This window comes from Lampris incognitus, chromosome 15 (assembly GCF_029633865.1).
Source record: "Lampris incognitus isolate fLamInc1 chromosome 15, fLamInc1.hap2, whole genome shotgun sequence".
NCBI lineage: Eukaryota > Metazoa > Chordata > Actinopteri > Lampriformes > Lampridae > Lampris > Lampris incognitus.
In genome coordinates, this window is record NC_079225.1 from 18,742,555 (window position 1) to 18,864,450 (window position 121,896).

At 45.5% G+C, this 121,896-nt stretch overlaps 7 non-coding genes and 5 pseudogenes across 7 annotated transcripts; all 12 read left to right on the plus strand.

The window, feature by feature from the left end:
* The first annotated feature begins 51,470 nt into the window (after positions 1-51,470).
* Positions 51,471-51,579, plus strand: LOC130125660 (5S ribosomal RNA; annotated as a pseudogene).
* Positions 51,580-52,191: 612 nt separating this feature from the next.
* Positions 52,192-52,310, plus strand: LOC130125677 (5S ribosomal RNA). The gene has a single exon (XR_008811526.1). It is a non-coding gene; the product is annotated as a 5S ribosomal RNA (ribosomal RNA).
* A 13,515-nt stretch (positions 52,311-65,825) lies between these two features.
* On the plus strand, positions 65,826-65,944 carry LOC130125616 (5S ribosomal RNA). Its single transcript, XR_008811488.1, has one exon. It is a non-coding gene; the product is annotated as a 5S ribosomal RNA (ribosomal RNA).
* A 6,897-nt stretch (positions 65,945-72,841) lies between these two features.
* On the plus strand, positions 72,842-72,950 carry LOC130125661 (5S ribosomal RNA; annotated as a pseudogene).
* A 610-nt stretch (positions 72,951-73,560) lies between these two features.
* On the plus strand, positions 73,561-73,679 carry LOC130125631 (5S ribosomal RNA). Its single transcript, XR_008811503.1, has one exon. It is a non-coding gene; the product is annotated as a 5S ribosomal RNA (ribosomal RNA).
* A 19,464-nt stretch (positions 73,680-93,143) lies between these two features.
* On the plus strand, positions 93,144-93,252 carry LOC130125647 (5S ribosomal RNA; annotated as a pseudogene).
* A 612-nt stretch (positions 93,253-93,864) lies between these two features.
* LOC130125589 (5S ribosomal RNA) lies at positions 93,865-93,983 on the plus strand. Its single transcript, XR_008811462.1, has one exon. It is a non-coding gene; the product is annotated as a 5S ribosomal RNA (ribosomal RNA).
* A 13,191-nt stretch (positions 93,984-107,174) lies between these two features.
* On the plus strand, positions 107,175-107,283 carry LOC130125648 (5S ribosomal RNA; annotated as a pseudogene).
* A 616-nt stretch (positions 107,284-107,899) lies between these two features.
* Positions 107,900-108,018, plus strand: LOC130125678 (5S ribosomal RNA). The gene has a single exon (XR_008811527.1). It is a non-coding gene; the product is annotated as a 5S ribosomal RNA (ribosomal RNA).
* A 6,893-nt stretch (positions 108,019-114,911) lies between these two features.
* On the plus strand, positions 114,912-115,030 carry LOC130125673 (5S ribosomal RNA). Its single transcript, XR_008811523.1, has one exon. It is a non-coding gene; the product is annotated as a 5S ribosomal RNA (ribosomal RNA).
* A 276-nt stretch (positions 115,031-115,306) lies between these two features.
* LOC130125649 (5S ribosomal RNA) lies at positions 115,307-115,415 on the plus strand (annotated as a pseudogene).
* A 617-nt stretch (positions 115,416-116,032) lies between these two features.
* LOC130125685 (5S ribosomal RNA) lies at positions 116,033-116,151 on the plus strand. Its single transcript, XR_008811534.1, has one exon. It is a non-coding gene; the product is annotated as a 5S ribosomal RNA (ribosomal RNA).
* Positions 116,152-121,896: the final 5,745 nt, after the last annotated feature.

A 121,896-nucleotide genomic window follows, 5' to 3' on the forward strand; every position in this document is an offset into this window, starting at 1 on the left:
TGATTTAAGTTGATGATTTGGAAAGCATGGCTTTATTTTATGTATAAAGAGAGACGGATACTATCTTGTGTAAGCCAAACAAAGTGTAAAACAAATGTAACAATGTGGAATTGATGGACAATACATGCAATCAAAAATGTATTTTTGTTCCCAAAAATATATTTTCATAATAAAAGACAAAAAAAAAATAAAAAAAATAACGCCCGATCTCGTCCGATCTCGGAAGCCAAGCAGGGTCGGGCCTGGTTAGTACTTGGATGGGAGACCGCCTGGGAATACCAGGTGCTGTAAGCCTTTTATCCCCCCGCCCCAACTATAATCCACAAAGCAAACGTATAGGAAAAACCAGACATACATTTTGGTCAAAGATCACTACAAGCTACTCAATGGCCACCTCTTATGTTTTAGTCTTATTCTGTCACAGCCTCTCGCCCTTGACATCAAAGCGATCGCCCTTGACACCTGCTGACCCCCCCCCCCTTCACCGCGGTACACCAGTTGGCCATCAAAGGAATCGCCGCTCTCCCTTGACATCAAAGCGATCGCCATCACCCTTAAAAAGCCTCCACTGTGAACCAGTCTGCGCTGGAACGTCGCCTTTCATGGACTTCTGCCTGCCCGCCTGCCTACCAGCCACTGAGCGAACTCCTGCTCTACCCCTGAGATCGGTTACTTCCATAAAGACTTGATTTCTTCCCTTACCTGGTTGTCCCGTCTGCTTTTGGGTTCTTTCCTGATACGTGACATATTCTTACACTTAACACTTGACTCTTTCCACAGCAAACGCAATAAGATGTCACGTAGCTGGTCATAAACGCAGAAACTGGTGAAATAAGCTGATAGCAGAAAGAAGAAGCGCGGAGGCCGAATTATATATAAAAGAGCGGCACGGTGCCGGCTCAACGGCTTACGGCCATACCACTCTGATAACTTCCGGGTTGGCGTGGTGGCGGCGGAGCGGACGAAAAAGACATTAAATCGACGGGGAAACGAGAGCAGTCTCTGAAAATCACGTTTCTAACACGTTTTGTGGCTTTAGAAGCACGAAAATGGCACAAACGGCGAGGACACTCGGACCGGACAAGACTTACGACGACGGGCAGACGGACAAACAAAATGGAGGTATAGCGGCGGAAACAAAGCAGCCCCAGCAGGACGCGAATCCGACTGAGGCAGAAAGCGTGATGGAGAAGGGGGAGAGAGGAGAATTTGTGGTGGTGGAGAGTCGAGCGGAGAAACGAAAAGAGAGACGAGGTGGAGGGGCCACAGCAATGGGGTTGGTGAAAGAGACGGCGGTCGCAGCGGAAGCGGCGGGGAGGGAGGGGGAAGGGAGAGAGATGGACAGAGACCTGGTGGTTAATGTGGACGTGGAGGGAGAAGACAAAATCTCCATGATGGAGCTTCTGCGTGCGGTTGACAACACGTGTGGGAGAGTATTGGGCTGCAGGTCGAAAAGCGACAAACGATGGGAGCTCACGATGAGTAACCCGAAAGGGAAAACAAGACTGCTGGACGGCTTCAAGATTGGAAACTCCAGAGTGGTGGCATCGGAAGTTACGAGGGACACCAGGATCGTCTCCTTTTTGAACCTTCCCCTGTATGTCACAGACAATCAAATTGTTACTAAACTGGAGCAGTGGGGCGTGGAGCCGGTGTCTCCTATCAAGCGGAGGAAGTGGGCCGGGACGGACGTTTTTGACGGGACGAGATTCCTCAAAGTCCGTTTCAATGAAAATGTCTCCTCTTTACCTTACAGCACCAAATTTGATACGCTGGAAGGGATTGAATACTTCAGAGTGCTGCACGATAATCAATCTAAAGTTTGCAGGCTGTGCCTCCAGCCCGGACACATCCTACGGGAGTGCCCGGAGTTCAAGTGCTTCAAGTGCGGGGAGATCGGACACTACGCACGAGAATGCGCATCCATGCCTGGAGCAGATCCCAAAGAGGAGACAGAGAGGGACACCGGCGAGGGAGTGGAGGACGGGGCAGAAGAGACGGAGACAGGAGATCATCCTGATGGCATTGCGACTGATGGCGAAGCAGAGGGGCCCCAGTCAGCTGCACGCCATGAGATGGAGGAGGAGAGCGAGGTCGAGGAGGAAGAGGAGGAGGAGGAGAAAAGAGGAAGCGGCGGTTTGACTGCGGCCTCTGAGAGGGTGGGGAGGATGCCGACGAGCGTCTCCACTCTGGCGCACGGGTCGCTGAGGGGTCAGGCTGTAACAACATCAGGGGACAGGAGCCGCAGCAACCAGAGGGAGGGCAGTTCGGCCAGCCTTGTGTCCTTGCCTTGCGGGCAGCCGGGGCAGAGAGGGCCTCTACACGGGCAGGGGAGTGAGAGACGACAGCCGAACCCTAAGGCTTCGGAATGGGATGGAGTTAGTAAGGGGAGGGAAGAGGGAACAAGCAGAAAGGGCAAGACGAAGAGGGGTAAATAATAATGGACTGAAAAGGGTGTGCATCATGTTTTTTGTTTGGGGATTATTTTTCTCTGTCTTTCCCACTCACCATGGTCAAAATAGCATCATTCAACGTACGTGGACTACGTGACATGGACAAGTTCACTAAAGTCGTAAAAATGTGTGATGCAGAAATAATCTGTCTCCAAGAAACCCACTGGGACACTGACTGTGAAACTCAGTGCAAGAAAAGGTGGCCTGGATCCTACTTTTCAAGCCATGGGACTCAGCGGGCACGAGGAGTAAGCATCATGGTGAGTAGCCACATTGAGGCTGATGCCACTCTAATAGACAAAGACATTGGGGGGAGGTGGGTTAAAGTGGGCTTTGTTTTTGAAGACACTGTCTACAAATTACTGAACATTTATGCGCCCAACCACGAGGGGGACAGGTCTTCTTTCTTTCGAGAATTGAATATCATAGCTAAAGACTGTGACATCATAGTTGGGGATTTCAATGTCAAGATGAGCAGGCTTGACATTAGCGATAACGGTAGCTATAAACACGACTGTTCCAGAGCGGCCCTGAATCTGTTTATGGCCAAGAATAATTTCTGTGATTTATGGAGAACCAGAAATCCCATAACACGAGAGTACTCGAGAGTACAGCCACAAATGGACACTGTACGGCAAAGTCGGATTGATTTTTGTTTAGTCAAGAAACCGCAGATCGACCTTTTCGATACTGTGCGCTATTGTTTAAATTTCATTAGTGATCATGCCATCCTGCGTGTGGGAATGGGGGGTAAAAGGAGGGGGAGGGGGGGAGGCGTGTGGCACCTTAATGCTAGCCTGCTGAACAGAAGGGATTATGTTGAATGCATCTCTAAATTGATCTCATTTGAATGTTCACAGCCTGAGTTTGGGGAAAATATCATAGAGGGGTGGGAAAAATTAAAAATGAGAATTAAACAAAAAAGTATTCAGTTTGCGAAAAGATTGAACTTTAAAACTAGAGAAAAAGAAAGATCATTAAGAAATACAATTGCTAAATTAAATGCACAACCGGTTGTCAATGTTGAAAGGCTTGTGAATATTCAAAATGAAATAAATGAAATTGAAAGGATAAAATGTGAAGGTGCTATAGTGAGGAGCCGTGCTCAATATGCAGTAGAAGGGGAGAAAAGTACAGCTTTTTTCCTCAACTTGGAAAAAAGGAAACAAAATCAGTGTTATTTGCAAGAAATCAAAAATAAAGAAGGTAAAGTAGTGACCAATTTCGTAGACATTCTGGAAACAGTACAAACTTTTTATAGTGACTTGTTTAAAACTGAGAGTTCAGACATACAAGCTACAAATGACATATTGGAAGAGATGACTGCTAAATTAAATGATGAGGATAAATCAGCGTGTGAACAGGAAATAACTGAGGAAGATATAGAGTGTGCAATAAATCAAATGATGTCAAATAAAAGCCCAGGTAGTGATGGGTTGACGGCAAACTTCTATAAAGCTTTCTGCAACACGCTCAAACCAACACTACTGAAATTGTATAAAACAATGGAAAAAGAACAGAAGGTACCGGAGTCAATGACTCTAGGCTTGATCACTTTAATTTTTAAGAAAGGGGAGAAGAATAAACTAACAAATTATAGGCCCATTACTCTGTTGAACAATGACTACAAAATACTAATGAAAATATTCGCAAACAGAGTCAAACAAATATTACATACAATAATAGAAGCCACCCAGGCTTATAGTGTGCCAGGGAGAGAAGTCACTGACACAGTACGCACCATAAGAGATGTGGTGGAGTATTTAAAAGAGACAGATCAAGCAGGTGTCCTTCTGGCCATTGACTTCAATAAAGCCTTTGACAAAGTAGAGCATCAATTTATGTTTAATGTACTGGAGAAGGTAGGTTTTGGAGACAGATTTCTAACTTGGGTAAAATTATTATATAGCAAAGCTACAGGTAAGGTCAAATGCAACGGTGCAACCACTGATGCGTTTCCTCTGGAAAGGTCGGTCAGACAAGGCTGTCCACTATCCTCAATCCTGTACACAATAATAGCAGAGCCACTAGGAATTCTATTAAAACAAGACAAGGGTATTAGAGGTATTGAGTTACCAGGGGGAGGATCCTGTGTCGTCCAGCAATTTGCTGATGACACCACCCTAACAGTAAAGGACATGGCAAGCATAGAGAGAGCAATCGCAGTAATAAACATGTACGGTCGAGCCTCTGGCTCCCGCATAAATGTAGGTAAGTCAGAAATCATGTTCATTAACATGGCTGAGCCTCAGCAGGAGACCACACCTTTTAAAATACAAAGCAAGCATATAAAAATTCTAGGTACCTACATCGGTCAAGATGTAGTGGCAGCTCGTGATCTGTCATGGACGGAAATTATTAATAAAATAGAAAAATGTCTAAATTATTGGAAACTGAGAGACCTAAAACTCAAAGGTAGAGTAGTGGTTCTAAACAACTTAATATTGTCAAAACTAAACTATACATTAGCAGTTATAGAACTACCCTTATGGGTATTAAACAGAATAAATGAAATTATAACCAATTTTTTGTGGAGGGCAAAAGTAAGTAAAATAGCACGAAAAACATTAATAAGTAAGTACAGAGACGGAGGACTTCAATTAGTAGATATAGAAAGCAAAAAAAGGGCGTTCAGGATCAAAACTGTGCAAAAATATCTGTGTGACTCCACAGCCCACGGCTGGAAAAGCCTGATGGCTTACTTCATAAACAAGGTATTTCACATAGGCGATTTTGTGCTGCTGATGCAACTAAAGCGACCGATGATGGCGGGGCTTCCAGGTTTCTATAGAGAAGTCCTGTCCGCTCACGCGGAATTTCTAAAGCATATAGACTATGCATGTGACTCGGTAAACGTCATCAGAGAAATGCCAATCTTTCTAAATAAGAAAATTCAAAAGACAGGTAAGCTTCTATGTAATAATGACATGTTAACAGCAGGTTTGGTCCAGTTGAAGGACGTCATGTATGAACTGATGCCGGGTTTTCTCCCCCCCCCAAGCCATATATGACAGTATAAAGGAGATAAACTATGAGGCCAAAATTACGGAGACAACAAGCTATTATAACGATTTAAAGGAAAGCATCCCAAAAGAATGGCGGACAACCATAGAGCGGAGAGCGGTACAGAACAGAGAGGGGGAGCTCCCAGCCATGTTGGTGGAGCAAGGAGGAGAGTGGAGGAGTATACACAGGTTGACAAGCAAACAGATCTATGAAAAGTTTCTGGCACAGGCGTCGCAACGTCCGACCTCTCTGCCGTTCTGGGGCAAAGTTACGCCCAATTTGAATGTGGGACAAATCTGGGGACAATGGAGGGTGAGAGGGAACAGCATTGAGGCAGAAGACAACGACTACAAAATCCGACACAACAAAGTGTTCACTAACGTTATTCTGCACCAGTTTGACAAGGGGGTCGGCAGGGAGTGCGACGTCTGTGGCCTGCTGCCTGAAACACTATTGCACATGTACCGCCACTGCTCGGAGCTGGCGAGCTTCTTTGAAACCCTGAAAAAGTGCTTAGTCAACAAACTGGGATTAATTTGGGACAGCGGGGATTCGTGGGATGTATTCTTTGTGTTTGGAGTGTGGGAGAAGAGCAGGGTGAAGAACGCAGCGCTGTGCAAATTCCTCTTAAGTCACGCCCGGTGGGCCGTCAAATCACGTCGGAACATTGCGCACTTTGAACGCAGAATCATCCCGGTTTGGAACATTTTCAAAAACATGGTCAAAAAACAAACACATTACAGACTGACGCACGGCGATGCGGACTTCACCCGGCTCTTCATCAGAGACAGCCATCTCCTCTCCCTCAACAGGAGGGGGGAGATTGTGTGGAACTGGTGAGGGAGGGAGGGAGGGGAGGAAAAAGTCTGAAATGATGTGAACGGAAAATGATGATTATTGGAAGGGTAAACATAAACAGAGTTAAAGACGAGTTACGGTTTTCTTTTAACTTTCTCTGTTATGTTTTATTGAAGTTAAGGGGAGGATGGGATCATTCTGTTTAATGTGGAATGTGTGTCATTTAAAACCTCAAAGTGGTGTTTTAATGTCACTTTCTTTTAAAAACAAAGTCTAAGGCTTGTTCAAAGGGCTGATTTGTTTCATTTTCTGTTCTGGTTCCAAAGCGCTGATTTAAGTTGATGATTTGGAAAGCATGGCTTTATTTTATGTATAAAGAGAGACGGATACTATCTTGTGTAAGCCAAACAAAGTGTAAAACAAATGTAACAATGTGGAATTGATGGACAATACATGCAATCAAAAATGTATTTTTGTTCCCAAAAATATATTTTCATAATAAAAGACAAAAAAAAAAATAAAAAAAATAACGCCCGATCTCGTCCGATCTCGGAAGCCAAGCAGGGTCGGGCCTGGTTAGTACTTGGATGGGAGACCGCCTGGGAATACCAGGTGCTGTAAGCCTTTTATCCCCCCGCCCCAACTATAATCCACAAAGCAAACGTATAGGAAAAACCAGACATACATTTTGGTCAAAGATCACTACAAGCTACTCAATGGCCACCTCTTATGTTTTAGTCTTATTCTGTCACAGCCTCTCGCCCTTGACATCAAAGCGATCGCCCTTGACACCTGCTGACCCCCCCCCCCTTCACCGCGGTACACCAGTTGGCCATCAAAGGAATCGCCGCTCTCCCTTGACATCAAAGCGATCGCCATCACCCTTAAAAAGCCTCCACTGTGAACCAGTCTGCGCTGGAACGTCGCCTTTCATGGACTTCTGCCTGCCCGCCTGCCTACCAGCCACTGAGCGAACTCCTGCTCTACCCCTGAGATCGGTTACTTCCATAAAGACTTGATTTCTTCCCTTACCTGGTTGTCCCGTCTGCTTTTGGGTTCTTTCCTGATACGTGACATATTCTTACACTTAACACTTGACTCTTTCCACAGCAAACGCAATAAGATGTCACGTAGCTGGTCATAAACGCAGAAACTGGTGAAATAAGCTGATAGCAGAAAGAAGAAGCGCGGAGGCCGAATTATATATAAAAGAGCGGCACGGTGCCGGCTCAACGGCTTACGGCCATACCACTCTGATAACTTCCGGGTTGGCGTGGTGGCGGCGGAGCGGACGAAAAAGACATTAAATCGACGGGGAAACGAGAGCAGTCTCTGAAAATCACGTTTCTAACACGTTTTGTGGCTTTAGAAGCACGAAAATGGCACAAACGGCGAGGACACTCGGACCGGACAAGACTTACGACGACGGGCAGACGGACAAACAAAATGGAGGTATAGCGGCGGAAACAAAGCAGCCCCAGCAGGACGCGAATCCGACTGAGGCAGAAAGCGTGATGGAGAAGGGGGAGAGAGGAGAATTTGTGGTGGTGGAGAGTCGAGCGGAGAAACGAAAAGAGAGACGAGGTGGAGGGGCCACAGCAATGGGGTTGGTGAAAGAGACGGCGGTCGCAGCGGAAGCGGCGGGGAGGGAGGGGGAAGGGAGAGAGATGGACAGAGACCTGGTGGTTAATGTGGACGTGGAGGGAGAAGACAAAATCTCCATGATGGAGCTTCTGCGTGCGGTTGACAACACGTGTGGGAGAGTATTGGGCTGCAGGTCGAAAAGCGACAAACGATGGGAGCTCACGATGAGTAACCCGAAAGGGAAAACAAGACTGCTGGACGGCTTCAAGATTGGAAACTCCAGAGTGGTGGCATCGGAAGTTACGAGGGACACCAGGATCGTCTCCTTTTTGAACCTTCCCCTGTATGTCACAGACAATCAAATTGTTACTAAACTGGAGCAGTGGGGCGTGGAGCCGGTGTCTCCTATCAAGCGGAGGAAGTGGGCCGGGACGGACGTTTTTGACGGGACGAGATTCCTCAAAGTCCGTTTCAATGAAAATGTCTCCTCTTTACCTTACAGCACCAAATTTGATACGCTGGAAGGGATTGAATACTTCAGAGTGCTGCACGATAATCAATCTAAAGTTTGCAGGCTGTGCCTCCAGCCCGGACACATCCTACGGGAGTGCCCGGAGTTCAAGTGCTTCAAGTGCGGGGAGATCGGACACTACGCACGAGAATGCGCATCCATGCCTGGAGCAGATCCCAAAGAGGAGACAGAGAGGGACACCGGCGAGGGAGTGGAGGACGGGGCAGAAGAGACGGAGACAGGAGATCATCCTGATGGCATTGCGACTGATGGCGAAGCAGAGGGGCCCCAGTCAGCTGCACGCCATGAGATGGAGGAGGAGAGCGAGGTCGAGGAGGAAGAGGAGGAGGAGGAGAAAAGAGGAAGCGGCGGTTTGACTGCGGCCTCTGAGAGGGTGGGGAGGATGCCGACGAGCGTCTCCACTCTGGCGCACGGGTCGCTGAGGGGTCAGGCTGTAACAACATCAGGGGACAGGAGCCGCAGCAACCAGAGGGAGGGCAGTTCGGCCAGCCTTGTGTCCTTGCCTTGCGGGCAGCCGGGGCAGAGAGGGCCTCTACACGGGCAGGGGAGTGAGAGACGACAGCCGAACCCTAAGGCTTCGGAATGGGATGGAGTTAGTAAGGGGAGGGAAGAGGGAACAAGCAGAAAGGGCAAGACGAAGAGGGGTAAATAATAATGGACTGAAAAGGGTGTGCATCATGTTTTTTGTTTGGGGATTATTTTTCTCTGTCTTTCCCACTCACCATGGTCAAAATAGCATCATTCAACGTACGTGGACTACGTGACATGGACAAGTTCACTAAAGTCGTAAAAATGTGTGATGCAGAAATAATCTGTCTCCAAGAAACCCACTGGGACACTGACTGTGAAACTCAGTGCAAGAAAAGGTGGCCTGGATCCTACTTTTCAAGCCATGGGACTCAGCGGGCACGAGGAGTAAGCATCATGGTGAGTAGCCACATTGAGGCTGATGCCACTCTAATAGACAAAGACATTGGGGGGAGGTGGGTTAAAGTGGGCTTTGTTTTTGAAGACACTGTCTACAAATTACTGAACATTTATGCGCCCAACCACGAGGGGGACAGGTCTTCTTTCTTTCGAGAATTGAATATCATAGCTAAAGACTGTGACATCATAGTTGGGGATTTCAATGTCAAGATGAGCAGGCTTGACATTAGCGATAACGGTAGCTATAAACACGACTGTTCCAGAGCGGCCCTGAATCTGTTTATGGCCAAGAATAATTTCTGTGATTTATGGAGAACCAGAAATCCCATAACACGAGAGTACTCGAGAGTACAGCCACAAATGGACACTGTACGGCAAAGTCGGATTGATTTTTGTTTAGTCAAGAAACCGCAGATCGACCTTTTCGATACTGTGCGCTATTGTTTAAATTTCATTAGTGATCATGCCATCCTGCGTGTGGGAATGGGGGGTAAAAGGAGGGGGAGGGGGGGAGGCGTGTGGCACCTTAATGCTAGCCTGCTGAACAGAAGGGATTATGTTGAATGCATCTCTAAATTGATCTCATTTGAATGTTCACAGCCTGAGTTTGGGGAAAATATCATAGAGGGGTGGGAAAAATTAAAAATGAGAATTAAACAAAAAAGTATTCAGTTTGCGAAAAGATTGAACTTTAAAACTAGAGAAAAAGAAAGATCATTAAGAAATACAATTGCTAAATTAAATGCACAACCGGTTGTCAATGTTGAAAGGCTTGTGAATATTCAAAATGAAATAAATGAAATTGAAAGGATAAAATGTGAAGGTGCTATAGTGAGGAGCCGTGCTCAATATGCAGTAGAAGGGGAGAAAAGTACAGCTTTTTTCCTCAACTTGGAAAAAAGGAAACAAAATCAGTGTTATTTGCAAGAAATCAAAAATAAAGAAGGTAAAGTAGTGACCAATTTCGTAGACATTCTGGAAACAGTACAAACTTTTTATAGTGACTTGTTTAAAACTGAGAGTTCAGACATACAAGCTACAAATGACATATTGGAAGAGATGACTGCTAAATTAAATGATGAGGATAAATCAGCGTGTGAACAGGAAATAACTGAGGAAGATATAGAGTGTGCAATAAATCAAATGATGTCAAATAAAAGCCCAGGTAGTGATGGGTTGACGGCAAACTTCTATAAAGCTTTCTGCAACACGCTCAAACCAACACTACTGAAATTGTATAAAACAATGGAAAAAGAACAGAAGGTACCGGAGTCAATGACTCTAGGCTTGATCACTTTAATTTTTAAGAAAGGGGAGAAGAATAAACTAACAAATTATAGGCCCATTACTCTGTTGAACAATGACTACAAAATACTAATGAAAATATTCGCAAACAGAGTCAAACAAATATTACATACAATAATAGAAGCCACCCAGGCTTATAGTGTGCCAGGGAGAGAAGTCACTGACACAGTACGCACCATAAGAGATGTGGTGGAGTATTTAAAAGAGACAGATCAAGCAGGTGTCCTTCTGGCCATTGACTTCAATAAAGCCTTTGACAAAGTAGAGCATCAATTTATGTTTAATGTACTGGAGAAGGTAGGTTTTGGAGACAGATTTCTAACTTGGGTAAAATTATTATATAGCAAAGCTACAGGTAAGGTCAAATGCAACGGTGCAACCACTGATGCGTTTCCTCTGGAAAGGTCGGTCAGACAAGGCTGTCCACTATCCTCAATCCTGTACACAATAATAGCAGAGCCACTAGGAATTCTATTAAAACAAGACAAGGGTATTAGAGGTATTGAGTTACCAGGGGGAGGATCCTGTGTCGTCCAGCAATTTGCTGATGACACCACCCTAACAGTAAAGGACATGGCAAGCATAGAGAGAGCAATCGCAGTAATAAACATGTACGGTCGAGCCTCTGGCTCCCGCATAAATGTAGGTAAGTCAGAAATCATGTTCATTAACATGGCTGAGCCTCAGCAGGAGACCACACCTTTTAAAATACAAAGCAAGCATATAAAAATTCTAGGTACCTACATCGGTCAAGATGTAGTGGCAGCTCGTGATCTGTCATGGACGGAAATTATTAATAAAATAGAAAAATGTCTAAATTATTGGAAACTGAGAGACCTAAAACTCAAAGGTAGAGTAGTGGTTCTAAACAACTTAATATTGTCAAAACTAAACTATACATTAGCAGTTATAGAACTACCCTTATGGGTATTAAACAGAATAAATGAAATTATAACCAATTTTTTGTGGAGGGCAAAAGTAAGTAAAATAGCACGAAAAACATTAATAAGTAAGTACAGAGACGGAGGACTTCAATTAGTAGATATAGAAAGCAAAAAAAGGGCGTTCAGGATCAAAACTGTGCAAAAATATCTGTGTGACTCCACAGCCCACGGCTGGAAAAGCCTGATGGCTTACTTCATAAACAAGGTATTTCACATAGGCGATTTTGTGCTGCTGATGCAACTAAAGCGACCGATGATGGCGGGGCTTCCAGGTTTCTATAGAGAAGTCCTGTCCGCTCACGCGGAATTTCTAAAGCATATAGACTATGCATGTGACTCGGTAAACGTCATCAGAGAAATGCCAATCTTTCTAAATAAGAAAATTCAAAAGACAGGTAAGCTTCTATGTAATAATGACATGTTAACAGCAGGTTTGGTCCAGTTGAAGGACGTCATGTATGAACTGATGCCGGGTTTTCTCCCCCCCCCCAAGCCATATATGACAGTATAAAGGAGATAAACTATGAGGCCAAAATTACGGAGACAACAAGCTATTATAACGATTTAAAGGAAAGCATCCCAAAAGAATGGCGGACAACCATAGAGCGGAGAGCGGTACAGAACAGAGAGGGGGAGCTCCCAGCCATGTTGGTGGAGCAAGGAGGAGAGTGGAGGAGTATACACAGGTTGACAAGCAAACAGATCTATGAAAAGTTTCTGGCACAGGCGTCGCAACGTCCGACCTCTCTGCCGTTCTGGGGCAAAGTTACGCCCAATTTGAATGTGGGACAAATCTGGGGACAATGGAGGGTGAGAGGGAACAGCATTGAGGCAGAAGACAACGACTACAAAATCCGACACAACAAAGTGTTCACTAACGTTATTCTGCACCAGTTTGACAAGGGGGTCGGCAGGGAGTGCGACGTCTGTGGCCTGCTGCCTGAAACACTATTGCACATGTACCGCCACTGCTCGGAGCTGGCGAGCTTCTTTGAAACCCTGAAAAAGTGCTTAGTCAACAAACTGGGATTAATTTGGGACAGCGGGGATTCGTGGGATGTATTCTTTGTGTTTGGAGTGTGGGAGAAGAGCAGGGTGAAGAACGCAGCGCTGTGCAAATTCCTCTTAAGTCACGCCCGGTGGGCCGTCAAATCACGTCGGAACATTGCGCACTTTGAACGCAGAATCATCCCGGTTTGGAACATTTTCAAAAACATGGTCAAAAAACAAACACATTACAGACTGACGCACGGCGATGCGGACTTCACCCGGCTCTTCATCAGAGACAGCCATCTCCTCTCCCTCAACAGGAGGGGGGAGATTGTGTGGAACTGGTGAGGGAGGGAGGGAGGGGAGGAAAAAGTCTGAAATGATGTGAACGGAAAATGATGATTATTGGAAGGGTAAACATAAACAGAGTTAAAGACGAGTTACGGTTTTCTTTTAACTTTCTCTGTTATGTTTTATTGAAGTTAAGGGGAGGATGGGATCATTCTGTTTAATGTGGAATGTGTGTCATTTAAAACCTCAAAGTGGTGTTTTAATGTCACTTTCTTTTAAAAACAAAGTCTAAGGCTTGTTCAAAGGGCTGATTTGTTTCATTTTCTGTTCTGGTTCCAAAGCGCTGATTTAAGTTGATGATTTGGAAAGCATGGCTTTATTTTATGTATAAAGAGAGACGGATACTATCTTGTGTAAGCCAAACAAAGTGTAAAACAAATGTAACAATGTGGAATTGATGGACAATACATGCAATCAAAAATGTATTTTTGTTCCCAAAAATATATTTTCATAATAAAAGACAAAAAAAAAAATAAAAAAAATAACGCCCGATCTCGTCCGATCTCGGAAGCCAAGCAGGGTCGGGCCTGGTTAGTACTTGGATGGGAGACCGCCTGGGAATACCAGGTGCTGTAAGCCTTTTATCCCCCCGCCCCAACTATAATCCACAAAGCAAACGTATAGGAAAAACCAGACATACATTTTGGTCAAAGATCACTACAAGCTACTCAATGGCCACCTCTTATGTTTTAGTCTTATTCTGTCACAGCCTCTCGCCCTTGACATCAAAGCGATCGCCCTTGACACCTGCTGACCCCCCCCCCCTTCACCGCGGTACACCAGTTGGCCATCAAAGGAATCGCCGCTCTCCCTTGACATCAAAGCGATCGCCATCACCCTTAAAAAGCCTCCACTGTGAACCAGTCTGCGCTGGAACGTCGCCTTTCATGGACTTCTGCCTGCCCGCCTGCCTACCAGCCACTGAGCGAACTCCTGCTCTACCCCTGAGATCGGTTACTTCCATAAAGACTTGATTTCTTCCCTTACCTGGTTGTCCCGTCTGCTTTTGGGTTCTTTCCTGATACGTGACATATTCTTACACTTAACACTTGACTCTTTCCACAGCAAACGCAATAAGATGTCACGTAGCTGGTCATAAACGCAGAAACTGGTGAAATAAGCTGATAGCAGAAAGAAGAAGCGCGGAGGCCGAATTATATATAAAAGAGCGGCACGGTGCCGGCTCAACGGCTTACGGCCATACCACTCTGATAACTTCCGGGTTGGCGTGGTGGCGGCGGAGCGGACGAAAAAGACATTAAATCGACGGGGAAACGAGAGCAGTCTCTGAAAATCACGTTTCTAACACGTTTTGTGGCTTTAGAAGCACGAAAATGGCACAAACGGCGAGGACACTCGGACCGGACAAGACTTACGACGACGGGCAGACGGACAAACAAAATGGAGGTATAGCGGCGGAAACAAAGCAGCTCCAGCAGGACGCGAATCCGACTGAGGCAGAAAGCGTGATGGAGAAGGGGGAGAGAGGAGAATTTGTGGTGGTGGAGAGTCGAGCGGAGAAACGAAAAGAGAGACGAGGTGGAGGGGCCACAGCAATGGGGTTGGTGAAAGAGACGGCGGTCGCAGCGGAAGCGGCGGGGAGGGAGGGGGAAGGGAGAGAGATGGACAGAGACCTGGTGGTTAATGTGGACGTGGAGGGAGAAGACAAAATCTCCATGATGGAGCTTCTGCGTGCGGTTGACAACACGTGTGGGAGAGTATTGGGCTGCAGGTCGAAAAGCGACAAACGATGGGAGCTCACGATGAGTAACCCGAAAGGGAAAACAAGACTGCTGGACGGCTTCAAGATTGGAAACTCCAGAGTGGTGGCATCGGAAGTTACGAGGGACACCAGGATCGTCTCCTTTTTGAACCTTCCCCTGTATGTCACAGACAATCAAATTGTTACTAAACTGGAGCAGTGGGGCGTGGAGCCGGTGTCTCCTATCAAGCGGAGGAAGTGGGCCGGGACGGACGTTTTTGACGGGACGAGATTCCTCAAAGTCCGTTTCAATGAAAATGTCTCCTCTTTACCTTACAGCACCAAATTTGATACGCTGGAAGGGATTGAATACTTCAGAGTGCTGCACGATAATCAATCTAAAGTTTGCAGGCTGTGCCTCCAGCCCGGACACATCCTACGGGAGTGCCCGGAGTTCAAGTGCTTCAAGTGCGGGGAGATCGGACACTACGCACGAGAATGCGCATCCATGCCTGGAGCAGATCCCAAAGAGGAGACAGAGAGGGACACCGGCGAGGGAGTGGAGGACGGGGCAGAAGAGACGGAGACAGGAGATCATCCTGATGGCATTGCGACTGATGGCGAAGCAGAGGGGCCCCAGTCAGCTGCACGCCATGAGATGGAGGAGGAGAGCGAGGTCGAGGAGGAAGAGGAGGAGGAGGAGAAAAGAGGAAGCGGCGGTTTGACTGCGGCCTCTGAGAGGGTGGGGAGGATGCCGACGAGCGTCTCCACTCTGGCGCACGGGTCGCTGAGGGGTCAGGCTGTAACAACATCAGGGGACAGGAGCCGCAGCAACCAGAGGGAGGGCAGTTCGGCCAGCCTTGTGTCCTTGCCTTGCGGGCAGCCGGGGCAGAGAGGGCCTCTACACGGGCAGGGGAGTGAGAGACGACAGCCGAACCCTAAGGCTTCGGAATGGGATGGAGTTAGTAAGGGGAGGGAAGAGGGAACAAGCAGAAAGGGCAAGACGAAGAGGGGTAAATAATAATGGACTGAAAAGGGTGTGCATCATGTTTTTTGTTTGGGGATTATTTTTCTCTGTCTTTCCCACTCACCATGGTCAAAATAGCATCATTCAACGTACGTGGACTACGTGACATGGACAAGTTCACTAAAGTCGTAAAAATGTGTGATGCAGAAATAATCTGTCTCCAAGAAACCCACTGGGACACTGACTGTGAAACTCAGTGCAAGAAAAGGTGGCCTGGATCCTACTTTTCAAGCCATGGGACTCAGCGGGCACGAGGAGTAAGCATCATGGTGAGTAGCCACATTGAGGCTGATGCCACTCTAATAGACAAAGACATTGGGGGGAGGTGGGTTAAAGTGGGCTTTGTTTTTGAAGACACTGTCTACAAATTACTGAACATTTATGCGCCCAACCACGAGGGGGACAGGTCTTCTTTCTTTCGAGAATTGAATATCATAGCTAAAGACTGTGACATCATAGTTGGGGATTTCAATGTCAAGATGAGCAGGCTTGACATTAGCGATAACGGTAGCTATAAACACGACTGTTCCAGAGCGGCCCTGAATCTGTTTATGGCCAAGAATAATTTCTGTGATTTATGGAGAACCAGAAATCCCATAACACGAGAGTACTCGAGAGTACAGCCACAAATGGACACTGTACGGCAAAGTCGGATTGATTTTTGTTTAGTCAAGAAACCGCAGATCGACCTTTTCGATACTGTGCGCTATTGTTTAAATTTCATTAGTGATCATGCCATCCTGCGTGTGGGAATGGGGGGTAAAAGGAGGGGGAGGGGGGGAGGCGTGTGGCACCTTAATGCTAGCCTGCTGAACAGAAGGGATTATGTTGAATGCATCTCTAAATTGATCTCATTTGAATGTTCACAGCCTGAGTTTGGGGAAAATATCATAGAGGGGTGGGAAAAATTAAAAATGAGAATTAAACAAAAAAGTATTCAGTTTGCGAAAAGATTGAACTTTAAAACTAGAGAAAAAGAAAGATCATTAAGAAATACAATTGCTAAATTAAATGCACAACCGGTTGTCAATGTTGAAAGGCTTGTGAATATTCAAAATGAAATAAATGAAATTGAAAGGATAAAATGTGAAGGTGCTATAGTGAGGAGCCGTGCTCAATATGCAGTAGAAGGGGAGAAAAGTACAGCTTTTTTCCTCAACTTGGAAAAAAGGAAACAAAATCAGTGTTATTTGCAAGAAATCAAAAATAAAGAAGGTAAAGTAGTGACCAATTTCGTAGACATTCTGGAAACAGTACAAACTTTTTATAGTGACTTGTTTAAAACTGAGAGTTCAGACATACAAGCTACAAATGACATATTGGAAGAGATGACTGCTAAATTAAATGATGAGGATAAATCAGCGTGTGAACAGGAAATAACTGAGGAAGATATAGAGTGTGCAATAAATCAAATGATGTCAAATAAAAGCCCAGGTAGTGATGGGTTGACGGCAAACTTCTATAAAGCTTTCTGCAACACGCTCAAACCAACACTACTGAAATTGTATAAAACAATGGAAAAAGAACAGAAGGTACCGGAGTCAATGACTCTAGGCTTGATCACTTTAATTTTTAAGAAAGGGGACAAGGATGAACTAACAAATTATAGGCCCATTACTCTGTTGAACAATGACTACAAAATACTAATGAAAATATTCGCAAACAGAGTCAAACAAATATTACATACAATAATAGAAGCCACCCAGGCTTATAGTGTGCCAGGGAGAGAAGTCACTGACACAGTACGCACCATAAGAGATGTGGTGGAGTATTTAAAAGAGACAGATCAAGCAGGTGTCCTTCTGGCCATTGACTTCAATAAAGCCTTTGACCGAGTAGAGCATCAATTTATGTTTAATGTACTGGAGAAGGTAGGTTTTGGAGACAGATTTCTAACTTGGGTAAAATTATTATATAGCAAAGCTACAGGTAAGGTCAAATGCAACGGTGCAACCACTGATGCGTTTCCTCTGGAAAGGTCGGTCAGACAAGGCTGTCCACTATCCTCAATCCTGTACACAATAATAGCAGAGCCACTAGGAATTCTATTAAAACAAGACAAGGGTATTAGAGGTATTGAGTTACCAGGGGGAGGATCCTGTGTCGTCCAGCAATTTGCTGATGACACCACCCTAACAGTAAAGGACATGGCAAGCATAGAGAGAGCAATCGCAGTAATAAACATGTACGGTCGAGCCTCTGGCTCCCGCATAAATGTAGGTAAGTCAGAAATCATGTTCATTAACATGGCTGAGCCTCAGCAGGAGACCACACCTTTTAAAATACAAAGCAAGCATATAAAAATTCTAGGTACCTACATCGGTAAAGATGTAGTGGCAGCTCGTGATCTGTCATGGACGGAAATTATTAATAAAATAGAAAAATGTCTAAATTATTGGAAACTGAGAGACCTAAAACTCAAAGGTAGAGTAGTGGTTCTAAACAACTTAATATTGTCAAAACTAAACTATACATTAGCAGTTATAGAACTACCCTTATGGGTATTAAACAGAATAAATGAAATTATAACCAATTTTTTGTGGAGGGCAAAAGTAAGTAAAATAGCACGAAAAACATTAATAAGTAAGTACAGAGAGGGAGGACTTCAATTAGTAGATATAGAAAGCAAAAAAAGGGCGTTCAGGATCAAAACTGTGCAAAAATATCTGTGTGACTCCACAGCCCACGGCTGGAAAAGCCTGATGGCTTACTTCATAAACAAGGTATTTCACATAGGTGATTTTGTGCTGCTGATGCAACTAAAGCGACCGATGATGGCGGGGCTTCCAGTTTTCTATAGAGAAGTCCTGTCCGCTCACGCGGAATTTCTAAAGCATATAGACTATGCATGTGACTCGGTAAACGTCATCAGAGAAATGCCAATCTTTCTAAATAAGAAAATTCAAAAGACAGGTAAGCTTCTATGTAATAATGACATGTTAACAGCAGGTTTGGTCCAGTTGAAGGACGTCATGTATGAAGTGATGCCGGGTTTTCTCCCCCCCCAAGCCATATATGACAGTATAAAGGAGATAAACTATGAGGCCAAAATTACGGAGACAACAAGCTATTATAACGATTTAAAGGAAAGCATCCCAAAAGAAAGGCGGACAACCATAGAGCGGAGAGTGGTACAGAACAGAGAGGGGAAGCTCCCAGCCATGTTGGTGGAGCAAGGAGGAGAGTGGAGGAGTATACACAGGTTGACAAGCAAACAGATCTATGAAAAGTTTCTGGCACAGGCGTCGCAACGACCGACCTCTCTGCCGTTCTGGGGCAAAGTTACGCCCAATTTGAATGTGGGACAAATCTGGGGACAATGGAGGGTGAGAGGGAACAGCATTGAGGCAGAAGACAACGACTACAAAATCCGACACAACAAAGTGTTCACTAACGTTATTCTGCACCAGTTTGACAAGGGGGTCGGCAGGGAGTGCGACGTCTGTGGCCTGCTGCCTGAAACACTATTGCACATGTACGGCCACTGCTCGGAGCTGGCGAGCTTCTTTGAATCCCTGAAAAAGTGCTTAGTCAACAAACTGGGATTAATTTGGGACAGCGGGGATTCGTGGGATGTATTCTTTGTGTTTGGAGTGTGGGAGAAGAGCAGGGTGAAGAACGCAGCGCTGTGCAAATTCCTCTTAAGTCACGCCCGGTGGGCCGTCAAATCACGTCGGAACATTGCGCACTTTGAACGCAGAATCATCCCGGTTTGGAACATTTTCAAAAACATGGTCAAAAAACAAACACATTACAGACTGACGCACGGCGATGCGGACTTCACCCGGCTCTTCATCAGAGACAGCCATCTCCTCTCCCTCAACAGGAGGGGGGAGATTGTGTGGAACTGGTGAGGGAGGGAGGGAGAGGAGGAAAAAGTCTGAAATGATGTGAACGGAAAATGATGATTATTGGAAGGGTAAATATAAACAGAGTTAAAGACGAGTTACGGTTTTCTTTTAACTTTCTCTGTTATGTTTTATTGAAGTTAAGGGGAGGATGGGATCATTCTGTTTAATGTGGAATGTGTGTCATTTAAAATCTCAAAGTGGTGTTTTAATGTCACTTTCTTTTAAAAACACAGTCTAAGGTTTGTTCAAAAGGGCTGATTTGTTTCATTTTCTGTTCTGGTTCCAAAGCGCTGATTTAAGTTGATGATTTGGAAAGCATGGCTTTATTTTATGTATAAAGAGAGACGGATACTATCTTGTGTAAGCGAAACAAAGTGTAAAACAAATGTAACAATGTGGAATTGATGGACAATACATGCAATCAAAAATGTATTTTTGTTCCCAAAAATATATTTTCATAATAAAAGACAATAAAAAAAAAAAAACGCCCGATCTCGTCCGATCTCGGAAGCCAAGCAGGGTCGGGCCTGGTTAGTACTTGGATGGGAGACCGCCTGGGAATACCAGGTGCTGTAAGCCTTTTATCCCCCCGCCCCAACTATAATCCACAAAGCAAACGTATAGGAAAAACCAGACATACATTTTGGTCAAAGATCACTACAAGCTACTCAATGGCCACCTCTTATGTTTTAGTCTTATTCTGTCACAGCCTCTCGCCCTTGACATCAAAGCGATCGCCCTTGACACCTGCTGACCCCCCCCCCCTTCACCGCGGTACACCAGTTGGCCATCAAAGGAATCGCCGCTCTCCCTTGACATCAAAGCGATCGCCATCACCCTTAAAAAGCCTCCACTGTGAACCAGTCTGCGCTGGAACGTCGCCTTTCATGGACTTCTGCCTGCCCGCCTGCCTACCAGCCACTTAGCGAACTCCTGCTCGACCCCTGAGATCGGTTACTTCCATAAAGACTTGATTTCTTCCCTTACCTGGTTGTCCCGTCTGCTTTTGGGTTCTTTCCTGATACGTGACATATTCTTATACTTAACACTTGACTCTTTCCACAGCAAACGCAATAAGATGTCACGTAGCTGGTCATAAACGCAGAAACTGGTGAAATAAGCTGATAGCAGAAAGAAGAAGCGCGGAGGCCGAATTATCTATAAAAGAGCGGCACGGTGCCGGCTCAACGGCTTACGGCCATACCACTCTGATAACTTCCGGGTTGGCGTGGTGGCGGAGGAGCGGACGAAAAAGACATTAAATCGACGGGGAAACGAGAGCAGTCTCTGAAAATCACGTTTCTAACTCCCCCCCAGCAGCTTTCTGCTGCACGGGGGAAACTTTTGTGGCTTTAGAAGCACGAAAATGGCACAGACGGCAAGGACACTCGGACCGGACAAGACTTACGACGACGGGCAGACGGACAAACAAAATGGAGGTATAGCGGCGGAAACAAAGAAGCCCCAGCAGGACGCGAATCCGACTGAGGCAGAAAGCGTGATGGAGAAGGGGGAGAGAGGAGAATTTGTGGTGGTGGAGAGTCGAGCGGAGAAACGAAAAGAGAGACGAGGTGGAGGGGCCACAGCAATGGGGTTGGTGAAAGAGACGGCGGTCGCAGCGGGAGCGGCGGGGAGGGAGGGGGAAGGGAGAGAGATGGACAGAGACCTGGTGGTTAATGTGGACGTGGAGGGAGAAGACAAAATCTCCATGATGGAGCTTCTGCGTGCGGTTGACAACACGTGTGGGAGAGTATTGGGCTGCAGGTCGAAAAGCGACAAACGATGGGAGCTCACGATGAGTAACCCGAAAGGGAAAACAAGACTGCTGGACGGCTTCAAGATTAGAAACTCCAGAGTGGTGGCATCGGAAGTTACGAGGGACACCAGGATCGTCTCCTTTTTGAACCTTCCCCTGTATGTCACAGACAATCAAATTGTTACTAAACTGGATCAGTGGGGCGTGGAGCCGGTGTCTCCTATCAAGCGGAGGAAGTGGGCCGGGACGGACGTTTTTGACGGGACGAGATTCCTCAAAGTCCGTTTCAATGAAAATGTCTCCTCTTTACCTTACAGCACCAAATTTGAGACGCTGGAAGGGATTGAATACTTCAGAGTGCTGCACGATAATCAATCTAAAGTTTGCAGGCTGTGCCTCCAGCCCGGACACATCCTACGGGAGTGCCCGGAGTTCAAGTGCTTCAAGTGCGGGGAGATCGGACACTACGCACGAGAATGCGCAGCCATGCCTGGAGCAGATCCCAAAGAGGAGACAGAGAGGGACACCGGCGAGGGAGTGGAGGACGGGGCAGAAGAGACGGAGACAGGAAATCATCCTGATGGCATTGCGACTGATGGCGAAGCAGAGGGGCCCCAGTCAGCTGCACGCCATGAGATGGAGGAGGAGAGCGAGGTCGAGGAGGAAGAGGAGGAGGAGAAAAGAGGAAGCGGCGGTTTGACTGCGGCCTCTGAGAGGGTGGGGAGGATGCCGACGAGCGTCTCCACTCTGGCGCACGGGTCGCTGAGGGGTCAGGCTGTAACAACATCAGGGGACAGGAGCCGCAGCAACCAGAGGGAGGGCAGTTCGGCCAGCCTTGCGTCCTTGCCTTGCGGGCAGCCGGGGCAGAGAGGGCCTCTACACGGGCAGGGGAGTGAGAGACGACAGCCGAACCCTAAGGCTTCGGAATGGGATGGAGTTAGTAAGGGGAGGGAAGAGGGAACAAGCAGAAAGGGCAAGACTAAGAGGGGTAAATAATAATGGACTGAAAAGGGTGTGCATCATGTTTTTTGTTTGGGGATTATTTTTCTCTGTCTTTCCCACTCACCATGGTCAAAATAGCATCATTCAACGTACGTGGACTACGTGACATGGACAAGTTCACTAAAGTCGTAAAAATGTGTGATGCAGAAATAATCTGTCTCCAAGAAACCCACTGGGACACTGACTGTGAAACTCAGTGCAAGAAAAGGTGGCCTGGATCCTACTTTTCAAGCCATGGGACTCAGCGGGCACGAGGAGTAAGCATCATGGTGAGTAGCCACATTGAGGCTGATGCCACTCTAATAGACAAAGACATTGGGGGGAGGTGGGTTAAAGTGGGCTTTGTTTTTGAAGACACTGTCTACAAATTACTGAACATTTATGCGCCCAACCACGAGGGGGACAGGTCTTCTTTCTTTCGAGAATTGAATATCATAGCTAAAGACTGTGACATCATAGTTGGGGATTTCAATGTCAAGATGAGCAGGCTTGACATTAGCGATAACGGTAGCTATAAACACGACTGTTCCAGAGCGGCCCTGAATCTGTTTATGGCCAAGAATAATTTCTGTGATTTATGGAGAACCAGAAATCCCATAACACGAGAGTACTCGAGAGTACAGCCACAAATGGACACTGTACGGCAAAGTCGGATTGATTTTTGTTTAGTCAAGAAACCGCAGATCGACCTTTTCAATACTGTGCGCTATTGTTTAAATTTCATTAGTGATCATGCCATCCTGGGTGTGGGAATGGGGGGTAAAAGGAGGGGGAGGGGGGGAGGCGTGTGGCACCTTAATGCTAGCCTGCTGAACAGAAGGGATTATGTTGACTGTATCTCTAAATTGATCTCATTTGAATGTTCACAGCCTGAGTTTGGGGAAAATATCATGGAGGGGTGGTAAAAATTAAAAGTGAGAATTAAACAAAAAAGTATTCAGTTTGCGAAAAGATTGAACTTTAAAACTAGAGAAAAAGAAAGATCATTAAGAAATACAATTGCTAAATTAAATGCACAACCGGTTGTCAATGTTGAAAGGCTTGTGAATATTCAAAATGAAATAAATGAAATTGAAAGGATAAAATGTGAAGGTGCTATAGTGAGGAGCCGTGCTCAATATGCAGTAGAAGGGGAGAAAAGTACAGCTTTTTTCCTCAACTTGGAAAAAAGGAAACAAAATCAGTGTTATTTGCAAGAAATCAAAAATAAAGAAGGTAAAGTAGTGACCAATTTCGTAGACATTCTGGAAACAGTACAAACTTTTTATAGTGACTTGTTTAAAACTGAGAGTTCAGACATACAAGCTACAAATGACATATTGGATGAGATGACTGCTAAACTAAATGATGAGGATAAATCAGCGTGTGAACAGGAAATAACTGAGGAAGATATAGAGTGTGCAATAAATCAAATGATGTCAAATAAAAGCCCAGGTAGTGATGGGTTGACGGCAAACTTCTATAAAGCTTTCTGCAACACGCTCAAACCAACACTACTGAAATTGTATAAAACAATGGAAAAATAACAGAAGGTACCGGAGTCAATGACTCTAGGCTTGATCACTTTAATTTTTAAGAAAGGGGAGAAGGATAAACTAACAAATTATAGGCCCATTACTCTGTTTGAACAATGACTACAAAATACTAATGAAAATATTCGCAAACAGAGTCAAACAAATATTACATACAATAATAGAAGCCACCCAGGCTTATAGTGTGCCAGGGAGAGAAGTCACTGACACAGTACGCACCATAAGAGATGTGGTGGAGTATTTAAAAGAGACAGATCAAGCAGGTGTCCTTCTGGCCATTGACTTCAATAAAGCCTTTGACCGAGTAGAGCATCAATTTATGTTTAATGTACTGGAGAAGGTAGGTTTTGGAGACAGATTTCTAACTTGGGTAAAATTATTATATAGCAAAGCTACAGGTAAGGTCAAATGCAACGGTGCAACCACTGATGCGTTTCCTCTGGAAAGGTCGGTCAGACAAGGCTGTCCACTATCCTCAATCCTGTACACAATAATAGCAGAGCCACTAGGAATTCTATTAAAACAAGACAAGGGTATTAGAGGTATTGAGTTACCAGGGGGAGGATCCTGTGTCGTCCAGCAATTTGCTGATGACACCACCCTAACAGTAAAGGACATGGCAAGCATAGAGAGAGCAATCGCAGTAATAAACATGTACGGTCGAGCCTCTGGCTCCCGCATAAATGTAGGTAAGTCAGAAATAATGTTCATTAACATGGCTGAGCCTCAGCTGGAGACCACACCTTTTAAAATACAAAGCAAGCATATAAAAATTCTAGGTACCTACATCGGTAAAGATGTAGTGGCAGCTCGTGATCTGTCATGGACGGAAATTATTAATAAAATAGAAAAATGTCTAAATTATTGGAAACTGAGAGACCTAAAACTCAAAGGTAGAGTAGTGGTTCTAAACAACTTAATATTGTCAAAACTAAACTATACATTAGCAGTTATAGAACTACCCTTATGGGTATTAAACAGAATAAATGAAATTATAACCAATTTTTTGTGGAGGGCAAAAGTAAGTAAAATAGCACGAAAAACATTAATAAGTAAGTACAGAGAGGGAGGACTTCAATTAGTAGATATAGAAAGCAAAAAAAAGGGGGGTTCAGGATCAAAACTGTGCAAAAATATCTGTGTGACTCCACAGCCCACGGCTGGAAAAGCCTGATGGCTTACTTCATAAACAAGGTATTTCACATAGGTGATTTTGTGCTGCTGATGCAACTAAAGCGACCGATGATGGCGGGGCTTCCAGGTTTCTATAGAGAAGTCCTGTCCGCTCACGCGGAATTTCTAAAGCATATAGACTATGCATGTGACTCGGTAAACGTCATCAGAGAAATGCCAATCTTTCTAAATAAGAAAATTCAAAAGACAGGTAAGCTTCTATGTAATAATGACATGTTAACAGCAGGTTTGGTCCAGTTGAAGGACGTCATGTATGAAGTGATGCCGGGTTTTCTCCCCCCCCAAGCCATATATGACAGTATAAAGGAGATAAACTATGAGGCCAAAATTACGGAGACAACAAGCTATTATAACGATTTAAAGGAAAGCATCCCAAAAGAATGGCGGACAACCATAGAGCGGAGAGTGGTACAGAACAGAGAGGGGGAGCTCCCAGCCATGTTGGTGGAGCAAGGAGGAGAGTGGAGGAGTATACACAGGTTGACAAGCAAACAGATCTATGGAAAGTTTCTGGCACAGGCGTCGCAACGTCCGACCTCTCTGCCGTTCTGGGGCAAAGTTATGCCCAATTTGAATGTGGGACAAATCTGGGGACAATGGAGGGTGAGAGGGAACAGCATTGAGGCAGAAGACAACGACTACAAAATCCGACACAACCAAGTGTTCACGAACGTTATTCTGCACCAGTTTGACAAGGGGGTCGGCAGGGAGTGCGACGTCTGTGGCCTGCTGCCTGAAACACTATTGCACATGTACGGCCACTGCTCGGAGCTGGCGAGCTTCTTTGAAACCCTGAAAAAGTGCTTAGTCAACAAACTGGGATTAATTTGGGACAGCGGGGATTCGTGGGATGTATTCTTTGTGTTTGGAGTGTGGGAGAAGAGCAGGGTGAAGAACGCAGCGCTGTGCAAATTCCTCTTAAGTCACGGCCGGTGGGCCGTCAAATCACGTCGGAACATTGCGCATTTTGAACGCAGAATCATCCCGGTTTGGAACATTTTCAAAAACATGGTCAAAAAACAAACACATTACAGACTGACGCACGGCGATGCGGACTTCACCCGGCTCTTCATCAGAGACAGCCATCTCCTCTCCCTCAACAGGAGGGGGGAGATTGTGTGGAACTGGTGAGGGAGGGAGGGGAGGAAAAAGTCTGAAATGATGTGAATGGAAAATGATGATTATTGGAAGGGTAAACATAAACAGAGTTAAAGACGAGTTACGTTTTTCTTTTAACTTTCTCTGTTATGTTTTATTGAAGTTAAGGGGAGGATGGGATCATTCTGTTTAATGTGGAATGTGTGTCATTTAAAATCTCAAAGTGGTGTTTTAATGTCACTTTCTTTTAAAAACAAAGTCTAAGGCTTGTTCAAAGGGCTGATTTGTTTCATTTTCTGTTCTGGTTCCAAAGCGCTGATTTAAGTTGATGATTTGGAAAGCATGGCTTTATTTTATGTATAAAGAGAGACGGATACTATCTTGTGTAAGCCAAACAAAGTGTAAAACAAATGTAACAATGTGGAATTGATGGACAATACATGCAATCAAAAATGTATTTTTGTTCCCAAAAATATATTTTCATAATAAAAGACAAAAAAAAAAAAATAACGCCCGATCTCGTCCGATCTCGGAAGCCAAGCAGGGTCGGGCCTGGTTAGTACTTGGATGGGAGACCGCCTGGGAATACCAGGTGCTGTAAGCCTTTTATCCCCCCGCCCCAACTATAATCCACAAAGCAAACGTATAGGAAAAACCAGACATACATTTTGGTCAAAGATCACTACAAGCTACTCAATGGCCACCTCTTATGTTTTAGTCTTATTCTGTCACAGCCTCTCGCCCTTGACATCAAAGCGATCGCCCTTGACACCTGCTGACCCCCCCCCCCCCCTTCACCGCGGTACACCAGTTGGCCATCAAAGGAATCGCCGCTCTCCGTTGACATCAAAGCGATCGCCATCACCCTTAAAAAGCCTCCACTGTGAACCAGTCTGCGCTGGAACGTCGCCTTTCATGGACTTCTGCCTGCCCGCCTGCCTACCAGCCACTGAGCGAACTCCTGCTCTACCCCTGAGATCGGTTACTTCCATAAAGACTTGATTTCTTCCCTTACCTGGTTGTCCCGTCTGCTTTTGGGTTCTTTCCTGATACGTGACATATTCTTACACTTAACACTTGACTCTTTCCACAGCAAACGCAATAAGATGTCACGTAGCTGGTCATAAACGCAGAAACTGGTGAAATAAGCTGATAGCAGAAAGAAGAAGCGCGGAGGCCGAATTATCTATAAAAGAGCGGCACGGTGCCGGCTCAACGGTTTACGGCCATACCACTCTGATAACTTCCGGGTTGGCGTGGTGGCGGCGGAGCGGACGAAAAAGACATTAAATCGACGGGGAAACGAGAGCAGTCTCTGAAAATCACGTTTCTAACTCCCCCCCCAGCAGCTTTCTGCTGCACGGGGGAAACTTTTGTGGCTTTAGAAGCACGAAAATGGCACAGACGGCAAGGACACTCGGACCGGACAAGACTTACGACGACGGGCAGACGGACAAACAAAATGGAGGTATAGCGGCGGAAACAAAGAAGCCCCAGCAGGACGCGAATCCGACTGAGGCAGAATGCGTGATGGAGAAGGGGGAGAGAGGAGAATTTGTGGTGGTGGAGAGTCGAGCGGAGAAACGAAAAGAGAGACGAGGTGGAGGGGCCACAGCAATGGGGTTGGTGAAAGAGACGGCGGTCGCAGCGGGAGCGGCGGGGAGGGAGGGGGAAGGGAGAGAGATGGACAGAGACCTGGTGGTTAATGTGGACGTGGAGGGAGAAGACAAAATCTCCATGATGGAGCTTCTGCGTGCGGTTGACAACACGTGTGGGAGAGTATTGGGCTGCAGGTCGAAAAGCGACAAACGATGGGAGCTCACGATGAGTAACCCGAAAGGGAAAACAAGACTGCTGGACGGCTTCAAGATTAGAAACTCCAGAGTGGTGGCATCGGAAGTTACGAGGGACACCAGGATCGTCTCCTTTTTGAACCTTCCCCTGTATGTCACAGACAATCAAATTGTTACTAAACTGGAGCAGTGGGGCGTGGAGCCGGTGTCTCCTATCAAGCGGAGGAAGTGGGCCGGGACGGACGTTTTTGACGGGACGAGATTCCTCAAAGTCCGTTTCAATGAAAATGTCTCCTCTTTACCTTACAGCACCAAATTTGAGACGCTGGAAGGGATTGAATACTTCAGAGTGCTGCACGATAATCAATCTAAAGTTTGCAGGCTGTGCCTCCAGCCCGGACACATCCTACGGGAGTGCCCGGAGTTCAAGTGCTTCAAGTGCGGGGAGATCGGACACTACGCACGAGAATGCGCAGCCATGCCTGGAGCAGATCCCAAAGAGGAGACAGAGAGGGACACCGGCGAGGGAGTGGAGGACGGGGCAGAAGAGACGGAGACAGGAAATCATCCTGATGGCATTGCGACTGATGGCGAAGCAGAGGGGCCCCAGTCAGCTGCACGCCATGAGAGGGAGGAGGAGAGCGAGGTCGAGGAGGAAGAGGAGGAGGAGGAGAAAAGAGGAAGCGGCGGTTTGACTGCGGCCTCTGAGAGGGTGGGGAGGATGCCGACGAGCGTCTCCACTCTGGCGCACGGGTCGCTGAGGGGTCAGGCTGTAACAACATCAGGGGACAGGAGCCGCAGAAACCAGAGGGAGGGCAGTTCGGCCAGCCTGGCGTCCTTGCCTTGCGGGCAGCCGGGGCAGAGAGGGCCTCTACACGGGCAGGGGAGTGAGAGACGACAGCCGAACCCTAAGGCTTCGGAATGGGATGGAGTTAGTAAGGGGAGGGAAGAGGGAACAAGCAGAAAGGGCAAGACTAAGAGGGGTAAATAATAATGGACTGAAAAGGGTGTGCATCATGTCTTTTGTTTGGGGATTATTTTTCTCTGTCTTTCCCACTCACCATGGTCAAAATAGCATCATTCAACGTACGTGGACTACGTGACATGGAAAAGTTCACTAAAGTCGTAAAACTGTGTGATGCAGAAATAATCTGTCTCCAAGAAACCCACTGGGACACTGACTGTGAAACTCAGTGCAAGAAAAGGTGGCCTGGATCCTACTTTTCAAGCCATGGGACTCAGCGGGCACGAGGAGTAAGCATCATGGTGAGTAGCCACATTGAGGCTGATGCCACTCTAATAGACAAAGACATTGGGGGGAGGTGGGTTAAAGTGGGCTTTGTTTTTGAAGACACTGTCTACAAATTACTGAACATTTATGCGCCCAACCACGAGGGGGACAGGTCTTCTTTCTTTCGAGAATTGAATATCATAGCTAAAGACTGTGACATCATAGTTGGGGATTTCAATGTCAAGATGAGCAGGCTTGACATTAGCGATAACGGTAGCTATAAACACGACTGTTCCAGAGCGGCCCTGAATCTGTTTATGGCCAAGAATAATTTCTGTGATTTATGGAGAACCAGAAATCCCATAACACGAGAGTACTCGAGAGTACAGCCACAAATGGACACTGTACGGCAAAGTCGGATTGATTTTTGTTTAGTCAAGAAACCGCAGATCGACCTTTTCAATACTGTGCGCTATTGTTTAAATTTCATTAGTGATCATGCCATCCTGGGTGTGGGAATGGGGGGTAAAAGGAGGGGGAGGGGGGGAGGCGTGTGGCACCTTAATGCTAGCCTGCTGAACAGAAGGGATTATGTTGACTGTATCTCTAAATTGATCTCATTTGAATGTTCACAGCCTGAGTTTGGGGAAAATATCATGGAGGGGTGGGAAAAATTAAAAGTGAGAATTAAACAAAAAAGTATTCAGTTTGCGAAAAGATTGAACTTTAAAACTAGACAAAAAGAAAGATCATTAAGAAATACAATTGCTAAATTAAATGCACAACCGGTTGTCAATGTTGAAAGGCTTGTGAATATTCAAAATGAAATAAATGAAATTGAAAGGATAAAATGTGAAGGTGCTATAGTGAGGAGCCGTGCTCAATATGCAGTAGAAGGGGAGAAAAGTACAGCTTTTTTCCTCAACTTGGAAAAAAGGAAACAAAATCAGTGTTATTTGCAAGAAATCAAAAATAAAGAAGGTAAAGTAGTGACCAATTTCGTAGACATTCTGGAAACAGTACAAACTTTTTATAGTGACTTGTTTAAAACTGAGAGTTCAGACATACAAGCTACAAATGACATATTGGATGAGATGACTGCTAAACTAAATGATGAGATAAATCAGCGTGTGAACAGGAAATAACTGAGGAAGATATAGAGTGTGCAATAAATCAAATGATGTCAAATAAAAGCCCAGGTAGTGATGGGTTGACGGCAAACTTCTATAAAGCTTTCTGCAACACGCTCAAACCAACACTACTGAAATTGTATAAAACAATGGAAAAATAACAGAAGGTACCGGAGTCAATGACTCTAGGCTTGATCACTTTAATTTTTAAGAAAGGGGAGAAGGATAAACTAACAAATTATAGGCCCATTACTCTGTTTGAACAATGACTACAAAATACTAATGAAAATATTCGCAAACAGAGTCAAACAAATATTACATACAATAATAGAAGCCACCCAGGCTTATAGTGTGCCAGGGAGAGAAGTCACTGACACAGTACGCACCATAAGAGATGTGGTGGAGTATTTAAAAGAGACAGATCAAGCAGGTGTCCTTCTGGCCATTGACTTCAATAAAGCCTTTGACCGAGTAGAGCATCAATTTATGTTTAATGTACTGGAGAAGGTAGGTTTTGGAGACAGATTTCTAACTTGGGTAAAATTATTATATAGCAAAGCTACAGGTAAGGTCAAATGCAACGGTGCAACCACTGATGCGTTTCCTCTGGAAAGGTCGGTCAGACAAGGCTGTCCACTATCCTCAATCCTGTACACAATAATAGCAGAGCCACTAGGAATTCTATTAAAACAAGACAAGGGTATTAGAGGTATTGAGTTACCAGGGGGAGGATCCTGTGTCGTCCAGCAATTTGCTGATGACACCACCCTAACAGTAAAGGACATGGCAAGCATAGAGAGAGCAATCGCAGTAATAAACATGTACGGTCGAGCCTCTGGCTCCCGCATAAATGTAGGTAAGTCAGAAATAATGTTCATTAACATGGCTGAGCCTCAGCTGGAGACCACACCTTTTAAAATACAAAGCAAGCATATAAAAATTCTAGGTACCTACATCGGTAAAGATGTAGTGGCAGCTCGTGATCTGTCATGGACGGAAATTATTAATAAAATAGAAAAATGTCTAAATTATTGGAAACTGAGAGACCTAAAACTCAAAGGTAGAGTAGTGGTTCTAAACAACTTAATATTGTCAAAACTAAACTATACATTAGCAGTTATAGAACTACCCTTATGGGTATTAAACAGAATAAATGAAATTATAACCAATTTTTTGTGGAGGGCAAAAGTAAGTAAAATAGCACGAAAAACATTAATAAGTAAGTACAGAGAGGGAGGACTTCAATTAGTAGATATAGAAAGCAAAAAAAAGGGGGGTTCAGGATCAAAACTGTGCAAAAATATCTGTGTGACTCCACAGCCCACGGCTGGAAAAGCCTGATGGCTTACTTCATAAACAAGGTATTTCACATAGGTGATTTTGTGCTGCTGATGCAACTAAAGCGACCGATGATGGCGGGGCTTCCAGGTTTCTATAGAGAAGTCCTGTCCGCTCACGCGGAATTTCTAAAGCATATAGACTATGCATGTGACTCGGTAAACGTCATCAGAGAAATGCCAATCTTTCTAAATAAGAAAATTCAAAAGACAGGTAAGCTTCTATGTAATAATGACATGTTAACAGCAGGTTTGGTCCAGTTGAAGGACGTCATGTATGAAGTGATGCCGGGTTTTCTCCCCCCCCAAGCCATATATGACAGTATAAAGGAGATAAACTATGAGGCCAAAATTACGGAGACAACAAGCTATTATAACGATTTAAAGGAAAGCATCCCAAAAGAATGGCGGACAACCATAGAGCGGAGAGTGGTACAGAACAGAGAGGGGGAGCTCCCAGCCATGTTGGTGGAGCAAGGAGGAGAGTGGAGGAGTATACACAGGTTGACAAGCAAACAGATCTATGGAAAGTTTCTGGCACAGGCGTCGCAACGTCCGACCTCTCTGCCGTTCTGGGGCAAAGTTATGCCCAATTTGAATGTGGGACAAATCTGGGGACAATGGAGGGTGAGAGGGAACAGCATTGAGGCAGAAGACAACGACTACAAAATCCGACACAACCAAGTGTTCACGAACGTTATTCTGCACCAGTTTGACAAGGGGGTCGGCAGGGAGTGCGACGTCTGTGGCCTGCTGCCTGAAACACTATTGCACATGTACGGCCACTGCTCGGAGCTGGCGAGCTTCTTTGAAACCCTGAAAAAGTGCTTAGTCAACAAACTGGGATTAATTTGGGACAGCGGGGATTCGTGGGATGTATTCTTTGTGTTTGGAGTGTGGGAGAAGAGCAGGGTGAAGAACGCAGCGCTGTGCAAATTCCTCTTAAGTCACGGCCGGTGGGCCGTCAAATCACGTCGGAACATTGCGCATTTTGAACGCAGAATCATCCCGGTTTGGAACATTTTCAAAAACATGGTCAAAAAACAAACACATTACAGACTGACGCACGGCGATGCGGACTTCACCCGGCTCTTCATCAGAGACAGCCATCTCCTCTCCCTCAACAGGAGGGGGGAGATTGTGTGGAACTGGTGAGGGAGGGAGGGGAGGAAAAAGTCTGAAATGATGTGAATGGAAAATGATGATTATTGGAAGGGTAAACATAAACAGAGTTAAAGACGAGTTACGTTTTTCTTTTAACTTTCTCTGTTATGTTTTATTGAAGTTAAGGGGAGGATGGGATCATTCTGTTTAATGTGGAATGTGTGTCATTTAAAATCTCAAAGTGGTGTTTTAATGTCACTTTCTTTTAAAAACAAAGTCTAAGGCTTGTTCAAAGGGCTGATTTGTTTCATTTTCTGTTCTGGTTCCAAAGCGCTGATTTAAGTTGATGATTTGGAAAGCATGGCTTTATTTTATGTATAAAGAGAGACGGATACTATCTTGTGTAAGCCAAACAAAGTGTAAAACAAATGTAACAATGTGGAATTGATGGACAATACATGCAATCAAAAATGTATTTTTGTTCCCAAAAATATATTTTCATAATAAAAGACAAAAAAAAAAAAATAACGCCCGATCTCGTCCGATCTCGGAAGCCAAGCAGGGTCGGGCCTGGTTAGTACTTGGATGGGAGACCGCCTGGGAATACCAGGTGCTGTAAGCCTTTTATCCCCCCGCCCCAACTATAATCCACAAAGCAAACGTATAGGAAAAACCAGACATACATTTTGGTCAAAGATCACTACAAGCTACTCAATGGCCACCTCTTATGTTTTAGTCTTATTCTGTCACAGCCTCTCGCCCTTGACATCAAAGCGATCGCCCTTGACACCTGCTGACCCCCCCCCCCTTCACCGCGGTACACCAGTTGGCCATCAAAGGAATCGCCGCTCTCCCTTGACATCAAAGCGATCGCCATCACCCTTAAAAAGCCTCCACTGTGAACCAGTCTGCGCTGGAACGTCGCCTTTCATGGACTTCTGCCTGCCCGCCTGCCTACCAGCCACTGAGCGAACTCCTGCTCTACCCCTGAGATCGGTTACTTCCATAAAGACTTGATTTCTTCCCTTACCTGGTTGTCCCGTCTGCTTTTGGGTTCTTTCCTGATACGTGACATATTCTTACACTTAACACTTGACTCTTTCCACAGCAAACGCAATAAGATGTCACGTAGCTGGTCATAAACGCAGAAACTGGTGAAATAAGCTGATAGCAGAAAGAAGAAGCGCGGAGGCCGAATTATCTATAAAAGAGCGGCACGGTGCCGGCTCAACGGTTTACGGCCATACCACTCTGATAACTTCCGGGTTGGCGTGGTGGCGGCGGAGCGGACGAAAAAGACATTAAATCGACGGGGAAACGAGAGCAGTCTCTGAAAATCACGTTTCTAACTCCCCCCCAGCAGCTTTCTGCTGCACGGGGGAAACTTTTGTGGCTTTAGAAGCACGAAAATGGCACAGACGGCAAGGACACTCGGACCGGACAAGACTTACGACGACGGGCAGACGGACAAACAAAATGGAGGTATAGCGGCGGAAACAAAGAAGCCCCAGCAGGACGCGAATCCGACTGAGGCAGAAAGCGTGATGGAGAAGGGGGAGAGAGGAGAATCTGTGGTGGTGGAGAGTCGAGCGGAGAAACGAAAAGAGAGACGAGGTGGAGGGGCCACAGCAATGGGGTTGGTGAAAGAGACGGCGGTCGCAGCGGGAGCGGCGGGGAGGGAGGGGGAAGGGAGAGAGATGGACAGAGACCTGGTGGTTAATGTGGACGTGGAGGGAGAAGACAAAATCTCCATGATGGAGCTTCTGCGTGCGGTTGACAACACGTGTGGGAGAGTATTGGGCTGCAGGTCGAAAAGCGACAAACGATGGGAGCTCACGATGAGTAACCCGAAAGGGAAAACAAGACTGCTGGACGGCTTCAAGATTAGAAACTCCAGGGTGGTGGCATCGGAAGTTACGAGGGACACCAGGATCGTCTCCTTTTTGAACCTTCCCCTGTATGTCACAGACAATCAAATTGTTACTAAACTGGAGCAGTGGGGCGTGGAGCCGGTGTCTCCTATCAAGCGGAGGAAGTGGGCCGGGACGGACGTTTTTGACGGGACGAGATTCCTCAAAGTCCGTTTCAATGAAAATGTCTCCTCTTTACCTTACAGCACCAAATTTGAGACGCTGGAAGGGATTGAATACTTCAGAGTGCTGCACGATAATCAATCTAAAGTTTGCAGGCTGTGCCTCCAGCCCGGACACATCCTACGGGAGTGCCCGGAGTTCAAGTGCTTCAAGTGCGGGGAGATCGGACACTACGCACGAGAATGCGCAGCCATGCCTGGAGCAGATCCCAAAGAGGAGACAGAGAGGGACACCGGCGAGGGAGTGGAGGACGGGGCAGAAGAGACGGAGACAGGAAATCATCCTGATGGCATTGCGACTGATGGCGAAGCAGAGGGGCCCCAGTCAGCTGCACGCCATGAGAGGGAGGAGGAGAGCGAGGTCGAGGAGGAAGAGGAGGAGGAGGAGAAAAGAGGAAGCGGCGGTTTGACTGCGGCCTCTGAGAGGGTGGGGAGGATGCCGACGAGCGTCTCCACTCTGGCGCACGGGTCGCTGAGGGGTCAGGCTGTAACAACATCAGGGGACAGGAGCCGCAGAAACCAGAGGGAGGGCAGTTCGGCCAGCCTGGCGTCCTTGCCTTGCGGGCAGCCGGGGCAGAGAGGGCCTCTACACGGGCAGGGGAGTGAGAGACGACAGCCGAACCCTAAGGCTTCGGAATGGGATGGAGTTAGTAAGGGGAGGGAAGAGGGAACAAGCAGAAAGGGCAAGACTAAGAGGGGTAAATAATAATGGACTGAAAAGGGTGTGCATCATGTTTTTTGTTTGGGGATTATTTTTCTCTGTCTTTCCCACTCACCATGGTCAAAATAGCATCATTCAACGTACGTGGACTACGTGACATGGAAAAGTTCACTAAAGTCGTAAAACTGTGTGATGCAGAAATAATCTGTCTCCAAGAAACCCACTGGGACACTGACTGTGAAACTCAGTGCAAGAAAAGGTGGCCTGGATCCTACTTTTCAAGCCATGGGACTCAGCGGGCACGAGGAGTAAGCATCATGGTGAGTAGCCACATTGAGGCTGATGCCACTCTAATAGACAAAGACATTGGGGGGAGGTGGGTTAAAGTGGGCTTTGTTTTTGAAGACACTGTCTACAAATTACTGAACATTTATGCGCCCAACCACGAGGGGGACAGGTCTTCTTTCTTTCGAGAATTGAATATCATAGCTAAAGACTGTGACATCATAGTTGGGGATTTCAATGTCAAGATGAGCAGGCTTGACATTAGCGATAACGGTAGCTATAAACACGACTGTTCCAGAGCGGCCCTGAATCTGTTTATGGCCAAGAATAATTTCTGTGATTTATGGAGAACCAGAAATCCCATAACACGAGAGTACTCGAGAGTACAGCCACAAATGGACACTGTACGGCAAAGTCGGATTGATTTTTGTTTAGTCAAGAAACCGCAGATCGACCTTTTCGATACTGTGCGCTATTGTTTAAATTTCATTAGTGATCATGCCATCCTGGGTGTGGGAATGGGGGGTAAAAGGAGGGGGGGGGGAGGCGTGTGGCACCTTAATGCTAGCCTGCTGAACAGAAGGGATTATGTTGAATGCATCTCTAAATTGATCTCATTTGAATGTTCACAGCCTGAGTTTGGGGAAAATATCATAGAGGGGTGGGAGAAATTAAAAGTGAGAATTAAACAAAAAAGTATTCAGTTTGCGAAAAGATTGAACTTTAAAACTAGAGAAAAAGAAAGATCATTAAGAAATACAATTGCTAAATTAAATGCACAACCGGTTGTCAATGTTGAAAGGCTTGTGAATATTCAAAATGAAATAAATGAAATTGAAAGGATAAAATGTGAAGGTGCTATAGTGAGGAGCCGTGCTCAATATGCAGTAGAAGGGGAGAAAAGCACAGCTTTTTTCCTCAACTTGGAAAAAAGGAAACAAAATCAGTGTTATTTGCAAGAAATCAAAAATAAAGAAGGTAAAGTAGTGACCAATTTCGTAGACATTCTGGAAACAGTACAAACTTTTTATAGTGACTTGTTTAAAACTGAGAGTTCAGACATACAAGCTACAAATGACATATTGGAAGAGATGACTGCTAAATTAAATGATGAGGATAAATCAGCGTGTGAACAGGAAATAACTGAGGAAGATATAGAGTGTGCAATAAATCAAATGATGTCAAATAAAAGCCCAGGTAGTGATGGGTTGACGGCAAACTTCTATAAAGCTTTCTGCAACACGCTCAAACCAACACTACTGAAATTGTATAAAACAATGGAAAAATAACAGAAGGTACCGGAGTCAATGACTCTAGGCTTGATCACTTTAATTTTATGAAAGGGGAGAAGGATAAACTAACAAATTATAGGCCCATTACTCTGTTGAACAATGACTACAAAATACTAATGAAAATATTCGCAAACAGAGTCAAACAAATATTACATACAATAATAGAAGCCACCCAGGCTTATAGTGTGCCAGGGAGAGAAGTCACTGACACAGTACGCACCATAAGAGATGTGGTGGAGTATTTAAAAGAGACAGATCAAGCAGGTGTCCTTCTGGCCATTGACTTCAATAAAGCCTTTGACCGAGTAGAGCATCAATTTATGTTTAATGTACTGGAGAAGGTAGGTTTTGGAGACAGATTTCTAACTTGGGTAAAATTATTATATAGCAAAGCTACAGGTAAGGTCAAATGCAACGGTGCAACCACTGATGCGTTTCCTCTGGAAAGGTCGGTCAGACAAGGCTGTCCACTATCCTCAATCCTGTACACAATAATAGCAGAGCCACTAGGAATTCTATTAAAACAAGACAAGGGTATTAGAGGTATTGAGTTACCAGGGGGAGGATCCTGTGTCGTCCAGCAATTTGCTGATGACACCACCCTAACAGTAAAGGACATGGCAAGCATAGAGAGAGCAATGGCAGTAATAAACATGTACGGTCGAGCCTCTGGCTCCCGCATAAATGTAGGTAAGTCAGAAATCATGTTCATTAACATGGCTGAGCCTCAGCAGGAGACCACACCTTTTAAAATACAAAGCAAGCATATAAAAATTCTAGGTACCTACATCGGTCAAGATGTAGTGGCAGCTCGTGATCTGTCATGGACGGAAATTATTAATAAAATAGAAAAATGTCTAAATTATTGGAAACTGAGAGACCTAAAACTCAAAGGTAGAGTAGTGGTTCTAAACAACTTCATATTGTCAAAACTAAACTATACATTAGCAGTTATAGAACTACCCTTATGGGTATTAAACAGAATAAATGAAATTATAACCAATTTTTTGTGGAGGGCAAAAGTAAGTAAAATAGCACGAAAAACATTAATAAGTAAGTACAGAGACGGAGGACTTCAATTAGTAGATATAGAAAGCAAAAAAAGGGCGTTCAGGATCAAAACTGTGCAAAAATATCTGTGTGACTCCACAGCCCACGGCTGGAAAAGCCTGATGGCTTACTTCATAAACAAGGTATTTCACATAGGCGATTTTGTGCTGCTGATGCAACTAAAGCGACCGATGATGGCGGGGCTTCCAGGTTTCTATAGAGAAGTCCTGTCCGCTCACGCGGAATTTCTAAAGCATATAGACTATGCATGTGACTCGATAAACGTCATCAGAGAAATGCCAATCTTTCTAAATAAGAAAATTCAAAAGACAGGTAAGCTTCTATGTAATAATGACATGTTAACAGCAGGTTTGGTCCAGTTGAAGGACGTCATGTATGAACTGATGCCGGGTTTTCTCCCCCCCCCAAGCCATATATGACAGTATAAAGGAGATAAACTATGAGGCCAAAATTACGGAGACAACAAGCTATTATAACGATTTAAAGGAAAGCATCCCAAAAGAATGGCGGACAACCATAGAGCGGAGAGTGGTACAGAACAGAGAGGGGGAGCTCCCAGCCATGTTGGTGGAGCAAGGAGGAGAGTGGAGGAGTATACACAGGTTGACAAGCAAACAGATCTATGAAAAGTTTCTGGCACAGGCGTCGCAACGTCCGACCTCTCTGCCGTTCTGGGGCAAAGTTACGCCCAATTTGAATGTGGGACAAATCTGGGGACAATGGAGGGTGAGAGGGAACAGCATTGAGGCAGAAGACAACGACTACAAAATCCGACACAACAAAGTGTTCACTAACGTTATTCTGCACCAGTTTGACAAGGGGGTCGGCAGGGAGTGCGACGTCTGTGGCCTGCTGCCTGAAACACTATTGCACATGTACCGCCACTGCTCGGAGCTGGCGAGCTTCTTTGAAACCCTGAAAAAGTGCTTAGTCAACAAACTGGGATTAATTTGGGACAGCGGGGATTCGTGGGATGTATTCTTTGTGTTTGGAGTGTGGGAGAAGAGCAGGGTGAAGAACGCAGCGCTGTGCAAATTCCTCTTAAGTCACGCCCGGTGGGCCGTCAAATCACGTCGGAACATTGCGCACTTTGAACGCAGAATCATCCCGGTTTGGAACATTTTCAAAAACATGGTCAAAAAACAAACACATTACAGACTGACGCACGGCGATGCGGACTTCACCCGGCTCTTCATCAGAGACAGCCATCTCCTCTCCCTCAACAGGAGGGGGGAGATTGTGTGGAACGAGGGAGGGAGGGAGGGAGGGAGGGGAGGAAAAAGTCTGAAATGATGTGAACGGAAAATGATGATTATTGGAAGGGTAAACATAAACAGAGTTAAAGACGAGTTACGGTTTTCTTTTAACTTTCTCTGTTATGTTTTATTGAAGTTAAGGGGAGGATGGGATCATTCTGTTTAATGTGGAATGTGTGTCATTTAAAATCTCAAAGTGGTGTTTTAATGTCACTTTCTTTTAAAAACAAAGTCTAAGGCTTGTTCAAAGGGCTGATTTGTTTCATTTTCTGTTCTGGTTCCAAAGCGCTGATTTAAGTTGATGATTTGGAAAGCATGGCTTTATTTTATGTATAAAGAGAGACGGATACTATCTTGTGTAAGCGAAACAAAGTGTAAAACAAATGTAACAATGTGGAATTGATGGACAATACATGCAATCAAAAATGTATTTTTGTTCCCAAAAATATATTTTCATAATAAAAGACAAAAAAATAAAAAAAATAACGCCCGATCTCGTCCGATCTCGGAAGCCAAGCAGGGTCGGGCCTGGTTAGTACTTGGATGGGAGACCGCCTGGGAATACCAGGTGCTGTAAGCCTTTTATCCCCCCGCCCCAACTATAATCCACAAAGCAAACGTATAGGAAAAACCAGACATACATTTTGGTCAAAGATCACTACAAGCTACTCAATGGCCACCTCTTCTGTTTTAGTCTTATTCTTAAACTTAACACTTGACTCTTTCCACAGCAAACGCAATAAGATGTCACGTAGCTGGTCATAAACGCAGAAACTGGTGAAATAAGCTGATAGCAGAAAGTGTTGAATGTTTTATTATAATATAATGTACGCCCTTACTTATTGTGTTCATAGTAATGGATATAACTCCTGTGCCCAGTAGAGGGCAATAATATTATTTGTCCACCAGAGGGCAATGTTTACACTAGGCAGTGCATCAGGATGTGATGTCACTGCCACTTCTTCTGTTGGTAGCCTACCAGTTCCGGTAGACTTGTTGATTCAAGATCATGCGACAACATGGTCGCATGATGAGCCTGATGGAAAATAAATATGCCAAAGGCTAAAGATACTAATAGTGTCAAGTTGTATCAATCTCCACCGCTACGCCGATACATCTGACAGGTTATGGGCCCAGTCATGCCAGTTTAGAGCAAGGAAAGGTAACAGAAAAACGAACTTTTGTCTGTTAGCCAAGTGAAGCTACTAGCTAGGCTAAAAGGGCTTCTGAAGACGGCGCCGAGAGACTCCCGCTGAAAATGCAGTGAAAAGCGCGCAACGAGAGTTTCTACAAGCCGCAGTTCAACGTTTGGAGATTGAACTTGGAAAAGAAAGTGATAATGGCGGCTGCAGCAGGAAGGGTCTCCTTGTTACAGCAGCAGTTAATGAGGCCCGTGTTCGACGGAGCAGAGGATAAGTACGATCTGTGGGAGACAAGATTTCTTAGCCGGTTACACATTCTGAAATTAAAAGACACTATTTTACAAGCACCAGCCGACGGTGCCGATGCTAACGCTATAGCTACAGATGTAGCAAGAAATGCAGACTGTTATGCACAATTAGTAAATTCACTTGATGATAAGAGTCTGTCATTAATAAGACACGATGCTGCTGAAGATGGCCGCAAAGCTCTAAAAATATTAAGAGAGCACTATACAGGTAAAAGCAAGCCAAGGATTCTGAATCTGTACACATCCTTGACCACTATAAGTATGGAAGGAACTGAGACTGTTACAGATTACATAATAAGGGCAGAGAATATTATAACAGCTCTCCGCGATGCAGGAGAGAATATAAGTGATGGGCTACTTGTAGCCACCATCTTGAATGGACTGCCTGACTCATTCAGACCACTGGCTGTCCATGTAACACAAAATGAGGACAATGTCACATTCCAAGACTTTAAGAGAAGATTGAGGGTGTATGAAGAGTCCGAAAAGATGAGGACGTCTGGATCTGCGGACACTGTGATGAAGACTAACACTAAGCAAAGCAAACAAGGCACCAAGACACAAAGAAAAGATGGGGAAGCCACTCTGACGTGTTACCGATGTGGTGTTAAAGGACATGTCAGGACCAAGTGCACCCAGAAAGTGTGGTGCAGTCACTGCAGGAGCAACTCGCACGCTGACTCAGTGGGCAGGAAGAAGGGAAAAGGAGACGGAGCCCGAAAGGTTGCAGAGGGCGAAGAGGAGGAGAGCAGGAACGACAGGGACTTCCTCTTCATGACGACGAGCAACGACAGGCCACCAGCCAATGTGAAAAAGAAAGGGATCATGGTGGACGCTGGGGCGACATCTCACATTGTGACTGATATTGCCATGTTCGAGAGCTTCGATAACACTTTCCAGCCCGACGCCCATTCAATCGAGCTGGCAGATGGAACTAAGTGCACGGGGACAGCGCAACGCAGAGGGACGGCGCTGATCTCTCTACTAGACAGCGATGGACGAGAACAAACCGCACAGCTACAGGACGCATTGTATATGCCGACGTACCCGCACGACATCTTTTCAGTGGCAAGAGCAACCAATGCAGGGGCGACAGTGACTTTTAAGAGAGGGGACAGTCACATGCTCACCAAGAAGGGTACCAGGTTTGATTTCCATGAAAGTGGTAATTTGTTCTACCTACCCACTGTTGTGAAAAATGTTGATACTTGCAGTGTGTGCCATGACATGCAAACATGGCATGAGATTTTAGGGCATTGCAACTACGAGGATGTAAGCAAACTAATGGGTGTGGTAAGAGGTATGGAAATACGAGGTAGTGCTGTTAGACCAGCACAGATGTGTGAGATATGTACTAAAGGAAAGTTCACACAAACACGGAATAGAGAGGCAGATAAAAAGGCTACAGAGCCTCTTCAGCTAGTCCATACGGATCTTGCTGGTCCCATGAGAACCCCAAGTCTAGAAGGTCACAAGTATGCACAGTCTTTTACAGACGATTATTCGGGTGCGATGACCGTATATTTTCTCAAATCCAAAAGTGATGCCTTACAGGCCACAGAGAGGTACTTAGCAGACTCCGCCCCCTTTGGAAAGGTCAAAATAATTCGCTCAGATAATGGGAGCGAATTCACCAGTAAAGAGTTCAGAGCACTGCTAACCAAAAATGGCATAAAACATGAAACATCCGCACCCTATTCACCTCACCAGAACGGTACAGCGGAGAGAGGTTGGCGAACCCTCTTTGAGATGGGTAGGTGTATGCTGCTAGACAGCAAGTTACCAGATACACTGTGGAGTCATGCTGTGCAGACCGCAGCACACGTAAGAAATAGGTGCTATAGTAAACGCACCCAGCAAACACCATATGAGATGCTTACAGGCAAGAAACCAGACATGTCCAGACTTCAGAAATTCGGGTCTGTGTGTTTTACATACAAGAGAAAGGGAAGATGGACTCCAGATGTAAAGAGGGTGTTTTCGTGGGCTACGATAAGAATAGTCCTGCTTATCTTGTATATTTTCCTGACACACAGAAGGTATCACGACACAGGTTGGTGAAGTTCAACAATAGGACCCCTAAAGAGAAAGAAACACAGACACAGGGACCACACAGTGAATGTCAGGACAGGGAGGTAGAACCCATGGTCTATGACAATGAGATAAATGATGATGAAAATGCATCAGGTCAAAGTGTTGGTGGTGATGTTTCTGAGGTCGAGAGTGAACAGCCAAGCAGTGGGGGAGTTAGAAGGAACCCACCTAGAAATGGGAGAATGCCAGCGCATTTACAGGAATACGACACTGATACAACAGACACACTGGTAATTTGTGTAGATGCTTGTTACAGAGCTGTTTGTGACATACCACAAACTTTTCAGGAAGCTATCAGGTCAACAAAGTCAAAACAGTGGAAAAATGCTATGGATGACGAAATGCAGTCACTGAAAGAGAATGAGACTTTTAAAATCACCCAGTTGCCACCAGGCAAAAAGACAGTGGGGGGCAGGTGGGTGTATTCCCTAAAGAGTGACGCTAATGGGTCAGAAAAATGTAAGGCTAGATATGTAGCTAAGGGCTACAGCCAAAAGGAAGGTATTGACTACGAAGAAACCTTCTCGCCGACAGCTGACATGACTACTGTTAGAGTTGTCATGCAGAAAGCAGTGCAGGACGATTTAGTTTTACATCAGATGGATGTAAAAACTGCATACCTGCATGCAAAAATAGATAAAGAGATATACCTAGAACAACCAGAAGGTTATGAGGAGGTATCAAAAACCGGAGAACGACTAGTATGCAAACTACAGAAGTCCCTTTATGGACTTAAACAGTCCGGCAGGAACTGGTATGCTCTGTTACATGCATACCTCACAGAAAATGGTTTCAAACAAAATCCTGCTGATAACTGTCAATACACAAGGGAAAAGGAAAATGAAAAAGTAATCATTGTTGTATGGGTTGATGATCTAATCATTGCCGCTAACAATGAGGATGTTGTGAAAACTGTAAAAATGATGCTCACCGCTAGGTTCAAAATGAAAGACCTGGGGAAACTCAATCATTTTCTAGGGATTGATTTTCACCAGTCAGGGAGCCAAGTCACTATGTCACAAGAGAGGTATGTGAATAAAATCCTCTCCAGGTTTGGGATGCAAGACTGTAAGTCTAGAGAGACCCCATGCGAGGCAAAACTAGAATACACAGAGGATGCAGAAAAAATGGAAGATCCAAGGTTGTATCGAGAGGCAGTTGGGAGTTTGATTTATTTGGCTACTTGCACTAGGCCAGATTTAAGTTTTGTGGTCAGCAAACTTTCCCAACATTTCTCTGATCCAACTGAGGAGCACTGGAACACAGTAAAGCACGTCTTCAGGTATCTCAAGGGTACAAGTCACCGTGGTTTATGTTTTAAAAGGGATTACAAAAGTCAGCTAGGGCTTATAATCCACAGTGATGCTGACTGGGCCTCAGAGGTCTCTGATAGACGTAGCACCACGGGATATTGTGTCAGCCTAAGTGAGAGAAGCTCTCTCATTTCTTGGAAGAGTAGGAAACAACCGACAGTTGCACTATCTACCTGCGAGGCAGAATACATGGCCTTAGCGTCAGCTATTCAGGAGTGTATGTATTTACATCAGCTACTCAAGGGTATGGATAAATACAAATATGCACAAACTAAGGTTTATGATGACAACCAAGGAGCAATTGCTTTAGCAAGAAATCCAGTTAATCGCCAAAGATGTAAACACATTGATATTAAATATCACTTCATACGAGAGACTGTTAGTAGTGGTAAGATATCTCTGGAATACTGTCCTACTGACAGCATGATCGCTGACTTGATGACCAAACCAGCCACAAAGCTACAACTTAAAAAGTTTGCTCAGCACTTGTTTGGTACTTGAACTGCTAAAACGCCATGTATGGTGTGACTCATTGTATTTTTGTTATTTTGGTAACATCCCCAAATAGCGGGAATATTTTTGGTTATTGTTTTCTACATTGCACTGTTATACCACAATAAGCTATGTGCGAGTGGGGGTGTTGAATGTTTTATTATAATATAATGTACGCCCTTACTTATTGTGTTCATAGTAATGGATATAACTCCTGTGCCCAGTAGAGGGCAATAATATTATTTGTCCACCAGAGGGCAATGTTTACACTAGGCAGTGCATCAGGATGTGATGTCACTGCCACTTCTTCTGTTGGTAGCCTACCAGTTCCGGTAGACTTGTTGATTCAAGATCATGCGACAACATGGTCGCATGATGAGCCTGATGGAAAATAAATATGCCAAAGGCTAAAGATACTAATAGTGTCAAGTTGTATCAATCTCCACCGCTACGCCGATACATCTGACAGAAAGAAGAAGCGCGGAGGCCGAATTATATATAAAAGAGCGGCACGGTGCCGGCTCAACGGCTTACGGCCATACCACTCTGACAACTTCCGGGTTGGCGTGGTGGCGGCGGAGCGGACGAAAAAGACATTAAATCGACGGGGAAACGAGAGCAGTCTCTGAAAATAACGTTTCTAACTTCCCCCCAGCAGCTTTCTGCTGCACGGGGGAAACTTTTGTGGCTTTAGAAGCACGAAAATGGCACAAACGGCAAGGACACTCGGACCGGACAAGACTTACGACGACGGGCAGACGGACAAACAAAATGGAGGTATGGCGGCGGAAACAAAGAAGCCCCAGCAGGACGCGAATCCGACTGAGGCAGAAAGCGTGATGGAGAAGGGGGAGAGAGGAGAATTTGTGGTGGTGGAGAGTCGAGCGGAGAAACGAAAAGAGAGACGAGGTGGAGGGGTCACAGCAATGGGGTTGGTGAAAGAGACGGCGGTGGCAGCGGGAGCGGCGGGGAGGGAGGGGGAAGGGAGAGAGATGGACAGAGACCTGGTGGTTCATGTGGACGTGGAGGGAGAAGACAAAATCTCCATGATGGAGCCTCTGCGTGCGGTTGACAACACGTGTGGGAGAGTATTGGGCTGCAGGTCGAAAAGCGACAAGCGATGGGAGCTCACGATGAGTAACCCGAAAGGGAAAACAAGACTGCTGGACGGCTTCAAGATTGGAAACTCCAGAGTGGTGGCATCGGAAGTTACGAGGGACACCAGGATCGTCTCCTTTTTGAACCTTCCCCTGTATGTCACAGACAATCAAATTGTTACTAAACTGGAGCAGTGGGGCGTGGAGCCGGTGTCTCCTATCAAGCGGAGGAAGTGGGCCGGGACGGACGTTTTTGACGGGACGAGATTCCTCAAAGTCCGTTTCAATGAAGATGTCTCCTCTTTACCTTACAGCACCAAATTTGAGACGCTGGAAGGGATTGAATACTTCAGAGTGTTGCACGATAATCAATCTAAAGTTTGCAGGCTGTGCCTCCAGCCCGGACACATCCTACGGGAGTGCCCGGAGTTCAAGTGCTTCAAGTGCGGGGAGATCGGACACTACGCACGAGAATGCGCAGCCATGCCTGGAGCAGATCCCAAAGAGGAGACAGAGAGGGACACCGGCGAGGGAGTGGAGGACGGGGCAGAAGAGACGGAGACAGGAGATCATCCTGATGGCATTGCGACTGATGGCGAAGCAGAGGGGCCCCAGTCAGCTGCACGCCATGAGATGGAGGAGGAGAGCGAGGTCGAGGAGGAAGAGGAGGAGGAGGAGAAAAGAGGAAGCGGCGGTTTGACTGCGGCCTCTGAGAGGGTGGGGAGGATGCCGACGAGCGTCTCCACTCTGGCGCACGGGTCGCTGAGGGGTCAGGCTGTAACAACATCAGGGGACAGGAGCCGCAGCAACCAGAGGGAGGGCAGTTCGGCCAGCCTTGCGTCCTTGCCTTGCGGGCAGCCGGGGCAGAGAGGGCCTCTACACGGGCAGGGGAGTGAGAGACGACAGCCGAACCCTAAGGCTTCGGAATGGGATGGAGTTAGTAAGGGGAGGGAAGAGGGAACAAGCAGAAAGGGCAAGACTAAGAGGGGTAAATAATAATGGACTGAAAAGGGTGTGCATCATGTTTTTTGTTTGGGGATTATTTTTCTCTGTCTTTCCCACTCACCATGGTCAAAATAGCATCATTCAACGTACGTGGACTACGTGACATGGACAAGTTCACTAAAGTCGTAAAAATGTGTGATGCAGAAATAATCTGTCTCCAAGAAACCCACTGGGACACTGACTGTGAAACTCAGTGCAAGAAAAGGTGGCCTGGATCCTACTTTTCAAGCCATGGGACTCAGCGGGCACGAGGAGTAAGCATCATGGTGAGTAGCCACATTGAGGCTGATGCCACTCTAATAGACAAAGACATTGGGGGGAGTTGGGTTAAAGTGGGCTTTGTTTTTGAAGACACTGTCTACAAATTACTGAACATTTATGCGCCCAACCACGAGGGGGACAGGTCTTCTTTTTTCCGAGAATTGAATATCATAGCTAAAGACTGTGACATCATAGTTGGGGATTTCAATGTCAAGATGAGCAGGCTTGACATTAGCGATAACGGTAGCTATAAACACGACTGTTCCAGAGCGGCCCTGAATCTGTTTATGGCCAAGAATAATTTCTGTGATTTATGGAGAACCAGAAATCCCATAACACGAGAGTACAGCCACAAATGGACACTGTACGGCAAAGTCGGATTGATTTTTGTTTAGTCAAGAAACCGCAGATCGACCTTTTCGATACTGTGCGCTATTGTTTAAATTTCATTAGTGATCATGCCATCCTGCGTGTGGGAATGGGGGGTAAAAGGAGGGGGAGGGGGGAGGCGTGTGGCACCTTAATGCTAGCCTGCTGAACAGAAGGGATTATGTTGAATGCATCTCTAAATTGATCTCATTTGAATGTTCACAGCCTGAGTTTGGGGAAAATATCATAGAGGGGTGGGAGAAATTAAAAGTGAGAATTAAACAAAAAAGTATTCAGTTTGCGAAAAGATTGAACTTTACAACTAGAGAAAAAGAAAGATCATTAAGAAATACAATTGCTAAATTAAATGCACAACCGGTTGTCAATGTTGAAAGGCTTGTGAATATTCAAAATGAAATAAATGAAATTGAAAGGATAAAATGTGAAGGTGCTATAGTGAGGAGCCGTGCTCAATATGCAGTAGAAGGGGAGAAAAGTACAGCTTTTTTCCTCAACTTGGAAAAAAGAAAACAAAATCAGTGTTATTTGCAAGAAATCAAAAATAAAGAAGGTAAAGTAGTGACCAATTTCGTAGACATTCTGGAAACAGTACAAACTTTTTATAGTGACTTGTTTAAAACTGAGAGTTCAGACATACAAGCTACAAATGACATATTGGAAGAGATGACTGCTAAATTAAATGATGAAGATAAATCAGCGTGTGAACAGGAAATAACTGAGGAAGATATAGAGTGTGCAATAAATCAAATGATGTCAAATAAAAGCCCAGGTAGTGATGGGTTGACGGCAAACTTCTATAAAGCTTTCTGCAACACGCTCAAACCAACACTACTGAAATTGTACAAAACAATGGAAAAAGAACAGAAGGTACCGGAGTCAATGACTCTAGGCTTGATCACTTTAATTTTTAAGAAAGGGGACAAGGATGAACTAACAAATTATAGGCCCATTACTCTGTTGAACAATGACTACAAAATACTAATGAAAATATTGGCAAACAGAGTCAAACAAATATTACATACAATAATAGAAGCCACCCAGGCTTATAGTGTGCCAGGGAGAGAAGTCACTGACACAGTACGCACCATAAGAGATGTGGTGGAGTATTTAAAAGAGACAGATCAAGCAGGTGTCCTTCTGGCCATTGACTTCAATAAAGCCTTTGACCGAGTAGAGCATCAATTTATGTTTAATGTACTGGAGAAGGTAGGTTTTGGAGACAGATTTCTAACTTGGGTAAAATTATTATATAGCAAAGCTACAGGTAAGGTCAAATGCAACGGTGCAACCACTGATGCGTTTCCTCTGGAAAGGTCGGTCAGACAAGGCTGTCCACTATCCTCAATCCTGTACACAATAATAGCAGAGCCACTAGGAATTCTATTAAAACAAGACAAGGGTATTAGAGGTATTGAGTTACCAGGGGGAGGATCCTGTGTCGTCCAGCAATTTGCTGATGACACCACCCTAACAGTAAAGGACATGGCAAGCATAGAGAGAGCAATCGCAGTAATAAACATGTACGGTCGAGCCTCTGGCTCCCGCATAAATGTAGGTAAGTCAGAAATCATGTTCATTAACATGGCTGAGCCTCAGCAGGAGACCACACCTTTTAAAATACAAAGCAAGCATATAAAAATTCTAGGTACCTACATCGGTAAAGATGTAGTGGCAGCTCGTGATCTGTCATGGACGGAAATCATTAATAAAATAGAAAAATGTCTAAATTATTGGAAACTGAGAGACCTAAAACTCAAAGGTAGAGTAGTGGTTCTAAACAACTTAATATTGTCAAAACTAAACTATACATTAGCAGTTATAGAACTACCCTTATGGGTATTAAACAGAATAAATGAAATTATAACCAATTTTTTGTGGAGGGCAAAAGTAAGTAAAATAGCACGAAAAACATTAATAAGTAAGTACAGAGAGGGAGGACTTCAATTAGTAGATATAGAAAGCAAAAAAAGGGCGTTCAGGATCAAAACTGTGCAAAAATATCTGTGTGACTCCACAGCCCACGGCTGGAAAAGCCTGATGGCTTACTTCATAAACAAGGTATTTCACATAGGCGATTTTGTGCTGCTGATGCAACTAAAGAGACCGATGATGGCGGGGCTTCCAGGTTTCTATAGAGAAGTCTGTCCGCTCACGCGGAATTTCTAAAGCATATAGACTATGCATGTGACTCGGTAAACGTCATCAGAGAAATGCCAATCTTTCTAAATAAGAAAATTCAAAAGACAGGTAAGCTTCTATGTAATAATGACATGTTAACAGCAGGTTTGGTCCAGTTGAAGGACGTCATGTATGAACTGATGCCGGGTTTTCTCCCCCCCCAAGCCATATATGACAGTATAAAGGAGATAAACTATGAGGCCAAAATTACGGAGACAACAAGCTATTATAACGATTTAAAGGAAAGCATTCCAAAAGAATGGCGGACAACCATAGAGCGGAGAGTGGTACAGAACAGAGAGGGGAAGCTCCCAGCCATGTTGGTGGAGCAAGGAGGAGAGTGGAGGAGTATACACAGGTTGACAAGCAAACAGATCTATGGAATGTTTCTGGCACAGGCGTCGCAACGTCCGACCTCTCTGCCGTTCTGGGGCAAAGTTATGCCCAATTTGAATGTGGGACAAATCTGGGGACAATGGAGGGTGAGAGGGAACAGCATTGAGGCAGAAGACAACGACTACAAAATCCGACACAACAAAGTGTTCACTAACGTTATTCTGCACCAGTTTGACAAGGGGGTCGGCAGGGAGTGCGACGTCTGTGGCCTGCTGCCTGAAACACTATTGCACATGTACCGCCACTGCTCGGAGCTGGCGAGCTTCTTTGAATCCCTGAAAAAGTGCTTAGTCAACAAACTGGGATTAATTTGGGACAGCGGGGATTCGTGGGATGTATTCTTTGTGTTTGGAGTGTGGGAGAAGAGCAGGGTGAAGAACGCAGCGCTGTGCAAATTCCTCTTAAGTCACGCCCGGTGGGCCGTCAAATCACGTCGGAACATTGCGCACTTTGAACGCAGAATCATCCCGGTTTGGAACATTTTCAAAAACATGGTCAAAAAACAAACACATTACAGACTGACGCACGGCGATGCGGACTTCACCCGGCTCTTCATCAGAGACAGCCATCTCCTCTCCCTCAACAGGAGGGGGGAGATTGTGTGGAACTGGTGAGGGAGGGAGGGAGGGAGGGAGGGAGGGGAGGAAAAAGTCTGAAATGATGTGAACGGAAAATGATGATTATTGGAAGGGTAAATATAAACAGAGTTAAAGACGAGTTACGGTTTTCTTTTAACTTTCTCTGTTATGTTTTTATTGAAGTTAAGGGGAGGATGGGATCATTCTGTTTAATGTGGAATGTGTGTCATTTAAAATCTCAAAGTGGTGTTTTAATGTCACTTTCTTTTAAAAACACAGTCTAAGGCTTGTTCAAAGGGCTGATTTGTTTCATTTTCTGTTCTGGTTCCAAAGCGCTGATTTAAGTTGATGATTTGGAAAGCATGGCTTTCTTTTATGTATAAAGACAGACGGATACTATCTTGTGTAAGCGAAACAAAGTGTAAAACAAATGTAACAATGTGGAATTGATGGACAATACATGCAATCAAAAATGTATTTTTGTTCCCAAAAATATATTTTCATAATAAAAGACAAAAAAAAAAAAAATAAAAAAAAAATAACGCCCGATCTCGTCCGATCTCGGAAGCCAAGCAGGGTCGGGCCTGGTTAGTACTTGGATGGGAGACCGCCTGGGAATACCAGGTGCTGTAAGCCTTTTATCCCCCCGCCCCAACTATAATCCACAAAGCAAACGTATAGGAAAAACCAGACATACATTTTGGTCAAAGATCACTACAAGCTACTCAATGGCCACCTCTTATGTTTTAGTCTTATTCTTAAACTTAACACTTGACTCTTTCCACAGCAAACGCAATAAGATGTCACGTAGCTGGTCATAAACGCAGAAACTGGTGAAATAAGCTGATCGCAGAAAGAAGAAGCGCGGAGGCCGAATTATATATAAAAGAGCGGCACGGTGCCGGCTCAATGGCTTACGGCCATACCACTCTGATAACGTCCGATCTCGGAAGCCAAGCAGGGTCGGGCCTGGTTAGTACTTGGATGGGAGACCGCCTGGGAATACCAGGTGCTGTAAGCCTTTTATCCCCCCGCCCCAACTATGATCCACAAAGCAAACGTATAGGAAAAACCAGACATACATTTTGGTCAAAGATCACTACAAGCTACTCAATGGCCACCTCTTATGTTTTAGTCTTATTCTGTCACAGTCTCTCGCCCTTGACATCAAAGCGATCGCCCTTGACACCTGCTGACCCCCCCCCCCCTTCACCGCGGTACACCAGTTGGCCATCAAAGGAATCGCCGCTCTCCGTTGACATCAAAGCGATCGCCATCACCCTTAAAAAGCCTCCACTGTGAACCAGTCTGCGCTGGAACGTCGCCTTTCATGGACTTCTGCCTGCCCGCCTGCCTACCAGCCACTGAGCGAACTCCTGCTCTACCCCTGAGATCGGTTACTTCCATAAAGACTTGATTTCTTCCCTTACCTGGTTGTCCCGTCTGCTTTTGGGTTCTTTCCTGACACGTGACATATTCTTACACTTAACACTTGACTCTTTCCACAGCAAACGCAATAAGATGTCACGTAGCTGGTCATAAACGCAGAAACTGGTGAAATAAGCTGATAGCAGAAAGAAGAAGCGCGGAGGCCGAATTATATATAAAAGAGCGGCACGGTGCCGGCTCAATGGCTTACGGCCATACCACTCTGATAACGCCCGATCTCGTCCGATCTCGGAAGCCAAGCAGGGTCGGGCCTGGTTAGTACTTGGATGGGAGACCGCCTGGGAATACCAGGTGCTGTAAGCCTTTTATCCCCCCGCCCCAACTATAATCCACAAAGCAAACGTATAGGAAAAACCAGACATACATTTTGGTCAAAGATCACTACAAGCTACTCAATGGCCACCTCTTATGTTTTAGTCTTATTCTTAAACTTAACACTTGACTCTTTCCACAGCAAACGCAATAAGATGTCACGTAGCTGGTCATAAACGCAGAAACTGGTGAAATAAGCTGATCGCAGAAAGAAGAAGCGCGGAGGCCGAATTATATATAAAAGAGCGGCACGGTGCCGGCTCAATGGCTTACGGCCATACCACTCTGATAACTTCCGGGTTGGCGTGGTGGCGGCGGAGCGGACGAAAAAGACATTAAATCGACGGGGAAACGAGAGCAGTCTCTGAAAATCACGTTTCTAACTCCCCCCCAGCAGCTTTCTGCTGCACGGGGGAAACTTTTGTGGCTTTAGAAGCACGAAAATGGCACAGACGGCAAGGACACTCGGACCGGACAAGACTTACGACGACGGGCAGACGGACAAACAAAATGGACGTATAGCGGCGGAAACAAAGAAGCCCCAGCAGGACGCGAATCCGACTGAGGCAGAAAGCGTGATGGAGAAGGGGGAGAGAGGAGAATTTGTGGTGGTGGAGAGTCGAGCGGAGAAACGAAAAGAGAGACGAGGTGGAGGGGCCACAGCAATGGGGTTGGTGAAAGAGACGGCGGTCGCAGCGGAAGCGGCGGGGAGGGAGGGGGAAGGGAGAGAGATGGACAGAGACCTGGTGGTTAATGTGGACGTGGAGGGAGAAGACAAAATCTCCATGATGGAGCTTCTGCGTGCGGTTGACAACACGTGTGGGAGAGTATTGGGCTGCAGGTCGAAAAGCGACAAACGATGGGAGCTCACGATGAGTAACCCGAAAGGGAAAACAAAACTGCTGGACGGCTTCAAGATTAGAAACTCCAGAGTGGTGGCATCGGAAGTTACGAGGGACACCAGGATCGTCTCCTTTTTGAACCTTCCCCTGTATGTCACAGACAATCAAATTGTTACTAAACTGGAGCAGTGGGGCGTGGAGCCGGTGTCTCCTATCAAGCGGAGGAAGTGGGCCGGGACGGACGTTTTTGACGGGACGAGATTCCTCAAAGTCCGTTTCAATGAAAATGTCTCCTCTTTACCTTACAGCACCAAATTTGAGACGCTGGAAGGGATTGAATACTTCAGAGTGCTGCACGATAATCAATCTAAAGTTTGCAGGCTGTGCCTCCAGCCCGGACACATCCTACGGGAGTGCCCGGAGTTCAAGTGCTTCAAGTGCGGGGAGATCGGACACTACGCACGAGAATGCGCAGCCATGCCTGGAGCAGATCCCAAAGAGGAGACAGAGAGGGACACCGGCGAGGGAGTAGAGGACGGGGCAGAAGAAACGGAGACAGGAAATCATCCTGATGGCATTGCGACTGATGGCGAAGCAGAGGGGCCCCAGTCAGCTGCACGCCATGAGATGGAGGAGGAGAGCGAGGTCGAGGAGGAAGAGGAGGAGGAGGAGAAAAGAGGAAGCGGCGGTTTGACTGCGGCCTCTGAGAGGGTGGGGAGGATGCCGACGAGCGTCTCCACTCTGGCGCACGGGTCGCTGAGGGGTCAGGCTGTAACAACATCAGGGGACAGGAGCCGCAGCAACCAGAGGGAGGGCAGTTCGGCCAGCCTTGCGTCCTTGCCTTGCGGGCAGCCGGGGCAGAGAGGGCCTCTACACGGGCAGGGGAGTGAGAGACGACAGCCGAACCCTAAGGCTTCGGAATGGGATGGAGTTAGTAAGGGGAGGGAAGAGGGAACAAGCAGAAAGGGCAAGACTAAGAGGGGTAAATAATAATGGACTGAAAAGGGTGTGCATCATGTTTTTTGTTTGGGGATTATTTTTCTCTGTCTTTCCCACTCACCATGGTCAAAATAGCATCATTCAACGTACGTGGACTACGTGACATGGACAAGTTCACTAAAGTCGTAAAAATGTGTGATGCAGAAATAATCTGTCTCCAAGAAACCCACTGGGACACTGACTGTGAAACTCAGTGCAAGAAAAGGTGGCCTGGATCCTACTTTTCAAGCCATGGGACTCAGCGGGCACGAGGAGTAAGCATCATGGTGAGTAGCCACATTGAGGCTGATGCCACTCTAATAGACAAAGACATTGGGGGGAGGTGGGTTAAAGTGGGCTTTGTTTTTGAAGACACTGTCTACAAATTACTGAACATTTATGCGCCCAACCACGAGGGGGACAGGTCTTCTTTCTTTCGAGAATTGAATATCATAGCTAAAGACTGTGACATCATAGTTGGGGATTTCAATGTCAAGATGAGCAGGCTTGACATTAGCGATAACGGTATCTATAAACACGACTGTTCTAGAGCGGCCCTGAATCTGTTTATGGCCAAGAATAATTTCTGTGATTTATGGAGAACCAGAAATCCCATAACACGAGAGTACTCGAGAGTACAGCCACAAATGGACACTGTACGGCAAAGTCGGATTGATTTTTGTTTAGTCAAGAAACCGCAGATCGACCTTTTCGATACTGTGCGCTATTGTTTAAATTTCATTAGTGATCATGCCATCCTGCGTGTGGGAATGGGGGGTAAAAGGAGGGGGAGGGGGGGAGGCGTGTGGCACCTTAATGCTAGCCTGCTGAACAGAAGGGATTATGTTGAATGCATCTCTAAATTGATCTCATTTGAATGTTCACAGCCTGAGTTTGGGGAAAATATCATAGAGGGGTGGGAGAAATTAAAAGTGAGAATTAAACAAAAAAGTATTCAGTTTGCGAAAAGATTGAACTTTAAAACTAGAGAAAAAGAAAGATCATTAAGAAATACAATTGCTAAATTAAATGCACAACCGGTTGTCAATGTTGAAAGGCTTGTGAATATTCAAAATGAAATAAATGAAATTGAAAGGATAAAATGTGAAGGTGCTATAGTGAGGAGCCGTGCTCAATATGCAGTAGAAGGGGAGAAAAGTACAGCTTTTTTCCTCAACTTGGAAAAAAGGAAACAAAATCAGTGTTATTTGCAAGAAATCAAAAATAAAGAAGGTAAAGTAGTGACCAATTTCGTAGACATTCTGGAAACAGTACAAACTTTTTATAGTGACTTGTTTAAAACTGAGAGTTCAGACATACAAGCTACAAATGACATATTGGAAGAGATGACTGCTAAATTAAAGGATGAGGATAAATCAGCGTGTGAACAGGAAATAACTGAGGAAGATATAGAGTGTGCAATAAATCAAATGATGTCAAATAAAAGCCCAGGTAGTGATGGGTTGACGGCAAACTTCTATAAAGCTTTCTGCAACACGCTCAAACCAACACTACTGAAATTGTATAAAACAATGGAAAAAGAACAGAAGGTACCGGAGTCAATGACTCTAGGCTTGATCACTTTAATTTTTAAGAAAGGGGAGAAGAATAAACTAACAAATTATAGGCCCATTACTCTGTTGAACAATGACTACAAAATACTAATGAAAATATTGGCAAACAGAGTCAAACAAATATTACATACAATAATAGAAGCCACCCAGGCTTATAGTGTGCCAGGGAGAGAAGTCACTGACACAGTACGCACCATAAGAGATGTGGTGGAGTATTTAAAAGAGACAGATCAAGCAGGTGTCCTTCTGGCCATTGACTTCAATAAAGCCTTTGACCGAGTAGAGCATCAATTTATGTTTAATGTACTGGAGAAGGTAGGTTTTGGAGACAGATTTCTAACTTGGGTAAAATTATTATATAGCAAAGCTACAGGTAAGGTCAAATGCAACGGTGCAACCACTGATGCGTTTCCTCTGGAAAGGTCGGTCAGACAAGGCTGTCCACTATCCTCAATCCTGTACACAATAATAGCAGAGCCACTAGGAATTCTATTAAAACAAGACAAGGGTATTAGAGGTATTGAGTTACCAGGGGGAGGATCCTGTGTCGTCCAGCAATTTGCTGATGACACCACCCTAACAGTAAAGGACATGGCAAGCATAGAGAGAGCAATGGCAGTAATAAACATGTACGGTCGAGCCTCTGGCTCCCGCATAAATGTAGGTAAGTCAGAAATCATGTTCATTAACATGGCTGAGCCTCAGCAGGAGACCACACCTTTTAAAATACAAAGCAAGCATATAAAAATTCTAGGTACCTACATCGGTAAAGATGTAGTGGCAGCTCGTGATCTGTCATGGACGGAAATTATTAGTAAAATAGAAAAATGTCTAAATTATTGGAAACTGAGAGACCTAAAACTCAAAGGTAGAGTAGTGGTTCTAAACAACTTAATATTGTCAAAACTAAACTATACATTAGCAGTTATAGAACTACCCTTATGGGTATTAAACAGAATAAATGAAATTATAACCAATTTTTTGTGGAGGGCAAAAGTAAGTAAAATAGCACGAAAAACATTAATAAGTAAGTACAGAGAGGGAGGACTTCAATTAGTAGATATAGAAAGCAAAAAAAGGGCGTTCAGGATCAAAACTGTGCAAAAATATCTGTGTGACTCCACAGCCCACGGCTGGAAAAGCCTGATGGCTTACTTCATAAACAAGGTATTTCACATAGGCGATTTTGTGCTGCTGATGCAACTAAAGCGACCGATGATGGCGGGGCTTCCAGGTTTCTATAGAGAAGTCCTGTCCGCTCACGCGGAATTTCTAAAGCATATAGACTATGCATGTGACTCGGTAAACGTCATCAGAGAAATGCCAATCTTTCTAAATAAGAAAATTCAAAAGACAGGTAAGCTTCTATGTAATAATGACATGTTAACAGCAGGTTTGGTCCAGTTGAAGGACGTCATGTATGAACTGATGCCGGGTTTTCTCCCCCCCCAAGCCATATATGACAGTATAAAGGAGATAAACTATGAGGCCAAAATTACGGAGACAACAAGCTATTATAACGACTTAAAGGAAAGCATCCCAAAAGAATGGCGGACAACCATAGAGCGGAGAGTGGTACAGAACAGAGAGGGGAAGCTCCCAGCCATGTTGGTGGAGCAAGGAGGAGAGTGGAGGAGTATACACAGGTTGACAAGCAAACAGATCTATGGAAAGTTTCTGGCACAGGCGTCGCAACGTCCGACCTCTCTGCCGTTCTGGGGCAAAGTTATGCCCAATTTGAATGTGGGACAAATCTGGGGACAATGGAGGGTGAGAGGGAACAGCATTGAGGCAGAAGACAACGACTACAAAATCCGACACAACAAAGTGTTCACTAACGTTATTCTGCACCAATTTGACAAGGGGGTCGGCAGGGAGTGCGACGTCTGTGGCCTGCTGCCTGAAACACTATTGCACATGTACCGCCACTGCTCGGAGCTGGCGAGCTTCTTTGAAACCCTGAAAAAGTGCTTAGTCAACAAACTGGGATTAATTTGGGACAGCGGGGATTCGTGGGATGTATTCTTTGTGTTTGGAGTGTGGGAGAAGAGCAGGGTGAAGAACGCAGCGCTGTGCAAATTCCTCTTAAGTCACGCCCGGTGGGCCGTCAAATCACGTCGGAACATTGCGCACTTTGAACGCAGAATCATCCCGGTTTGGAACATTTTCAAAAACATGGTCAAAAAACAAACACATTACAGACTGACGCACGGCGATGCGGACTTCACCCGGCTCTTCATCAGAGACAGCCATCTCCTCTCCCTCAACAGGAGGGGGGAGATTGTGTGGAACTGGTGAGGGAGGGAGGGAGGGGAGGAAAAAGTCTGAAATGATGTGAACGGAAAATGATGATTATTGGAAGTGTAAATATAAACCGAGTTAAAGACGCGTTACGGTTTTCTTTGAACTTTCTCTGTTATGTTTTATTGAAGTTAAGGGGAGGATGGGATCATTCTGTTTAATGTGGAATGTGTGTCATTTAAAATCTCAAAGTGGTGTTTTAATGTCACTTTCTTTTAAAAACACAGTCTAAGGTTTGTTCAAAAGGGCTGATTTGTTTCATTTTCTGTTCTGATTCCAAAGCGCTGATTTAAGTTGATGATTTGGAAAGCATGGCTTTATTTTATGTATAAAGAGAGACGGATACTATCTTGTGTAAGCGAAACAAAGTGTAAAACAAATGTAACAATGTGGAATTGATGGACAATACATGCAATCAAAAATGTATTTTTGTTCCCAAAAATATATTTTCATAATAAAAGACAAAAAAAAAAAAAAAAAAAAAATAACGCCCGATCTCGTCCGATCTCGGAAGCCAAGCAGGGTCGGGCCTGGTTAGTACTTGGATGGGAGACCGCCTGGGAATACCAGGTGCTGTAAGCCTTTTATCCCCCCGCCCCAACTATGATCCACAAAGCAAACGTATAGGAAAAGCCAGACATACATTTTGGTCAAAGATCACTACAAGCTACTCAATGGCCACCTCTTATGTTTTAGTCTTATTCTGTCACAGTCTCTCGCCCTTGACATCAAAGCGATCGCCCTTGACACCTGCTGACCCCCCCCCCTTCACCGCGGTACACCAGTTGGCCATCAAAGGAATCGCCGCTCTCCGTTGACATCAAAGCGATCGCCATCACTCTTAAAAAGCCTCCACTGTGAACCAGTCTGCGCTGGAACGTCGCCTTTCATGGACTTCTGCCTGCCCGCCTGCCTACCAGCCACTGAGCGAACTCCTGCTCTACCCCTGAGATCGGTTACTTCCATAAAGACTTGATTTCTTCCCTTACCTGGTTGTCCCGTCTGCTTTTGGGTTCTTTCCTGACACGTGACATATTCTTACACTTAACACTTGACTCTTTCCACAGCAAACGCAATAAGATGTCACGTAGCTGGTCATAAACGCAGAAACTGGTGAAATAAGCTGATCGCAGAAAGAAGAAGCGCGGAGGCCGAATTATATATACAAAAGAGCGGCACGGTGCCGGCTCAATGGCTTACGGCCATACCACTCTGATAACTTCCGGGTTGGCGTGGTGGCGGCGGAGCGGACGAAAAAGACATTAAATCGACGGGGAAACGAGAGCAGTCTCTGAAAATCACGTTTCTAACTCCCCCCCAGCAGCTTTCTGCTGCACGGGGGAAACTTTTGTGGCTTTAGAAGCACGAAAATGGCACAGACGGCAAGGACACTCGGACCGGACAAGACTTACGACGACGGGCAGACGGACAAACAAAATGGACGTATAGCGGCGGAAACAAAGAAGCCCCAGCAGGACGCGAATCCGACTGAGGCAGAAAGCGTGATGGAGAAGGGGGAGAGAGGAGAATTTGTGGTGGTGGAGAGTCGAGCGGAGAAACGAAAAGAGAGACGAGGTGGAGGGGCCACAGCAATGGGGTTGGTGAAAGAGACGGCGGTCGCAGCGGAAGCGGCGGGGAGGGAGGGGGAAGGGAGAGAGATGGACAGAGACCTGGTGGTTAATGTGGACGTGGAGGGAGAAGACAAAATCTCCATGATGGAGCTTCTGCGTGCGGTTGACAACACGTGTGGGAGAGTATTGGGCTGCAGGTCGAAAAGCGACAAGCGATGGGAGCTCACGATGAGTAACCCGAAAGGGAAAACAAGACTGCTGGACGGCTTCAAGATTAGAAACTCCAGAGTGGTGGCATCGGAAGTTACGAGGGACACCAGGATCGTCTCCTTTTTGAACCTTCCCCTGTATGTCACAGACAATCAAATTGTTACTAAACTGGAGCAGTGGGGCGTGGAGCCGGTGTCTCCTATCAAGCGGAGGAAGTGGGCCGGGACGGACGTTTTTGACGGGACGAGATTCCTCAAAGTCCGTTTCAATGAAAATGTCTCCTCTTTACCTTACAGCACCAAATTTGAGACGCTGGAAGGGATTGAATACTTCAGAGTGCTGCACGATAACCAATCTAAAGTTTGCAGGCTGTGCCTCCAGCCCGGACACATCCTACGGGAGTGCCCGGAGTTCAAGTGCTTCAAGTGCGGGGAGATCGGACACTACGCACGAGAATGCGCAGCCATGCCTGGAGCAGATCCCAAAGAGGAGACAGAGAGGGACACCGGCGAGGGAGTGGAGGACGGGGCAGAAGAGACGGAGACAGGAGATCATCCTGATGGCAATGCGACTGATGGCGAAGCAGAGGGGCCCCAGTCAGCTGCACGCCATGAGATGGAGGAGGAGAGCGAGGTCGAGGAGGAAGAGGAGGAGGAGGAGAAAAGAGGAAGCGGCGGTTTGACTGCGGCCTCTGAGAGGGTGGGGAGGATGCCGACGAGCGTCTCCACTCTGGCGCACGGGTCGCTGAGGGGTCAGGCTGTAACAACATCAGGGGACAGGAGCCGCAGCAACCAGAGGGAGGGCAGTTCGGCCAGCCTGGCGTCCTTGCCTTGCGGGCAGCCGGGGCAGAGAGGGCCTCTACACGGGCAGGGGAGTGAGAGACGACAGCCGAACCCTAAGGCTTCGGAATGGGATGGAGTCAGTAAGGGGAGGGAAGAGGGAACAAGCAGAAAGGGCAAGACTAAGAGGGGTAAATAATAATGGACTGAAAAGGGTGTGCATCATGTTTTTTGTTTGGGGATTATTTTTCTCTGTCTTTCCCACTCACCATGGTCAAAATAGCATCATTCAACGTACGTGGACTACGTGACATGGACAAGTTCACTAAAGTCGTAAAAATGTGTGATGCAGAAATAATCTGTCTCCAAGAAACCCACTGGGACACTGACTGTGAAACTCAGTGCAAGAAAAGGTGGCCTGGATCCTACTTTTCAAGCCATGGGACTCAGCGGGCACGAGGAGTAAGCATCATGGTGAGTAGCCACATTGAGGCTGATGCCACTCTAATAGACAAAGACATTGGGGGGAGGTGGGTTAAAGTGGGCTTTGTTTTTGAAGACACTGTCTACAAATTACTGAACATTTATGCGCCCAACCACGAGGGGGACAGGTCTTCTTTCTTTCGAGAATTGAATATCATAGCTAAAGACTGTGACATCATAGTTGGGGATTTCAATGTCAAGATGAGCAGGCTTGACATTAGCGATAACGGTAGCTATAAACACGACTGTTCCAGAGCGGCCCTGAATCTGTTTATGGCCAAGAATAATTTCTGTGATTTATGGAGAACCAGAAATCCCATAACACGAGAGTACTCGAGAGTACAGCCACAAATGGACACTGTACGGCAAAGTCGGATTGATTTTTGTTTAGTCAAGAAACCGCAGATCGACCTTTTCGATACTGTGCGCTATTGTTTAAATTTCATTAGTGATCATGCCATCCTGCGTGTGGGAATGGGGGGTAAAAAGAGGGGGAGGGGGGGAGGCGTGTGGCACCTTAATGCTAGCCTGCTGAACAGAAGGGATTATGTTGACTGTATCTCTAAATTGATCTCATTTGAATGTTCACAGCCTGAGTTTGGGGAAAATATCATAGAGGGGTGGGAGAAATTAAAAGTGAGAATTAAACAAAAAAGTATTCAGTTTGCGAAAAGATTGAACTTTAAAACTAGAGAAAAAGAAAGATCATTAAGAAATACAATTGCTAAATTAAATGCACAACCGGTTGTCAATGTTGAAAGGCTTGTGAATATTCAAAATGAAATAAATGAAATTGAAAGGATAAAATGTGAAGGTGCTATAGTGAGGAGCCGTGCTCAATATGCAGTAGAAGGGGAGAAAAGTACAGCTTTTTTCCTCAACTTGGAAAAAAGAAAACAAAATCAGTGTTATTTGCAAGAAATCAAAAATAAAGAAGGTAAAGTAGTGACCAATTTCGTAGACATTCTGGAAACAGTACAAACTTTTTATAGTGACTTGTTTAAAACTGAGAGTTCAGACATACAAGCTACAAATGACATATTGGAAGAGATGACTGCTAAATTAAATGATGAAGATAAATCAGCGTGTGAACAGGAAATAACTGAGGAAGATATAGAGTGTTCAATAAATCAAATGATGTCAAATAAAAGCCCAGGTAGTGATGGGTTGACGGCAAACTTCTATAAAGCTTTCTGCAACACGCTCAAACCAACACTACTGAAATTGTATAAAACAATGGAAAAAGAACAGAAGGTACCGGAGTCAATGACTCTAGGCTTGATCACTTTAATTTTTAAGAAAGGGGAGAAGGATGACCTAACAAATTATAGGCCCATTACTCTGTTGAACAATGACTACAAAATACTAATGAAAATATTCGCAAACAGAGTCAAACAAATATTACATACAATAATAGAAGCCACCCAGGCTTATAGTGTGCCAGGGAGAGAAGTCACTGACACAGTACGCACCATAAGAGATGTGGTGGAGTATTTAAAAGAGACAGATCAAGCAGGTGTCCTTCTGGCCATTGACTTCAATAAAGCCTTTGACCGAGTAGAGCATCAATTTATGTTTAATGTACTGGAGAAGGTAGGTTTTGGAGACAGATTTCTAACTTGGGTAAAATTGTTATATAGCAAAGCTACAGGTAAGGTCAAATGCAACGGTGCAACCACTGATGCGTTTCCTCTGGAAAGGTCGGTCAGACAAGGCTGTCCACTATCCTCAATCCTGTACACAATAATAGCAGAGCCACTAGGAATTCTATTAAAACAAGACAAGGGTATTAGAGGTATTGAGCTACCAGGGGGAGGATCCTGTGTCGTCCAGCAATTTGCTGATGACACCACCCTAACAGTAAAGGACATGGCAAGCATAGAGAGAGCAATGGCAGCAATAAACATGTACGGTCGAGCCTCTGGCTCCCGCATAAATGTAGGTAAGTCAGAAATCATGTTCATTAACATGGCTGAGCCTCAGCAGGAGACCACACCTTTTAAAATACAAAGCAAGCATATAAAAATTCTAGGTACCTACATCGGTAAAGATGTAGTGGCAGCTCGTGATCTGTCATGGACGGAAATTATTAGTAAAATAGAAAAATGTCTAAATTATTGGAAACTGAGAGACCTAAAACTCAAAGGTAGAGTAGTGGTTCTAAACAACTTAATATTGTCAAAACTAAACTATACATTAGCAGTTATAGAACTACCCTTATGGGTATTAAACAGAATAAATGAAATTATAACCAATTTTTTGTGGAGGGCAAAAGTAAGTAAAATAGCACGAAAAACATTAATAAGTAAGTACAGAGAGGGAGGACTTCAATTAGTAGATATAGAAAGCAAAAAAAGGGCGTTCAGGATCAAAACTGTGCAAAAATATCTGTGTGACTCCACAGCCCACGGCTGGAAAAGCCTGATGGCTTACTTCATAAACAAGGTATTTCACATAGGCGATTTTGTGCTGCTGATGCAACTAAAGAGACCGATGATGGCGGGGCTTCCAGGTTTCTATAGAGAAGTCCTGTCCGCTCACGCGGAATTTCTAAAGCATATAGACTATGCATGTGACTCGGTAAACGTCATCAGAGAAATGCCAATCTTTCTAAATAAGAAAATTCAAAAGACAGGTAAGCTTCTATGTAATAATGACATGTTAACAGCAGGTTTGGTCCAGTTGAAGGACGTCATGTATGAACTGATGCCGGGTTTTCTCCCCCCCAAGCCATATATGACAGTATAAAGGAGATAAACTATGAGGCCAAAATTACGGAGACAACAAGCTATTATAACGACTTAAAGGAAAGCATCCCAAAAGAATGGCGGACAACCATAGAGCGGAGAGTGGTACAGAACAGAGAGGGGGAGCTCCCAGCCATGTTGGTGGAGCAAGGAGGAGAGTGGAGGAGTATACACAGGTTGACAAGCAAACAGATCTATGAAAAGTTTCTGGCACAGGCGTCGCAACGTCCGACCTCTCTGCCGTTCTGGGGCAAAGTTATGCCCAATTTGAATGTGGGACAAATCTGGGGACAATGGAGGGTGAGAGGGAACAGCATTGAGGCAGAAGACAACGACTACAAAATCCGACACAACAAAGTGTTCACTAACGTTATTCTGCACCAGTTTGACAAGGGGGTCGGCAGGGAGTGCGACGTCTGTGGCCTGCTGCCTGAAACACTATTGCACATGTACGGCCACTGCTCGGAGCTGGCGAGCTTCTTTGAATCCCTGAAAAAGTGCTTAGTCAACAAACTGGGATTAATTTGGGACAGCGGGGATTCGTGGGATGTATTCTTTGTGTTTGGAGTGTGGGAGAAGAGCAGGGTGAAGAACGCAGCGCTGTGCAAATTCCTCTTAAGTCACGCCCGGTGGGCCGTCAAATCACGTCGGAACATTGCGCACTTTGAACGCAGAATCATCCCGGTTTGGAACATTTTCAAAAACATGGTCAAAAAACAAACACATTACAGACTGACGCACGGCGATGCGGACTTCACCCGGCTCTTCATCAGAGACAGCCATCTCCTCTCCCTCAACAGGAGGGGGGAGATTGTGTGGAACTGGTGAGGGAGGGAGGGAGGGGAGGAAAAAGTCTGAAATGATGTGAACGGAAAATGATGATTATTGGAAGGGTAAATATAAACAGAGTTAAAGACGAGTTACGGTTTTCTTTTAACTTTCTCTGTTATGTTTTATTGAAGTTAAGGGGAGGATGGGATCATTCTGTTTAATGTGGAATGTGTGTCATTTAAAATCTCAAAGTGGTGTTTTAATGTCACTTTCTTTTAAAAACACAGTCTAAGGTTTGTTCAAAAGGGCTGATTTGTTTTATTTTCTGTTCTGGTTCCAAAGCGCTGATTTAAGTTGATGATTTGGAAAGCATGGCTTTATTTTATGTATAAAGAGAGACGGATACTATCTTGTGTAAGCGAAACAAAGTGTAAAACAAATGTAACAATGTGGAATTGATGGACAATACATGCAATCAAAAATGTATTTTTGTTCCCAAAAATATATTTTCATAATAAAAGACAAAAAAAAATAAAATAAAAAATAACGCCCGATCTCGTCCGATCTCGGAAGCTAAGCAGGGTCGGGCCTGGTTAGTACTTGGATGGGAGACCGCCTGGGAATACCAGGTGCTGTAAGCCTTTTATCCCCCCGCCCCAACTATAATCCACAAAGCAAACGTATAGGAAAAACCAGACATACATTTTGGTCAAAGATCACTACAAGCTACTCAATGGCCACCTCTTATGTTTTAGTCTTATTCTGTCACAGTCTCTCGCCCTTGACATCAAAGCGATCGCCCTTGACACCTGCTGACCCCCCCCCCTTCACCGCGGTACACCAGTTGGCCATCAAAGGAATCGCCGCTCTCCCTTGACATCAAAGCGATCGCCATCACCCTTAAAAAGCCTCCACTGTGAACCAGTCTGCGCTGGAACGTCGCCTTTCATGGACTTCTGCCTGCCCGCCTGCCTACCAGCCACTGAGCGAACTCCTACTCTACCCCTGAGATCGGTTACTTCCATAAAGATTGATTTCTTCCCTTACCTGGTTGTCAAGTCTGCTTTTGGGTTCTTTCCTGATACGTGACATATTCTTACACTTAACACTTGACTCTTTCCACAGCAAACGCAATAAGATGTCACGTAGCTGGTCATAAACGCAGAAACTGGTGAAATAAGCTGATAGCAGAAAGAAGAAGCGCGGAGGCCGAATTATATATAATTGAGCGGCACGGTGCCGGCTCAACGGCTTACGGCCATACCACTCCGATAACGCCCGATCTCGTCCGATCTCGGAAGCCAAGCAGGGTCGGGCCTGGTTAGTACTTGGATGGGAGACCGCCTGGGAATACCAGGTGCTGTAAGCCTTTTATCCCCCCGCCCCAACTATAATCCACAAAGCAAACGTATAGGAAAAGCCAGACATACATTTTGGTCAAAGATCACTACAAGCTACTCAATGGCCACCTCTTATGTTTTAGTCTTATTCTGTCACAGTCTCTCGCCCTTGACATCAAAGCGATCGCCCTTGACACCTGCTGACCCCCCCCCCCTTCACCGCGGTACACCAGTTGGCCATCAAAGGAATCGCCGCTCTCCGTTGACATCAAAGCGATCGCCATCACCCTTAAAAAGCCTCCACTGTGAACCAGTCTGCGCTGGAACGTCGCCTTTCATGGACTTCTGCCTGCCCGCCTGCCTACCAGCCACTGAGCGAACTCCTGCTCTACCCCTGAGATCGGTTACTTCCATAAAGACTTGATTTCTTCCCTTACCTGGTTGTCCCGTCTGCTTTTGGGTTCTTTCCTGACACGTGACATATTCTTACACTTAACACTTGACTCTTTCCACAGCAAACGCAATAAGATGTCACGTAGCTGGTCATAAACGCAGAAACTGGTGAAATAAGCTGATCGCAGAAAGAAGAAGCGCGGAGGCCGAATTATATATAAAAGAGCGGCACGGTGCCGGCTCAATGGCTTACGGCCATACCACTCTGATAACTTCCGGGTTGGCGTGGTGGCGGCGGAGCGGACGAAAAAGACATTAAATCGACGGGGAAACGAGAGCAGTCTCTGAAAATCACGTTTCTAACTCCCCCCCAGCAGCTTTCTGCTGCACGGGGGAAACTTTTGTGGCTTTAGAAGCACGAAAATGGCACAGACGGCAAGGACACTCGGACCGGACAAGACTTACGACGACGGGCAGACGGACAAACAAAATGGACGTATAGCGGCGGAAACAAAGAAGCCCCAGCAGGACGCGAATCCGACTGAGGCAGAAAGCGTGATGGAGAAGGGGGAGAGAGGAGAATTTGTGGTGGTGGAGAGTCGAGCGGAGAAACGAAAAGAGAGACGAGGTGGAGGGGCCACAGCAATGGGGTTGGTGAAAGAGACGGCGGTCGCAGCGGAAGCGGCGGGGAGGGAGGGGGAAGGGAGAGAGATGGACAGAGACCTGGTGGTTAATGTGGACGTGGAGGGAGAAGACAAAATCTCCATGATGGAGCTTCTGCGTGCGGTTGACAACACGTGTGGGAGAGTATTGGGCTGCAGGTCGAAAAGCGACAAGCGATGGGAGCTCACGATGAGTAACCCGAAAGGGAAAACAAGACTGCTGGACGGCTTCAAGATTAGAAACTCCAGAGTGGTGGCATCGGAAGTTACGAGGGACACCAGGATCGTCTCCTTTTTGAACCTTCCCCTGTATGTCACAGACAATCAAATTGTTACTAAACTGGAGCAGTGGGGCGTGGAGCCGGTGTCTCCTATCAAGCGGAGGAAGTGGGCCGGGACGGACGTTTTTGACGGGACGAGATTCCTCAAAGTCCGTTTCAATGAAAATGTCTCCTCTTTACCTTACAGCACCAAATTTGAGACGCTGGAAGGGATTGAATACTTCAGAGTGCTGCACGATAACCAATCTAAAGTTTGCAGGCTGTGCCTCCAGCCCGGACACATCCTACGGGAGTGCCCGGAGTTCAAGTGCTTCAAGTGCGGGGAGATCGGACACTACGCACGAGAATGCGCAGCCATGCCTGGAGCAGATCCCAAAGAGGAGACAGAGAGGGACACCGGCGAGGGAGTGGAGGACGGGGCAGAAGAGACGGAGACAGGAGATCATCCTGATGGCATTGCGACTGATGGCGAAGCAGAGGGGCCCCAGTCAGCTGCACGCCATGAGATGGAGGAGGAGAGCGAGGTCGAGGAGGAAGAGGAGGAGGAGGAGAAAAGAGGAAGCGGCGGTTTGACTGCGGCCTCTGAGAGGGTGGGGAGGATGCCGACGAGCGTCTCCACTCTGGCGCACGGGTCGCTGAGGGGTCAGGCTGTAACAACATCAGGGGACAGGAGCCGCAGCAACCAGAGGGAGGGCAGTTCGGCCAGCCTGGCGTCCTTGCCTTGCGGGCAGCCGGGGCAGAGAGGGCCTCTACACGGGCAGGGGAGTGAGAGACGACAGCCGAACCCTAAGGCTTCGGAATGGGATGGAGTCAGTAAGGGGAGGGAAGAGGGAACAAGCAGAAAGGGCAAGACTAAGAGGGGTAAATAATAATGGACTGAAAAGGGTGTGCATCATGTTTTTTTTGTTTGGGGATTATTTTTCTCTGTCTTTCCCACTCACCATGGTCAAAATAGCATCATTCAACGTACGTGGACTACGTGACATGGACAAGTTCACTAAAGTCGTAAAAATGTGTGATGCAGAAATAATCTGTCTCCAAGAAACCCACTGGGACACTGACTGTGAAACTCAGTGCAAGAAAAGGTGGCCTGGATCCTACTTTTCAAGCCATGGGACTCAGCGGGCACGAGGAGTAAGCATCATGGTGAGTAGCCACATTGAGGCTGATGCCACTCTAATAGACAAAGACATTGGGGGGAGGTGGGTTAAAGTGGGCTTTGTTTTTGAAGACACTGTCTACAAATTACTGAACATTTATGCGCCCAACCACGAGGGGGACAGGTCTTCTTTCTTTCGAGAATTGAATATCATAGCTAAAGACTGTGACATCATAGTTGGGGATTTCAATGTCAAGATGAGCAGGCTTGACATTAGCGATAACGGTAGCTATAAACACGACTGTTCCAGAGCGGCCCTGAATCTGTTTATGGCCAAGAATAATTTCTGTGATTTATGGAGAACCAGAAATCCCATAACACGAGAGTACTCGAGAGTACAGCCACAAATGGACACTGTACGGCAAAGTCGGATTGATTTTTGTTTAGTCAAGAAACCGCAGATCGACCTTTTCGATACTGTGCGCTATTGTTTAAATTTCATTAGTGATCATGCCATCCTGCGTGTGGGAATGGGGGGTAAAAAGAGGGGGAGGGGGGGAGGCGTGTGGCACCTTAATGCTAGCCTGCTGAACAGAAGGGATTATGTTGAATGCATCTCTAAATTGATCTCATTTGAATGTTCACAGCCTGAGTTTGGGGAAAATATCATAGAGGGGTGGGAGAAATTAAAAGTGAGAATTAAACAAAAAAGTATTCAGTTTGCGAAAAGATTGAACTTTAAAACTAGAGAAAAAGAAAGATCATTAAGAAATACAATTGCTAAATTAAATGCACAACCGGTTGTCAATGTTGAAAGGCTTGTGAATATTCAAAATGAAATAAATGAAATTGAAAGGATAAAATGTGAAGGTGCTATAGTGAGGAGCCGTGCTCAATATGCAGTAGAAGGGGAGAAAAGTACAGCTTTTTTCCTCAACTTGGAAAAAAGAAAACAAAATCAGTGTTATTTGCAAGAAATCAAAAATAAAGAAGGTAAAGTAGTGACCAATTTCGTAGACATTCTGGAAACAGTACAAACTTTTTATAGTGACTTGTTTAAAACTGAGAGTTCAGACATACAAGCTACAAATGACATATTGGAAGAGATGACTGCTAAATTAAATGATGAAGATAAATCAGCGTGTGAACAGGAAATAACTGAGGAAGATATAGAGTGTTCAATAAATCAAATGATGTCAAATAAAAGCCCAGGTAGTGATGGGTTGACGGCAAACTTCTATAAAGCTTTCTGCAACACGCTCAAACCAACACTACTGAAATTGTATAAAACAATGGAAAAAGAACAGAAGGTACCGGAGTCAATGACTCTAGGCTTGATCACTTTAATTTTTAAGAAAGGGGAGAAGGATGACCTAACAAATTATAGGCCCATTACTCTGTTGAACAATGACTACAAAATACTAATGAAAATATTCGCAAACAGAGTCAAACAAATATTACATACAATAATAGAAGCCACCCAGGCTTATAGTGTGCCAGGGAGAGAAGTCACTGACACAGTACGCACCATAAGAGATGTGGTGGAGTATTTAAAAGAGACAGATCAAGCAGGTGTCCTTCTGGCCATTGACTTCAATAAAGCCTTTGACCGAGTAGAGCATCAATTTATGTTTAATGTACTGGAGAAGGTAGGTTTTGGAGACAGATTTCTAACTTGGGTAAAATTGTTATATAGCAAAGCTACAGGTAAGGTCAAATGCAACGGTGCAACCACTGATGCGTTTCCTCTGGAAAGGTCGGTCAGACAAGGCTGTCCACTATCCTCAATCCTGTACACAATAATAGCAGAGCCACTAGGAATTCTATTAAAACAAGACAAGGGTATTAGAGGTATTGAGCTACCAGGGGGAGGATCCTGTGTCGTCCAGCAATTTGCTGATGACACCACCCTAACAGTAAAGGACATGGCAAGCATAGAGAGAGCAATGGCAGCAATAAACATGTACGGTCGAGCCTCTGGCTCCCGCATAAATGTAGGTAAGTCAGAAATCATGTTCATTAACATGGCTGAGCCTCAGCAGGAGACCACACCTTTTAAAATACAAAGCAAGCATATAAAAATTCTAGGTACCTACATCGGTAAAGATGTAGTGGCAGCTCGTGATCTGTCATGGACGGAAATTATTAGTAAAATAGAAAAATGTCTAAATTATTGGAAACTGAGAGACCTAAAACTCAAAGGTAGAGTAGTGGTTCTAAACAACTTAATATTGTCAAAACTAAACTATACATTAGCAGTTATAGAACTACCCTTATGGGTATTAAACAGAATAAATGAAATTATAACCAATTTTTTGTGGAGGGCAAAAGTAAGTAAAATAGCACGAAAAACATTAATAAGTAAGTACAGAGAGGGAGGACTTCAATTAGTAGATATAGAAAGCAAAAAAAGGGCGTTCAGGATCAAAACTGTGCAAAAATATCTGTGTGACTCCACAGCCCACGGCTGGAAAAGCCTGATGGCTTACTTCATAAACAAGGTATTTCACATAGGCGATTTTGTGCTGCTGATGCAACTAAAGAGACCGATGATGGCGGGGCTTCCAGGTTTCTATAGAGAAGTCCTGTCCGCTCACGCGGAATTTCTAAAGCATATAGACTATGCATGTGACTCGGTAAACGTCATCAGAGAAATGCCAATCTTTCTAAATAAGAAAATTCAAAAGACAGGTAAGCTTCTATGTAATAATGACATGTTAACAGCAGGTTTGGTCCAGTTGAAGGACGTCATGTATGAACTGATGCCGGGTTTTCTCCCCCCCAAGCCATATATGACAGTATAAAGGAGATAAACTATGAGGCCAAAATTACGGAGACAACAAGCTATTATAACGACTTAAAGGAAAGCATCCCAAAAGAATGGCGGACAACCATAGAGCGGAGAGTGGTACAGAACAGAGAGGGGGAGCTCCCAGCCATGTTGGTGGAGCAAGGAGGAGAGTGGAGGAGTATACACAGGTTGACAAGCAAACAGATCTATGAAAAGTTTCTGGCACAGGCGTCGCAACGTCCGACCTCTCTGCCGTTCTGGGGCAAAGTTATGCCCAATTTGAATGTGGGACAAATCTGGGGACAATGGAGGGTGAGAGGGAACAGCATTGAGGCAGAAGACAACGACTACAAAATCCGACACAACAAAGTGTTCACTAACGTTATTCTGCACCAGTTTGACAAGGGGGTCGGCAGGGAGTGCGACGTCTGTGGCCTGCTGCCTGAAACACTATTGCACATGTACGGCCACTGCTCGGAGCTGGCGAGCTTCTTTGAATCCCTGAAAAAGTGCTTAGTCAACAAACTGGGATTAATTTGGGACAGCGGGGATTCGTGGGATGTATTCTTTGTGTTTGGAGTGTGGGAGAAGAGCAGGGTGAAGAACGCAGCGCTGTGCAAATTCCTCTTAAGTCACGCCCGGTGGGCCGTCAAATCACGTCGGAACATTGCGCACTTTGAACGCAGAATCATCCCGGTTTGGAACATTTTCAAAAACATGGTCAAAAAACAAACACATTACAGACTGACGCACGGCGATGCGGACTTCACCCGGCTCTTCATCAGAGACAGCCATCTCCTCTCCCTCAACAGGAGGGGGGAGATTGTGTGGAACTGGTGAGGGAGGGAGGGAGGGGAGGAAAAAGTCTGAAATGATGTGAACGGAAAATGATGATTATTGGAAGGGTAAATATAAACAGAGTTAAAGACGAGTTACGGTTTTCTTTTAACTTTCTCTGTTATGTTTTATTGAAGTTAAGGGGAGGATGGGATCATTCTGTTTAATGTGGAATGTGTGTCATTTAAAATCTCAAAGTGGTGTTTTAATGTCACTTTCTTTTAAAAACACAGTCTAAGGTTTGTTCAAAAGGGCTGATTTGTTTTATTTTCTGTTCTGGTTCCAAAGCGCTGATTTAAGTTGATGATTTGGAAAGCATGGCTTTATTTTATGTATAAAGAGAGACGGATACTATCTTGTGTAAGCGAAACAAAGTGTAAAACAAATGTAACAATGTGGAATTGATGGACAATACATGCAATCAAAAATGTATTTTTGTTCCCAAAAATATATTTTCATAATAAAAGACAAAAAAAAATAAAATAAAAAATAACGCCCGATCTCGTCCGATCTCGGAAGCTAAGCAGGGTCGGGCCTGGTTAGTACTTGGATGGGAGACCGCCTGGGAATACCAGGTGCTGTAAGCCTTTTATCCCCCCGCCCCAACTATAATCCACAAAGCAAACGTATAGGAAAAACCAGACATACATTTTGGTCAAAGATCACTACAAGCTACTCAATGGCCACCTCTTATGTTTTAGTCTTATTCTTAAACTTAACACTTGACTCTTTCCACAGCAAACGCAATAAGATGTCACGTAGCTGGTCATAAACGCAGAAACTGGTGAAATAAGCTGATCGCAGAAAGAAGAAGCGCGGAGGCCGAATTATATATAAAAGAGCGGCACGGTGCCGGCTCAATGGCTTACGGCCATACCACTCTGATAACGTCCGATCTCGGAAGCCAAGCAGGGTCGGGCCTGGTTAGTACTTGGATGGGAGACCGCCTGGGAATACCAGGTGCTGTAAGCCTTTTATCCCCCCGCCCCAACTATGATCCACAAAGCAAACGTATAGGAAAAACCAGACATACATTTTGGTCAAAGATCACTACAAGCTACTCAATGGCCACCTCTTATGTTTTAGTCTTATTCTGTCACAGTCTCTCGCCCTTGACATCAAAGCGATCGCCCTTGACACCTGCTGACCCCCCCCCCTTCACCGCGGTACACCAGTTGGCCATCAAAGGAATCGCCGCTCTCCGTTGACATCAAAGCGATCGCCATCACCCTTAAAAAGCCTCCACTGTGAACCAGTCTGCGCTGGAACGTCGCCTTTCATGGACTTCTGCCTGCCCGCCTGCCTACCAGCCACTGAGCGAACTCCTGCTCTACCCCTGAGATCGGTTACTTCCATAAAGACTTGATATCTTCCCTTACCTGGTTGTCCCGTCTGCTTTTGGGTTCTTTCCTGACACGTGACATATTCTTACACTTAACACTTGACTCTTTCCACAGCAAACGCAATAAGATGTCACGTAGCTGGTCATAAACGCAGAAACTGGTGAAATAAGCTGATAGCAGAAAGAAGAAGCGCGGAGGCCGAATTATATATAAAAGAGCGGCACGGTGCCGGCTCAACGGCTTACGGCCATACCACTCTGATAACGCCCGATCTCGTCCGATCTCGGAAGCCAAGCAGGGTCGGGCCTAGTTAGTACTTGGATGGGAGACCGCCTGGGAATACCAGGTGCTGTAAGCCTTTTATCCCCCCGCCCCAACTATAATCCACAAAGCAAACGTATAGGAAAAACCAGACATACATTTTGGTCAAAGATCACTACAAGCTACTCAATGGCCACCTCTTATGTTTTAGTCTTATTCTTAAACTTAACACTTGACTCTTTCCACAGCAAACGCAATAAGATGTCACGTAGCTGGTCATAAACGCAGAAACTGGTGAAATAAGCTGATCGCAGAAAGAAGAAGCGCGGAGGCCGAATTATATATAAAAGAGCGGCACGGTGCCGGCTCAATGGCTTACGGCCATACCACTCTGATAACTTCCGGGTTGGCGTGGTGGCGGCGGAGCGGACGAAAAAGACATTAAATCGACGGGGAAACGAGAGCAGTCTCTGAAAATAACGTTTCTAACTTCCCCCCAGCAGCTTTCTGCTGCACGGGGGAAACTTTTGTGGCTTTAGAAGCACGAAAATGGCACAAACGGCAAGGACACTCGGACCGGACAAGACTTACGACGACGGGCAGACGGACAAACAAAATGGACGTATAGCGGCGGAAACAAAGAAGCCCCAGCAGGACGCGAATCCGACTGAGGCAGAAAGCGTGATGGAGAAGGGGGAGAGAGGAGAATTTGTGGTGGTGGAGAGTCGAGCGGAGAAACGAAAAGAGAGACGAGGTGGAGGGGCCACAGCAATGGGGTTGGTGAAAGAGACGGCGGTCGCAGCGGAAGCGGCGGGGAGGGAGGGGGAAGGGAGAGAGATGGACAGAGACCTGGTGGTTAATGTGGACGTGGAGGGAGAAGACAAAATCTCCATGATGGAGCTTCTGCGTGCGGTTGACAACACGTGTGGGAGAGTATTGGGCTGCAGGTCGAAAAGCGACAAACGATGGGAGCTCACGATGAGTAACCCGAAAGGGAAAACAAGACTGCTGGACGGCTTCAAGATTAGAAACTCCAGAGTGGTGGCATCGGAAGTTACGAGGGACACCAGGATCGTCTCCTTTTTGAACCTTCCCCTGTATGTCACAGACAATCAAATTGTTACTAAACTGGAGCAGTGGGGCGTGGAGCCGGTGTCTCCTATCAAGCGGAGGAAGTGGGCCGGGACGGACGTTTTTGACGGGACGAGATTCCTCAAAGTCCGTTTCAATGAAAATGTCTCCTCTTTACCTTACAGCACCAAATTTGAGACGCTGGAAGGGATTGAATACTTCAGAGTGCTGCACGATAATCAATCTAAAGTTTGCAGGCTGTGCCTCCAGCCCGGACACATCCTACGGGAGTGCCCGGAGTTCAAGTGCTTCAAGTGCGGGGAGATCGGACACTACGCACGAGAATGCGCAGCCATGCCTGGAGCAGATCCCAAAGAGGAGACAGAGAGGGACACCGGCGAGGGAGTGGAGGACGGGGCAGAAGAGACGGAGACAGGAAATCATCCTGATGGCATTGCGACTGATGGCGAAGCAGAGGGGCCCCAGTCAGCAGCACGCCATGAGATGGAGGAGGAGAGCGAGGTCGAGGAGGAGGAGGAGAAAAGAGGAAGCGGCGGTTTGACTGCGGCCTCTGAGAGGGTGGGGAGGATGCCGACGAGCGTCTCCACTCTGGCGCACGGGTCGCTGAGGGGTCAGGCTGTAACAACATCAGGGGACAGGAGCCGCAGCAACCAGAGGGAGGGCAGTTCGGCCAGCCTGGCGTCCTTGCCTTGCGGGCAGCCGGGGCAGAGAGGGCCTCTACACGGGCAGGGGAGTGAGAGACGACAGCCGAACCCTAAGGCTTCGGAATGGGATGGAGTTAGTAAGGGGAGGGAAGAGGGAACAAGCAGAAAGGGCAAGACTAAGAGGGGTAAATAATAATGGACTGAAAAGGGTGTGCATCATGTTTTTTGTTTGGGGATTATTTTTCTCTATCTTTCCCACTCACCATGGTCAAAATAGCATCATTCAGCGTACGTGGACTACGTAACATGGACAAGTTCACTAAAGTCGTAAAAATGTGTGATGCATAAATAATCTGTCTCCAAGAAACCCACTGGGACACTGACTGTGAAACTCAGTGCAAGAAAAGGTGGCCTGGATCCTACTTTTCAAGCCATGGGACTCAGCGGGCACGAGGAGTAAGCATCATGGTGAGTAGCCACATTGAGGCTGATGCCACTCTAATAGACAAAGACATTGGGGGGAGGTGGGTTAAAGTGGGCTTTGTTTTTGAAGACACTGTCTACAAATTACTGAACATTTATGCGCCCAACCACGAGGGGGACAGGTCTTCTTTCTTTCGAGAATTGAATATCATAGCTAAAGACTGTGACATCATAGTTGGGGATTTCAATGTCAAGATGAGCAGGCTTGACATTAGCGATAACGGTAGCTATAAACACGACTGTTCCAGAGCGGCCCTGAATCTGTTTATGGCCAAGAATAATTTCTGTGATTTATGGAGAACCAGAAATCCCATAACACGAGAGTACTCGAGAGTACAGCCACAAATGGACACTGTACGGCAAAGTCGGATTGATTTTTGTTTAGTCAAGAAACCGCAGATCGACCTTTTCGATACTGTGCGCTATTGTTTAAATTTCATTAGTGATCATGCCATCCTGCGTGTGGGAATGGGGGGTAAAAGGAGGGGGAGGGGGGGAGGCGTGTGGCACCTTAATGCTAGCCTGCTGAACAGAAGGGATTATGTTGAATGCATCTCTAAATTGATCTCATTTGAATGTTCACAGCCTGAGTTTGGGGAAAATATCATAGAGGGGTGGGAGAAATTAAAAGTGAGAATTAAACAAAAAAGTATTCAGTTTGCGAAAAGATTGAACTTTAAAACTAGAGAAAAAGAAAGATCATTAAGAAATACAATTGCTAAATTAAATGCACAACCGGTTGTCAATGTTGAAAGGCTTGTGAATATTCAAAATGAAATAAATGAAATTGAAAGGATAAAATGTGAAGGTGCTATAGTGAGGAGCCGTGCTCAATATGCAGTAGAAGGGGAGAAAAGTACAGCTTTTTTCCTCAACTTGGAAAAAAAAAAAAAATCAGTGTTATTTGCAAGAAATCAAAAATAAAGAAGGTAAAGTAGTGACCAATTTCGTAGACATTCTGGAAACAGTACAAACTTTTTATAGTGACTTGTTTAAAACTGAGAGTTCAGACATACAAGCTACAAATGACATATTGGAAGAGATGACTGCTAAATTAAATGATGAGGATAAATCAGCGTGTGAACAGGAAATAACTGAGGAAGATATAGAGTGTGCAATAAATCAAATGATGTCAAATAAAAGCCCAGGTAGTGATGGGTTGACGGCAAACTTCTATAAAGCTTTCTGCAACACGCTCAAACCAACACTACTGAAATTGTATAAAACAATGGAAAAAGAACAGAAGGTACCGGAGTCAATGACTCTAGGCTTGATCACTTTAATTTTTAAGAAAGGGGAGAAGGATGACCTAACAAATTATAGGCCCATTACTCTGTTGAACAATGACTACAAAATACTAATAAAAATATTCGCAAACAGAGTCAAACAAATATTACATACAATAATAGAAGCCACCCAGGCTTATAGTGTGCCAGGGAGAGAAGTCACTGACACAGTACGCACCATAAGAGATGTGGTGGAGTATTTAAAAGAGACAGATCAAGCAGGTGTCCTTCTGGCCATTGACTTCAATAAAGCCTTTGACCGAGTAGAGCATCAATTTATGTTTAATGTACTGGAGAAGGTAGGTTTTGGAGACAGATTTCTAACTTGGGTAAAATTATTATATAGCAAAGCTACAGGTAAGGTCAAATGCAACGGTGCAACCACTGATGCGTTTCCTCTGGAAAGGTCGGTCAGACAAGGCTGTCCACTATCCTCAATCCTGTACACAATAATAGCAGAGCCACTAGGAATTCTATTAAAACAAGACAAGGGTATTAGAGGTATTGAGTTACCAGGGGGAGGATCCTGTGTCGTCCAGCAATTTGCTGATGACACCACCCTAACAGTAAAGGACATGGCAAGCATAGAGAGAGCAATGGCAGTAATAAACATGTACGGTCGAGCCTCTGGCTCTCGCATAAATGTAGGTAAGTCAGAAATCATGTTCATTAACATGGCTGAGCCTCAGCAGGAGACCACACCTTTTAAAATACAAAGCAAGCATATAAAAATTCTAGGTACCTACATCGGTAAAGATGTAGTGGCAGCTCGTGATCTGTCATGGACGGAAATTATTAATAAAATAGAAAAATGTCTAAATTATTGGAAACTGAGAGACCTAAAACTCAAAGGTAGAGTAGTGGTTCTAAACAACTTAATATTGTCAAAACTAAACTATACATTAGCAGTTATAGAACTACCCTTATGGGTATTAAACAGAATAAATGAAATTATAACCAATTTTTTGTGGAGGGCAAAAGTAAGTAAAATAGCACGAAAAACATTAATAAGTAAGTACAGAGAGGGAGGACTTCAATTAGTAGATATAGAAAGCAAAAAAAGGGCGTTCAGGATCAAAACTGTGCAAAAATATCTGTGTGACTCCACAGCCCACGGCTGGAAAAGCCTGATGGCTTACTTCATAAACAAGGTATTTCACATAGGCGATTTTGTGCTGCTGATGCAACTAAAGAGACCGATGATGGCGGGGCTTCCAGGTTTCTATAGAGAAGTCCTGTCCGCTCACGCGGAATTTCTAAAGCATATAGACTATGCATGTGACTCGGTAAACGTCATCAGAGAAATGCCAATCTTTCTAAATAAGAAAATTCAAAAGACAGGTAAGCTTCTATGTAATAATGACATGTTAACAGCAGGTTTGGTCCAGTTGAAGGACGTCATGTATGAACTGATGCCGGGTTTTCTCCCCCCCAAGCCATATATGACAGTATAAAGGAGATAAACTATGAGGCCAAAATTACGGAGACAACAAGCTATTATAACGACTTAAAGGAAAGCATCCCAAAAGAATGGCGGACAACCATAGAGCGGAGAGTGGTACAGAACAGAGAGGGGGAGCTCCCAGCCATGTTGGTGGAGCAAGGAGGAGAGTGGAGGAGTATACACAGGTTGACAAGCAAACAGATCTATGAAAAGTTTCTGGCACAGGCGTCGCAACGTCCGACCTCTCTGCCGTTCTGGGGCAAAGTTATGCCCAATTTGAATGTGGGACAAATCTGGGGACAATGGAGGGTGAGAGGGAACAGCATTGAGGCAGAAGACAACGACTACAAAATCCGACACAACAAAGTGTTCACTAACGTTATTCTGCACCAGTTTGACAAGGGGGTCGGCAGGGAGTGCGACGTCTGTGGCCTGCTGCCTGAAACACTATTGCACATGTACCGCCACTGCTCGGAGCTGGCGAGCTTCTTTGAATCCCTGAAAAAGTGCTTAGTCAACAAACTGGGATTAATTTGGGACAGCGGGGATTCGTGGGATGTATTCTTTGTGTTTGGAGTGTGGGAGAAGAGCAGGGTGAAGAACGCAGCGCTGTGCAAATTCCTCTTAAGTCACGCCCGGTGGGCCGTCAAATCACGTCGGAACATTGCGCACTTTGAACGCAGAATCATCCCGGTTTGGAACATTTTCAAAAACATGGTCAAAAAACAAACACATTACAGACTGACGCACGGCGATGCGGACTTCACCCGGCTCTTCATCAGAGACAGCCATCTCCTCTCCCTCAACAGGAGGGGGGAGATTGTGTGGAACTGGTGAGGGAGGGAGGGAGGGGAGGAAAAAGTCTGAAATGATGTGAACGGAAAATGATGATTATTGGAAGGGTAAATATAAACAGAGTTAAAGACGAGTTACGGTTTTCTTTTAACTTTCTCTGTTATGTTTTATTGAAGTTAAGGGGAGGATGGGATCATTCTGTTTAATGTGGAATGTGTGTCATTTAAAATCTCAAAGTGGTGTTTTAATGTCACTTTCTTTTAAAAACACAGTCTAAGGTTTGTTCAAAAGGGCTGATTTGTTTTATTTTCTGTTCTGGTTCCAAAGCGCTGATTTAAGTTGATGATTTGGAAAGCATGGCTTTATTTTATGTATAAAGAGAGACGGATACTATCTTGTGTAAGCGAAACAAAGTGTAAAACAAATGTAACAATGTGGAATTGATGGACAATACATGCAATCAAAAATGTATTTTTGTTCCCAAAAATATATTTTCATAATAAAAGACAAAAAAAAATAAAATAAAAAATAACGCCCGATCTCGTCCGATCTCGGAAGCTAAGCAGGGTCGGGCCTGGTTAGTACTTGGATGGGAGACCGCCTGGGAATACCAGGTGCTGTAAGCCTTTTATCCCCCCGCCCCAACTATAATCCACAAAGCAAACGTATAGGAAAAACCAGACATACATTTTGGTCAAAGATCACTACAAGCTACTCAATGGCCACCTCTTATGTTTTAGTCTTATTCTTAAACTTAACACTTGACTCTTTCCACAGCAAACGCAATAAGATGTCACGTAGCTGGTCATAAACGCAGAAACTGGTGAAATAAGCTGATCGCAGAAAGAAGAAGCGCGGAGGCCGAATTATATATAAAAGAGCGGCACGGTGCCGGCTCAATGGCTTACGGCCATACCACTCTGATAACGTCCGGGTTGGCGTGGTGGCGGCGGAGCGGACGAAAAAGACATTAAATCGACGGGGAAACGAGAGCAGTCTCTGAAAATCACGTTTCTAACTCCCCCCAGCAGCTTTCTGCTGCACGGGGGAAACTTTTGTGGCTTTAGAAGCACGAAAATGGCACAGACGGCAAGGACACTCGGACCGGACAAGACTTACGACGACGGGAAGACGGACAAACAAAATGGAGGTATAGCGGCGGAAACAAAGAAGCCCCAGCAGGACGCGAATCCGACTGAGGCAGAAAGCGTGATGGAGAAGGGGGAGAGAGGAGAATTTGTGGTGGTGGAGAGTCGAGCGGAGAAACGAAAAGAGAGACGAGGTGGAGGGGCCACAGCAATGGGGTTGGTGAAAGAGACGGCGGTCGCAGCGGAAGCGGCGGGGAGGGAGGGGGAAGGGAGAGAGATGGACAGAGACCTGGTGGTTAATGTGGACGTGGAGGGAGAAGACAAAATCTCCATGATGGAGCTTCTGCGTGCGGTTGACAACACGTGTGGGAGAGTATTGGGCTGCAGGTCGAAAAGCGACAAACGATGGGAGCTCACGATGAGTAACCCGAAAGGGAAAACAAGACTGCTGGACGGCTTCAAAATTAGAAACTCCAGAGTGGTGGCATCGGAAGTTACGAGGGACACCAGGATCGTCTCCTTTTTGAACCTTCCCCTGTATGTCACAGACAATCAAATTGTTACTAAACTGGAGCAGTGGGGCGTGGAGCCGGTGTCTCCTATCAAGCGGAGGAAGTGGGCCGGGACGGACGTTTTTGACGGGACGAGATTCCTCAAAGTCCGTTTCAATGAAAATGTCTCCTCTTTACCTTACAGCACCAAATTTGAGACGCTGGAAGGGATTGAATACTTCAGAGTGCTGCACGATAATCAATCTAAAGTTTGCAGGCTGTGCCTCCAGCCCGGACACATCCTACGGGAGTGCCCGGAGTTCAAGTGCTTCAAGTGCGGGGAGATCGGACACTACGCACGAGAATGCGCAGCAATGCCTGGAGCAGATCCCAAAGAGGAGACAGAGAGGGACACCGGCGAGGGAGTAGAGGACGGGGCAGAAGAGACGGAGACAGGAAATCATCCTGATGGCATTGCGACTGATGGCGAAGCAGAGGGGCCCCAGTCAGCTGCACGCCATGAGATGGAGGAGGAGAGCGAGGTCGAGGAGGAAGAGGAGGAGGAGGAGGAGAAAAGAGGAAGCGGCGGTTTGACTGCGGCCTCTGAGAGGGTGGGGAGGATGCCGACGAGCGTCTCCACTCTGGCGCACGGGTCGCTGAGGGGTCAGGCTGTAACAACATCAGGGGACAGGAGCCGCAGCAACCAGAGGGAGGGCAGTTCGGCCAGCCTTGCGTCCTTGCCTTGCGGGCAGCCGGGGCAGAGAGGGCCTCTACACGGGCAGGGGAGTGAGAGACGACAGCCGAACCCTAAGGCTTCGGAATGGGATGGAGTTAGTAAGGGGAGGGAAGAGGGAACAAGCAGAAAGGGCAAGACTAAGAGGGGTAAATAATAATGGACTGAAAAGGGTGTGCATCATGTTTTTTGTTTGGGGATTATTTTTCTCTGTCTTTCCCACTCACCATGGTCAAAATAGCATCATTCAACGTACGTGGACTACGTGACATGGACAAGTTCACTAAAGTCGTAAAAATGTGTGATGCAGAAATAATCTGTCTCCAAGAAACCCACTGGGACACTGACTGTGAAACTCAGTGCAAGAAAAGGTGGCCTGGATCCTACTTTTCAAGCCATGGGACTCAGCGGGCACGAGGAGTAAGCATCATGGTGAGTAGCCACATTGAGGCTGATGCCACTCTAATAGACAAAGACATTGGGGGGAGGTGGGTTAAAGTGGGCTTTGTTTTTGAAGACACTGTCTACAAATTACTGAACATTTATGCGCCCAACCACGAGGGGGACAGGTCTTCTTTCTTTCGAGAATTGAATATCATAGCTAAAGACTGTGACATCATAGTTGGGGATTTCAATGTCAAGATGAGCAGGCTTGACATTAGCGATAACGGTAGCTATAAACACGACTGTTCTAGAGCGGCCCTGAATCTGTTTATGGCCAAGAATAATTTCTGTGATTTATGGAGAACCAGAAATCCCATAACACGAGAGTACTCGAGAGTACAGCCACAAATGGACACTGTACGGCAAAGTCGGATTGATTTTTGTTTAGTCAAGAAACCGCAGATCGACCTTTTCGATACTGTGCGCTATTGTTTAAATTTCATTAGTGATCATGCCATCCTGCGTGTGGGAATGGGGGGTAAAAGGAGGGGGAGGGGGGGAGGCGTGTGGCACCTTAATGCTAGCCTGCTGAACAGAAGGGATTATGTTGAATGCATCTCTAAATTGATCTCATTTGAATGTTCACAGCCTGAGTTTGGGGAAAATATCATAGAGGGGTGGGAGAAATTAAAAGTGAGAATTAAACAAAAAAGTATTCAGTTTGCGAAAAGATTGAACTTTAAAACTAGAGAAAAAGAAAGATCATTAAGAAATACAATTGCTAAATTAAATGCACAACCGGTTGTCAATGTTGAAAGGCTTGTGAATATTCAAAATGAAATAAATGAAATTGAAAGGATAAAATGTGAAGGTGCTATAGTGAGGAGCCGTGCTCAATATGCAGTAGAAGGGGAGAAAAGTACAGCTTTTTTCCTCAACTTGGAAAAAAGGAAACAAAATCAGTGTTATTTGCAAGAAATCAAAAATAAAGAAGGTAAAGTAGTGACCAATTTCGTAGACATTCTGGAAACAGTACAAACTTTTTATAGTGACTTGTTTAAAACTGAGAGTTCAGACATACAAGCTACAAATGACATATTGGAAGAGATGACTGCTAAATTAAATGATGAGGATAAATCAGCGTGTGAACAGGAAATAACTGAGGAAGATATAGAGTGTGCAATAAATCAAATGATGTCAAATAAAAGCCCAGGTAGTGATGGGTTGACGGCAAACTTCTATAAAGCTTTCTGCAACACGCTCAAACCAACACTACTGAAATTGTATAAAACAATGGAAAAAGAACAGAAGGTACCGGAGTCAATGACTCTAGGCTTGATCACTTTAATTTTTAAGAAAGGGGAGAAGGATGACCTAACAAATTATAGGCCCATTACTCTGTTGAACAATGACTACAAAATACTAATAAAAATATTCGCAAACAGAGTCAAACAAATATTACATACAATAATAGAAGCCACCCAGGCTTATAGTGTGCCAGGGAGAGAAGTCACTGACACAGTACGCACCATAAGAGATGTGGTGGAGTATTTAAAAGAGACAGATCAAGCAGGTGTCCTTCTGGCCATTGACTTCAATAAAGCCTTTGACCGAGTAGAGCATCAATTTATGTTTAATGTACTGGAGAAGGTAGGTTTTGGAGACAGATTTCTAACTTGGGTAAAATTATTATATAGCAAAGCTACAGGTAAGGTCAAATGCAACGGTGCAACCACTGATGCGTTTCCTCTGGAAAGGTCGGTCAGACAAGGCTGTCCACTATCCTCAATCCTGTACACAATAATAGCAGAGCCACTAGGAATTCTATTAAAACAAGACAAGGGTATTAGAGGTATTGAGTTACCAGGGGGAGGATCCTGTGTCGTCCAGCAATTTGCTGATGACACCACCCTAACAGTAAAGGACATGGCAAGCATAGAGAGAGCAATGGCAGTAATAAACATGTACGGTCGAGCCTCTGGCTCTCGCATAAATGTAGGTAAGTCAGAAATCATGTTCATTAACATGGCTGAGCCTCAGCAGGAGACCACACCTTTTAAAATACAAAGCAAGCATATAAAAATTCTAGGTACCTACATCGGTAAAGATGTAGTGGCAGCTCGTGATCTGTCATGGACGGAAATTATTAATAAAATAGAAAAATGTCTAAATTATTGGAAACTGAGAGACCTAAAACTCAAAGGTAGAGTAGTGGTTCTAAACAACTTAATATTGTCAAAACTAAACTATACATTAGCAGTTATAGAACTACCCTTATGGGTATTAAACAGAATAAATGAAATTATAACCAATTTTTTGTGGAGGGCAAAAGTAAGTAAAATAGCACGAAAAACATTAATAAGTAAGTACAGAGACGGAGGACTTCAATTAGTAGATATAGAAAGCAAAAAAAGGCGTTCAGGATCAAAACTGTGCAAAAATATCTGTGTGACTCCACAGCCCACGGCTGGAAAAGCCTGATGGCTTACTTCATAAACAAGGTATTTCACATAGGCGATTTTGTGCTGCTGATGCAACTAAAGCGACCGATGATGGCGGGGCTTCCAGGTTTCTATAGAGAAGTCCTGTCCGCTCACGCGGAATTTCTAAAGCATATAGACTATGCATGTGACTCGGTAAACGTCATCAGAGAAATGCCAATCTTTCTAAATAAGAAAATTCAAAAGACAGGTAAGCTTCTATGTAATAATGACATGTTAACAGCAGGTTTGGTCCAGTTGAAGGACGTCATGTATGAACTGATGCCGGGTTTTCTCCCCCCCCAAGCCATATATGACAGTATAAAGGAGATAAACTATGAGGCCAAAATTACGGAGACAACAAGCTATTATAACGATTTAAAGGAAAGCATCCCAAAAGAATGGCGGACAACCATAGAGCGGAGAGTGGTACAGAACAGAGAGGGGAAGCTCCCAGCCATGTTGGTGGAGCAAGGAGGAGAGTGGAGGAGTATACACAGGTTGACAAGCAAACAGATCTATGGAAAGTTTCTGGCACAGGCGTCGCAACGTCCGACCTCTCTGCCGTTCTGGGGCAAAGTTATGCCCAATTTGAATGTGGGACAAATCTGGGGACAATGGAGGGTGAGAGGGAACAGCATTGAGGCAGAAGACAACGACTACAAAATCCGACACAACAAAGTGTTCACGAACGTTATTCTGCACCAGTTTGACAAGGGGGTCGGCAGGGAGTGCGACGTCTGTGGCCTGCTGCCTGAAACACTATTGCACATGTACGGCCACTGCTCGGAGCTGGCGAGCTTCTTTGAATCCCTGAAAAAGTGCTTAGTCAACAAACTGGGATTAATTTGGGACAGCGGGGATTCGTGGGATGTATTCTTTGTGTTTGGAGTGTGGGAGAAGAGCAGGGTGAAGAACGCAGCGCTGTGCAAATTCCTCTTAAGTCACGCCCGGTGGGCCGTCAAATCACGTCGGAACATTGCGCACTTTGAACGCAGAATCATCCCGGTTTGGAACATTTTCAAAAACATGGTCAAAAAACAAACACATTACAGACTGACGCACGGCGATGCGGACTTCACCCGGCTCTTCATCAGAGACAGCCATCTCCTCTCCCTCAACAGGAGGGGGGAGATTGTGTGGAACTGGTGAGGGAGGGAGGGAGGGGAGGAAAAAGTCTGAAATGATGTGAACGGAAAATGATGATTATTGGAAGGGTAAATATAAACAGAGTTAAAGACGAGTTACGGTTTTCTTTTAACTTTCTCTGTTATGTTTTATTGAAGTTAAGGGGAGGATGGGATCATTCTGTTTAATGTGGAATGTGTGTCATTTAAAATCTCAAAGTGGTGTTTTAATGTCACTTTCTTTTAAAAACACAGTCTAAGGTTTGTTCAAAAGGGCTGATTTGTTTTATTTTCTGTTCTGGTTCCAAAGCGCTGATTTAAGTTGATGATTTGGAAAGCATGGCTTTATTTTATGTATAAAGAGAGACGGATACTATCTTGTGTAAGCGAAACAAAGTGTAAAACAAATGTAACAATGTGGAATTGATGGACAATACATGCAATCAAAAATGTATTTTTGTTCCCAAAAATATATTTCCATAATAAAAGACAAAAAAAAATAAAATAAAAAATAACGCCCGATCTTGTCCGACCTCGGAAGCCAAGCAGGGTCGGGCCTGGTTAGTACTTGGATGGGAGACCGCCTGGGAATACCAGGTGCTGTAAGCCTTTTATCCCCCCGCCCCAACTATAATCCACAAAGCAAACGTATAGGAAAAACCAGACATAAATTTTGGTCAAAGATCACTACAAGCTACTCAATGGCCACCTCTTATGTTTTAGTCTTATTCTGTCACAGCCTCTCGCCCTTGACATCAAAGCGATCGCCCTTGACACCTGCTGACCCCCCCCCCCCCTTCACCGCGGTACACCAGTTGGCCATCAAAGGAATCGCCGCTCTCCGTTGACATCAAAGCGATCGCCATCACCCTTAAAAAGCCTCCACTGTGAACCAGTCTGCGCTGGAACGTCGCCTTTCATGGACTTCTGCCTGCCCGCCTGCCTACCAGCCACTGAGCGAACTCCTGCTCTACCCCTGAGATCGGTTACTTCCATAAAGACTTGATTTCTTCCCTTACCTGGTTGTCCCGTCTGCTTTTGGGTTCTTTCCTGATACGTGACATATTCTTACACTTAACACTTGACTCTTTCCACAGCAAACGCAATAAGATATCACGTAGCTGGTCATAAACGCAGAAACTGGTGAAATAAGCTGATAGCAGAAAGAAGAAGCGCGGAGGCCGAATTATATACAAAAGAGCGGCACGGTGCCGGCTCAACGGCTTACGGCCATACCACTCTGATAACTTCCGGGTTGGCGTGGTGGCGGCGGAGCGGACGAAAAAGACATTAAATCGACGGGGAAACGAGAGCAGTCTCTGAAAATAACGTTTCTAACTCCCCCCCCAGCAGCTTTCTGCTGCACGGGGGAAACTTTTGTGGCTTTAGAAGCACGAAAATGGCACAAACGGCAAGGACACTCGGACCGGACAAGACTTACGACGACGGGCAGACGGACAAACAAAATGGAGGTATGGCGGCGGAAACAAAGAAGCCCCAGCAGGACGCGAATCCGACTGAGGCAGAAAGCGTGATGGAGAAGGGGGAGAGAGGAGAATTTGTGGTGGTGGAGAGTCGAGCGGAGAAACGAAAAGAGAGACGAGGTGGAGGGGCCACAGCAATGGGGTTGGTGAAAGAGACGGCGGTCGCAGCGGGAGCGGCGGGGAGGGAGGGGGAAGGGAGAGAGATGGATAGAGACCTGGTGGTTAATGTGGACGTGGAGGGAGAAGACAAAATCTCCATGATGGAGCTTCTGCGTGCGGTTGACAACACGTGTGGGAGAGTATTGGGCTGCAGGTCGAAAAGCGACAAGCGATGGGAGCTCACGATGAGTAACCCGAAAGGGAAAACAAGACTGCTGGACGGCTTCAAGATTAGAAACTCCAGAGTGGTGGCATCGGAAGTTACGAGGGACACCAGGATCGTCTCCTTTTTGAACCTTCCCCTGTATGTCACAGACAATCAAATTGTTACTAAACTGAAGCAGTGGGGCGTGGAGCCGGTGTCTCCTATCAAGCGGAGGAAGTGGGCCGGGACGGACGTTTTTGACGGGACGAGATTCCTCAAAGTCCGTTTCAATGAAAATGTCTCCTCTTTACCTTACAGCACCAAATTTGAGACGCTGGAAGGGATTGAATACTTCAGAGTGCTGCACGATAATCAATCTAAAGTTTGCAGGCTGTGCCTCCAGCCCGGACACATCCTACGGGAGTGCCCGGAGTTCAAGTGCTTCAAGTGCGGGGAGATCGGACACTACGCACGAGAATGCGCAGCCATGCCTGGAGCAGATCCCAAAGAGGAGACAGAGAGGGACACCGGCGAGGGAGTGGAGGACGGGGCAGAAGAGACAGAGACAGGAAATCATCCTGATGGCATTGCGACTGATGGCGAAGCAGAGGGGCCCCAGTCAGCTGCACGCCATGAGATGGAGGAGGAGAGCGAGGTCGAGGAGGAAGAGGAGGAGGAGGAGAAAAGAGGAAGCGGCGGTTTGACTGCGGCCTCTGAGAGGGTGGGGAGGATGCCGACGAGCGTCTCCACTCTGGCGCACGGGTCGCTGAGGGGTCAGGCTGTAACAACATCAGGGGACAGGAGCCGCAGCAACCAGAGGGAGGGCAGTTCGGCCAGCCTTGCGTCCTTGCCTTGCGGGCAGCCGGGGCAGAGAGGGCCTCTACACGGGCAGGGGAGTGAGAGACGACAGCCGAACCCTAAGGCTTCGGAATGGGATGGAGTTAGTAAGGGGAGGGAAGAGGGAACAAGCAGAAAGGGCAAGACTAAGAGGGGTAAATAATAATGGACTGAAAAGGGTGTGCATCATGTTTTTTGTTTGGGGATTATTTTTCTCTATCTTTCCCACTCACCATGGTCAAAATAGCATCATTCAGCGTACGTGGACTACGTAACATGGACAAGTTCACTAAAGTCGTAAAAATGTGTGATGCAGAAATAATCTGTCTCCAAGAAACCCACTGGGACACTGACTGTGAAACTCAGTGCAAGAAAAGGTGGCCTGGATCCTACTTTTCAAGCCATGGGACTCAGCGGGCACGAGGAGTAAGCATCATGGTGAGTAGCCACATTGAGGCTGATGCCACTCTAATAGACAAAGACATTGGGGGGAGGTGGGTTAAAGTGGGCTTTGTTTTTGAAGACACTGTCTACAAATTACTGAACATTTATGCGCCCAACCACGAGGGGGACAGGTCTTCTTTCTTTCGAGAATTGAATATCATAGCTAAAGACTGTGACATCATAGTTGGGGATTTCAATGTCAAGATGAGCAGGCTTGACATTAGCGATAACGGTAGCTATAAACACGACTGTTCTAGAGCGGCCCTGAATCTGTTTATGGCCAAGAATAATTTCTGTGATTTATGGAGAACCAGAAATCCCATAACACGAGAGTACTCGAGAGTACAGCCACAAATGGACACTGTACGGCAAAGTCGGATTGATTTTTGTTTAGTCAAGAAACCGCAGATCGACCTTTTCGATACTGTGCGCTATTGTTTAAATTTCATTAGTGATCATGCCATCCTGCGTGTGGGAATGGGGGGTAAAAGGAGGGGGAGGGGGGGAGGCGTGTGGCACCTTAATGCTAGCCTGCTGAACAGAAGGGATTATGTTGAATGCATCTCTAAAGTGATCTCATTTGAATGTTCACAGCCTGAGTTTGGGGAAAATATCATAGAGGGGTGGGAGAAATTAAAAGTGAGAATTAAACAAAAAAGTATTCAGTTTGCGAAAAGATTGAACTTTAAAACTAGAGAAAAAGAAAGATCATTAAGAAATACAATTGCTAAATTAAATGCACAACCGGTTGTCAATGTTGAAAGGCTTGTGAATATTCAAAATGAAATAAATGAAATTGAAAGGATAAAATGTGAAGGTGCTATAGTGAGGAGCCGTGCTCAATATGCAGTAGAAGGGGAGAAAAGTACAGCTTTTTTCCTCAACTTGGAAAAAAGGAAACAAAATCAGTGTTATTTGCAAGAAATCAAAAATAAAGAAGGTAAAGTAGTGACCAATTTCGTAGACATTCTGGAAACAGTACAAACTTTTTATAGTGACTTGTTTAAAACTGAGAGTTCAGACATACAAGCTACAAATGACATATTGGAAGAGATGACTGCTAAATTAAATGATGAGGATAAATCAGCGTGTGAACAGGAAATAACTGAGGAAGATATAGAGTGTGCAATAAATCAAATGATGTCAAATAAAAGCCCAGGTAGTGATGGGTTGACGGCAAACTTCTATAAAGCTTTCTGCAACACGCTCAAACCAACACTACTGAAATTGTATAAAACAATGGAAAAAGAACAGAAGGTACCGGAGTCAATGACTCTAGGCTTGATCACTTTAATTTTTAAGAAAGGGGAGAAGAATAAACTAACAAATTATAGGCCCATTACTCTGTTGAACAATGACTACAAAATACTAATGAAAATATTGGCAAACAGAGTCAAACAAATATTACATACAATAATAGAAGCCACCCAGGCTTATAGTGTGCCAGGGAGAGAAGTCACTGACACAGTACGCACCATAAGAGATGTGGTGGAGTATTTAAAAGAGACAGATCAAGCAGGTGTCCTTCTGGCCATTGACTTCAATAAAGCCTTTGACCGAGTAGAGCATCAATTTATGTTTAATGTACTGGAGAAGGTAGGTTTTGGAGACAGATTTCTAACTTGGGTAAAATTATTATATAGCAAAGCTACAGGTAAGGTCAAATGCAACGGTGCAACCACTGATGCGTTTCCTCTGGAAAGGTCGGTCAGACAAGGCTGTCCACTATCCTCAATCCTGTACACAATAATAGCAGAGCCACTAGGAATTCTATTAAAACAAGACAAGGGTATTAGAGGTATTGAGTTACCAGGGGGAGGATCCTGTGTCGTCCAGCAATTTGCTGATGACACCACCCTAACAGTAAAGGACATGGCAAGCATAGAGAGAGCAATGGCAGTAATAAACATGTACGGTCGAGCCTCTGGCTCCCGCATAAATGTAGGTAAGTCAGAAATCATGTTCATTAACATGGCTGAGCCTCAGCAGGAGACCACACCTTTTAAAATACAAAGCAAGCATATAAAAATTCTAGGTACCTACATCGGTAAAGATGTAGTGGCAGCTCGTGATCTGTCATGGACGGAAATTATTAGTAAAATAGAAAAATGTCTAAATTATTGGAAACTGAGAGACCTAAAACTCAAAGGTAGAGTAGTGGTTCTAAACAACTTAATATTGTCAAAACTAAACTATACATTAGCAGTTATAGAACTACCCTTATGGGTATTAAACAGAATAAATGAAATTATAACCAATTTTTTGTGGAGGGCAAAAGTAAGTAAAATAGCACGAAAAACATTAATAAGTAAGTACAGAGAGGGAGGACTTCAATTAGTAGATATAGAAAGCAAAAAAAGGGCGTTCAGGATCAAAACTGTGCAAAAATATCTGTGTGACTCCACAGCCCACGGCTGGAAAAGCCTGATGGCTTACTTCATAAACAAGGTATTTCACATAGGCGATTTTGTGCTGCTGATGCAACTAAAGCGACCGATGATGGCGGGGCTTCCAGGTTTCTATAGAGAAGTCCTGTCCGCTCACGCGGAATTTCTAAAGCATATAGACTATGCATGTGACTCGGTAAACGTCATCAGAGAAATGCCAATCTTTCTAAATAAGAAAATTCAAAAGACAGGTAAGCTTCTATGTAATAATGACATGTTAACAGCAGGTTTGGTCCAGTTGAAGGACGTCATGTATGAACTGATGCCGGGTTTTCTCCCCCCCCAAGCCATATATGACAGTATAAAGGAGATAAACTATGAGGCCAAAATTACGGAGACAACAAGCTATTATAACGACTTAAAGGAAAGCATCCCAAAAGAATGGCGGACAACCATAGAGCGGAGAGTGGTACAGAACAGAGAGGGGGAGCTCCCAGCCATGTTGGTGGAGCAAGGAGGAGAGTGGAGGAGTATACACAGATTGACAAGCAAACAGATCTATGGAAAGTTTCTGGCACAGGCGTCGCAACGTCCGACCTCTCTGCCGTTCTGGGGCAAAGTTATGCCCAATTTGAATGTGGGACAAATCTGGGGACAATGGAGGGTGAGAGGGAACAGCATTGAGGCAGAAGACAACGACTACAAAATCCGACACAACAAAGTGTTCACTAACGTTATTCTGCACCAATTTGACAAGGGGGTCGGCAGGGAGTGCGACGTCTGTGGCCTGCTGCCTGAAACACTATTGCACATGTACCGCCACTGCTCGGAGCTGGCGAGCTTCTTTGAAACCCTGAAAAAGTGCTTAGTCAACAAACTGGGATTAATTTGGGACAGCGGGGATTCGTGGGATGTATTCTTTGTGTTTGGAGTGTGGGAGAAGAGCAGGGTGAAGAACGCAGCGCTGTGCAAATTCCTCTTAAGTCACGCCCGGTGGGCCGTCAAATCACGTCGGAACATTGCGCACTTTGAACGCAGAATCATCCCGGTTTGGAACATTTTCAAAAACATGGTCAAAAAACAAACACATTACAGACTGACGCACGGCGATGCGGACTTCACCCGGCTCTTCATCAGAGACAGCCATCTCCTCTCCCTCAACAGGAGGGGGGAGATTGTGTGGAACTGGTGAGGGAGGGAGGGAGGGAGGGAGGGAGGGAGGGGAGGAAAAAGTCTGAAATAATGTGAACGGAAAATGATGATTATTGGAAGTGTAAATATAAACAGAGTTAAAGACGCGTTACGGTTTTCTTTGAACTTTCTCTGTTATGTTTTATTGAAGTTAAGGGGAGGATGGGATCATTCTGTTTAATGTGGAATGTGTGTCATTTAAAATCTCAAAGTGGTGTTTTAATGTCACTTTCTTTTAAAAACACAGTCTAAGGTTTGTTCAAAAGGGCTGATTTGTTTCATTTTCTGTTCTGATTCCAAAGCGCTGATTTAAGTTGATGATTTGGAAAGCATGGCTTTATTTTATGTATAAAGAGAGACGGATACTATCTTGTGTAAGCGAAACAAAGTGTAAAACAAATGTAACAATGTGGAATTGATGGACAATACATGCAATCAAAAATGTATTTTTGTTCCCAAAAATATATTTTCATAATAAAAGACAAAAAAAAAAATAACGCCCGATCTCGTCCGATCTCGGAAGCTAAGCAGGGTCGGGCCTGGTTAGTACTTGGATGGGAGACCGCCTGGGAATACCAGGTGCTGTAAGCCTTTTATCCCCCCGCCCCAACTATAATCCACAAAGCAAACGTATAGGAAAAACCAGACATACATTTTGGTCAAAGATCACTACAAGCTACTCAATGGCCACCTCTTATGTTTTAGTCTTATTCTTAAACTTAACACTTGACTCTTTCCACAGCAAACGCAATAAGATGTCACGTAGCTGGTCATAAACGCAGAAACTGGTGAAATAAGCTGATCGCAGAAAGAAGAAGCGCGGAGGCCGAATTATATATAAAAGAGCGGGACGGTGCCGGTTCAATGGCTTACGGCCATACCACTCTGATAACGCCCGATCTCGGAAGCCAAGCAGGGTCGGGCCTGGTTAGTACTTGGATGGGAGACCGCCTGGGAATACCAGGTGCTGTAAGCCTTTTATCCCCCCGCCCCAACTATGATCCACAAAGCAAACGTATAGGAAAAACCAGACATACATTTTGGTCAAAGATCACTACAAGCTACTCAATGGCCACCTCTTATGTTTTAGTCTTATTCTGTCACAGTCTCTCGCCCTTGACATCAAAGCGATCGCCCTTGACACCTGCTGACCCCCCCCCCCCTTCACCGCGGTACACCAGTTGGCCATCAAAGGAATCGCCGCTCTCCGTTGACATCAAAGCGATCGCCATCACCCTTAAAAAGCCTCCACTGTGAACCAGTCTGCGCTGGAACGTCGCCTTTCATGGACTTCTGCCTGCCCGCCTGCCTACCAGCCACTGAGCGAACTCCTGCTCTACCCCTGAGATCGGTTACTTCCATAAAGACTTGATTTCTTCCCTTACCTGGTTGTCCCGTCTGCTTTTGGGTTCTTTCCTGACACGTGACATATTCTTACACTTAACACTTGACTCTTTCCACAGCAAACGCAATAAGATGTCACGTAGCTGGTCATAAACGCAGAAACTGGTGAAATAAGCTGATAGCAGAAAGAAGAAACGCAGAGGCCGAATTATATATAAAAGAGCGGCACGGTGCCGGCTCAACGGCTTACGGCCATACCACTCTGATAACGCCCGATCTCGTCCGATCTCGGAAGCTAAGCAGGGTCGGGCCTGGTTAGTACTTGGATGGGAGACCGCCTGGGAATACCAGGTGCTGTAAGCCTTTTATCCCCCCGCCCCAACTATAATCCACAAAGCAAACGTATAGGAAAAACCAGACATACATTTTGGTCAAAGATCACTACAAGCTACTCAATGGCCACCTCTTATGTTTTAGTCTTATTCTTAAACTTAACACTTGACTCTTTCCACAGCAAACGCAATAAGATGTCACGTAGCTGGTCATAAACGCAGAAACTGGTGAAATAAGCTGATCGCAGAAAGAAGAAGCGCGGAGGCCGAATTATATATAAAAGAGCGGCACGGTGCCGGCTCAACGGCTTACGGCCATACCACTCTGATAACTTCCGGGTTGGCGTGGTGGCGGCGGAGCGGACGAAAAAGACATTAAATCGACGGGGAAACGAGAGCAGTCTCTGAAAATCACGTTTCTAACTCCCCCCCAGCAGCTTTCTGCTGCACGGGGGAAACTTTTGTGGCTTTAGAAGCACGAAAATGGCACAGACGGCAAGGACACTCGGACCGGACAAGACTTACGACGACGGGCAGACGGACAAACAAAATGGAGGTATAGCGGCGGAAACAAAGAAGCCCCAGCAGGACGCGAATCCGACTGAGGCAGAAAGCGTGATGGAGAAGGGGGAGAGAGGAGAATTTGTGGTGGTGGAGAGTCGAGCGGAGAAACGAAAAGAGAGACGAGGTGGAGGGGCCACAGCAATGGGGTTGGTGAAAGAGACGGCGGTCGCAGCGGAAGCGGCGGGGAGGGAGGGGGAAGGGAGAGAGATGGATAGAGACCTGGTGGTTAATGTGGACGTGGAGGGAGAAGACAAAATCTCCATGATGGAGCTTCTGCGTGCGGTTGACAACACGTGTGGGAGAGTATTGGGCTGCAGGTCGAAAAGCGACAAGCGATGGGAGCTCACGATGAGTAACCCGAAAGGGAAAACAAGACTGCTGGACGGCTTCAAGATTAGAAACTCCAGAGTGGTGGCATCGGAAGTTACGAGGGACACCAGGATCGTCTCCTTTTTGAACCTTCCCCTGTATGTCACAGACAATCAAATTGTTACTAAACTGAAGCAGTGGGGCGTGGAGCCGGTGTCTCCTATCAAGCGGAGGAAGTGGGCCGGGACGGACGTTTTTGACGGGACGAGATTCCTCAAAGTCCGTTTCAATGAAAATGTCTCCTCTTTACCTTACAGCACCAAATTTGAGACGCTGGAAGGGATTGAATACTTCAGAGTGCTGCACGATAATCAATCTAAAGTTTGCAGGCTGTGCCTCCAGCCCGGACACATCCTACGGGAGTGCCCGGAGTTCAAGTGCTTCAAGTGCGGGGAGATCGGACACTACGCACGAGAATGCGCAGCCATGCCTGGAGCAGATCCCAAAGAGGAGACAGAGAGGGACACCGGCGAGGGAGTGGAGGACGGGGCAGAAGAGACGGAGACAGGAAATCATCCTGATGGCATTGCGACTGATGGCGAAGCAGAGGGGCCCCAGTCAGCTGCACGCCATGAGATGGAGGAGGAGAGCGAGGTCGAGGAGGAAGAGGAGGAGGAGGAGAAAAGAGGAAGCGGCGGTTTGACTGCGGCCTCTGAGAGGGTGGGGAGGATGCCGACGAGCGTCTCCACTCTGGCGCACGGGTCGCTGAGGGGTCAGGCTGTAACAACATCAGGGGACAGGAGCCGCAGCAACCAGAGGGAGGGCAGTTCGGCCAGCCTTGCGTCCTTGCCTTGCGGGCAGCCGGGGCAGAGAGGGCCTCTACACGGGCAGGGGAGTGAGAGACGACAGCCGAACCCTAAGGCTTCGGAATGGGATGGAGTTAGTAAGGGGAGGGAAGAGGGAACAAGCAGAAAGGGCAAGACTAAGAGGGGTAAATAATAATGGACTGAAAAGGGTGTGCATCATGTTTTTTGTTTGGGGATTATTTTTCTCTGTCTTTCCCACTCACCATGGTCAAAATAGCATCATTCAACGTACGTGGACTACGTGACATGGACAAGTTCACTAAAGTCGTAAAAATGTGTGATGCAGAAATAATCTGTCTCCAAGAAACCCACTGGGACACTGACTGTGAAACTCAGTGCAAGAAAAGGTGGCCTGGATCCTACTTTTCAAGCCATGGGACTCAGCGGGCACGAGGAGTAAGCATCATGGTGAGTAGCCACATTGAGGCTGATGCCACTCTAATAGACAAAGACATTGGGGGGAGGTGGGTTAAAGTGGGCTTTGTTTTTGAAGACACTGTCTACAAATTACTGAACATTTATGCGCCCAACCACGAGGGGGACAGGTCTTCTTTCTTTCGAGAATTGAATATCATAGCTAAAGACTGTGACATCATAGTTGGGGATTTCAATGTCAAGATGAGCAGGCTTGACATTAGCGATAACGGTAGCTATAAACACGACTGTTCTAGAGCGGCCCTGAATCTGTTTATGGCCAAGAATAATTTCTGTGATTTATGGAGAACCAGAAATCCCATAACACGAGAGTACTCGAGAGTACAGCCACAAATGGACACTGTACGGCAAAGTCGGATTGATTTTTGTTTAGTCAAGAAACCGCAGATCGACCTTTTCGATACTGTGCGCTATTGTTTAAATTTCATTAGTGATCATGCCATCCTGCGTGTGGGAATGGGGGGTAAAAGGAGGGGGAGGGGGGGAGGCGTGTGGCACCTTAATGCTAGCCTGCTGAACAGAAGGGATTATGTTGAATGCATCTCTAAAGTGATCTCATTTGAATGTTCACAGCCTGAGTTTGGGGAAAATATCATAGAGGGGTGGGAGAAATTAAAAGTGAGAATTAAACAAAAAAGTATTCAGTTTGCGAAAAGATTGAACTTTAAAACTAGAGAAAAAGAAAGATCATTAAGAAATACAATTGCTAAATTAAATGCACAACCGGTTGTCAATGTTGAAAGGCTTGTGAATATTCAAAATGAAATAAATGAAATTGAAAGGATAAAATGTGAAGGTGCTATAGTGAGGAGCCGTGCTCAATATGCAGTAGAAGGGGAGAAAAGTACAGCTTTTTTCCTCAACTTGGAAAAAAGGAAACAAAATCAGTGTTATTTGCAAGAAATCAAAAATAAAGAAGGTAAAGTAGTGACCAATTTCGTAGACATTCTGGAAACAGTACAAACTTTTTATAGTGACTTGTTTAAAACTGAGAGTTCAGACATACAAGCTACAAATGACATATTGGAAGAGATGACTGCTAAATTAAATGATGAGGATAAATCAGCGTGTGAACAGGAAATAACTGAGGAAGATATAGAGTGTGCAATAAATCAAATGATGTCAAATAAAAGCCCAGGTAGTGATGGGTTGACGGCAAACTTCTATAAAGCTTTCTGCAACACGCTCAAACCAACACTACTGAAATTGTATAAAACAATGGAAAAAGAACAGAAGGTACCGGAGTCAATGACTCTAGGCTTGATCACTTTAATTTTTAAGAAAGGGGAGAAGAATAAACTAACAAATTATAGGCCCATTACTCTGTTGAACAATGACTACAAAATACTAATGAAAATATTGGCAAACAGAGTCAAACAAATATTACATACAATAATAGAAGCCACCCAGGCTTATAGTGTGCCAGGGAGAGAAGTCACTGACACAGTACGCACCATAAGAGATGTGGTGGAGTATTTAAAAGAGACAGATCAAGCAGGTGTCCTTCTGGCCATTGACTTCAATAAAGCCTTTGACCGAGTAGAGCATCAATTTATGTTTAATGTACTGGAGAAGGTAGGTTTTGGAGACAGATTTCTAACTTGGGTAAAATTATTATATAGCAAAGCTACAGGTAAGGTCAAATGCAACGGTGCAACCACTGATGCGTTTCCTCTGGAAAGGTCGGTCAGACAAGGCTGTCCACTATCCTCAATCCTGTACACAATAATAGCAGAGCCACTAGGAATTCTATTAAAACAAGACAAGGGTATTAGAGGTATTGAGTTACCAGGGGGAGGATCCTGTGTCGTCCAGCAATTTGCTGATGACACCACCCTAACAGTAAAGGACATGGCAAGCATAGAGAGAGCAATGGCAGTAATAAACATGTACGGTCGAGCCTCTGGCTCCCGCATAAATGTAGGTAAGTCAGAAATCATGTTCATTAACATGGCTGAGCCTCAGCAGGAGACCACACCTTTTAAAATACAAAGCAAGCATATAAAAATTCTAGGTACCTACATCGGTAAAGATGTAGTGGCAGCTCGTGATCTGTCATGGACGGAAATTATTAGTAAAATAGAAAAATGTCTAAATTATTGGAAACTGAGAGACCTAAAACTCAAAGGTAGAGTAGTGGTTCTAAACAACTTAATATTGTCAAAACTAAACTATACATTAGCAGTTATAGAACTACCCTTATGGGTATTAAACAGAATAAATGAAATTATAACCAATTTTTTGTGGAGGGCAAAAGTAAGTAAAATAGCACGAAAAACATTAATAAGTAAGTACAGAGAGGGAGGACTTCAATTAGTAGATATAGAAAGCAAAAAAAGGGCGTTCAGGATCAAAACTGTGCAAAAATATCTGTGTGACTCCACAGCCCACGGCTGGAAAAGCCTGATGGCTTACTTCATAAACAAGGTATTTCACATAGGCGATTTTGTGCTGCTGATGCAACTAAAGCGACCGATGATGGCGGGGCTTCCAGGTTTCTATAGAGAAGTCCTGTCCGCTCACGCGGAATTTCTAAAGCATATAGACTATGCATGTGACTCGGTAAACGTCATCAGAGAAATGCCAATCTTTCTAAATAAGAAAATTCAAAAGACAGGTAAGCTTCTATGTAATAATGACATGTTAACAGCAGGTTTGGTCCAGTTGAAGGACGTCATGTATGAACTGATGCCGGGTTTTCTCCCCCCCCAAGCCATATATGACAGTATAAAGGAGATAAACTATGAGGCCAAAATTACGGAGACAACAAGCTATTATAACGACTTAAAGGAAAGCATCCCAAAAGAATGGCGGACAACCATAGAGCGGAGAGTGGTACAGAACAGAGAGGGGAAGCTCCCAGCCATGTTGGTGGAGCAAGGAGGAGAGTGGAGGAGTATACACAGATTGACAAGCAAACAGATCTATGGAAAGTTTCTGGCACAGGCGTCGCAACGTCCGACCTCTCTGCCGTTCTGGGGCAAAGTTATGCCCAATTTGAATGTGGGACAAATCTGGGGACAATGGAGGGTGAGAGGGAACAGCATTGAGGCAGAAGACAACGACTACAAAATCCGACACAACAAAGTGTTCACTAACGTTATTCTGCACCAATTTGACAAGGGGGTCGGCAGGGAGTGCGACGTCTGTGGCCTGCTGCCTGAAACACTATTGCACATGTACCGCCACTGCTCGGAGCTGGCGAGCTTCTTTGAAACCCTGAAAAAGTGCTTAGTCAACAAACTGGGATTAATTTGGGACAGCGGGGATTCGTGGGATGTATTCTTTGTGTTTGGAGTGTGGGAGAAGAGCAGGGTGAAGAACGCAGCGCTGTGCAAATTGCTCTTAAGTCACGCCCGGTGGGCCGTCAAATCACGTCGGAACATTGCGCACTTTGAACGCAGAATCATCCCGGTTTGGAACATTTTCAAAAACATGGTCAAAAAACAAACACATTACAGACTGACGCACGGCGATGCGGACTTCACCCGGCTCTTCATCAGAGACAGCCATCTCCTCTCCCTCAACAGGAGGGGGGAGATTGTGTGGAACTGGTGAGGGAGGGAGGGAGGGAGGGAGGGGAGGGAAAAAGTCTGAAATGATGTGAACGGAAAATGATGATTATTGGAAGTGTAAATATAAACAAAGTTAAAGACGCGTTACGGTTTTCTTTTAACTTTCTCTGTTATGTTTTATTGAAGTTAAGGGGAGGATGGGATCATTCTGTTTAATGTGGAATGTGTGTCATTTAAAATCTCAAAGTGGTGTTTTAATGTCACTTTCTTTTAAAAACACAGTCTAAGGTTTGTTCAAAAGGGCTGATTTGTTTCATTTTCTGTTCTGATTCCAAAGCGCTGATTTAAGTTGATGATTTGGAAAGCATGGCTTTATTTTATGTATAAAGAGAGACGGATACTATCTTGTGTAAGCGAAACAAAGTGTAAAACAAATGTAACAATGTGGAATTGATGGACAATACATGCAATCAAAAATGTATTTTTGTTCCCAAAAATATATTTTCATAATAAAAGACAAAAAAAAAAAAAAAAAAAAAGATAACGCCCGATCTCGTCCGATCTCGGAAGCCAAGCAGGGTCGGGCCTGGTTAGTACTTGGATGGGAGACCGCCTGGGAATACCAGGTGCTGTAAGCCTTTTATCCCCCCGCCCCAACTATGATCCACAAAGCAAACGTATAGGAAAAACCAGACATACATTTTGGTCAAAGATCACTACAAGCTACTCAATGGCCACCTCTTATGTTTTAGTCTTATTCTGTCACAGTCTCTCGCCCTTGACATCAAAGCGATCGCCCTTGACACCTGCTGACCCCCCCCCCCCTTCACCGCGGTACACCAGTTGGCCATCAAAGGAATCGCCGCTCACCGTTGACATCAAAGCGATCGCCATCACCCTTAAAAAGCCTCCACTGTGAACCAGTCTGCGCTGGAACGTCGCCTTTCATGGACTTCTGCCTGCCCGCCTGCCTACCAGCCACTGAGCGAACTCCTGCTCTACCCCTGAGATCGGTTACTTCCATAAAGACTTGATTTCTTCCCTTACCTGGTTGTCCCGTCTGCTTTTGGGTTCTTTCCTGACACGTGACATATTCTTACACTTAACACTTGACTCTTTCCACAGCAAACGCAATAAGATGTCACGTAGCTGGTCATAAACGCAGAAACTGGTGAAATAAGCTGATAGCAGAAAGAAGAAGCGCGGAGGCCGAATTATATATAAAAGAGCGGCACGGTGCCGGCTCAACGGCTTACGGCCATACCACTCTGATAACTTCCGGGTTGGCGTGGTGGCGGCGGAGCGGACGAAAAAGACATTAAATCGACGGGGAAACGAGAGCAGTCTCTGAAAATAACGTTTCTAACTTCCCCCCAGCAGCTTTCTGCTGCACGGGGGAAACTTTTGTGGCTTTAGAAGCACGAAAATGGCACAAACGGCAAGGACACTCGGACCGGACAAGACTTACGACGACGGGCAGACGGACAAACAAAATGGAGGTATGGCGGCGGAAACAAAGAAGCCCCAGCAGGACGCGAATCCGACTGAGGCAGATAGCGTGATGGAGAAGGGGGAGAGAGGAGAATTTGTGGTGGTGGAGAGTCGAGCGGAGAAACGAAAAGAGAGACGAGGTGGAGGGGTCACAGCAATGGGGTTGGTGAAAGAGACGGCGGTCGCAGCGGAAGCGGCGGGGAGGGAGGGGGAAGGGAGAGAGTTGGACAGAGACCTGGTGGTTAATGTGGACGTGGAGGGAGAAGACAAAATCTCCATGATGGAGCTTCTGCGTGCGGTTGACAACACGTGTGGGAGAGTATTGGGCTGCAGGTCGAAAAGCGACAAACGATGGGAGCTCACGATGAGTAACCCGAAAGGGAAAACAAGACTGCTGGACGGCTTCAAGATTGGAAACTCCAGAGTGGTGGCATCGGAAGTTACGAGGGACACCAGGATCGTCTCCTTTTTGAACCTTCCCCTGTATGTCACAGACAATCAAATTGTTACTAAACTGGAGCAGTGGGGCGTGGAGCCGGTGTCTCCTATCAAGCGGAGGAAGTGGGCCGGGACGGACGTTTTTGACGGGACGAGATTCCTCAAAGTCCGTTTCAATGAAAATGTCTCCTCTTTACCTTACAGCACCAAATTTGAGACGCTGGAAGGGATTGAATACTTCAGAGTGCTGCACGATAACCAATCTAAAGTTTGCAGGCTGTGCCTCCAGCCCGGACACATCCTACGGGAGTGCCCGGAGTTCAAGTGCTTCAAGTGCGGGGAGATCGGACACTACGCACGAGAATGCGCAGCCATGCCTGGAGCAGATCCCAAAGAGGAGACAGAGAGGGACACCGGCGAGGGAGTGGAGGACGAGGCAGAAGAGACGGAGACAGGAAATCATCCTGATGGCATTGCGACTGATGGCGAAGCAGAGGGGCCCCAGTCAGCTGCACGCCATGAGATGGAGGAGGAGAGCGAGGTCGAGGAGGAAGAGGAGGAGAAAAGAGGAAGCGGCGGTTTGACTGCGGCCTCTGAGAGGGTGGGGAGGATGCCGACGAGCGTCTCCACTCTGGCGCACGGGTCGCTGAGGGGTCAGGCTGTAACAACATCAGGGGACAGGAGCCGCAGCAACCAGAGGGAGGGCAGTTCGGCCAGCCTTGCGTCCTTGCCTTGCGGGCAGCCGGGGCAGAAAGGGCCTCTACACGGGCAGGGGAGTGAGAGACGACAGCCGAACCCTAAGGCTTCGGAATGGGATGGAGTTAGTAAGGGGAGGGAGGAGGGAACAAGCAGAAAGGGCAAGACTAAGAGGGGTAAATAATAATGGACTGAAAAGGGTGTGCATCATGTTTTTTGTTTGGGGATTATTTTTCTCTGTCTTTCCCACTCACCATGGTCAAAATAGCATCATTCAACGTACGTGGACTACGTGACATGGACAAGTTCACTAAAGTCGTAAAAATGTGTGATGCAGAAATAATCTGTCTCCAAGAAACCCACTGGGACACTGACTGTGAAACTCAGTGCAAGAAAAGGTGGCCTGGATCCTACTTTTCAAGCCATGGGACTCAGCGGGCACGAGGAGTAAGCATCATGGTGAGTAGCCACATTGAGGCTGATGCCACTCTAATAGACAAAGACATTGGGGGGAGGTGGGTTAAAGTGGGCTTTGTTTTTGAAGACACTGTCTACAAATTACTGAACATTTATGCGCCCAACCACGAGGGGGACAGGTCTTCTTTCTTTCGAGAATTGAATATCATAGCTAAAGACTGTGACGTCATAGTTGGGGATTTCAATGTCAAGATGAGCAGGCTTGACATTAGCGATAACGGTAGCTATAAACACGACTGTTCCAGAGCGGCCCTGAATCTGTTTATGGCCAAGAATAATTTCTGTGATTTATGGAGAACCAGAAATCCCATAACACGAGAGTACTCGAGAGTACAGCCACAAATGGACACTGTACGGCAAAGTCGGATTGATTTTTGTTTAGTCAAGAAACCGCAGATCGACCTTTTCGATACTGTGCGCTATTGTTTAAATTTCATTAGTGATCATGCCATCCTGCGTGTGGAATGGGGGGTAAAAGGAGGGGGAGGGGGGGAGGCGTGTGGCACCTTAATGCTAGCCTGCTGAACAGAAGGGATTATGTTGACTGTATCTCTAAATTGATCTCATTTGAATGTTCACAGCCTGAGTTTGGGGAAAATATCATAGAGGGGTGGGAGAAATTAAAAGTGAGAATTAAACAAAAAAGTATTCAGTTTGCGAAAAGATTGAACTTTAAAACTAGAGAAAAAGAAAGATCATTAAGAAATACAATTGCTAAATTAAATGCACAACCGGTTGTCAATGTTGAAAGGCTTGTGAATATTCAAAATGAAATAAATGAAATTGAAAGGATAAAATGTGAAGGTGCTATAGTGAGGAGCCGTGCTCAATATGCAGTAGAAGGGGAGAAAAGTACAGCTTTTTTCCTCAACTTGGAAAAAAGGAAACAAAATCAGTGTTATTTGCAAGAAATCAAAAATAAAGAAGGTAAAGTAGTGACCAATTTCGTAGACATTCTGGAAACAGTACAAACTTTTTATAGTGACTTGTTTAAAACTGAGAGTTCAGACATACAAGCTACAAATGACATATTGGAAGAGATGACTGCTAAATTAAATGATGAGGATAAATCAGCGTGTGAACAGGAAATAACTGAGGAAGATATAGAGTGTGCAATAAATCAAATGATGTCAAATAAAAGCCCAGGTAGTGATGGGTTGACGGCAAACTTCTATAAAGCTTTCTGCAACACGCTCAAACCAACACTACTGAAATTGTATAAAACAATGGAAAAAGAACAGAAGGTACCGGAGTCAATGACTCTAGGCTTGATCACTTTAATTTTTAAGAAAGGGGAGAAGAATAAACTAACAAATTATAGGCCCATTACTCTGTTGAACAATGACTACAAAATACTAATGAAAATATTGGCAAACAGAGTCAAACAAATATTACATACAATAATAGAAGCCACCCAGGCTTATAGTGTGCCAGGGAGAGAAGTCACTGACACAGTACGCACCATAAGAGATGTGGTGGAGTATTTAAAAGAGACAGATCAAGCAGGTGTCCTTCTGGCCATTGACTTCAATAAAGCCTTTGACCGAGTAGAGCATCAATTTATGTTTAATGTACTGGAGAAGGTAGGTTTTGGAGACAGATTTCTAACTTGGGTAAAATTATTATATAGCAAAGCTACAGGTAAGGTCAAATGCAACGGTGCAACCACTGATGCGTTTCCTCTGGAAAGGTCGGTCAGACAAGGCTGTCCACTATCCTCAATCCTGTACACAATAATAGCAGAGCCACTAGGAATTCTATTAAAACAAGACAAGGGTATTAGAGGTATTGAGTTACCAGGGGGAGGATCCTGTGTCGTCCAGCAATTTGCTGATGACACCACCCTAACAGTAAAGGACATGGCAAGCATAGAGAGAGCAATGGCAGTAATAAACATGTACGGTCGAGCCTCTGGCTCCCGCATAAATGTAGGTAAGTCAGAAATCATGTTCATTAACATGGCTGAGCCTCAGCAGGAGACCACACCTTTTAAAATACAAAGCAAGCATATAAAAATTCTAGGTACCTACATCGGTAAAGATGTAGTGGCAGCTCGTGATCTGTCATGGACGGAAATTATTAGTAAAATAGAAAAATGTCTAAATTATTGGAAACTGAGAGACCTAAAACTCAAAGGTAGAGTAGTGGTTCTAAACAACTTAATATTGTCAAAACTAAACTATACATTAGCAGTTATAGAACTACCCTTATGGGTATTAAACAGAATAAATGAAATTATAACCAATTTTTTGTGGAGGGCAAAAGTAAGTAAAATAGCACGAAAAACATTAATAAGTAAGTACAGAGAGGGAGGACTTCAATTAGTAGATATAGAAAGCAAAAAAAGGGCGTTCAGGATCAAAACTGTGCAAAAATATCTGTGTGACTCCACAGCCCACGGCTGGAAAAGCCTGATGGCTTACTTCATAAACAAGGTATTTCACATAGGCGATTTTGTGCTGCTGATGCAACTAAAGCGACCGATGATGGCGGGGCTTCCAGGTTTCTATAGAGAAGTCCTGTCCGCTCACGCGGAATTTCTAAAGCATATAGACTATGCATGTGACTCGGTAAACGTCATCAGAGAAATGCCAATCTTTCTAAATAAGAAAATTCAAAAGACAGGTAAGCTTCTATGTAATAATGACATGTTAACAGCAGGTTTGGTCCAGTTGAAGGACGTCATGTATGAACTGATGCCGGGTTTTCTCCCCCCCCAAGCCATATATGACAGTATAAAGGAGATAAACTATGAGGCCAAAATTACGGAGACAACAAGCTATTATAACGACTTAAAGGAAAGCATCCCAAAAGAATGGCGGACAACCATAGAGCGGAGAGTGGTACAGAACAGAGAGGGGGAGCTCCCAGCCATGTTGGTGGAGCAAGGAGGAGAGTGGAGGAGTATACACAGATTGACAAGCAAACAGATCTATGGAAAGTTTCTGGCACAGGCGTCGCAACGTCCGACCTCTCTGCCGTTCTGGGGCAAAGTTATGCCCAATTTGAATGTGGGACAAATCTGGGGACAATGGAGGGTGAGAGGGAACAGCATTGAGGCAGAAGACAACGACTACAAAATCCGACACAACAAAGTGTTCACTAACGTTATTCTGCACCAATTTGACAAGGGGGTCGGCAGGGAGTGCGACGTCTGTGGCCTGCTGCCTGAAACACTATTGCACATGTACCGCCACTGCTCGGAGCTGGCGAGCTTCTTTGAAACCCTGAAAAAGTGCTTAGTCAACAAACTGGGATTAATTTGGGACAGCGGGGATTCGTGGGATGTATTCTTTGTGTTTGGAGTGTGGGAGAAGAGCAGGGTGAAGAACGCAGCGCTGTGCAAATTCCTCTTAAGTCACGCCCGGTGGGCCGTCAAATCACGTCGGAACATTGCGCACTTTGAACGCAGAATCATCCCGGTTTGGAACATTTTCAAAAACATGGTCAAAAAACAAACACATTACAGACTGACGCACGGCGATGCGGACTTCACCCGGCTCTTCATCAGAGACAGCCATCTCCTCTCCCTCAACAGGAGGGGGGAGATTGTGTGGAACTGGTGAGGGAGGGAGGGAGGGAGGGAGGGAGGGGAGGGAAAAAGTCTGAAATGATGTGAACGGAAAATGATGATTATTGGAAGTGTAAATATAAACAGAGTTAAAGACGCGTTACGGTTTTCTTTGAACTTTCTCTGTTATGTTTTATTGAAGTTAAGGGGAGGATGGGATCATTCTGTTTAATGTGGAATGTGTGTCATTTAAAATCTCAAAGTGGTGTTTTAATGTCACTTTCTTTTAAAAACACAGTCTAAGGTTTGTTCAAAAGGGCTGATTTGTTTCATTTTCTGTTCTGATTCCAAAGCGCTGATTTAAGTTGATGATTTGGAAAGCATGGCTTTATTTTATGTATAAAGAGAGACGGATACTATCTTGTGTAAGCGAAACAAAGTGTAAAACAAATGTAACAATGTGGAATTGATGGACAATACATGCAATCAAAAATGTATTTTTGTTCCCAAAAATATATTTTCATAATAAAAGACAAAAAAAAAAAAATAACGCCCGATCTCGTCCGATCTCGGAAGCTAAGCAGGGTCGGGCCTGGTTAGTACTTGGATGGGAGACCGCCTGGGAATACCAGGTGCTGTAAGCCTTTTATCCCCCCGCCCCAACTATAATCCACAAAGCAAACGTATAGGAAAAACCAGACATACATTTTGGTCAAAGATCACTACAAGCTACTCAATGGCCACCTCTTATGTTTTAGTCTTATTCTTAAACTTAACACTTGACTCTTTCCACAGCAAACGCAATAAGATGTCACGTAGCTGGTCATAAACGCAGAAACTGGTGAAATAAGCTGATCGCAGAAAGAAGAAGCGCGGAGGCCGAATTATATATAAAAAAGCGGGACGGTGCCGGTTCAATGGCTTACGGCCATACCACTCTGATAACGCCCGATCTCGGAAGCCAAGCAGGGTCGGGCCTGGTTAGTACTTGGATGGGAGACCGCCTGGGAATACCAGGTGCTGTAAGCCTTTTATCCCCCCGCCCCAACTATGATCCACAAAGCAAACGTATAGGAAAAACCAGACATACATTTTGGTCAAAGATCACTACAAGCTACTCAATGGCCACCTCTTATGTTTTAGTCTTATTCTGTCACAGTCTCTCGCCCTTGACATCAAAGCGATCGCCCTTGACACCTGCTGACCCCCCCCCCCCCCCCTTCACCGCGGTACACCAGTTGGCCATCAAAGGAATCGCCGCTCACCGTTGACATCAAAGCGATCGCCATCACCCTTAAAAAGCCTCCACTGTGAACCAGTCTGCGCTGGAACGTCGCCTTTCATGGACTTCTGCCTGCCCGCCTGCCTACCAGCCACTGAGCGAACTCCTGCTCTACCCCTGAGATCGGTTACTTCCATAAAGACTTGATTTCTTCCCTTACCTGGTTGTCCCGTCTGCTTTTGGGTTCTTTCCTGACACGTGACATATTCTTACACTTAACACTTGACTCTTTCCACAGCAAACGCAATAAGATGTCACGTAGCTGGTCATAAACGCAGAAACTGGTGAAATAAGCTGATAGCAGAAAGAAGAAGCGCGGAGGCCGAATTATATATAAAAGAGCGGCACGGTGCCGGCTCAACGGCTTACGGCCATACCACTCTGATAACGCCCGATCTCGTCCGATCTCGGAAGCCAAGCAGGGTCGGGCCTGGTTAGTACTTGGATGGGAGACCGCCTGGGAATACCAGGTGCTGTAAGCCTTTTATCCCCCCGCCCCAACTATAATCCACAAAGCAAACGTATAGGAAAAGCCAGACATACATTTTGGTCAAAGATCACTACAAGCTACTCAATGGCCACCTCTTATGTTTTAGTCTTATTCTTAAACTTAACACTTGACTCTTTCCACAGCAAACGCAATAAGATGTCACGTAGCTGGTCATAAACGCAGAAACTGGTGAAATAAGCTGATCGCAGAAAGAAGAAGCGCGGAGGCCGAATTATATATAAAAGAGCGGCACGGTGCCGGCTCAATGGCTTACGGCCATACCACTCTGATAACTTCCGGGTTGGCGTGGTGGCGGCGGAGCGGACGAAAAAGACATTAAATCGACGGGGAAACGAGAGCAGTCTCTGAAAATAACGTTTCTAACTTCCCCCCAGCAGCTTTCTGCTGCACGGGGGAAACTTTTGTGGCTTTAGAAGCACGAAAATGGCACAAACGGCAAGGACACTCGGACCGGACAAGACTTACGACGACGGGCAGACGGACAAACAAAATGGAGGTATGGCGGCGGAAACAAAGAAGCCCCAGCAGGACGCGAATCCGACTGAGGCAGATAGCGTGATGGAGAAGGGGGAGAGAGGAGAATTTGTGGTGGTGGAGAGTCGAGCGGAGAAACGAAAAGAGAGACGAGGTGGAGGGGTCACAGCAATGGGGTTGGTGAAAGAGACGGCGGTCGCAGCGGAAGCGGCGGGGAGGGAGGGGGAAGGGAGAGAGTTGGACAGAGACCTGGTGGTTAATGTGGACGTGGAGGGAGAAGACAAAATCTCCATGATGGAGCTTCTGCGTGCGGTTGACAACACGTGTGGGAGAGTATTGGGCTGCAGGTCGAAAAGCGACAAACGATGGGAGCTCACGATGAGTAACCCGAAAGGGAAAACAAGACTGCTGGACGGCTTCAAGATTAGAAACTCCAGAGTGGTGGCATCGGAAGTTACGAGGGACACCAGGATCGTCTCCTTTTTGAACCTTCCCCTGTATGTCACAGACAATCAAATTGTTACTAAACTGGAGCAGTGGGGCGTGGAGCCGGTGTCTCCTATCAAGCGGAGGAAGTGGGCCGGGACGGACGTTTTTGACGGGACGAGATTCCTCAAAGTCCGTTTCAATGAAAATGTCTCCTCTTTACCTTACAGCACCAAATTTGAGACGCTGGAAGGGATTGAATACTTCAGAGTGCTGCACGATAACCAATCTAAAGTTTGCAGGCTGTGCCTCCAGCCCGGACACATCCTACGGGAGTGCCCGGAGTTCAAGTGCTTCAAGTGCGGGGAGATCGGACACTACGCACGAGAATGCGCAGCCATGCCTGGAGCAGATCCCAAAGAGGAGACAGAGAGGGACACCGGCGAGGGAGTGGAGGACGGGGCAGAAGAGACGGAGACAGGAAATCATCCTGATGGCATTGCGACTGATGGCGAAGCAGAGGGGCCCCAGTCAGCAGCACGCCATGAGATGGAGGAGGAGAGCGAGGTCGAGGAGGAGGAGGAGAAAAGAGGAAGCGGCGGTTTGACTGCGGCCTCTGAGAGGGTGGGGAGGATGCCGACGAGCGTCTCCACTCTGGCGCACGGGTCGCTGAGGGGTCAGGCTGTAACAACATCAGGGGACAGGAGCCGCAGCAACCAGAGGGAGGGCAGTTCGGCCAGCCTGGCGTCCTTGCCTTGCGGGCAGCCGGGGCAGAGAGGGCCTCTACACGGGCAGGGGAGTGAGAGACGACAGCCGAACCCTAAGGCTTCGGAATGGGATGGAGTTAGTAAGGGGAGGGAAGAGGGAACAAGCAGAAAGGGCAAGACTAAGAGGGGTAAATAATAATGGACTGAAAAGGGTGTGCATCATGTTTTTTGTTTGGGGATTATTTTTCTCTGTCTTTCCCACTCACCATGGTCAAAATAGCATCATTCAACGTACGTGGACTACGTGACATGGACAAGTTCACTAAAGTCGTAAAAATGTGTGATGCAGAAATAATCTGTCTCCAAGAAACCCACTGGGACACTGACTGTGAAACTCAGTGCAAGAAAAGGTGGCCTGGATCCTACTTTTCAAGCCATGGGACTCAGCGGGCACGAGGAGTAAGCATCATGGTGAGTAGCCACATTGAGGCTGATGCCACTCTAATAGACAAAGACATTGGGGGGAGGTGGGTTAAAGTGGGCTTTGTTTTTGAAGACACTGTCTACAAATTACTGAACATTTATGCGCCCAACCACGAGGGGGACAGGTCTTCTTTCTTTCGAGAATTGAATATCATAGCTAAAGACTGTGACATCATAGTTGGGGATTTCAATGTCAAGATGAGCAGGCTTGACATTAGCGATAACGGTAGCTATAAACACGACTGTTCTAGAGCGGCCCTGAATCTGTTTATGGCCAAGAATAATTTCTGTGATTTATGGAGAACCAGAAATCCCATAACACGAGAGTACTCGAGAGTACAGCCACAAATGGACACTGTACGGCAAAGTCGGATTGATTTTTGTTTAGTCAAGAAACCGCAGATCGACCTTTTCGATACTGTGCGCTATTGTTTAAATTTCATTAGTGATCATGCCATCCTGCGTGTGGGAATGGGGGGTAAAAGGAGGGGGAGGGGGGGAGGCGTGTGGCACCTTAATGCTAGCCTGCTGAACAGAAGGGATTATGTTGACTGCATCTCTAAAGTGATCTCATTTGAATGTTCACAGCCTGAGTTTGGGGAAAATATCATAGAGGGGTGGGAGAAATTAAAAGTGAGAATTAAACAAAAAAGTATTCAGTTTGCGAAAAGATTGAACTTTAAAACTAGAGAAAAAGAAAGATCATTAAGAAATACAATTGCTAAATTAAATGCACAACCGGTTGTCAATGTTGAAAGGCTTGTGAATATTCAAAATGAAATAAATGAAATTGAAAGGATAAAATGTGAAGGTGCTATAGTGAGGAGCCGTGCTCAATATGCAGTAGAAGGGGAGAAAAGTACAGCTTTTTTCCTCAACTTGGAAAAAAGGAAACAAAATCAGTGTTATTTGCAAGAAATCAAAAATAAAGAAGGTAAAGTAGTGACCAATTTCGTAGACATTCTGGAAACAGTACAAACTTTTTATAGTGACTTGTTTAAAACTGAGAGTTCAGACATACAAGCTACAAATGACATATTGGAAGAGATGACTGCTAAATTAAATGATGAGGATAAATCAGCGTGTGAACAGGAAATAACTGAGGAAGATATAGAGTGTGCAATAAATCAAATGATGTCAAATAAAAGCCCAGGTAGTGATGGGTTGACGGCAAACTTCTATAAAGCTTTCTGCAACACGCTCAAACCAACACTACTGAAATTGTATAAAACAATGGAAAAAGAACAGAAGGTACCGGAGTCAATGACTCTAGGCTTGATCACTTTAATTTTTAAGAAAGGGGAGAAGAATAAACTAACAAATTATAGGCCCATTACTCTGTTGAACAATGACTACAAAATACTAATGAAAATATTGGCAAACAGAGTCAAACAAATATTACATACAATAATAGAAGCCACCCAGGCTTATAGTGTGCCAGGGAGAGAAGTCACTGACACAGTACGCACCATAAGAGATGTGGTGGAGTATTTAAAAGAGACAGATCAAGCAGGTGTCCTTCTGGCCATTGACTTCAATAAAGCCTTTGACCGAGTAGAGCATCAATTTATGTTTAATGTACTGGAGAAGGTAGGTTTTGGAGACAGATTTCTAACTTGGGTAAAATTATTATATAGCAAAGCTACAGGTAAGGTCAAATGCAACGGTGCAACCACTGATGCGTTTCCTCTGGAAAGGTCGGTCAGACAAGGCTGTCCACTATCCTCAATCCTGTACACAATAATAGCAGAGCCACTAGGAATTCTATTAAAACAAGACAAGGGTATTAGAGGTATTGAGTTACCAGGGGGAGGATCCTGTGTCGTCCAGCAATTTGCTGATGACACCACCCTAACAGTAAAGGACATGGCAAGCATAGAGAGAGCAATGGCAGTAATAAACATGTACGGTCGAGCCTCTGGCTCCCGCATAAATGTAGGTAAGTCAGAAATCATGTTCATTAACATGGCTGAGCCTCAGCAGGAGACCACACCTTTTAAAATACAAAGCAAGCATATAAAAATTCTAGGTACCTACATCGGTAAAGATGTAGTGGCAGCTCGTGATCTGTCATGGACGGAAATTATTAGTAAAATAGAAAAATGTCTAAATTATTGGAAACTGAGAGACCTAAAACTCAAAGGTAGAGTAGTGGTTCTAAACAACTTAATATTGTCAAAACTAAACTATACATTAGCAGTTATAGAACTACCCTTATGGGTATTAAACAGAATAAATGAAATTATAACCAATTTTTTGTGGAGGGCAAAAGTAAGTAAAATAGCACGAAAAACATTAATAAGTAAGTACAGAGAGGGAGGACTTCAATTAGTAGATATAGAAAGCAAAAAAAGGGCGTTCAGGATCAAAACTGTGCAAAAATATCTGTGTGACTCCACAGCCCACGGCTGGAAAAGCCTGATGGCTTACTTCATAAACAAGGTATTTCACATAGGCGACTTTGTGCTGCTGATGCAACTAAAGCGACCGATGATGGCGGGGCTTCCAGGTTTCTATAGAGAAGTCCTGTCCGCTCACGCGGAATTTCTAAAGCATATAGACTATGCATGTGACTCGGTAAACGTCATCAGAGAAATGCCAATCTTTCTAAATAAGAAAATTCAAAAGACAGGTAAGCTTCTATGTAATAATGACATGTTAACAGCAGGTTTGGTCCAGTTGAAGGACGTCATGTATGAACTGATGCCGGGTTTTCTCCCCCCCCAAGCCATATATGACAGTATAAAGGAGATAAACTATGAGGCCAAAATTACGGAGACAACAAGCTATTATAACGACTTAAAGGAAAGCATCCCAAAAGAATGGCGGACAACCATAGAGCGGAGAGTGGTACAGAACAGAGAGGGGGAGCTCCCAGCCATGTTGGTGGAGCAAGGAGGAGAGTGGAGGAGTATACACAGATTGACAAGCAAACAGATCTATGGAAAGTTTCTGGCACAGGCGTCGCAACGTCCGACCTCTCTGCCGTTCTGGGGCAAAGTTATGCCCAATTTGAATGTGGGACAAATCTGGGGACAATGGAGGGTGAGAGGGAACAGCATTGAGGCAGAAGACAACGACTACAAAATCCGACACAACAAAGTGTTCACTAACGTTATTCTGCACCAATTTGACAAGGGGGTCGGCAGGGAGTGCGACGTCTGTGGCCTGCTGCCTGAAACACTATTGCACATGTACCGCCACTGCTCGGAGCTGGCGAGCTTCTTTGAAACCCTGAAAAAGTGCTTAGTCAACAAACTGGGATTAATTTGGGACAGCGGGGATTCGTGGGATGTATTCTTTGTGTTTGGAGTGTGGGAGAAGAGCAGGGTGAAGAACGCAGCGCTGTGCAAATTCCTCTTAAGTCACGCCCGGTGGGCCGTCAAATCACGTCGGAACATTGCGCACTTTGAACGCAGAATCATCCCGGTTTGGAACATTTTCAAAAACATGGTCAAAAAACAAACACATTACAGACTGACGCACGGCGATGCGGACTTCACCCGGCTCTTCATCAGAGACAGCCATCTCCTCTCCCTCAACAGGAGGGGGGAGATTGTGTGGAACTGGTGAGGGAGGGAGGGAGGGAGGGAGGGAGGGGAGGGAAAAAGTCTGAAATGATGTGAACGGAAAATGATGATTATTGGAAGTGTAAATATAAACAAAGTTAAAGACGCGTTACGGTTTTCTTTTAACTTTCTCTGTTATGTTTTATTGAAGTTAAGGGGAGGATGGGATCATTCTGTTTAATGTGGAATGTGTGTCATTTAAAATCTCAAAGTGGTGTTTTAATGTCACTTTCTTTTAAAAACACAGTCTAAGGTTTGTTCAAAAGGGCTGATTTGTTTCATTTTCTGTTCTGATTCCAAAGCGCTGATTTAAGTTGATGATTTGGAAAGCATGGCTTTATTTTATGTATAAAGAGAGACGGATACTATCTTGTGTAAGCGAAACAAAGTGTAAAACAAATGTAACAATGTGGAATTGATGGACAATACATGCAATCAAAAATGTATTTTTGTTCCCAAAAATATATTTTCATAATAAAAGACAAAAAAAAAAAAAAAAAAAAATAACGCCCGATCTCGGAAGCCAAGCAGGGTCGGGCCTGGTTAGTACTTGGATGGGAGACCGCCTGGGAATACCAGGTGCTGTAAGCCTTTTATCCCCCCGCCCCAACTATGATCCACAAAGCAAACGTATAGGAAAAACCAGACATACATTTTGGTCAAAGATCACTACAAGCTACTCAATGGCCACCTCTTATGTTTTAGTCTTATTCTGTCACAGTCTCTCGCCCTTGACATCAAAGCGATCGCCCTTGACACCTGCTGACCCCCCCCCCCCCCTTCACCGCGGTACACCAGTTGGCCATCAAAGGAATCGCCGCTCACCGTTGACATCAAAGCGATCGCCATCACCCTTAAAAAGCCTCCACTGTGAACCAGTCTGCGCTGGAACGTCGCCTTTCATGGACTTCTGCCTGCCCGCCTGCCTACCAGCCACTGAGCGAACTCCTGCTCTACCCCTGAGATCGGTTACTTCCATAAAGACTTGATTTCTTCCCTTACCTGGTTGTCCCGTCTGCTTTTGGGTTCTTTCCTGACACGTGACATATTCTTACACTTAACACTTGACTCTTTCCACAGCAAACGCAATAAGATGTCACGTAGCTGGTCATAAACGCAGAAACTGGTGAAATAAGCTGATAGCAGAAAGAAGAAGCGCGGAGGCCGAATTATATATAAAAGAGCGGCACGGTGCCGGCTCAACGGCTTACGGCCATACCACTCTGATAACGCCCGATCTCGTCCGATCTCGGAAGCTAAGCAGGGTCGGGCCTGGTTAGTACTTGGATGGGAGACCGCCTGGGAATACCAGGTGCTGTAAGCCTTTTATCCCCCCGCCCCAACTATAATCCACAAAGCAAACGTATAGGAAAAACCAGACATACATTTTGGTCAAAGATCACTACAAGCTACTCAATGGCCACCTCTTATGTTTTAGTCTTATTCTTAAACTTAACACTTGACTCTTTCCACAGCAAACGCAATAAGATGTCACGTAGCTGGTCATAAACGCAGAAACTGGTGAAATAAGCTGATCGCAGAAAGAAGAAGCGCGGAGGCCGAATTATATATAAAAAAGCGGGACGGTGCCGGTTCAATGGCTTACGGCCATACCACTCTGATAACGCCCGATCTCGGAAGCCAAGCAGGGTCGGGCCTGGTTAGTACTTGGATGGGAGACCGCCTGGGAATACCAGGTGCTGTAAGCCTTTTATCCCCCCGCCCCAACTATGATCCACAAAGCAAACGTATAGGAAAAACCAGACATACATTTTGGTCAAAGATCACTACAAGCTACTCAATGGCCACCTCTTATGTTTTAGTCTTATTCTGTCACAGTCTCTCGCCCTTGACATCAAAGCGATCGCCCTTGACACCTGCTGACCCCCCCCCCCCCCCCCTTCACCGCGGTACACCAGTTGGCCATCAAAGGAATCGCCGCTCACCGTTGACATCAAAGCGATCGCCATCACCCTTAAAAAGCCTCCACTGTGAACCAGTCTGCGCTGGAACGTCGCCTTTCATGGACTTCTGCCTGCCCGCCTGCCTACCAGCCACTGAGCGAACTCCTGCTCTACCCCTGAGATCGGTTACTTCCATAAAGACTTGATTTCTTCCCTTACCTGGTTGTCCCGTCTGCTTTTGGGTTCTTTCCTGACACGTGACATATTCTTACACTTAACACTTGACTCTTTCCACAGCAAACGCAATAAGATGTCACGTAGCTGGTCATAAACGCAGAAACTGGTGAAATAAGCTGATAGCAGAAAGAAGAAGCGCGGAGGCCGAATTATATATAAAAGAGCGGCACGGTGCCGGCTCAACGGCTTACGGCCATACCACTCTGATAACGCCCGATCTCGTCCGATCTCGGAAGCTAAGCAGGGTCGGGCCTGGTTAGTACTTGGATGGGAGACCGCCTGGGAATACCAGGTGCTGTAAGCCTTTTATCCCCCCGCCCCAACTATAATCCACAAAGCAAACGTATAGGAAAAACCAGACATACATTTTGGTCAAAGATCACTACAAGCTACTCAATGGCCACCTCTTATGTTTTAGTCTTATTCTGTCACAGTCTCTCGCCCTTGACATCAAAGCGATCGCCCTTGACACCTGCTGACCCCCCCCCCTTCACCGCGGTACACCAGTTGGCCATCAAAGGAATCGCCGCTCTCCGTTGACATCAAAGCGATCGCCATCACCCTTAAAAAGCCTCCACTGTGAACCAGTCTGCGCTGGAACGTCGCCTTTCATGGACTTCTGCCTGCCCGCCTGCCTACCAGCCACTGAGCGAACTCCTGCTCTACCCCTGAGATCGGTTACTTCCATAAAGACTTGATTTCTTCCCTTACCTGGTTGTCCCGTCTGCTTTTGGGTTCTTTCCTGATACGTGACATATTCTTACACTTAACACTTGACTCTTTCCACAGCAAACGCAATAAGATGTCACGTAGCTGGTCATAAACGCAGAAACTGGTGAAATAAGCTGATAGCAGAAAGAAGAAGCGCGGAGGCCGAATTATATATAAAAGAGCGGCACGGTGCCGGCTCAACGGCTTACGGCCATACCACTCTGATAACTTCCGGGTTGGCGTGGTGGCGGCGGAGCGGACGAAAAAGACATTAAATCGACGGGGAAACGAGAGCAGTCTCTGAAAATCACGTTTCTAACACGTTTTGTGGCTTTAGAAGCACGAAAATGGCACAAACGGCGAGGACACTCGGACCGGACAAGACTTACGACGACGGGCAGACGGACAAACAAAATGGAGGTATAGCGGCGGAAACAAAGCAGCCCCAGCAGGACGCGAATCCGACTGAGGCAGAAAGCGTGGTGGAGAGGGGGGAGAGAGGAGAATTTGTGGTGGTGGAGAGTCGAGCGGAGAAGCGAGGGGAGAGACGAGGTGGAGGGGTCACAGCAATGGGGTTGGTGAGGGAGACGGCGGTCGCAGCGGAAGCGGCGGGGAGGGAGGGGGAAGGGAGAGAGATGGACAGAGACCTGGTGGTTAATGTGGACGTGGAGGGAGAAGACAAAATCTCCATGATGGAGCTTCTGCGTGCGGTTGACAACACGTGTGGGAGAGTATTGGGCTGCAGGTCGAAAAGCGACAAACGATGGGAGCTCACGATGAGTAACCCGAAAGGGAAAACAAGACTGCTGGACGGCTTCAAGATTGGAAACTCCAGAGTGGTGGCATCGGAAGTTACGAGGGACACCAGGATCGTCTCCTTTTTGAACCTTCCCCTGTATGTCACAGACAATCAAATTGTTACTAAACTGGAGCAGTGGGGCGTGGAGCCGGTGTCTCCTATCAAGCGGAGGAAGTGGGCCGGGACGGACGTTTTTGACGGGACGAGATTCCTCAAAGTCCGTTTCAATGAAAATGTCTCCTCTTTACCTTACAGCACCAAATTTGAGACGCTGGAAGGGATTGAATACTTCAGAGTGCTGCACGATAACCAATCTAAAGTTTGCAGGCTGTGCCTCCAGCCCGGACACATCCTACGGGAGTGCCCGGAGTTCAAGTGCTTCAAGTGCGGGGAGATCGGACACTACGCACGAGAATGCGCAGCCATGCCTGGAGCAGATCCCAAAGAGGAGACAGAGAGGGACACCGGCGAGGGAGTGGAGGACGGGGCAGAAGAGACGGAGACAGGAAATCATCCTGATGGCATTGCGACTGATGGCGAAGCAGAGGGGCCCCAGTCAGCTGCACGCCATGAGATGGAGGAGGAGAGCGAGGTCGAGGAGGAAGAGGAGGAGAAAAGAGGAAGCGGCGGTTTGACTGCGGCCTCTGAGAGGGTGGGGAGGATGCCGACGAGCGTCTCCACTCTGGCGCACGGGTCGCTGAGGGGTCAGGCTGTAACAACATCAGGGGACAGGAGCCGCAGCAACCAGAGGGAGGGCAGTTCGGCCAGCCTTGCGTCCTTGCCTTGCGGGCAGCCGGGGCAGAAAGGGCCTCTACACGGGCAGGGGAGTGAGAGACGACAGCCGAACCCTAAGGCTTCGGAATGGGATGGAGTTAGTAAGGGGAGGGAAGAGGGAACAAGCAGAAAGGGCAAGACTAAGAGGGGAAAATAATAATGGACTGAAAAGGGTGTGCATCATGTTTTTTGTTTGGGGATTATTTTTCTCTGTCTTTCCCACTCACCATGGTCAAAATAGCATCATTCAACGTACGTGGACTACGTGACATGGACAAGTTCACTAAAGTCGTAAAAATGTGTGATGCAAAAATAATCTGTCTCCAAGAAACCCACTGGGACACTGACTGTGAAACTCAGTGCAAGAAAAGGTGGCCTGGATCCTACTTTTCAAGCCATGGGACTCAGCGGGCACGAGGAGTAAGCATCATGGTGAGTAGCCACATTGAGGCTGATGCCACTCTAATAGACAAAGACATTGGGGGGAGGTGGGTTAAAGTGGGCTTTGTTTTTGAAGACACTGTCTACAAATTACTGAACATTTATGCGCCCAACCACGAGGGGGACAGGTCTTCTTTCTTTCGAGAATTGAATATCATAGCTAAAGACTGTGACGTCATAGTTGGGGATTTCAATGTCAAGATGAGCAGGCTTGACATTAGCGATAACGGTAGCTATAAACACGACTGTTCCAGAGCGGCCCTGAATCTGTTTATGGCCAAGAATAATTTCTGTGATTTATGGAGAACCAGAAATCCCATAACACGAGAGTACTCGAGAGTACAGCCACAAATGGACACTGTACGGCAAAGTCGGATTGATTTTTGTTTAGTCAAGAAACCGCAGATCGACCTTTTCGATACTGTGCGCTATTGTTTAAATTTCATTAGTGATCATGCCATCCTGCGTGTGGGAATGGGGGGTAAAAGGAGGGGGAGGGGGGGAGGCGTGTGGCACCTTAATGCTAGCCTGCTGAACAGAAGGGATTATGTTGACTGTATCTCTAAATTGATCTCATTTGAATGTTCACAGCCTGAGTTTGGGGAAAATATCATAGAGGGGTGGGAGAAATTAAAAGTGAGAATTAAACAAAAAAGTATTCAGTTTGCGAAAAGATTGAACTTTAAAACTAGAGAAAAAGAAAGATCATTAAGAAATACAATTGCTAAATTAAATGCACAACCGGTTGTCAATGTTGAAAGGCTTGTGAATATTCAAAATGAAATAAATGAAATTGAAAGGATAAAATGTGAAGGTGCTATAGTGAGGAGCCGTGCTCAATATGCAGTAGAAGGGGAGAAAAGTACAGCTTTTTTTCCTCAACTTGGAAAATAGGAAACAAAATCAGTGTTATTTGCAAGAAATCAAAAATAAAGAAGGTAAAGTAGTGACCAATTTCGTAGACATTCTGGAAACAGTACAAACTTTTTATAGTGACTTGTTTAAAACTGAGAGTTCAGACATACAAGCTACAAATGACATATTGGAAGAGATGACTGCTAAATTAAATGATGAGGATAAATCAGCGTGTGAACAGGAAATAACTGAGGAAGATATAGAGTGTGCAATAAATCAAATGATGTCAAATAAAAGCCCAGGTAGTGATGGGTTGACGGCAAACTTCTATAAAGCTTTCTGCAACACGCTCAAACCAACACTACTGAAATTGTATAAAACAATGGAAAAAGAACAGAAGGTACCGGAGTCAATGACTCTAGGCTTGATCACTTTAATTTTTAAGAAAGGGGAGAAGAATAAACTAACAAATTATAGGCCCATTACTCTGTTGAACAATGACTACAAAATACTAATGAAAATATTGGCAAACAGAGTCAAACAAATATTACATACAATAATAGAAGCCACCCAGGCTTATAGTGTGCCAGGGAGAGAAGTCACTGACACAGTACGCACCATAAGAGATGTGGTGGAGTATTTAAAAGAGACAGATCAAGCAGGTGTCCTTCTGGCCATTGACTTCAATAAAGCCTTTGACCGAGTAGAGCATCAATTTATGTTTAATGTACTGGAGAAGGTAGGTTTTGGAGACAGATTTCTAACTTGGGTAAAATTATTATATAGCAAAGCTACAGGTAAGGTCAAATGCAACGGTGCAACCACTGATGCGTTTCCTCTGGAAAGGTCGGTCAGACAAGGCTGTCCACTATCCTCAATCCTGTACACAATAATAGCAGAGCCACTAGGAATTCTATTAAAACAAGACAAGGGTATTAGAGGTATTGAGTTACCAGGGGGAGGATCCTGTGTCGTCCAGCAATTTGCTGATGACACCACCCTAACAGTAAAGGACATGGCAAGCATAGAGAGAGCAATGGCAGTAATAAACATGTACGGTCGAGCCTCTGGCTCCCGCATAAATGTAGGTAAGTCAGAAATCATGTTCATTAACATGGCTGAGCCTCAGCAGGAGACCACACCTTTTAAAATACAAAGCAAGCATATAAAAATTCTAGGTACCTACATCGGTAAAGATGTAGTGGCAGCTCGTGATCTGTCATGGACGGAAATTATTAGTAAAATAGAAAAATGTCTAAATTATTGGAAACTGAGAGACCTAAAACTCAAAGGTAGAGTAGTGGTTCTAAACAACTTAATATTGTCAAAACTAAACTATACATTAGCAGTTATAGAACTACCCTTATGGGTATTAAACAGAATAAATGAAATTATAACCAATTTTTTGTGGAGGGCAAAAGTAAGTAAAATAGCACGAAAAACATTAATAAGTAAGTACAGAGAGGGAGGACTTCAATTAGTAGATATAGAAAGCAAAAAAAGGGCGTTCAGGATCAAAACTGTGCAAAAATATCTGTGTGACTCCACAGCCCACGGCTGGAAAAGCCTGATGGCTTACTTCATAAACAAGGTATTTCACATAGGTGATTTTGTGCTGCTGATGCAACTAAAGCGACCGATGATGGCGGGGCTTCCAGGTTTCTATAGAGAAGTCCTGTCCGCTCACGCGGAATTTCTAAAGCATATAGACTATGCATGTGACTCGGTAAACGTCATCAGAGAAATGCCAATCTTTCTAAATAAGAAAATTCAAAAGACAGGTAAGCTTCTATGTAATAATGACATGTTAAGAGCAGGTTTGGTCCAGTTGAAGGACGTCATGTATGAACTGATGCCGGGTTTTCTCCCCCCCCAAGCCATATATGACAGTATAAAGGAGATAAACTATGAGGCCAAAATTACGGAGACAACAAGCTATTATAACGACTTAAAGGAAAGCATCCCAAAAGAATGGCGGACAACCATAGAGCGGAGAGTGGTACAGAACAGAGAGGGGAAGCTCCCAGCCATGTTGGTGGAGCAAGGAGGAGAGTGGAGGAGTATACACAGGTTGACAAGCAAACAGATCTATGGAAAGTTTCTGGCACAGGCGTCGCAACGTCCGCCCTCTCTGCCGTTCTGGGGCAAAGTTATGCCCAATTTGAATGTGGGACAAATCTGGGGACAATGGAGGGTGAGAGGGAACAGCATTGAGGCAGAAGACAACGACTACAAAATCCGACACAACAAAGTGTTCACTAACGTTATTCTGCACCAATTTGACAAGGGGGTCGGCAGGGAGTGCGACGTCTGTGGCCTGCTGCCTGAAACACTATTGCACATGTACCGCCACTGCTCGGAGCTGGCGAGCTTCTTTGAAACCCTGAAAAAGTGCTTAGTCAACAAACTGGGATTAATTTGGGACAGCGGGGATTCGTGGGATGTATTCTTTGTGTTTGGAGTGTGGGA